The sequence below is a fragment of the Pinus tabuliformis genome, chromosome X, assembly GCF_031772625.1.
Source record: "Pinus tabuliformis cultivar Carrire ecotype Pingquan chromosome X, CPIR1, whole genome shotgun sequence".
NCBI lineage: Eukaryota > Viridiplantae > Streptophyta > Pinopsida > Pinales > Pinaceae > Pinus > Pinus tabuliformis.
Genome location: NC_142308.1, coordinates 1683195742 through 1683339920, shown reverse-complemented (window position 1 = coordinate 1683339920; position 144179 = coordinate 1683195742). Strand labels below are relative to the sequence as shown.

At 39.1% G+C, this 144179-nt stretch overlaps 1 protein-coding gene and 2 pseudogenes across 1 annotated transcript; 1 reads left to right on the top strand and 2 right to left on the bottom strand.

The window, feature by feature from the left end:
* The first annotated feature begins 83592 nt into the window (after window positions 1-83592).
* Window positions 83593-84462, top strand: LOC149146493 (protein ALTERED XYLOGLUCAN 9 pseudogene; annotated as a pseudogene).
* Window positions 84463-105307: 20845 nt separating this feature from the next.
* Window positions 105308-109803, bottom strand: LOC149146491 (scopoletin glucosyltransferase-like; annotated as a pseudogene).
* LOC149146492 (uncharacterized) lies at window positions 105858-108775 on the bottom strand. Its single transcript, XM_089449527.1, has 2 exons — window positions 107050-108775; window positions 105858-106395 (listed from the first exon to the last, which is right to left on the bottom strand). The coding sequence occupies exons 1-2, from the start codon at window positions 107144-107146 to the stop codon at window positions 106142-106144; spliced, it is 351 nt and encodes a 116-aa protein (XP_089305653.1). The 5' UTR covers window positions 107147-108775; the 3' UTR covers window positions 105858-106141.
* Window positions 109804-144179: the final 34376 nt, after the last annotated feature.

The following is a 144179-nucleotide window of genomic DNA, read 5'->3' as shown; positions in this document are numbered from 1 at the left end:
ACTATGGCATACAAATTGGAGCTTCCTGCAGCTTCTCGATTGCACCCAGTTTTCCATGTTTCATGTTTAAAGAAGGTTATAGGCAACAAGCTCCCAGTTCAAACAATATTGCCAGAACTTGACGAGGAAGGAAAAATTATATTGGAACCGGAAGCAGTCACAGAAACAAGAACTCGACAGCTACGAAATCGATCAATTTCAGAGTATCTTATCAAGTGGAAGAACTTATCCGCTGAAGATTCCACATGGGAGGATGAGAATTTTATGCAGAAGTATCCATAACTACTCAAGCGTTGAGGAAAACACTTTTTTGAAGGAGAGGGGCATGTTGGGTCCCTATAATACTAGTGATTACCCCATTACTATTGTAGTTATACCCCTTATTTATATTGTTGTCCCCCTATTACCCCCATGTTGTTATTTCTGTGCCCCATAGAATCCCTCTATTGTTATTTTTGTGGCTTTATATTATTATTGTTAGGTCGGCTGGATTATATTGTGACTCCTTAGACTCCTATATATAGAAAGGAGGTTTTTTCATTTATATCATCCAAGAATTGTTCATTTATGTAATGTAAAGGAGGTTTCCCCCTCAAAGAGGCTGAATTCTAAGGCGTTGATCTATCTTTTCTATATTTTCTTGAGTTGGTTTCATAACAAGGAAACTCACGTTTCTGACCATATTCAGGAATAGAGACAAAGAAAGAGGCTCATTAAAGCCGAAATCCCTCCGGAGTACCATCTCAAATGGTTTTTGAAATCTTTACAACCTAATATCTCTAAGGATTTCTCCATGTGAGGAGTCTATTCTGAGGAGCAAGCCATTTTTAGGGCCCAGCAATTAGAATTGATCTACTCTCAGTCTGGTATCCTACAAAAATACTTGCCAGATGCTCCTGAGTCTAAGGTTGATATAGCCAAGTCGAAGCCAAGTCCCCATGCGAATGGTATCGTTGGATCGGTAGACACAAATGCGGTGAACTTGTTGAGCCAATTGCAGCAGTTGTCTTTGCAAACTGCTCCTAACAACCAAGTCACATCGTCTAACCCTCCGTCTTCCAAACCCTCTTTGATTAATGCTGTCCAATCCAACCCTAAAGGAAAACAAAATTCCAATGGGAAGAAGAAAGGATGAGGTAAGAAAAAGAGTCAAGATGGGAAGACTGATGCAAATAATTCCGGCAATAATGCTGGTGGTGGTAGAAATGAGACTAGAAAGAAAGTCAAGTTTCCATGCAAGTTATGCAGTGGAGACCATTTAACTCATCTCTGCCCAAAGATTCAAGATGCTCAGTGCTTGTTAGGGCAGCAAGGGACTTCTAGTTCTCAAGCTGTGTTAACCAACCCTTCTCCCCAAGGGCAGCAACTTCTTGCTGGCACGAGTTCAAACCCTGGTACCTCCGTAGGGGCAACCAGGAAGGGGACAAATCATCAAATGTTTTCATGATGGGTCCTCACGCTAATGTGGCCACACGGTCATGTGATTATGGTGAAGGTGAAACTTCCATCGATAAAACAGTTCCCGAAACTAACAACCACTTCATATTGAGTGACCCTCTGTCGAGACTATACCACGGGTACCAAAAGGTTCCGCTAAATGCGCGACTATCAACCCTAATATTAGGGCAGCCCAAAATTACTCCATTGTTGAGGATCTAGCTCAAAGTCCATGTGCTATGTCCACTTTAGAGGTTCTCCAGTCATGTCCTGCTGAAAGAAGTGCCTTGCTATCGGCAATGGGGGCAGTGGATCCAAGTAATTCCTTAAATCTCACTTTTGATATGAGTAATGTCAAAAAGAGACTTCCTCATCACATGGCTTTCCAGATAAAGTCTACCTACCAGAAAACGAATATTTTTCGGACGGTTATAGATGAGGGAGCTTCCACATGTGTCATGTCTATGTCATGCTGGAAGGCCATTAGATCACCACGGTTGTTCCTTCACCTACCCTCTTGACAGCGTTTGATGGTCATTCTCATAGGCCATACGGGATCATCCCGGCCTTTCCTATATGTGTTGGAGGGAAGGTCATTAATATTAAAGTATAAGTCATTGATGCCAACCTAGACTATAATCTCCTCTTAGGAAGGAACTGGGTATACGAAATGGAAGCCATTGTTTCGACTCTGTTTCGTGTCATTTGCTTTCCTCATGAAGGGAAAATCATTAAGGTTGATCAATTGGATTATTCTCCAGTCGATCCTCGAGCAACTTTGGACTCTACTGTTCCCTTAGTGGATAACCCTCGTCCGCCTACTGAGAATCTAGGAGTCGGGATGTACTCTTCATTGATGGGTACATTTGATCTTCCCCCTCCTACAGCTAGAATAGATACAATTTCATCCTCCCGGGACCCTTTATGAAAAGAGTTTGTTCAAGCTCGTTATTTTTTGGATCCTGGACCCTTATCTTCATCTGAAACCACATCGGATGACAGAAAGGTGGGTGAAATAGAATCTCTTACGTCTGCAGCAGAGCCTAGATGTGAGTTTATCACCAACTCTGCAGACAACCATTCTACTCCTTCCTTTTTGAATGAGATAGATGGTGATGTGGCTCATTCTCGGAGCCTTGATTCCACTTCTGTGTTGGATTGCTCAGATATTGTTTTTCCATCTGAAGAAGCGATATTCAAAGCAATGACAGCTGTAGATTGACCTTTGGAAGATTTACATCGTCGGTCATGTTTTCATTCCCCTTTGCATGAAGTTGAATCCAGGTCCTCTAGTCTGACTAGCGATGTTTGTACGGTCCCTTTGGCTCCAACACAGTCACTTGCCAAAGGAAGTATATTGATTGGTTCGATAATTGTACCAATAAACATCCATAGGAGCAAGTGGGTGGAGCCCCATGACGGGCTCAACCTTAAGAAGTACTTTGCTTAGCAGCTAGGCTTCTTTGTACATTATGTATATTTTTACATATCTCATCGAGATTTTTTTGATATCAACACTTTTTGGTCTGTTGTGGCAGGTGTTGATGGATGACTTGGTCTACTTTGGGTTCGCCGATGGTGCTAGTCGGTACACTTGAAATCTCGCTTCTGCAGCTTGGGTACTCTACTATCCAACTCGTCAATTGATGGTATCAAGGGGCGTATCCATTGGTCCTGCTTCAAACAACATGGCTGAGTATACTGCCGTCATTAATTTACTATCGGAGGCAATTTCTTATGGAATCGACTCGTTGGTAGTATATCTTGATTCACAATTGATAGTGTCACAATTGAATAACATTTATCGGGTAAGGGATCCATGTTTATTTTGCTAGTATTTAAGGGTGAGGTTGTTGCAAAGATCATTGACTTATATTAATTATTTGCACATTCCAAGATCTCATAATTGGTTAGCTGATTATATCGCTAATCAAGCATTAGACTAGCATATCAATCATTCATCACAATAAAATCAAGCATCGAAAAGTCAAACTATATATATATATATATATATATATATATCATAAAACATCTTGAGTGTACATAAGTCTGTCCAAAAATATACAAAATTGGGACTCAAATGCCCATAATCATGTCCATTATATCTAATGCCCCGGCTGAGGATGAGCGGCTAAGTAGGCAACTACTGCATTGGCCACATGCCTAAAAGTGTGAACCCAGTCACGTGGCATGCCAACCACATGACGTTGCATATCCTTAGGAGGGTCTTCTACGGAAGCCATCGGTACTCGGTGAGTTAGTCTCACCAAGTGACATTGAACGGTGTGTAGAAGTTGTTCTATATCCGCAGCCACCTCTTCGGCTCCTCGGCCATGTCATCCATGCCGTGGGAACCCATCTGGTCGTACCGGCCCAATATCTGGAACATGGTCATCATATTAGTCATTTGAATCCCATCAAAAATATTTTTCAAAATTCATTATTATATTTGCAAAATCCAAAAAAAATCATAAAACCAAAAATACTTACCAATGTCGCCCCATGTTGTGGTCGGTGGTAACGCTAGATCGGGATCTCCTCTTAAATCCAACCCAACATAGGGGTAGTCAGCTATGGCGATGATCTGTTGATCCCACCAGGTAAAGAAGTCATCGTCAAATGCAGTTTGTGGGACGTCCCCACCCCCTAGACGTTTCATCAGGTCGGCCCACCTGCCCATGCGTGGATCTCGTGGGGTGCTGATGGAAACTGCTACCCTAGGGCGGAGTTCTGGGACCCTCTCAAAAAAGAAAGAACACAAAATAGCCCCATATCCAAAGTTTTTGGTCTGACCCCTCTTGAGAGAAGTGAGCTGGCTCTTCATGCTAGCCAGAAGATGGGTACACCAGTCAAATACAGTGGTGATACAGTCAACTGCCACGCTCATGGTTAGCCGTGATGCCTGGTGCAGAGAAGCTGATCTGTTCACTCGAGCTATGGTGAACAGGATTATCCTCAACGGTAAACTTGCCACATGTGTGATGGAAATTTGACTTCCAACCTTTTCTGGATGTCTCAGGCAATATATTTGTACGTAGTCCTCGATCGAGAGACTGCTCCGTGTCCTGCCTAGGGAATGTACTACCTCTCCCCTTCGGGAAAGGCCCGCGATGAAACAGATATCTTCCACTTCTATCCTGAGTGGCATTTGGTCAATCATAAAGGCATCCTCCTCGATATTCCAGTAATCAATGAGCATCTCAAGCAGACGTGTGTTTTCTTTTATATTTGATAGTTTGAAGAATTTAAGCAAACCACATCCCCGTAGGGCATCCAAAGCATTAGGATCATTCATGACCTCATCGTCCACTGCGGTATGCTCTATTTCTAACCAAGTGACCGGCATCCTAAAGAGAAAATGATTTTCAACCATTAATTCTTTTGTTTAAAATGTTCGCGGCTTATATGCAGGCCCTTTTGCACACAGTCGCGTATAGGGCCTGCGTGTACGCAGGTTTCATATTACCAACCTGCGTATACGCTGCGGTGAAATTTTTGGCAAAAATTCAACGGTAAAACATTAATTAAAAATTCTAAAACTAGTCACAATGGATTGCAAGACAAGTATAAGAGTTACCTAGAGTTTTTGGAAGAATCTGGATGGTTGAATTTGGCATATGGGAAGTTTGCTCCTTTTGCTCCACTTCTTTGCTCTCAAACTCAAATGGTGAAAATGGTGAGTCCAAAAGCTCTTTTGTAGGTTTTGAAAATGCAAAATTTTCCAAAATTTTATTTTGTTTGGCCTCATGTGACTTTTAACTTGGGAGATTGGAATGTCAAGAATGGCTTGATTTTCAAGACATTTTGGACGTTTTTTCGACAGTTTCGAGACGGTTCCATGACTGATGACCCGTCATGGCAGGTATCGTTTTCTCACTGGAATATAGGTTAGGGAACCCATTTTTCTGTTGCATTATGCATACTAGCCTCCATTTGTTGATACATCTACCATAGGGTCGATCCCATCATGTTATGGTTCGTAAGCCATCTTCACTCGCCGATTTTTCAAATCATGACACGATGATAGAAGCCATCCTTTACATGGGCATCGTAGTTAGCACCTCACTGACATTTGTTGCCCATGATGCTCTGATTTGAGTAGGCTCGGGAGTCCTCTGTAATCCCGCCATGACTTATGCGATGAAGACTCATTCCTCTTTGCTTCTTTGCTTCGTTCTAGCCTTATACCCTAGAGGCTCCTTTGTCTTGAGTTGTACTACTGCATTGCATGTTGACTACTTGCAACTTTTGGCCTAGAGCCAGCTTCACTCGGACTCGTGTTTAAGCCAACTTTTGACCATGCCAACTGCAAAATCAAACTTGCATACCTTTAACTTCTGCAACTTGATGCACCTTGACCCGTGGAAGGAACACACCTTTGAGTGTCACTGACCAGTTTTCACCTCCCTGCATTGAGCATAGGAACGTTCCAATCCCAGGAACTAGATCATCTGTTTCACCGACACGCGTTCCTTCCACTATACTATAGCATTCTTTTATTCTTTTTCTAGCTTAAAATAAAGAGACAAAAAAAATATATATTCCAAAAAAGAGCGGGAACGAGACAGTATTTCCATTTATTGTTGGCAGCTAGAGTCAGTCGTGTCGCCCTTGAACAAAGCACTCAAAGCAAAGTCTCCTCCATTTGGGTGGGATTTAGTTTGACTTAGGTACGCCATAACCTTGTTATTGATTCAATCCTCCCTCGATTGGCTATCTCATCCAATTATATGGAGGGTTCGTTCGTGCCTCCTACATGACAAACTTATACAGAGTCATCATATGTTGCCACATAGTCACATTGAGTCGTGCTTTTTGTTCAAGGGAAGTTAGCCTGAGTCGGCCTCTCTGCGGTGCCTCTTGACTCATTTTTCAGTCGGCCATCCCTGGTTGTCAATATCATGTCTATCATCACATCAGTTATATTGGTCCTTTACTGTTGGAAATAATACTGAGAGGGGGGGGGTGAATCAGTATTATCTAATTTTTTTTATTTTTTTTTTTTTTTTTTTTTTAAGGTGGAAACCCAATGTGGGTGAAAACCACCTGCTGCAATATGTCTCTATCTTCTTTCAAATTAGAAACTTCTTTTACAATGGTTTTGTACTGGTGCAGTCCTTTACCAGTACGCAGGCTGCAACCTGCAGAGAGCTACAACTCTCTCTCGTTTTCCAGTCTCTCCTGGAAGGGAGCTACAACCCCCTACTTCTTTTCTTACAAGGACCACTTTTCATAAATTTTCAAACTGGATCCATAAGCATCAATTGATCATCAAGTATGAGAGAATCACCCAATCAACTGTAGTAACTAGATCAACAGTAATAGGACCAAACCCAGAACACAACAATGATAAACAAAGATTTTAAGAGAAGGAAGCACCCTGCTCCACTGCTAGCCTGCTTCCGGACTCACCCTGCTCAACTGCTAGCCTGCTTCCCGGACTCACCCTGCTCAACTGCTAGCCTGCTTCCCAGACTCACCCTGCTCAACTGCTAGCCTGCGTCCCGGACGCACCTTGCTCAACTGATAGCCTGCGTCCCTCGCTCTGAGTCTATTGAACTGCCTGCGTCCCGACGCACCTGAACCCTTCTGCGCCTGCGTCCCGACGCACCTGAACCTTTCTGCGCCTACGTCCCGACGCACCTGAACCCTTCTGCGCCTGCGTCCTGACGCACCTGAACCCTTCTGCGCCTGCGTCCTGGCGCACCTAAACCCTTACTGCACCTGCGTCCCTCCGGGCATAGATGATTTCAAGACTTCAGAAGTAACCCAGACAGTCAGATCTATAGATCTGAACATGCGCCGAAGAGATCTCGGTCCATCAGTAGATTCGCCTTGTTTAGATCTAGACCAGATCTAGCCCTCCTAAGATATTCAACCAAAACCATGCTTAAACCAAATGATCTCCTTTGCTTTATATAGGCAAGCTCCTCCTCAAATCATGGAACAATACCACGAGCCGACACCATAATAACACAATACCGTCGGCTAGATACCAAGAGTAAAAAACAAGAAACCCCCACGTGAGCTTTTCTCTGCCTTGAAATGTGTGCACTGGGTGGACGCACCTCCTAAATGGCTGGCCTGCGTCTCTGGACGCGGTCCCTGCAAGGTGTACCTGCGGGTACACACCTTATGAACTGATATCCTGTGTCCTTCTTATTTTTCAATAAAATGTGAGCCTTGTCATGGGATTTGCCATCAAGTACAACATCTGTAACATATAGCCATACCAGAGAACATAATGCCAACATTTACTTGTGCTGGTTTACGAAGGTCTCCATTAACTTCTTGCTGGCAGGTCTTGTCCTTATCCATGATGACATCTTGCTCCGAGGACAGGCCTAGAGCCGCACCCTAGCCCTATTTTCATTATTGATAAGTCACCTTGTGCTCAGCATGGATCAGTATCATGGGTATTTGACTGAGTGGTTTCCCTTGTGTTCAACATCAGCTTACATTATCACACATTGGGATTCGTGCAGTACCTTGGTTTCCATTTGACCCTATTGGTGGATACCTCGCCTCTACGTCAGCTTCCATTATTGGTTGGTTCAAAGGGTTTTTATCGTGCGCTAGCCAATCTTGTGTACGCCGGAAACGTACTTCGATTGGGTTACTACATCTCTTTCGTCCGATTCATTCCACATTATTGGCCTACGGGTTACACTCGCGCTAGATTGATGAAGGATGCCTTAATGCCTTCCTTCTAGCGGATATTTCCCTATCAACTCCGACTCATTGCTCTGGGGCAAAGATCTAGAGTCCATTTGGTAGTACCTTGGGGTTTGCAGTCATTAGTGGCAGATCCTTTGCTATCGATAGTGGGAAACCATCAGTGTCTCCTGATCGGTAGATTCTTACAGGTGTTTGACTCCAGCTCATCTATTCACACTTGTTAGATTGTACTGGGTACCTTGATGCTCATTATCATTATCGGTGAGTAGTCTCACGTTTGTTAACGGTATACATCAATGACCGGTAATCAAACGATTTCTCACATGGTCGACTTCAGATCATTTATTCCCATGGTGTAGAAATGTACAGCGGTGGTCGGTGAAGACCTCAGGTTGTATCAGCATTCATTGGTTCACTTGACAGTTGCTCCTGTTGCTACTAGTTGATACCATTCCACCTTATATGTTGCAGTCAGTCATGGCGACATTCTATATGTTGGCACCTGATTTTGCAGTGTAGTACCATCCTATTCCATCATGTTCAGTTGGTACCTTTTGTGATCAATTGTCGATATCAGTGATCCGGTTCATCCTTCAGCATCATTGATATTCTTATATGTGATATTTATACATGTACTTGTTCAATCATGATCAGATGATCCATTATGTTTTTCCAGTTCTTTATACTTGTATATTTAGTGGATCCGCTTGTACTTGATATGCAGACATGCTTTACTTTTTCTGAGCATGGGTATGCCCTCCTTAGACAATGTTTCTTTCTGATCTCCTTTTGTGGCTTGGCAGGCTGAACTCTGGTGAAGTCCTTCTCAATTTTTGATAGATTTCCTTTCCATGTACTTGCTTAATACATTTCGGCCATCATGTACCCATTCTGACCTTATATATTAGGGGGCATCTGTTATAGCTCCAAATCTCACTTTTATGGTTTGTGATGCTGCACGCATGGCCTAGGGAAACCCCTCCTTCCAGACCTGGTACAAAATCTAAAAAACTTTGTTTTATTCCCTATACGCAACATTGCCCTGAGCTAAACACGTGTATATGCAGGTCTGTGTATACCCAACCCGCGTATATGTCTTAAAACACTTAAAAAAATTTAAATCTCCTTAATTTCGGGCAGAGATCGCGGGTTTTACCCGCTGATCACCTGTTAGTGCCCGTGGCCCAACTATTCCCAACGAATTCCAAACTAAAAAACTACTTTGGGAGAAGTATAAAAAGGCTTCAATGGGAAGGCCTAAGGGAGGAGAGAAGAGAGAGAAAGGTTATTATGCTAAGATTTCCCTGACCAGGTCTGAAGATCCTTGTACCTCCTGCACTTCCCCCATTTTTACAAGAAACCTTTGTTTCCTTGTGTGTGATGTCCATCTACTACTTGTGATATCATGGAGTAAGTCATGGGAGGAGTTTGTTAAAGGCTTGAGACTGGACGAATCTGGAGGACGATTCCGCTTGGAGCCTGCGAAAGGATGACTCAAGTGAAATTATTCCTTTCTGTACTTTATTTGTCTATAATAAAAGAAACACATGTCTTTGTTCCTGATATAAATCTTCTTCATGTTTATGATATTCATGTTAGAATTCATATGTGAATGGTTGTTTAATTGCATAACTAACTACCTTTATTTATAATATGAATATGGTTTCTTTATAATGTTTAGTCCATATACTGTTGTACTTTCTTGAATTGGTTGTTTTGCAGGTCAAAGGAGCAAAAGGAACTCCAAGAAGGGTTTGGACCCTGGAAGGACCTTCTCAAATGTAGGACCTCAAGTACGCCCCTTATCGTAGAGTTTTCTTATATTAGCATTATGGAAATATGGAATGTGTGTTTCTCTCTATAGAAAACTTTCAGTCTTCTAGGGTATCAGTCCAAGACCCTAGGGGAACTTTTCTTTTAAGAACATCCTCTACCTCAAGAGTGTGAAGATTGTATTCAGGATGAATGCAATAGCTTGAAACATCATTTACAGGATGCAAGTGTTCAGAAGCACACACATGAACCAGAGATTTGTGGAAACTCTAACAGCCTTGAAGAGATTGATGGTGTTCCAAAGGGAGCCACTGTGGAGTACCGAAGAAGGTATGTTTCTATTGATTATTTTGTCATCTTTTCTTTAGAACTTGTAACCTATTTGCATCATGAACTAGGTAGATAATAAGAAATCATGACAAAATCTATAGGATTTATACGCTGTTATCACTCAGGTTGTCCCTCAGGTTGGAGTAAAGGGATACGACCGAGGTAACCACAGACCAACTTTGGGCTGCAGATTCTAGCCCACCTGCAGTCAGAGAGGGCTCTATCTTTATGGTTTAGCTTTTTTGAGGGGGATTTTAGGTTAGTTATTGAGTTCAGGGTATTTGTTTGTGTTTTGGTGGGAAGATTGATGTTTTCAGGTAAAGAGGCATGTATAGTGTGAAAGTTTCAAACCATTGGGCATGGAGTCAAGGAGTAGGATTGCTGGTGCATTTTCTTGGTCACAAGAGGAATAAGGAGCAAGGTAGTTGCACATGGATCAATTTTTCAGGTTTAAATGATAGAAAGAATGCCAAGGAAAGAGAGGCATTTAAGAATCTCTCATTCAGCTTAGCAGAGAAAAGGGGAATGAGTTCTATCTAGGGGTAGTAAAGAATCCCTAGATAACTATCAAACACATGTGAATTAGAGTAAATATGAGCCACAGGGAATTCATATTCATGTATAGTTCAGTTCAGATTAAGAAACAACAGAAATTGAGCCTAGAGTGCAGTTAAAAAAGTTCTAAGCTAATCTTTCTTTCTGCTATTTAGATGGTGAAACGATGAAAACAGAGGTAAGAAGCACTTATTGAGTCATGTTGCAGCACAAGAATTCCACATTCACTTCCTCAGATCATTAGACACAGAGCAGACAGTCATTCCTCCAATCTCTTCAGCAATCTTTGATCAAGTGAAACATATCAGGTATACAGTGTGAGTCTCTAGTGAAAATTATCAATCGACCAACCCTTAAAAAAATACAGAGGGTGGTATATATAGAAAAAATTCTCCAAAATTATTTATTACAGCTTTGACCTAAACAGGTCTGAAAGTAAAAGATTACTTTAACCTAAACCTATCAGGAATAAATGCAAGAAAATATCTATGGGCTGTACTGAGGGCAGCCGTATCAAAACTGAATTAATGCGTTGTCCTCGGTGGCTTGGTGCAGTGCTTCTGCAATAACTGCGCATGGACTTCTGCTCCATTGTAGTTCGGTGGCTTTAAGTGCTTTAACTGTGATTTGAGAGCTGGGATGGGCTTACACCATCTGATTTGACTTTGCTGGAGGCCATTCAATGTTGACCTGCTTTGGGAACTGAAGATTTCCATTAAAAATTTAACTGATACTCTTTGCCGCTTCATCTTTCCTCTGATACTCTTTGACAAATGAATCGGGCCGGTTCTCTCCTTCACTGTGGGTCAAATCAAAATTTAATGGCCACTGTTCGGCCCTCTTTTTCCTTTAGAACTGTCTTTTGATCCTTTCTGCATGCCTCGCGAAGAAAAATGGGTCATTCGACGCCTTTTGGGCTTGTTGGGGGCTGCACAATGAGGGGCTTTCCACTTCGGCCCATTTCTCGTAGCCATGCGCGATTAGTGCCTAGCGCTAATTGCGCATGAAAAACTGCCTCAGAATTTGAATCCGGGCTTCCCAAGCACGATTTTCGCCTCTTGCACCAAAAACTGATGATGACGTCAGCATGACATCAGCGGGTGGGACCATGGTACGACGGATGACGTGGCAGGATGACATCATCAGGGTGATGTCAGCATGTATGGTGGATGACGTGGCAGGGACACGGTGGCAGCGACATGGCAAGGGTGACTCGGCAGGAGGCCGACGTGTGCGGATGATGTGGTAGTGTCCTGGTGTCGTCGTCAGGGGGAGGGACAGAAGGCGGTTTGCTGTTTTCATTGGACCGCCTTCTATACGAGGGCGGTAACTGTCAGAGCAGCTCCAATGCAATCACAGGCAGACGCGCATCCTTCTGTAAAACGGAAAAACCGCCAAGCCATCAGGCGCTAAAGGTCGGGCGACGGGATGGCTCCGAAATCGCCGAGAGCTGTTGGATTTGGGAGTGGCGAATCAGAGGGTTGACGGGAGACGGAGTTGGTGGCAGGTTTATACGGGGGATCTGCACGAATATTCGGATCTTCATAAACGCTGTGGGGAGGGTTAAACTTTGGTTTTGTGGGTTTTGTGGGTTTGTACAAGCGGGGAGAACCAAACTTAATGTTTTATTAAAACCTTTAAACACTATCTTTGTGAAAATGATTGCGGAGGGGTAAAGTTATTGGGTTTTGAGGACAGCGAGGTGGGTAAAGGTTCTTGGTCTAACCAGAGGTTTAGACCAATCCCAGTTTCATGACACGGATGGGTTCATAATAGTCCCAGGTGGACTACTATGTCCCAGGACTGAAAAAATACATAGCTATAGTGCTACAAGGTGGGATATGTACATAGGGGAGTTATTAACATAGATCTAGTAGGGGAAGGGGAAAACAGATGGGGATTTACATAATAGAGTCAGTAGTTAATATGAAGATGATGAGAAAGTGCTAAGGTAAGGAACCTTAGGTTATTTTGGGGGAATAGAACTTTGTAACAGAAGAATGGAAATCCTTGAGTGAGGGAGATCTTCACCAAGGCCAATGTTATGGAACATGATGAGACTAAGAGGCTCAAGCAGATCTTGACCTCTTTGGGAAAATTAGTGAGTGATTTGGGGAATAAGGAGAAAGGGAAGTTAGTTATGTCCAGTTTGAGTTCCTCCAGATGAAAAACTGCATCATGAATGTGATCTAAAAAGATATAACACTTAGAAACACAATATTGATCATGAATCATCATTCTGCAACCTCAAAAACTACCTACCCAGCCTACTTTCCTAACATTTTTTCTTCTCTTTGGTTTGGTGCACTTAGACTTGTAGACTCAGCTTTACAATTTTTTCTTTTGATTGCCTTCCTATCTAAATCTACACTTATTTCTACCAAGGGTCCAGATTAAGCAGTTGGGCTCCTTTGATTCTCTACCTATCTACAAATCTGCCAAGATTAAGCTGTTTGGACAGATATCATTCTTTATATTCTAAAACAGGAAATTGAAACCTAGGGAGACCAAAGTTAAGCTGTTTGGCCCTCCCTTTTATAGAACATTCTTTTTAAAATGGTTAAGTCATCAAAATTGGAATGCAGCAGTGGCATTTGGACTAGCACACTTCATGGCTTCTTCTTTGGTCTCTTCTGGAAATATGGAACATTGCAGCATGCAAAGTATGACATATTTGGCATGTAAAATGTCAATCATGAAAAATGAACACCTGTCGCAACAGGAGGCTAACAGTCACTCCACTTGGGGATGGCTTTTCCTTGTGAAAAGCCAAGAACAACAGGTCATACTGCCTTGATCTTTTTGTGGTTGTTGTGGATTGAAGGAACTTCTTTATGCTGGTTGTTAGATAATGGAAACTTTGTAATATGAACAACCTTCTCCTTAACTGAAATATTGTGAAATGCATATCACTGCCTGCTTTCTTCTGCGTGCTTGCTATTATGAAGAATGCTGCTTGAGCATTGCCTTTGAAACAATCTCAAATCATGGATCAAAACTGATGTGTTTGCTTTACTTTTGCTTTGACCAAGGGTGCTGATATGAAACTAAAAAAACTCCTCTGTTTTGATATTTTTGACTGAAGACTGCAAACAGCTCCCCTTTACCATGAATTGTTGTGATGTGACTGTGCCACTCTTGCTGTTTTTTTGAAATTAGTACAGAGATAGGGATTTTAAAACTGGAACACTTGTATTGGTTGTAGCTCAACAAGATTTATTGCTGCTCCTCTAATATTCAGAAAAATAAAACAAAACGTTGATATATACAAATATTACTGTACAAAAGATATATACAAAGCTGGACTGTATCCCTTAAAAGGGATCATGGTAATGTTTCAGCATACGGCCATTGACAGGGCCTTCTTCAGCAGAACTATCCTTTACAAATTTTAGAAAATAAGTGTTATTTCCCTGAACAGCAGAAATAACAAATGGCCCTTTCCATAAAAAATCAAACTTTGCATGTTTGCCCTTGTCTTATCTTTGTGAGTCCCACCTTAGAACTTTGTCACCAATGTAGAAATCCTCAGCTTTAACTCTCTTATCAAACATCTTTTTGAGTTTTTCTTGCAAAATTTGAGCTCTGTTATAAACTTGCTCTCTAGTTTGCTGAAGATGAATGGTCTGATTAATTCTTCTTTGAATATCATTTGGTTCAGCCTGAATCTCATGTAACAGCTTAATAGTAGGTGGTGGGCCCCAGTATTGTAGCAATAATGCTACAACTCCTGGAACTCCCTTCTTTAATTTTATCAACCCGGTAGTTCGTAACAAACTTGGAAGCGACGGTGTTGTATGCACAAGTACTAGCTCTTGCCGCAACTGTCACTTGGTCAGCTGGCACAAGTCCGCTAGGGGCTTAAGCCAACCTCTATGAGCTCTTAGAAGAAGCTTTTTAACTGATGAATGAAAGCTAACTCAAAGGAAGCTAATATACTTGCGGAAAGAAACTGAAAGCCAAAAAGAAACGCAAACCCTAGCAAACCCTAATTCTACCAGCGAGTCCTGCTGACACAAAGGAGAGCATGCAAACTACTGAAAGAGATGCCATTACTTCTATGAAGGTAAAATACATGTGTCTAGACTACCTCTATCTGAAGAAAACATATTTTTGTATTTTTTTTCAAGTCGTTGGAATTATCATGCATGTGCTTCTAACTGGATTTTTACTGTGCAGGGGTAGATCAAAGGGAGAAATGCTTGGGAAAGGTTGGGAAGGTTCAGAGAGGGTCTAAGGAGACCTAACACCCTTCCAGAGAGTTTCACAAAGTTTTGCTGCCAAGAAACCGTGTTTATGAGCTTCTACAGGAAGTCTGCAGGGGTTCTACAGGATGTTCTGGGTTTCTACAGGATGTTCTGTAATTTTTCTACAGGATGTTTAGTAATGGGGTTTTGAAGCATGGATGGAGGAAGAAAGGTGGAGGAATGAGTATGGAGGTGAAATAAGGGTGTAGGGGAGTTCAAGACTTGGAGGATGGAGTTGAGGAGTGGCGTAGATGCTGAGATCTGTTCAAGGAGGGATGAAACGATGTTGCACAAGAATATGAGAATCATGGCAAAGTAAGCGAATGAGGCAAATGTAAGGTAAGGGCTCTAAGTGAAGGGTGAAGCACGTAGTTTGGATGGAGTATGGGCAGGTAAGATAGGATAACAGGTACTCTGCAAGTGTTTTTTCAAACTAAGCAAACAAACACTTATAAAACCTATGACCTAGTTACTTCACTCTAATCTGACCTAACAACAAAAGGAAATGAACAGAAGTTTATTTGCAAGGAAACCATGTGAAACAAATATACAAGTAAGCAATCATAAACCTAAACATGCATCCAAAACTGATATCAAGTTCTGCAAATGAGATTCGAACACTAATAATTGCATGGTGAAGCAAAGAATGTGTTTTTGTGGGTAGCAAGGTTACATTGGTCCCAGCTCATGATTCCACTGAAGGGGAGGTGAGATCCAAAGTACTTGGTAGCCTTTTTCTGAATATATTCCCTGTGATTAACCTATCAAGTAAATCTGAACATGAAAATCTACTTTAATCATCAAAAGCAACCTAAATAACACAACAAGTTTTAAATCTAAATAGAAGATTTTACTCTAAGAATGCAGCAAAGACACATGAAAGTAAACAAAGGAGGTACTGAGCGCTTGAGATGGGCCCAACCCCAAGAGCTACATCCTCCTAAGAGAGATTTAGAGCTGGTGCAAAGCTGGATTCATCTTTATTGAGCAAGAAAAGAAGAGTTACATCAAAACTGTCCACAATGGAAACTTGAAAATGTGTTGAAAGCAAAGCTAATCTACTGCATAAAAATCGAACTACAAACTAGCTAACTTCTGCCTATCCATTGGCTACAAAATGACTAACCACTAACTAACCAAAAAATGACTAACTTAAATGAGGCCCTAAGCCTTCTTATTTATACAAATTGAGGACCCCAACAGTCCTCTTAAACATTAGGGACTCGGCTGCCCAAAACTTGTAGTTAATAGCAGTCCTACTTGACTTGCTTGGCTGCCCTTGTGCTAATTGATTTGGTGGCCCTTGAACTCCAAGCTAATGGTGGATAATTCGAGGTAAGGGTCCATAAATGAAGGGGACACCTTCCTACAAATCCTCTCCCTTGTTCTCCCACGAATTTGGCTGCCAAGTGCTCATTAAAACCTTCAATTTTGTCTCGAAATTGACCAAAAAGGCTACACAAAGCACCCATTAGACTTGTTGGCATAATGACTAACCCAATTCACTCTATTAGCATAAATATAATCAAAAACATGCAATAAACTAATGAGAATGGTGGATTAAGTCGAATTAGGAGGTTGAATGAGCCCAAATAATTATCCATTTTTGGGGCTCATCATCACCCCCCTACTGAAAGTGTTGCTCATCCTCTGAGCAACCAATCTATCTCCTCATCTTTGATGGCCCTGGTGGCCTCCTTGTCATGCCAAGCTTCTGAAGTGATGTCCTCTTCTCTGTCATGAAACCATGCTTTTCTCTTTGCTTCTTTTCACTGCCTGTGCTTCTTTTCCTAGAGAATTCTCAACTTTGGTATGATTGTGCAAGTATATTCAATCTGATGGTGGAAATGGTGGTGAAAGGAGATGAAACCAGTGGAGGATGGAAGAAAAGAGTGGTTGCATGCCTCCTCAATAGACTTCAAGCTTCAAATCCCTCTCCATAATTGATTCTGGCCTGCCCAAAGGCTTCTACAGGATGTTTCTGGTAAAAATACAGAACTTCCTGTAGAAAGTCCTGTAGCTTCCTGTAGAAGGTTGAACCATGACTAAATTGTGTCCGAACCCTGAAAAAATGAGTGTTCATGGAGGGGATGGATGTGCTTAGGGTGGCCAGCATAGGTGCTGCCTCCCTAGCTAAAATCTCGGCCAATTTTCTCCTTCTATTGCCCTTTCCCCAAACTTCCTGTAGAAAGTCCTGTAGTGGCCGTTTTTTGGCTTCCTGTAGAAACTGTTTTGGTCTACTCTCACTGATATCTCATGGTGTATCTCTTCCTCCTTTTTTCCTCTTCTTTGGTCTTTTCTGCCTCTGTTAGCTTGCTTCCTCATGCTCTGTTTTGGCTTTCTTCTCAGCTTGTTTAGCTTCTGCCTTCTCTACTGTAGCCTTTTTTTCTCTATTCTGCCTTTGTTTTGCCCTCTGCTTGAATGATTTGTGCTCCCTCATCATTGGTTTTTTCACATTCTCCAGGCCTGATTCTTCCCTAGAATTGCATCGTTGCTTTTGCATAAACATGCAACAAATAAAACTATTTGTTTTCTTCTTCTCTTGAAGCCAAGAATTTTGCAAAAACCTGTGTTTTCTTCTAAAAAGATAGCTCATTGCCCCTCTTGTAAACTTGTTATTTCTCCTGGAATTTTTGTGTTTTTCACAACAACAACTTCCAATTTTTTTCTCTCTTCAAACTTTTCCAACCTGAATTTGCTACTTAGCTTTTGAAAAGAAATCATTTTTTTTTTTTTGACAAAACAGAGACCAAATAACATAGTTTTTTTCCTTCTAGAAAGTGGTCAGTCTTGCAAATTCATTCTTTCACACAAGCCTAGTTCCTATGGTTGCATCTCTCTTGTCAGAAGAAGGTGAGAAGGAAGAAGCCAGGCTTCGAATGCAGAGGAAAAAAGTACTATGTAGAACTCAGAAAATATGCAAGCAGACTTTTCACATTTTTTCAATGCGCAGGCAGACTTTTCCTCTCATTTTTAAAATTTATTTCCATGTTGAAATCACCATTTTGCACCAAAAAATCATGCACAACGAAGCTTCCCCACTCCTACCTTGTTTGGAGCTTGAAATTCGCCGAAAATCCCAGGTTTTCTTTTTGCATGGTTGTTTTCTGCGTTTCCTGTAGAAGACTTCCTGTAGAAACGCCTGTCTCTGCGCCTTTGAATGATCTTGGTATGCGGGAGAATTTTTAACAAGCTGAAAAACTTGGCGAAGGACATCAGTTTAACAAAATTCAGAGGCAGAGGATTTAGCTGAAGAGGTTTACAAGTGTAAATGAATCAGCAGTTAACGTGAGTCTTCAGCCAAGCCATCTTTAATTGCTGCGTGATTTGTGTGAGAGAGTGAAGTGGCCAAGTGTACGTGGCCACATGCAACTGGAAGTGTTGTTTATGAACTATGTGTTTTCCCCTTGTAATCACTGTCGTGAATTGAACTGAAGTTTAACCGGCCAACACTCCTGGTTGCTTTAATTCACGTAAGTCAGTTGTCCACGTGTACTGCGTGACTTCCAACTGAGTGCTAGAGAAGGCAATCGGCTTAACCTTGCTATATTCGTGGCTCAATTTCACCATTCCATTCGTTCATGCATTTCTTTAATTAGATTCATGCAATAGAGGAACAGGTGTTAGTCACGTACCTGAAGTCAAATGGCTGTTGTGAAGTGCTTTTTGCTGCTGCATGCTCATATTCTGCTGCAGCATGCCTGGATCCTTTGGTTGCATGAGGGCTTGGATGATGATTTATGGTTGTTTTTTCCTTGTGCAGGTGTCCTCTGGCCAGATCCCAGCTGCAAGAGTTCATTTCCACGTTCAGATCTGCACCTTCAAGCTACTACTGCTGAATTTTCACAGGACCAAAACTTGTTTTCGCCATTGCTCCCAAACGGTAAACCGGATCGATCTGAAAATTTCCGAGCATGTTCCTATCATCATGATGCACCTTCCATAGAAAAATCATGATCAATGGATGCACAGATTTCGAGAAAAATGGAAAATGGCTGAAGATTTCAGAGATCAATTTCTCGGCAACCATGCATCGGAATCAGCTGAAACTGCTTGGGTAGGTTACTATCACCCATATGCATATCCCCATGAAACAGGTTTTGAAACAGATGCACGGATATGGAGAAAATGCAAAAATGGCTGATGGTAATGGAGGCTAATTTCTTGGAAACCATGCATCAGAATGGGCTGAAACTACTCGGGCATGTTGCCATCATCCCTATACAATTCCCTGTAAAACGGTTTTTCAAATGGATGCATGGTTTTCAAGTTATGGAAGAAACAAATTCTATTCTAGGTATTTTTGCTTCAAGGCATTTTGCAGTTTTGTTGCATGGTATGAAAAATGAGCTTGGGCTGTGATGCAGGCATGGAGATGATGGAGGAGGAGTTTGAAAAGTGCAGGAGGACTTCTGAACCCTTGAAGAAGCTGCCATGTTCACCAAACCACCTTTTTGAAATCCATTTCTGGCTTCCTACAATTTCTACAGGAACTTCCTGTAGAAGCACAATGAAGAAGCACAACGAGGTGGAAAAGATGATGGAAAAGGGTGAGGAATGGGAACATGGATTCTTGCAGGCATAACCAATGGATTCCAAGCTTTAGATCCCCTTCCAAAATCGAATCTGGCTCGCTTGAAGGTTCTACAGGATGTTTCCTGTAGAAATATAGAACTTCCTCTAGAAGGCACAAAAACTCCTTTGTCTTTGTTTTGCGTGATCCTCCTGACCTGCAATCTCATTGCTGCAATTTGAAATTATTCAATGGAAATTAGATTTATTTTTCTTTTTCTTTTTCTCTTTTTTTTTTGAAAAACAACTAGGGCACCTCATGGAGGTTTTCACCCTAATTGCCTGCCCTGGGCGCCTCCAAGGGAGGTTTTCACCCAGAGATCTTATTCTCTTTTCTCTTTTTTCCCAACCCATTGACTGCCTCATGGAGGTTTTCAATCAATGAGCCAATCTAAGGCGCCTCTGAGGAGGTTTTCACCTTAGATTTTTCCTCTTATTTCCATTTTTTCATTTCTTTTCTTTTTTCCTTTTTTTTTTCTACCCTACCCTACTTGAAAAACAAAATCATTCTCAAGTATAAGAATACTTCCAATGGAGCCATGTGCACATCGAGATTAGAGACAAAATGATGTGGAGGCTCGAAATGCATGCTTGGACAGCTATCCGGATTTTAGAGACCAAATGATCTGACTTTGAAGGGATCAAACAGAGCTGAGGAAGAGAGTACTGCTGCAACTTAGTGACTGTCTGGAACCATATCTCAATATAGCTTTGATATCCTTGGTTCTTTTGCTGATCTGGATCATTCTTCATGTCACCTTCTATCATGACCTTCTCATCTTCCTCTTTTTACTGATTTTTCTCTTGAGTACATGGAGGATTTGATGGTAACCATGAGGGAGCTTTCTTGATCTCTGCTTCTGATGTCTTCTCTTCATCAAGTAAAGCCCATGGTTCTTTGATTTCCTCTTCTGAATCTTCTTTTGCCTGATGTGGTCCTTCAATGCTTTCAATATAGTCTCTTTTTTGCAATACTCTTCCTGAGCTATGGTGAAGATCATTGAGCTCAAGAGCCGTTTTTTGGACATGTTGTGCCTCAGCGTTGCAATTAGGTTGAGCTGATCCATGGTATGGTTTTGGAAATGGTGGTACGGGTAGTTGAGTGGAGGCGTAGATTTGAGATGGATGTGGATGGGGTTGTGGTTGGGTAGGCATTTGGGGTTGCCTTGGTGGAGCAGGAGGCGATGGTTGTGGACAAGCAGGTGGTGGAGGAAAAGAAGCGGGAGGAGTGTTGTATTGGGACCTCCACCCCTGATGAGGTGCATTCCACTGAGGTTGTGGCTGAGCATAAGAGTGAAACGAATGAGCAGCTGGTTGGGCATAATATGGATCTATGAAGGAACAAGGAGGAGGTGTGAACCAGGAAGGATGAGCAGGGGGACCCCAAGAAGGCATGAAAGTGGCTTGATAGGGGTTATAATAGGTTTCAGATGTCCCTTGCAGTTCTTGCTGGTAAGATCTAGGTCCATGTGGCCTCCTTTGGTTCATATAATAGAGTGATTCAGTGGCTCCCTTGGCTCTTTGATATGCAGCTTTGATTATGGGCAAGGAAGGGCACTGATTCGTAGGATGGTCTCTTTCACAGACAAAACACACTTCTATGGAGTGCAATGGACATTCATTCCTAGGATGCTTTCTAGTGCACCTGGGACAAAAGATGACCAAAGCCCTCTTGGCTTCCTCTTGCTTCTTTTGGATCCGCAAGGTATCCAGTTGCATGGCAAGAAACTGCCTCATATCACTCTTGAAATCTTCCACCTGATCTTCAAATTCGTCTTTGGACAAGGTGTTGCTCCCAACATTTCTGCTTGTAGCCATTTGCTCCAGAGGAATGGTTTCTTCTTCTTCTTCCCTTGAGGTTCTTCAAATATGTCTTGCTGTCCACCTAAGGGTTCTTTAACCACAGCCATCGAAGAAGAGAGAATGTTGGCTGTGTGAAGCAGTGGGGGTGTTGTGCAATCATTTTTCTAACTTATCTCTACTCCTACAAGGCATGAAATGAAATCTTTTTGGTTGATTTTTGTATTTTTCTTCTTGTACCTGCAAAACTAAAATAGATTGAACTGCAACTAACTATCTTGCTAAAATGAAAATGCGGAATTGAAATGAAAGCAGGAAATGACTAATCTATTTTGCTCGAATGAAATTGCGGGAATGAAATGCTAGTCTACGCTTGCGGAATTGAAATGCTAATCTACACTTGCAAAAATGAAATTGTGGAATTGAAATGCTAATCTATGAAAGCGGGAAATTCTAATATACTTTTGCAAAAAGGAAATTGCATAATGGAAATGAAATAAACTACTTAGCAGAAGGTTGTAGTGGAAAATAGAAGAAAAGCAACAATCACCAATACTCTGACGCTTCCCCGGCAACGGCACCAAAAAGATGGTGGGCCCCAGTATTGTAGCAATAATGCTACAACTCCTGGAACTCCCTTCTTTAATTTTATCAACCCGGTAGTTCGTAACAAACTTGGAAGCGACGGTGTTGTATGCACAAGTACTAGCTCTTGCCGCAACTGTCACTTGGTCAGCTGGCACAAGTCCGCTAGGGGCTTAAGCCAACCTCTATGAGCTCTTAGAAGAAGCTTTTTAATTGATGAATGAAAGCTAACTCAAAGGAAGCTAATATACTTGCGGAAAGAAACTGAAAGCCAAAAATAAACGCAAACCCTAGCAAACCCTAATTCTACCAGCGTGTCCTACTGACACAAAGGAGAGCATGCAAACTACTGAAAAAAATGCCATTACTTCTATGAAGGTAAAATACATGTGTCTAGACTACCTCTATCTGAAGAAAACATATTTTTGTATTTTTGTTCAAGTTGTTGGAATTATCATGCATGTGCTTCTAACTGGATTTTTACTGTGCAGGGGTAGATCAAGGGGAGAAATGCTTGGGAAAGGTTGGGAAGGTTCAGAGAGGGTCTAAGGGGTCCCTAACACCCTTCCAGAGAGTTTCACAAAGTTTTGCTACCAAGAAACCGCGTTTATGAGCTTCTACAGGAAGTCTACAGGGGTTCTACAGGATGTTCTGGGTTTCTACAGGATGTTCTATAATTTTTCTACAGGATGTTTAGTAATGGGGTTTTGAAGCATGGATGGAGGAAGAAAGGTGGAGGAATGAGTATGGAGGTGAAATAAGGGTGTAGGGGAGTTCAAGACTTGGAGGATGGAGTTGAGGAGTGGCGTAGATGCTGAGATCTGTTCAAGGAGGGATGAAACGATGTTGCACAAGAATATGAGAATCATGGAAAAGTAAGCGAATGAGGCAAATGTAAGGTAAGGGCTCTAAGTAAAGGGTGAAGCAGGTAGTTTGGATGGAGTATGGGCAGGTAAGATAGGATAACAGGTACTCTGCAAGTGGTTTTTCAAACTAAGCAAACAAACACTTATAAAACCTATGACCTAGTTACTTCACTCTAATCTGACCTAACAACAAAAGAAAATGAACAGAAGTTTATTTGCAAGGAAACCATGTGAAACAAATATACAAGTAAGCAATCATAAACCTAAACATGCATCCAAAACTGATATCAAGTTCTGCAAATGAGATTCGAACACTAATAATTGCATGGTGAAGCAAAGAATGTGTTTTTGTGGGCAGCAAGGTTACATTGGTCCCAGCTCATGATTCCACTGAAGGGGAGGTGAGATCCAAAATACTTGGTAGCCTTTTTCTGAATATATTCCCTGTGATTAACCTATCAAGTAAATCTGAACATGAAAATCTACTTTAATCATCAAAATCAACCTAAATAACACAACAAGTTTTAAATCTAAATAGCATATTTTACTCTAAGAATGCAGCAAAGACACATGAAAGTAAACAAAGGAGGTACTGAGCGCTTGAGATGGGCCCAACCCCAAGAGCTACAACCTCCTAAGAGAGATTTAGAGCTGGTGCAAAGCTGGATTCATCTTTATTGAGCAAGAAAAGAAGAGTTACATCAAAACTGTCCACAATGGAAACTTGAAAATGTGCTGAAAGCAAAGCTAATCTACTGCATAAAAATCGAACTACAAACTAGCTAACTTCTGCCTAACCATTGGCTACAAAATGACTAACCACTAACTAACCAAAAAATGACTAACTTAAATGAGGCCCTAAGCCTTCTTATTTATACAAATTGAGGACCCCAACAGTCCTCCTAAACATTAGGGACTCGACTGCCCAAAACTTGTAGTTAATAGCAGTCCTACTTGACTTGCTTGGCTGCCCTTGTGCTAATTGATTTGGTGGCCCTTGAACTCTAAGCTGATGGTGGAGAATTCGTGGTAAGGGCCCATAAATGAAGGGGACACCTTCCTACAAATCCTCTCCCTTGTTCTCCCACAAATTTGGCTGCCAAGTGCTCATTAAAACCTTTAATTTTGTCTCCAAATTGACCAAAAAGGCTACACAAAGCACCCATTAGACTTGTTGGCATAATGACTAACCCAATTCACTCTATTAGCATAAATATAATTAAAAACATTTAATAAACTAATGAGAATGGTGGATTAAGTCGAATTAGGAGGTTGAATGAGCCCAAATAATTATCCATTTTTGGGGCTCATCAGTAGGAATGCCCAAGGATGAAGGAAATCTAGCCTCCACGCCATATACTAGCTCATAAGGGCTCATCCCAATGGACCTCTTTGATGAAAGTCTGTCTGCCCATAGGGAATTTACCAGCTTTTTGTGCCAGTTCTTCTTGTTCTTTTCTAGCACATTCTTTATGATGTTGAAGAGGCTTTTGTTGGAGGATTCGGCCAAGCCATTGCCTTGAGGGTAATAGGTTGTAGAGTGGCCCAATGTAATATGAAATTGGTGGAAAAAATTGATCATTTATTTGGATTTGAAGGTAGCAGCATTGTCAGTGATGATTTTCTCAGGGCAGCCAAATCTAGAAAGGATATTGCACTCAAGGAATTGGATAATGATGGTGTCATTGGCTTGTCTGCATGGGATGGCTTCAACCCACTTAGTGAAATAGTCGGTGGCTGTTAGGATCCATTTGTGCTGGCCTGAGGAAGAGGGATGGATTTCTCCAATGAAGTTAAGACCCCATTGTTGAAAAGGCTTCTCGGTTGATATGGTTTTCAGGGGCAGGGGCAACAACTTTCTTTTGCCCTCAAAGATTTGGCATTTGTGACATGACATGGCAAACTTCTTTACATCTGCAAAAAGAGAGGGCCAATAGAAACCAGCCCTTAAGATTTTATCAATAGTGGACTTCCAATATAGATGTCCTCCACAGTCACCTGCATGAAATTCTTTCATGACATTGTTAGTTTCACTCATGGTTAAACAATTAAGCAATATACCTTCATGATTTCTCTAAAATAATGCACCGTTTATGACACAAAACCTTAAGGCCTTCATTTTCAAAAATATTTTCTTGGTTCTGGACAATCCTGGTGGAGCAAACAGGTTTAACAGTACAAAACATATATCAGCATACCATGGAGATTGCAAAAAGGTCTCACCGATCTGTGGAGTTGCTAGCTCCTGTTCATTGTCCAGTTGGTTAATGTCTAAGGCTTGAAAGTTTGTTTCGGACATCAATTTGGCTAAACCTTGTCCCTTTATCAGCTTGGTTGGTTTTGTTTCTATGTCATACTCAAGGATGTTTGCTATCCACTTGCCTCTTTTGCCTTCTAATCCCTCTTGGGTTAGTATGTCTTTTACAACAGCATTTGGGACATAGGCAATCACATGTGAATATAAAATGTACACTCTGAAATCCTTGATGGCCTTAACGAGTTCATAGACCTACTTTTCTGTGATCGGGTACTTCAAAGGGGCGTCTCTTAAGGCTCGGCTAAAAAATGCAATCGGCTTTTCAGCTCCCTGTTCATCCTTTTGCAAAAGGACAACAGCTATAGTATGATCAGATGCAAAAGAAAAAATGATAAAATCTTTGTCAAATTGTGGGCTGGTGAGGACAAGGGTTTGGGTTAAGGCCGTTTTATACTCTCAAATGCTTGCTTGGTTTCAAGAGACCATTTTACCTTGGCATCCTTTTTCAACATATTGCTTAACAGTCGTATCAGTTCAGATAGATTTGGGATAAATCTTCTTAAGAAGTTGATTTTTCCAAGGAATGCTTGCAGCTCTTTTATGTTTCTGGGATATGGGATTTGGAGGATGGCTTGGATTCTTTCAGGATCTATTCTAATCCCATCTTTTGATATGATGTGGCCAAGTAGTTTGCCTTCTTCAAGGCCAAACAGGGACTTCTTGGGATTTAAGGAAATGCCATACTTCCTACATGTTATGAATATTTGCCTCAAGTGCTTGAGGTGCTCTTCATCAGATTTGGAAAATGGGGTAAGATCATCAAGATAGACAACTAGGAAGTCATGTATTTCTTTGGAAAAAGCAATATCCATTGCTCTTTGAAAGGTAGCACCAGCGTTTTTAAGTCCGAATGGCATCTTAACATACTTAAATGTTCCCCACGGTGTGGTAAAGGCTGTCTTGTCTTGGTCATCCGGGTGAACAAGTATTTGATTGAAACCTGAAAAGCCATCTAGCAAAGAGATTCTAGATGACCCCACTACTCTTTGTAGGATGTGATCCATCTTGGGCAAAGGATAGTGGTCTTTTAGGGAGACTTGGTTTAAATTTCTCAGATCTACACAAAGTCTAATCTCACCTGTCTTCTTTCTTGTGGGAACAAGATTGGATACCCATTCAGAAAATCTGATGGGTGCTATTATGCCTGCTTCAAACATCCTCTTTACTTCCTTCTTAATCATGGGAAGAAGCATAGGGTTAATCCTTCTAAGTTTCTGTTTGAAAGGTTTCTGGTTTGGTTTTAAGGGAATGGTGTGTTGAATTATTGAAGTGTCATAGGACTTCAAGTCCTCATAACTCCAAGCAAATACATCTTGGAAATCTTTAAACAAATCAATGTACTTGGGCGTTTGATCAAGTGGTAAATTTTTGGACAATTTGATCATTTTGGGATTCTCTGTTGTCCCAATGTTGTGTTCTTCTATAGCAGCATTCAATGGTTGTAATTTTGGCTTTCTGGGAACATCATTAGCGTCAAACATGTCTTCTAATGGGGTTAGGCCAGCAGGAAGAAAATTGTCCTTTAAGTCAATGATCTCTGCCTCTGTTTTGGAAATTTCTTCCAAATGCATTTGTTTCAGCTGTTCTATGTTTGTTTTGTCAAAAACAGTCAGGTTTAGGATTTGTTTGGTTGTTGCAGCTGTTATAGCCTACTGGTTTTCATTTGTTTGTTGTTGGGCATCCTTCATAGCATTCATGTCAATGTTAATATTCGTAAATTCATGCTCAAGAGTGAGGAAATTATTAATTTGGGTATCATTTTCGAACACTTGCCAATCTTTAACGTTATTTGGGACAGCAGGCCTATGTTTTATTTCAGCGGTAAAGTGATGGTTTGGCTCAAATGGAAGCTTACATGTACTAGGAAAGGTGGCTAGGTTGTGTGCATGAATGTTATGCTCTCTTGAAATATTGGCCAGCTTGAATTCTGTGAATGCATTGAGTATATTAGTGGCAGTAGTCCTATAGGCCCTCATTCTATTGTCATTGGTTACAAAGTTACCTTTCATCTGTTGTATGATTAAGTCAGAGTCCCCTAAAATAGACACTTTTGCAGCTCCTAGAGCTTTGAGCAGTTTCAGGCCTAAAAGCAGAGCCTCATACTTTGCCATGCTATTTGTGCATTTGAAATTCAGTCTGTAGGCATGGCCTTCTGCATAATTGTTATGTGTATTGTGAATCCATACACCTGCCCCTACTCCTAACTTGTTGACCGAGCCATCAAACTCTAAGTACCATGTGATTTCTTGCTTGTGTTCAGTACTGAGAGTTTCAGTCATTCTTGTAGTGGGCAGATTTGAAATTTCTGTTTGGGGAGGTTCTTCTAGCATGCTAGTTGCATTAATTGTTGTGACAGTCTCATGGGTATGTGCAACCGATTCTTCATTGATGTGTGCTTGTTGTTTTAGAGCCAAAGGCTCATCATCAGTTGGAGAATTTGTATCATCATTAAACAAAATAAAGGAATCCATATCAGAATGGATTGAATAAATAGGAAAATTTTCAGGCCTGCTCTCACTACTTACCACATACTTCATAATCGTTTCTCTGTACAGTCTATTTGGTTGCCCAAAGATAGAAATAGTAGCATAGGAGAGATCTAGCTGAAGGGATCCTTGGAGCTTTTCTCCCCATGATCTTGACAAGAGCATACCATACTTTGGTGGGATGTCAGCCACCACCACATCCATGAGGATGGTCTTGTTGGGATATTGAACTAATGAGACACACAAGTCTTTAATGAGGCCTAAACACTTGACTTGACTTGAGTCAAATGAGTACAAATCTTTGTAGGGTCTTGTAATATCAAGGTTCAACTTTTCCATAACTGCTTTGGGCATCAGATTGTGTGATGCTCCTGAATCAAACATAGCATTGTGCAAAACTTTGTCATGTATATGCAAACTGACATAAAAGGGTGGAATAGGTCCATATGTTGATTTTCCATTAACTTCTGGGCCAAACAATAGTTCAGGGGTATCATCCAGAACATTTACATCATCCTTATTCTCTGGTATTTGAAGTGATCTTTGAATTTGTTGCCTATATGCATCGTGCTTGGCAAGTTTTGAGAGGGGGATGGATATCTTCAACTTAGCTATTTCTACCTCTAAATTAAATGGCTTTTCCAATGGAGTCTTGGTGTTGATAATGGCAGTTTTTTCTGTTTCATTTGAATTATCTGTTGTTTGCTCTTGTTTATCAGCATTATGGGAATTGATTGCTTGCGGTTTTTCAACTTCAGGAGGGCTTTTTGGAACGCTGTTCGAGTTTTTCTCAAAGGAAGAAGGTGGCAAAAGCTGATCTACAGAAGGCTGCACTTCTGTTATGTCTTCTACAGTCACTTGATGCGGGTTTGGGACATTTGTATCAGCTGGTTCTATTATGACAGCCTTGCTCTTAATCTTGTTGGGTTGTTTGCCATCCTTTGTTTTGCTAGGTTCAGAAATGTCAATGGTCCAAGTTCTTAGCTTATTATGTTTGTGTACTTCATACACAACAGTATCATAACCTTGTTTAAAATCAAAAGACTCACCCGACTTAGTCTAAAATTGACTGAAGTTATGCTTATCCTGGTCTTCTTGGCTCAGAAAAGTTTGATGCTCACCCTTTGGATCCATCAGATTCATGTGAGTGTCTTCTATGGGTTCACTAGAGGTGGATGCCTCAGCATAGTTTTCTTGGAAAGGGAATCTTATGTCATGATCTGGGCTTGACCTACCAGCATTTGTGTTTTGCGTTTTCCTAAAATTTGGGTTCCTTATGGTATTGGACTTGTCCTTCCCATGACGATCTCCTCTCAAAACTTTCTACTCTGTCTCCCATCCTTTGCATGCCACTGATAATAGCATCAAGCTTTTGTTCTAAGGCTGAGGGTTCTTCCTTAAAGGTGGTTCTTCTTTCCATTCTAGCTCTGTTTCTTTTGGCAATTAGGTTGGCCTCTACGCTGATAGCAACATTTTGCATGTCTACAAGGGTCTGAGGAGCTCTTTCTTTTAACTGGTATGCCATATCCGGGTCGAATCCATCAGGGAATTTATACAAGGCAAGGTCAGGTGGGGGTCTTAAGTTTTGTGGTATTGCATTATAGACATTATTGAATCTTGCACAGTACTCCAAAACAGTCTCTTGAGGACCTCTTTTAATTGTATCATATTCAGCTAGTATGTGCAAGGGGTCTTTCTTTTTCTCCCATCTGTTGGTAAAGGATTGGTAAAGCTCATCCGGGGTAGTTATGGAATTTGCAACAAGTGATCTAAACCAAGTTCTTACATCACCGGTTAAACTTTGAACAAAAATTCTCATTCTCACGCTATCATCGTCTATCTCGTAGTTTTCAAAATAGTCTTGCATCTTTTTGGTATGCTGAAGGGCTGTGAAAGGACCGGTACTGTCAAAATAGGTAATTTTAGATTGGTACTCCTGAGGTAAAGCCCCAGGATTAGCAGGCAATTGCAGGGGTGCATATCTATTAGCCATATTGGCAGGGATAAGTGGGACAACGGGGATAAATGGAACAACAGGGATAACAGGGATAACAGAAGTAACTGGAACAATAGTAGTGGTAGTTGTAGTATGTGCAGTGAATGGAGGTGTGGATGGAGTGCTTTGAGATGTGGATGATGAACAAGGGGAAGTAGGGGTCGAACGAAATAAAACCTTCACAGGAGTTGGAACACAGCTTGGGAGAGCTGCTTCAGGACTCAACTCAGCAAACTCTTCTCTTTGCTCTAGCTTCCTAAGGATCTTTGGGATTAAGTTCGGATTTTCAAAAGCAGCTGGGGGATTTGGGTCGGGATTTGACCTTGTATATCGTGGATTCTTCTTGGGAGCCAGCTTCCAAACTGTTTTGGTATTTTTCTGGGAATGTTTTTAGAATTAGCAAGGAACTGATCAAATTTTGGAACCGCTATCTATAGCTTAAAACTAGCATGAAGATTGACTGAAGCAGCTTTTGTTTACTTCTGTCAATGCAAAGCAAAGACAGTTTCAAAGGCTACCTGGCTGACATTCAGGCTTCATCTGTAGTTTTAAGGAATATACAGCAATTAGAAAATTGGTTTCTCAGTGGATTCTTCCAACCTGTTTCATGAATTTAACTGAGGAGGTCCCTAGTGGAGTCGCCATTAATGTTATCACTCAGGTTGTCCCTCAAGTTGGAGTAAAGGGATACGGCCGAGGTAACCATAGACCAACATTGGGCTGCATATTCTAGGCCACCTGCAGTCAAAGAGGGCTCTCTCTTTATGGTTTAGCTTTGTTGAGGGGGATTTTAGGCTAGTTATTGAGTTCAGGGTGTTTGTTTGTGTTTTGGTGGGAAGATTGATGTTTTCAGGTAAAGAGGCATGTATAGTGTGAAAGTTTCAAACCATTGGGCATGGAGTCAAGGAGTAGGATTGCTGGTGCATTTTCTTGGTCACAAGAGGAATAAGGAGCAAGGTAGTTGCACATGGAGAAATTTTTTAGGTTTAAAGGATGGAAAGAATGCTAAGGAAAGAGAGGCATTTAAGAATCTCTCATTCAGCTTAACAGAGAAAAGGGGAATGAGTTCTATCTAGGGGCAGTAAAGAATCCCTAGATAACTGTCAAACACATGTGAATTAGAGTAAATATGAGCCACAGGGAATTCATATTCATGTCTAGTTCAGTTCAGATGAAGAAACATAAAGAAACAACAGAAATTGAGCCTAGAGTGCAGTTAAACAAGTTCTAAGCTAATCTTTCTTTCTGCTATTTAGATGGTGAAACGATGAAAACAGAGGTAAGAAGCACTTATTGAGTCATGTTGCAGCACAAGAATTCCACATTCACTTCCTCAGATCATTAGACACAGAGAAAACAGTCATTCCTCCAATCTCTTCAGCAATCTTTGATCAAGTGAAACATATCAAGTATACAGTGCGAGTCTCTATTGAAAATTATCAATCGACCAACCCTTAAAACAATACAAAGGGTGGTATATATAGAAAAAATTCTCAAAAATTGTTTATTACAGCTTTGACCTAAACAGGTCTGAAAGTAAAAGATTACTTTAACCTAAACCTATCAGGAATAAATGCACGAAAATATCTATGGGCTGTACTGAGGGCAGCCGTATCAAAACTGAATTAATGTGTTGTCCTCGGTGGCTTGGTGCAGTGCTTCTGCAATAACTACGCATGGACTTTTGCTCCATTGTAGTTCGGTGGCTTTAAGTGCTTTAACTGTGATTTGAGAGCTGGGATGGGCTTACACCATCTGATTTGACTTTGTTGGAGGCCATTCAATGTTGACCTGCTTTGGGAACTGAAGATTTCCATTAAAAATTTAACTGATACTCTTTGCCGCTTCATCTTTCCTCTGATACTCTTTGACAAATGAATCGGGCCGGTTCTCTCCTTCGTTGTGGGTCAAATCAAAATTTAATGGTCGTTGTTCGGCCCTCTTTTTCCTTTAGAACTGTCTTTTGATCCTTTCTGCATGCCTCGCAAAGAAAAACGGGTCATTCGACGCCTTTTGGGCTTGGTGGGGGCTGCACAATGAGGGGCTTTCCACTTCAGCCCATTTCCCGTAGCCATGCGCGATTAGCGCTAGGCGCTAATAGCGCATGAAAAACTGCCTCAGAATTTGAATCCGGGCTTCCCAAGCACGATTTTTGCCTCTTGCACCAAAAACTGATGATGACGTCAGCGGGTGGGACCATGGTACGGCGGATGACGTGGCAGGATGACGTCAGTAGGGTGATGTCAGCATGTACGGTGGATGACGTGGCAGGGACACAGTGGCAGCGACGTGGCAAGGGTGACTCAGAAGGAGGCCGACGTGTGCAGATGATGTGGTAGTGTCCTGGTGCCGTCGTCAGGGGGTGGGACAGAAGGCAGTTTGCGGTTTTCATCAGACCGCCTTCTGTACGAGGGCAGTAACTGTTAGAGCAGCTCTGATGCAATCACAGGCGGATGCGTGTCCTTTTGTACGACGGAAAAACCGCCAAGCCATCGGGCGCTAAAGGTCAGGCGACGGGATGGCTCTGAAATCGCCGAGAGCCGTCGGATCTAGGAGTGGCGGATTGGAGGGTTGACGGGAGACGGAGCAGGCGACAGGTTTATACGGGGGATCTGCACGAATATTCAGATCTTCATAAATGCCACGAGGAGGGTTAAACTTTGGTTTTGTGGGTTTTATGGGTTTGTACAAGCGGAGAGAACCAAACTTAATGTTTTATTAAAACCTTTAAACACTATCTTTGTGGAAATGATTGCAAAGGGGTAAAGTTAATGGGTTTTGAGGATAGCGAGGTGGGTAAAGGTTCTTGGTCTAACCAGAGGTTTAGACCAATCCCAATTTCATGACAGGGATGGGTTCATAATAGTCCCAGGTGGACTACTATGTCCCAGGACTGAAAAAATACATAGCTATAGCGCTACAAGGTGGGATATGTACATAGGGGAGTTATTAACATAGATCTAGTAGGGGAAGGGGAAAACATATGGGGATTTACATAATAGAGTCAGTAGTTAATATGAAGATGATGAGAAAGCGCTAAGGTAAGGAACCTTAGGTTATTTTGGGGGAATAGAACATTGTAACAGAAGAATGGAAATCCTTGAGTGAGGGAGATCTTCACCAAGGCCAATGTTATGGAACATGATGAGACTAAGAGGCTCAAGCAGATCTTGACCTCTTTGGGAAAATTAATGAGTGATTTGGGGAATAAGGAGAAAGGGAAGTTAGTTATGTCCAGTTTGAGTTCCTCCAGATGAAAAACTGCATCATGACTGTGATCCGAAAATATATAACACTTAGAAACACACAATTGATCATGAATCATCATTCTGCAACCTCAAAAACTACCTATCTAGCCTACTTTCCTAACATTTTTTCTTCTCTTTGGTTTGGGTGAACTTAGACTTGCAGACCCAGCTTAACAATCTTTTCTTTTGATTGTCTTCCTATCTAAATCTACACTTATTTCTGCCAAGGGCCCAGATTAAGCAGTTGGGCTCCTTTGATTCTCTACCTATCTACAAATCTGCCAAGATTAAGCAGTTTGGACAGATATCATTCTCTATATTCTAAAACAAGAAATTGAAACCTAGGGAGACCAAGGTTAAGTTGTTTGGCCCTCCCTTTTATAGAACATTCTTTTTAAAATGGTTAAGTCATCAAAATTGGAATGCAGCAGTGGCATTTGGACTAGCACACTTCATGGCTTCTTCTTTGGTCTCTTCTGGAAATATGGAACATTGCAACATGCAAAGTATGACATATTTGGCATGTAAAATGTCAATCATGAAAAATGAACACCTGTCGCAACAGGAGGCTAACATACGCAACAATAAAACACTAATAATTTCTATTTCTTATGCAGGAAAAGGGAAAAATGAAAGATTGTCATTCCAAAGAAAAAGACAGGGCCAAGTTAACTGTTGTCCCTTTGGCAGGGAACCATATGCAAACAAGGCGATCTAAATTAAAACATATCATCCAGGGAAATAAAAAGGAGATATCGACTCAGTGCAAGAAAACAAACGGATAACTGGGAATTAACAGTTTGGCCAATCCCTCAAGATCCTTTGATCTTGAAGGATCGTTGTCTTAACTATTTTTTGCATCCTTGATATCTCTGCTTTAGTTGTTATAAAAAGGGGCAGCACTGCTAGCCTGGGGGGGATCGACTGTTATTTTCTATATGTAATTTTTTTTTGTATTTAAAACTTTGATCATCGAATCTCGTTGAGAAGTGATTCGCTGTAACTATATTTTAATGCTTTAATATAAATCTGGTTGTTATTCCATCTTTGATCCTGGAGTAATTTCAAGCGGTGTGTCCCTGGAGGCTAAGGGCCTAACCCTGGTGGAGCACTTGCTCCTGTATCATTATCTTTAGTTCGTGTGTGGTTTTTATTATCAGCTTTGATCGGTAATCTGGTGTGCTTTGTTATTTTATATCACAACTTTGTTATATTTACAATATTGTTCTCTGTAACAAAAATGTCATATTGTTCATTCTGACTTCATAACACATTGTTGTTCCTTTAAATCATTGATGTAATAGTACTGTTCTTTACAGAATGCTATTGTTGTTCAATTACAGAGTAACCGGGCTATAATATTCTTAAGTTGGTATTACTGTATTCATCTATGGTTTATGTTTAATTAAGATTGTTGTTCAATTGACATTGCTATTCCATTATGAATTGCAATCGTTACCCTTTATAACTGAGATTAATATTTGTGGTATCGGAGTCAAATTACTATTTCTCTCAATATCAATTGTGCTATGTGTGATATTTATTTCAGTTTGTTGTACATTCACAATTGGCTCTAAGTGTTGTTCTATATTTCATTTTTAATTGGTTGCCATTCTATTTCCATTTGTTGTCCGATTTATTCTTAGAGTAAAGATTGCTCTCTGATTTTTGTAGGATACAATCACTGCCTTTATTTCCTTAGAGTAAGGTTTCGTTGTTTATCAATACTAGTTGTTGTTCCATTTCCTAGTTTCTGTTTCAACTATAGTTGTTGTTCCATTTCCTGTTATTTGCATTGTCATTGCATTGAACGATCTGAAACTGTAGTGAGCATTGACATTTTTTGTCTGGTTCCCAGGTTGATGATCTGTTCCTTGCTTGTCTTCAGTTACATCAGTTTACAGAGGGACGAGTTATTATTACTGTACCCTTGACTAATAATTTACTTAGTCTTCTGAATGCATGATTTAAGTGCTTTGATGTAAGTAGATCTTATTTTAAGCATCCATTTATTCTTGTATTTTCTTGAGCACTATACTACTAGCATTACTCTAACAAATGACTGTCTCAAATTGAGTACACTCTTTGAGATAACAAATCATTCCTGGATTGACAAGTTAATCTGAGGTAAATAGAGGTGAAAAAGACCCTTTTTACGGTTTGACATTTTGGCGTCGTTGCTGGGGAAGAGTGTAGCCATTTGTTTCTTTTCCAGAGTAGTGTAAGAACCTGTTAGGAAAGAACTATGTTTTAAAAATGAAAGGTAAGAACCTGCGTGTGCATTATGTAATAGCCTTGCTCCCTTGTCCGCTTTCCTACAGATTTGTTTCTATTTCATTAGGTAGAACTTAGCGGTTGATTTGAGTGCATGACTAAGTAGAAAAAGCCTGAAAAGAATCCTAAACCTCTACCCAAGCCCGATAAAGCTAAGGGGCCAGTGACCCTTGGCCGATCGACCTTTATAGATGAAATCCTTAAAAAAACAGAATCTCAGCCTTTAGTAGGACCTAGGAAAGTTGCTTCTAGATAGCCTACTAGTTCCCTTCAAGCCACAGGATCACCATCTGTAGCCTTTGCTGAGGTGCAAAGTCAAATCGAAGAGCAAGATTTTCAAGAAATTGAAAATTCTAGCCCAAAATCATTACAAGAAGGGAACCTTAGCAACCTCTGTGAAGGAAGAGGAGAAACTGGAGAGACTGAAGGACCAAGATCTCCCCTTGGGGTAATATAGCCATTAAGCAGCCCAGATAAGGGAAGTGCTACAAAAATCATTTATAACGAAGTTGAAGAAATTCAAGAACCTGAACCCTCCCAGACATTAGACACTCTCATCATCCCAGATAAAGGAAGTGTTGTTAAGGCCATTCCCATTAGAGCCATTCCCCCTCGACAACCTAGGAATACCCTCCTAGACATCCCAGAAGGTTATTGGCATATATTTGACCAAATGGCCCAGAACCAGCCAAACACCCAAACCTCTACACTGCAATACCCCATTGTGGATACTGCAGCTAATGCACCTATGAAAGCAATTCCTCTCCAGCATATCCCTACATTCCATGGCCTTACATCAGAAGATCTGGATGCATTTTTATTCGAATTTGACGTGCTGTGTAGAGGATATGACTATACCACCGATCCCCAGAAACTAAAATTATTTCCCTCTACATTAAAAGGGGCTGCTCTAAGATGGTTTATGGGATTAGGTGGTGGTGTTATAAATAACTGGGACCAAATGAAAGAGTCTTTTCTAAAAAAATATCAGGACTATTGTAGGTCTAGAGAGTTAAAAGATGAAATATTTCAGATGGTAGCTAGACCAAATGAAACATTAGAAGAATATGTAGAGCGTTTCCAGTACAATCTTCAAAGATCTCCTTATGCATCATTACCCTTACCTAATAATGTGTTAAAAATAGCATTAATTAGGGGAATGAAAGAACAATGGATTGAAACACTAAACATTATGGGGAAAGGAGATATTTATCAGGAAAATTTTGCTGACATTATTGATTCATGTATCAGGAGATCGAGAGGCAGCACAAGACTAAAACCAGCAGAACATGATCGGTTTGCAAGAGATAACAGAACTTCAGCAGAAGGAGTAACTCATGTAGAAATTGGAAATTTATTAGATAATTTTAAAACTGACATATTGGGGACACTGACAACACAACTTGATATTATGCAGGCCAAACAAAAGTAAGCAGAAGTAGAACAAAATTTGGAAATATTATGTCCTAGATGTAGAAAGAAACATAGCCATAAGGAGTGACCATTAGATGCAGTCCAAGTTTGCGCCATTTGTACAAAAGACCACTCCATAGAGAGTTGCCCCTCACTTCGTGGATTGAAAGCAGTATACAAGGAAGCAGAAGAAGAACCAGAACCAGTGTATCTACTCAATCAGCGCTGTCAATGGCAGCCACGACAATTAGGTATGTTTTCAGACCCATCTTCTTCTTTTTAGGCTCCATAATATCATGCTCAACAATATAATACAATGTGGCAAATTCAATCTCCATTCTTGAATTGGTCACAACAATCATTTCCTTCATCATCTCCATGGAAAAATCAAGTAAGCTAACCCAGTTGGCCAAATTTTCCCTATACCCCACCATATTGGCAAAATAATGCATATCCAACACAATGGGCTCCTCCTACTTCACAAAGTCAAGCTTGATAGACAAACTGGCAAAAACTGATGAATCAGCTAGTAGGAACCATTCCACTCCTCAACCTACACTACCAGCATTACAACAAAACCCACAGCCTAACTTAAGACCGCAACTCCCAACCCAACCCAACCCTAATCCAAATAATAGACTGGTCCAATCCATTCAAATAATTGAGACACCAAACATAAGAACTGATCTAAGGGATTGTAATGATCTTCAATTAAGATCTGGGCGAATCATTGAAACAGAGGGAGATAAAACAGCTCAAGTTGAAAATCAATTACCTATTGAAAAACCTCCACAAGAAGAGGAAGTGACCAGACAACAAATTCCTAGAACGCCTAATTATACTAGCAACCACATCCTCTCCTCCATTCCCAGAACGCCTAATTATGCCTCAACCTATACAATACTCTGATTTTGACATTCTGGGAGAACTACAAAACTTGTACACAAAATCCAACTCCTCCAAGCCATTCAAGATATTCTGATAGATGCAAAGACTATCAAAGAGCTATGTATAAAGAAAGCAAGGAGGAAAATATCTAGTAACCCAAAAGTCCAAGTAGTTGGCACTCTATCCGATTTATTATCAGGGAAAGAAACACCCGTTAAATATGAAGACCCAGGAAATCCAATAGTAACCATACAAATCAATGGAAAAAACTTCTCAAATCCTTTAGTTGATCTAGGAGCTACAATTAATATCTTAACAACCACCACTTGCCAAAAACTGGGCATTACATCAGTAGAACCAACCTCCACTTTATTAGAACTGGCTGGCTGATCTGTGGTTCGACCAGAAGGCACACTACATGATGTCATGGTATCCGTTGACTCCTAGGAGTATCCAACTGATTTTCTCATAATAAACCCCAAAAGCCGACTTGATGGACATCTGTTGATTTTAGGCAGACCTTGGCTTGCAACTGTCGATGCTTATGTTGGCTGCCAACAAGGCAATATGACCATAACTAGAGGGGAAAATATCAAGAACCTAGCTTTATATCCTCCAGCGCAGCCAAGTGTCACAATAATAAAAACTAACAAGCATCTTGTATCATACCTCACCGAAAATATTAAATCTCCATTAACCATAGAAGAGGCCCTTGATTTCAAAGGCCAAACAGAAAATGATGCCATTAATAATTTTATTAGCCAAGCTGAACCCAGATCCCACATACAATGTCACATGATAGAAGCAGCATTTGATAATGAATTAGAAGAATATCCTCTTAAAGATACACATGATCAAACAATACCTACTACCTACGTTTCAAATAGTAAAATTGTAGAAATTGAGCCAGGCAAGACTTTAAACATTAATTCCAACCTGACTTCCAAGCAAGAAAAGAAGTTCATCCAACTATTAAGGAAATATAAAGGAGCATTTGCATGGGACTACCCTGATATGAAAGGAATTGATCCCCAGTTATGTACACACCACATTTACATAGCAAGGGATGCGAGACCTGTTTGCCAACCACAAAGGAGACTTAATCCTCATCTAAAAGATGTTGTGAAAGCTGAACTTCAAAAACTTTTATATGTCAACTTCATCTACCTTATCTCCGATAGTAAATGGGTCTCTCCACTTGTTGTGGTACCAAAGAAGAATGGAAAGTGGAGGATTTGTGTAGATTATAGAGAGCTAAATAAAGCAACACAAAAAGACCACTTTCCCCTTCCATTCATTGACCAAGTATTAGACACTTTGGCAAGGAAGAAATTCTTTTCTTTCTTAGACGACTTCAATGGATACAATCAGATTCAGATTTCCCCTGAAGACCAAGACAAAACCACTTTTACTTGTCCTTGGGGAACATTTTCCTATAGAGTTCTACCTTTTGGCTTATGCAATGCTCCTGCCACATTTCAAAGGGATATCCTCAACATCTTTTCAGACTTAATAAATGAAGGGCTCGAAGTATACATGGATGACTTTACACCATATGGAGATGATTTTGACCCAACATTGGACACACTGGAAAAAGTCCTACAGTGCTGCATTGGCACCAGGATTTTTTTGAGCCATGAAAAATTCTATATGATGATGACTGAAGGACTTATTCTAGGCCATTATATCTCAGCAGCTGGCATACAGGTAGACCCAGCCAAAATTCAAATAATTTTGCTAATTCCCACTCCTACCACTCAAACAGAGGTATGCAGTTTTCTTGGATTTTTTGGTTATTATAGAAGCTTTATAGAACATTTTTCGCATATTGTTGCACCTCTATATGCATTGACAGGTAATGTTGACTTTCTTTGGACAGAAAATTGTGACCGTTCTTTTCAGGATCTGAAGAAGCTTGTGTCCATAGCCCCAGTCCTTCGAGGACCAAATTGGGACCTGCCATTCCAAATTTCATCAGATGCCTCAGATACAACTATTGGAGCAGTCCTTGGACAGGAAGATAAAAAACCATATGCAATTTATTATATTAGCAAGAATTTATCCCCTGCTGAATTGAATTATATTGTTACTGAAAAGGAATTTCTAGCTATAATACATACTGTCAATAAGTTCAGGCATTACATTACTGGATATCCTGTTATCTTGTATACAAATCACTCTGCCATAAAATATTTAGCAAATAAACCAATCACAAATGGTAGAATAACTAGATGGTTGATTTTATTGTAGGAATTTGATATTACAATCAAGGACAAACCTGGAAAAGAAAATCATGTAGCTAACTTTCTCTCGTGAATGCCAAAACCAGTGGATGCAGCATTAGTTGAAGATCAATTTCTAGATGAGCATTTGTTTGTTGTCACTGTTAAAACACCCTGGTATGCTGATGTTGCTAATTACTTAGCAGCAGGTAAATTACCAAAACATCTGACCCCCAATGAACGAAAATAGATTGTCCAGCGAAGTGCTCAATTTTCTTGGATTGGGGGCTACTTGTTCCATACAGAGGCAAATATGCACATTAGGAGATGTGTCCGCGAGGATGAAATTTTTGACATTTTGAAAGCTTGTCATGATGGACCATGTGGCAAACATTTCACCAATTGCAGAATTGGACATAAGGTCCTATAAATAGGGTATTATTGGCCCACGATCTTCAAAGATGAAAAAAATTTCGTTCAAGACTGTGACAGTTGCCAGAGAGCAGTATGCCCTGGTCAGTCTGATGAAATGCCCCTGAACCCACAATTGGTAATTGAACCATTCGAGCGATGGGCACTCGATTTTTTTGGTCCAATTAGCCCATCCTCGAACTAGAAAACATATATTCTCGTGGCAACAGAATATGTCACCAAATGGGTTGAAGCAGAGGCATTACCGAGAGCTACAAAGGATTCTGTCATACAGTTCCTGTTCCATATATTCGTGCGATATGGGAAACCAAGAGATATAATTACAGATGGTGGACCACAGTTTGCTGGTAACAATATTGCTACAACACTCAAAAAATATCATATCCAACACAAAATCACCACTCCATACCACCTACAGGCAAATGGTCAAGTAGAAAGCAACAATAAAATAATAGAAGCAATATTAACAAAAACCATTGCATCACATAGACGCGATTGGGTTGCAAGACTACCAGAAGCCTTGTGGGCTTACAGAATAATATGGAGAAGCTCTACCGGCTATTCACCTTACCAATTGGTGTTTGGAAAGCAGCCCATCTTTCTCATAGAATTCAAAATCCAAACACTGTGAACAACACAAGAATTCAGCTTAGATCTAAATGAGGCACAGATTAATAGATTACAACAGATCAATGAGCTGGATGAAATCAGGCTCTCTGCCCTTCAACACACTAAATTAATCCAACAGCAGCGAGCTAAATGGCACGATGCTTTCATTAAAAATAAAGTCTTCCGAGAGGGAGATTGGGTGCTCTTATACAATTCTAGGTTTCAAGATTTTCCCGAGAAGCTTTAGACTCGCTGGCTGGGGCCATATGAAATCCATAAGGTACATGATAATGGCACCCTTACTCTAGTCACTATTGACGGATTTGGACATACCTTCAAGGAAAATGGCCACCGAGTTCAACTATGCCGCAAACCACTTACTCGGGAATCCTTCTACCAACAACTCTGCGAAGATTCCGACATGCAAATTTTGGTGGAGGAAGAGAAATATTCCTCACCTGTGATTCATTAAGTGATTCATCTTCTTTTACACTTTGTACATAATTTCTTTATTTTGTTAAATCATTCTCTATACATATTTTTGTATTTGCACTTTTCTATTCCTTTTCCAAGAATCAACAATTCTATTGTTTTTGTTGTTCCTTTAAGAAGGAACAACACCTTCACTATCTTGTTGATTCCTTTCCTTCAGCTTGTATTTCTCTGTTGTTCCTTTTTCAAAAGGGACAACAGTATTGTTTTTACTGTTCCTTTTCCAAAAGAACAACATTTTTCTGTTATTCCTTTTCCAAAGGAACAACAATGTCGTTTTACTGTTCCTCTTCCGAAAGAACAACACTTTTTGTATTAGTTGTTCCTTTTTCACATTTTTGTTCCTTTTCCAAAGGAACGACACTTTCATTTTTTGTTGTTCCTTTTCCAAAGGAACAACACATTTGGTTTTTGCTGTTCCTTTTCCAAAAGAACAGCACTTGTGTTTTTGCTGCTCCTTTTCCAAAGGAACAACACTTTTGGTTTTTGTTGTTCCTTTTTCGAAGGAACAACACTTGCGTTTTTTTGTTGTTCCTTCTCCAAAGGAACGGCGATGGCATTTTCTGTTGTTCCTTTTTCAAAGGAAAAATTCTTGTATTTTTTTTGCCCTTCCTTTTTCAAATGACAACATTCTCATATTCCTTTTACGGATGCTTGTTATCCTTGTTGTTCCAATTAAAGGACAATTGTCATTCTTCTCAATATATAATAATTTCGAGTCTTTTTGAAGCACAGTTATACACTTATGCAATGGATACAAAAGTAGAGCATATTGAAATCAGCAAATTATATAAAATCGCTACTTCTACAAGAAATCGTTGTGAATTGATAGGAGGAAAGAGGAAAGGACACAATATCCATCATTTTTGCTTTCGTTATCCTACTAATACTGATATGATTGGTTATCTTTATCATTCTGGTTATTTTTAAATTCCCATAATCTTCTTTGATCATTATTAAGGAATAAGAACAAAGGGTCTATATTTTCTATTGAGATGTTAAGACTTCTTCCACCATGCCTACTTTTAAGGAGTGTTGAACCACCCTTTGTGTATAAATAGGAAAGTACTTTATAAAAGAGAAAAAAAGAAGAAAACTATTTATATGACTTGTTATATGAATTTTCAAATGCAGGATAGGGGTTCTCATCAGGAGCCAACCTACCATGATCATAAGGAAGAAAGTGAAGTGGCATTCCCACTATGGCCACCACACCAGGGATATGATCCAAGAGGCACATCAAAAAAAAAAAATAATAAAGAGTCCTTGGGACAGGAGGTCTCATCACGAGCCGGCCGGCCCACCTTTCACTCCTTCCTAGTGAATGGCATTATGGTTTAACTGGTTACCAAGCCAGCATAATGGCCTCCATTTTGACATTGTACAACACTTCCTAAGCATACATAAAGGATCATGGTTCCATGGGTGAAACAAACAACTCTGTCAAGGTTATGGACACCTGTCGGCAGTAGAGCTCTGTTTGTTAGAAAATTATATATTACGGAGCAATGGAACACATAAAATATTGCAGAAATATAAACACAGAAAACGCACAAAACAAGAGAGACACAGATATACGTGGTTCGCCCAGTTTGGGCTACGTCCACCCCGAACAGCCAGTCCTTCCTTTCTAGTATCCAGCAAAATGAAGAGACACAACCTACAACAAATCCACTATAATATCCTCTGTTTTCTCTCACAGTCTCACCTCTCTGTTTCTCGCTCACACAATACACATCTATCACACAGCCTCAAATACAATACCCTCATACAAAGAGAGGAGTTGCCTTCTAGGTCAAAAAACCCTAAACTAAACATAAGTTCTACTGTCAGATCATCCGCCTAATGAATGGCCCAGATTGACTAGAAATTACTATACATTTACAAGGCAATTTTACAGCTGTTTTTAGCTTCGGGGGCGCTGCCCCCGAAACCCCCCGCCAGGGGGGGCTCCCAAAGTCGCAGCCACCCCCCCTGGACCCCCCCTGCAGCGAATATTTTACGGGCGGCGTTGTCGCCCCCATTTCGAACTGGGTTCCTATGTGGCGATACCTTTGAATATAGAAGATAATCAGGCTCCACACCCAACACTGTTAATGGTATTGAAATCACATTCTTTATACACCAATAGAAATCATTAACACCCTTATCTGTCTTATACCTTTGTAGTTCGTCAAATAAGATTATGTATATCACTTCCCCAAACCATTAAACCCATGAAAAATCTATCATAAACAATCATGACGGAAAAGTCAATAATTACTGCATTAGACTGGTTGTGCATGTCAGTTGTCCTATCTTCCCAGCCTTGCATCATATCATAACATTCTCTTATTTGTGAAGCGATCCTATTATACGCCTCGATTTCAGCAACCTGCTCCTTTTGTAAACATGGCATGTTCGCATACGTTATTCCTTTATGACTCTGTACCATTGCAGATCGGCACGCTGCTCCCTCATTTGACGGCCGAGGACAACCTATCACATTGTAGGGGGGAGGCTGACCTCATAATTTGCTAGTATACGTGTCAGACTATTATTCGGCAAATTTTTACTTGGTAATAGCAAGGCTCAACTGTATATTGTTTTTCAATCTGCATGGCTTGTTGTTCCTAAGCCATTTCTGTATTATGCTCTGCAGCAATTAGTAAGTAACCCAGGATTTGAATGAGCCTTGCTATCTTGTTATTTTCTTTGTATTTCTAACAGTTTGAACAGCCTGCTGTTCCATTACCATCTCTACATTTTTACAGTGAGCTAAAGCAGGGGAGGAAGATCAATTTAGAGAGAACCACAGGTATTGATAGTTTCTGATGTTGCACGGGAAATCCTGGAAAGGGCAGGATGGCTAGTTTATCTTCATCATTTATAGGAATCCAACGAGACCGTAGCAATGGAATTCTTGTAGAACTTGTAAGAATATCACTCCACAGTAGGTGGGAGACACATAACAGTCACCGATGACGTAATTGTAGAGGTCTCAGGACTGCCAACCACTGGACCTGTGTGCACTCTAAAGAAGGAGAGACTATGAAAGATCATGAAGATCTTCCAAGATGAAGGCCAGAACCTGACAGTTAGAGGAAAGGGAGTCCTACCATTAGCATTGGGCGAGCCATGGCAGAATTGGTGAAGATCATCGAGAGCTACATCACCTGTGAAGGCAGGAAAGATGTGGTAAGACCACGACACCTTAAACTCTTAGCTGTATTAAAGTAGAAATGCTTTGCGAACTTACCTGCATTTTTAAATGCATTACTTCATGATGTCGCCCGAAGTATGAGGAAGTCACAACATGTAGAATCAGTAGTAAGTCACCATGGGCTGATACAGCTAATAGTTAGCCACAGTCTTACTTAGCAACAGAGCAGCTGGGAAGAGCTAATTGCCATGATAGAAGGGGGACTGACTATGCTGGCCCCAAAACGTAAGTATGCAACCAATACACCAGATAGACCATTGAAACGTAGGAAATCAGTCAGATTGGCACGAATTAGAGGGAGGCTGGAAAATACCCAAGGGGATACTAGCCAACCAATGGAGATAGACGATTTAGGGGATGAGCAACCCTCGTAGTTGGAAGGAGAAGAGAATGAGAAAGAATTGGAAGGAAATGAGGAAGAAGAAACAGAGGAAGAGACCGAGCAGCCTGGGCAGGTAGAGGCAGAGACAGAACAACATGAAGAAAGCCCATTGCAAAATCCATTGCAAGAGGATGAATTGGCCCAAATTCTGGCCAATATGGACGAATATGCCAAACCTCTCAGCCCGCTAGGCCTCCATATTGAAGAAGAATCAAAGGAGCATTCTGCTCAGGCCAAAAATGCACCTGAAGAATTGCGTGACGAGGAAGAAAATGAAGAGAATCATTCTATTCATGATGTAAGTATGACAGGAGAGAAAAGTGATGAAGATATAGAAGAGGAACAATCTATGCTCAGCCAGAGTGCACCAGAAGAATTTCATGGAGAAGAAGGAGTGGAAAAGGAAGTTACCCAGGAAATAACAGAGCTAGCTAGGGTTTCTACTCCTGAGAAACCTGAACACAACAACAAAGGAGCACCCCAAGAAGAAAACCAGGGAATTGGCGAAGATAACAGTCTAGGCCCAAGTAAGCAGATAACTATTCCTTCTAAGGAACCAGAAGAAATTAAACGATTAAACGATTAGGAGGAAGACATGCACCACTCCGGTTAGACCCCCCAAGAAAAAGGTTCGGAGGACCCATGTCCAGCCTGTTGTTCAAAACCCTGTTGAAGAACAATCTTCTATTCAAAATACTGTTGAAGTGCAGACTTCCATTCAAAAGCAAAAGGAATAGCATTCAACTGTTGCCCATGTTGAAGTACAAACAGACGATATATCGGCCTGTGACAAAGAATTTCAGACAAAGGCACAATCCTATGAAGGAATGCAGACTATAAACACGAGGCAACATAATAAAAATATTCAAGTAAATCTTCCACTTGCCACTACTACGTGGGAAAGTGATCCAAGGACAATAACCCTACGAGGGGGTTTGATGCAAGCTCCGTATAAAAACTCACAGAACAAATAGTTTCTCGAAAAAAGTATGAAGAATTACAACAACAGCTAAGGAACGTCAATCTATCCGAAAGCCAAGCTTTTGAAGGATGGCGAAAGGAGGAAGAGAAAGTCGCAAAGGTAATTCATAGGTTAGATGTAGTTATCAAGCAGATGGATACCTTATTCTCTTTGTACACTGACATCCTAGCATGTAGAGACCCTGCTAAGAATTATGCCCTGTTTTTAACGGAATGATATTTGCAATTGAAAATTAAGGTTGTCAAAGCAGGAGCCCCTATACAAATTAATACTATTGATGGTTTTATAAATTGTTGTAAGCACTATGGAGTAAAGGTTCAAAGACTACTGTGTGAATTCTATCTCCATAATCTTGTGTTAGATCAAGAGACAGAGTAGAACCCTGGCCCTTTCGTTGGGGATATCCAACTATAAGCATTTGTTTCATTTGGAGTTAATCAAATTAAATGGCTTAAAGCCTATAATGCCTTCCAAAGACAAGAAAATGGATTAGACTTATGGGTAAGAGCTGATCCTAGAGATCCATTACAGTTATGGAATAAGGGCAGGAGTCTCATGAGGACTCCAGGCATGATTGAAGCATTAGGACCGATTCATACAGCAATCAATTGGCAAGGGATAGAATACTTCATTACCATTAAGGACCTTGCCATTGCAGCTGCTAAATTTCGATATCAGACCTCTAATGCGAATATCCAACTCAGGGAACCATTTAATTATGAAAACTTTAAATTAGCTACCAATCGCCTGAACCTCTATGGCGAAATTATCTTGAGGGTAGGGCCATCTTGGTTAGGATATAGGTTTCAGAGTCCAATTATTTGGCACCCTGCACCTGGATACCAAGCCCTGTACGAGATTCCTAAGAGTCAGACAGGCCATCTTTTTGAACACCTAGTTAGGCATCATCGCTCTAGACCACCAAATGAGATCCCATTTCCAGCCTACTCTCTCATTGCCTTACATGTCAACTACAATTTTTCGTGAGGGCATGAAAAAGGGTAAGCAGAGGGGTGTGTGGAGTACTGAAGAAGGTATTTTTTTATTGATTATTTTGTCATCTTTTCTTTAGAACTCGTAACCTCTTTGCATCATGAACTAGGTAGATAATAAGAAATCTTGACAAAATCTATAGGACTTATACACAACACGAAAACACTAATAATTGTTATTTCTTATGTAGGAAAAGGGAAAAACGAAAGATTGTCGTTCCAAATAAAAAGATAGGGCCAAGTTAACTGCTGTCCCTTTGGCGGGGAACCATATGCAAACAAGGCAATCTAAATTAAAACATATCAGCCAAGGAAAGGAAAAGGAGATATCGACTCGGTGAAAGAAAACAAATGGATAACTGGGAATTAACAGTTTGGCGAATCCCTTGGGATCCTTTGATCCTGAGGGATCACTGCCTTAACTATTTTTTGCATCCTTGAGATCTTCGCTTTAGCTGTCATAAAAAGGGGCAACACTGCTAGCCTGGGGGGGATCGAATGTTATTTTCTCTATGTAACTTTTCTCTATATTTGAAACTTTGATCATCGACTCTCGTTGAGAATTGATTCGCTGTAACTCTGTTTTAATGCTTTAATATAAATCTGGTTTCTTTTCTGTCTTTGATCCTGGAGTAATTTCAAGCGGTGTGTCCCTGGAGGCTAAGGGCCCGGCCCTGGTGGAATAGTTGCTCCTATATCATTATCTTTAGTTCGTGCATGGCTTTTATTATCAGCTTTGATCAGTAATCTGGTGTGTTTTGTTATTTTATATCACAGCTTTGTTATATTTACAATATCATTCTCTATAACAGGAATGTCGTATTGTTCATTCTAACTTCATAATGCATTTTTGTTCCTTTAAATCATTGATGTAATAGTATTGTTCTTTACAGAATGCTATTGTTGTCCAATTACAGAGTAACCAGGCTATAATATTCTTAAGTTGGTATTATTGTATTCATCTATGGTTTATGTTTAATTACGATTATTGTTCAATTGACATTGATGTTCCATTATGAATTGCAATCGTTACCCTTTATAACTGAGATTAATATTTGTGGTATCGGAGTCAAATTATTGTTTCTCTCAATATCAATGTGTGCTATGTGTGATATTTATTTCGGTTTTCTGTACATTCACAATTGGCTCTAAGTGTTGTTCTTTATTTCATTGTTAATTGGTTGTCGTTCTATTTCCATTTGCTGTCTGATATACTCTTAGAGTAAGGATTTCTCTCTGATATTTGTAGGATACGATTGCTGCCTTTATTTCCTTAGAGTAAGGTTTCATTGTTTATCAAGACTAGTTGTTGTTCCATTTCCTAGTTGCTATTTCAGTTATATTTATTGTTCCATTTCCTATTATTTGCATTATCATTGCATTGAACGATCTGAAACTGTAGTAAGCATTGACATTTGTTGTCTGGTTCCCAGGTTGATGATCTGTTCCTTGCTTGTCTTCAATTACATCAGTTTACAGAGGGACGAGTTATTGTTACTTTACCCTTGACTGATAATTTACTTAGTCTTCTAAATGCATGATTTAAGTGCTTTGATGTAAGTAGATCTTATTTTAAGCATCCATTTACTCTTGTATTTTCTTGAGCACTATACTACTAGCATTACTCTGACAAATGACTGCCTCAAACTAAGTACACTCTTTGACATAACAAATCGTTCCTGGATTGACAAGTTAATGTGAGGTAAATAGAGGTGAAAAAGACCCTTTTTACGGTTCGAGAGCCACTTCTTCATTCAGTTCACCTCCTCATGAAGGAAATAAAGGTGAAAGAGAAAGGTATAAATCTAGTTCTAGCCATATTCCTTTTGATTTTGCAAAGCATGATAATTTTCCACATAGATATGGGAAAAGAATTGCATGTTCCTTTTGTGGTTTGGATAACCATAATGTTTCTACATGTTGGAAGAGAATGGCCACATACAGGAAACTTTTGAAGGAAAGGAAGCAAGAAGCCAAAGGTCCATTGGACAAGGAAAATCATGTTGTCAAGAGGATGCACATGCAGTGCACTTACTGCCATAAGCAAGGGCATCTTGCTACAAAATGTTGGACTCTGAATCCAACAATGCTTCCACAAAAGCTGAAGAAAGTGGAAAGAGAAGATGGAAGAAACGGAAAGGAAGTTTCCATGGATGATGTGTTTTAGGATGATTCACATATTGATGTTGATATGCAGACAAAGGTAGCACCTTTGAAAAGGATTGGTAGGAAATGGTTAGAGTTCTTATCCAATTAAGATTGCATGTCTATTGATGCATCTGTTTGAATTTCTTTGTTAATGGAATGCAAGTTGCAGGATTTTTCCAAGAAGGTGAATGGAAAGGTTGAGTAGGAGACTTACTTTGTTGCTGCAACATTATATTTCATTTCAGCTTTGAAAGTACAGTGTGCTTAAGCGAAATTTGAAGGATGAAATGCATGCATGAGCTTGATATGCATGAACATAGGGATGTTGATGATTTCCTTGTATTTGAACATGTATGTGTAATTAACTTGAAGGGTTGATTGCTTTGTTGTAACATGCATGTAATTTTGACTTGGGAAAAGTTAACTTGGTCTCCAAGATGGAGATAATGATGGAGTGTTTCATGTTTTGAAAAAGTGTCCTAATGGTCTTTTTCTACATGCTTGACTTGAAGGGTCATTTGTTTTAAAGGCATGTTTTGTGGGCTTGTTATCTAGTCCATCATTTGTATGCATATGTAAGACATGGAGGTGTTCGAAACATGTGAAAATATGTTTCTTTGTTGAAGAAAGAGTTTATGCCATCCAGTTGTTGCCTGTATTTCTGTTGTTGTTAACAGTTTTTGTTGACAACTTGTCAAACATGTACAAATGAAAATTTTGTGAAGCAGGTGTAACTTCACATTCGTTTGAGCCACCTTGGATCAATGATCAAGGTAGAAAAGTTCAAAGTACCTTTTGTGACCATCTCAGTAGGGGTTCTACAGGAAGGCAAGGAGGAAGGCAGTTCCTCCTAGGAGGACCAACACATCCAGTAAGGAGAGTGGTCAAAGGCTTTGGTTCAGAGGCACTATTCAGAGACAAGTGTAGGGAGGCTGAAGAAAGAGGGTGTTGTTACTCTCATTTAATATTCAGATCAGTATGTCAGTCTTTTGGAGACCAAAAGTTCTTTTAGTGGGAAGGTGTGATCCAAAATGGATCTAAGATAGACTTCTAAGTCTAATGTTAGGGTCCCACCCTAACCCCCTTATTTATGTCATGGGATCACGTCATAGTTAAGAGTCAATAAAGCCCATATTAATATTTGTAAGCGGTTAACCCGCAATTAATGACGGGACCACAGTTAGTTGCAAATGGGCGGTAGTATTAGATAGATGGTAAATGGGCGGTAGTATTAGATAGATGGTATTAATAAAACCCACGGTATTGGCCCGTGGTATTGCATGTATGAGTCATATATAAAGGATAGAGACTCCCTGCGAGGAGTATCATGTCTTGTTTTGTAATCGAGCTCTGCTCTATTGGAGCTTGCCCCCTCGAAGAGGCCTGTGAACATTTCTCTCTGAATAATAAAATCATTGCTATTCTGTGCTCTGGGTATATTTTCTTCACATATTCTGTGTTCTCGGTATCTTTTCTTCGCAAATTCTATGTTTGGGTATTACTTTGCAGGTTAAGAGCATAACAAGTGGTATCAGAGCACTTTCAAGGGCTCGGTGGGATCTCCAAATTTTAGCAAAAAAAAATTTTGGCTAGAGACGTGTTCCGGCGTCTTTAAACCACGGGATCTGTCGTTAAGCGCATAAATCTGCGGATTTGGGGAGGCATGCACGTAGGAAATACAAGAGGTGGTCACGTCTGTTGGACTCCCTTGTAACCCCTGTGGGTACCCCTTCGAGTAGTAGCGCATTAGACAGAACCGCGCACGGACTGTCTTCCACGTACCCTCTGGGTATATAGGAAGCCCCCTAGCTCCCTTGAAACCTCGCCATAGATAAAACTTCGGCCATCTTGTGGCTACAGTACACCGAGAACAACAATCGGAGAGATTACTCGCCCGTACAATAGGGTAGTCGGGTTGTACGGCTAAGGGTAGGGTCGATCCTCCTTAGTTAGAGCCCTGAAACATTGGGCCGAGTACTACTGTCAGACCCTTATGTATATTGCGATCTGTAGCACCTGACACTCCTCAAGACCATAGTTCCCTTTCTATCAGGGGATCACACATCACCTATTCCAAATCAGCAAGTGTAGCAACAGCCGACATCAGTCCCGCAGCTCCATCAGATCAGCAGCAGTAGTTGTTCCACCATTCAGATCTCTCAGATCCACCAGATCGGAGTAGTTGTGAAGGGTTCCTGTCCCTGGATATAATTTTTGCAGGACTTTTGGCGGCATTGACATTCTAAGGATTTGGCGACTGCAGTATTGATCAGGAAGGAGTAAAACTCCGTTAGGAGTTTTCCAAAAAAAAAAAAAAAGTCTGAGATCTTCCGGGGCGCTTATTAGTGACCTAGCCCATCAGAATAAGGACGACGAGCTGAGCAAGGTGGTACCATTCAATTTCTTAGTAAAAATTTTTTAGGCGGTCCCAATTTTTCATCAGGTTGGTGTATGGTAGAAACTCGCGCTCAAGCGATGGCCAATGAAAGGATCGACAAAATTGAAGACCATGTGAACTCCCTCCAAACTGTGGTGAAGAATATCGAACTTGAGCTTAAAGGAATAAGTCACCAGATACATGATGCACTCCCAAAGGGCAAGGAGCCAGCCCACGAGGAGGCGTATAATGGCCATGAATACCATGAGGGTGAGTCTAGCCACTCTCATCACGTCTGGCACACCCATCCACCACCCAGTCAGCGACCTCCCAAGTTGGATATGCATAAATTTGACGGTTCTCACACGTCCGCATGGCTAGCACAAATGGAGCAGTATTTCCAATTGAATCACATTATAGATGAGGGGACTAAGCTTATGGTGGGCACCATGTACTTGGACAATGAACGATGGCAATGGAAGGAATGGCATCAGCGTTGCAATGGACATTTTCAGAATTGGGCCCAATTTGCCAAAACTATTCGCAGTCTCTTTGAACAGGAAGACTCTTTTTTGGGGCGTCTCACTAAGCTCCGACAGATGGGTACAGTGGAGGAATATATTACTACTTTTGAAACCTTAGCCTTCCGCACTAGGGGTCTCATAGATGAGTTCTACATGGAATGCTTTATCAGCGGTCTTAAAGAAGCCATCAAAGCTCAGGTTCTACTCCACCACCCTCCCACATGGACAGAGGCTTGCCAGGTAGCCCGTAAGGTGGAACGTGCATTAACAGCCCAATCCAGCCGCCCCAACTTCCCTGCTAAAGGTCGTCCCTCATAGGCTCCCAATACGACTCAGACACTTAAGATTCAAAAGGTGTCACCTGCGGAAATGGCCGAAAGAAGGAAGAAAGGACTATGTTACTACTGTGATGAAAAATATTCCCCGGGTCATAAATGCAAAGAGCACAAGTTTTTTCAAATAGATGCCACTGACTACAGCTCCACCGAGGAAGATCCACCACTTGAGGAACCGGAGGCGATCGAAGAAGATAACCAAAAGGAGATTGTATCTGATGAACCAATTATTTTGCTAAATGCATTGGCAGGAATTTCTTCCCCTCAAACTCTCAAAATCAGGGGTTTTCTTAAACATCGCCCAGTAGTAGTCTTGATTGATAGTGGAAGTACCCATAATTTCATCCATCAAAAGATCGTTGAAGCAGCACATTGTTTCGTCTGGGCAGTTTCTAACTTCCAAGTCCAGATTGCAGATGGGGGCACAATGAAATGTGAAGGTCGCTGTGAAAATGTCAAAATTCAAATGGGGGATTATCAATTGAAAACCCACATGTTTGCAATACACATGGGGGGTTGCGACATTGTCCTAGGCACGGAATGGCTCCGCACTCTTGGGCCAATCACAATGGATTTCCAGGAGTTATATATGAGTTTTAAGCAGAACAACTCCACACATACCCTCCGTGGACTACAGGCGGGAGCCCCCTCTATCATCAGCTCGCATAGGATGGAAAAATTGTTAAAAAAGGGCCATCATGGAGTGGTAGCTCAATTTAATGCCATCCAGGTAGTAGACACCATGTCTCTGCCAATTCATCCTGAGATGCAACAGATTTTAAATAAACATCGGACGGTCTTTGACAAGCCTCATGAGCTTCCACCCTCGCGAGGGGAACATGATCATAGCATCACATTGGTTCCAGGGGCCAAACCCCCAAATGTGCGGCCATACAGATATCCGTTCACCCAAAAGAATGAAATAGAAAAAATCAACAAGGAATTGTTGGAAGCAGGTGTCATTCGTCCCAGCATTAGTCCTTATTCATCCCAAGTAGTCATGGTCCTCAAGAAAGATGGGGAGTGGCGGATGTGTCCCGACTTCAGGGCCCTCAATAAGTTAACAGTCAAAGATAAATTTCCCATCCCGGTGGTTGACGATTTGCTGGACGAACTCAATGGGGCTCAATTCTTCACTAAGTTGGATCTTCGCTCAGGCTACCACCAAATTCGCATGAAGGATGTCGACATTCCCAAGACAGCTTTCAGAACTCATGAAGGCCATTATGAGTTCCTGGTCATGCCATTTGGTCTCTGTAATGCCCCCTCTACTTTTCAGAGCCTTATGAATCACCTCCTCAAACCATATCTCAGAAAATTTGTCCTTGTCTTCGTCGATGACATCCTCATCTATAGTGGCACTTGGGCGGCACATCTTCAGCATGTAGATCTACTCTTGCAACTGCTCCGCACGAATAAATTATTTGTCAATATGTCTAAGTGTTCATTTGGCATGGAAGAAGTTGAGTATTTGGGCCACATTGTGGGGCGTGAAGGTGTCAAGGTGGACCCCAAAAAGATCCAGGCAATGCAAGAATGGCCTCAACCTAAGACCTTGAAAAGCTTGAGAGGATTTTTGGGTCTCACAGGCTATTATCGTAAATTTGTCCGCAACTATGGCCGCATAGCGAAGCCCCTAATGCAACTCCTAAGGAAACAGGCATTTACCGCTCTCAAAACCGCCATGTGTTCCACTCCTGTCTTAGCACTACCGAACTTCACCAAATCATTTGTCATTGAATGTGATGCTTCAGGAACAGGTATTGAAGCGGTCTTAATGCAGGAAGGGCGACCATTGGCCTTCACCAGCCAACAACTAAGTGGGAGGAATCTGGGCCAATCTACCTACGAGAAGGAAATGATGGCCATCTTACATGCAGTCGAGACTTGGTGACCTTACTTGTTGGGGCGACATTTCCAAATCCGCACAGATCATCACAGTCTTAAATATTTTTTGGAGCAACGCCTATCTTCCCCACAACAAAATAAATGGTTAGCCAAAATGTTGGGATATGATTATGAGATCATTTACAATAAAGGGAAAGACAACGAGGTAGCAGATGCATTGTCACGCCAATTTGAGGAGGAAAGTACTCTGCTCGCAATTTCCCTCCCCATTCCAGACTGGATTGAAGAGGCTCGCAGGGAATGGTTTTCACATCCCGGGCTCTCCCAACTCATTTCTCAATTGCAGGTAGATCCTAATTCTAGCAAGGGCTACTCGTGGCAGAATGATATTCTTCGCTACAAGGACAGAGTCGTAATATCACCAAAACCCACCCTCAAAAGTCACATTTTGGCAGAATTGCACTCATCTCCCATTGCAGGACATTCAGGCTTTCAGAAGACGTATGCTCGCACCAGAAGATCATTTTTTTGGGCCGGCATGAAACAGGACATCCTTACTTTCGTAGTAGAATGTGACGTCTGTCAACGCCACAAAGGGGAAACCGTCAACACACCAGGCACATTACAACCATTGCCCATTCCGGCGTCAATTTGGACGGAGGTCTCCATGGATTTCATTACAGGTCTTCCAAAGTCTGGGAACAAGTCAGTCATCATGGTGGTTGTGGACCGACTGTCGAAGTATGCTCATTTCTGCGCCCTACCCCAACCATTTACACCAACTTTGGTTGCTCAAACTTTCATGGATCAGATCTTCAAATTGCATGGCATGCCCACTTCTATTGTGTCCGACCGCAACCCAATCTTCACCAGTAATTTTTGGCAGGAGCTCTTCAGAATACAAGGCACTCAACTCAAACTCAGTACTTCATATCATCCACAAACAGATGGTCAAACCGAAGCCGTCAACAAATGTCTAGAAACCTACCTTAGGTGTTTCACTTCAGAAAAGCAACACCTTTGGGTATAGTGGTTACTTCTGGCGAAATGGTGGTATAACACCAACTATCATGCCACCACCAAAATGACTCCCTATGAAGCCGTCTATGGACAACTTCTGCCTTCCCCTACTTCTTATCTCACGGGGTGCTCCAAAGTACAAGCTGTGGATCAACTCCTACAACACCGCGCAACCATGCTTGCCCATCTGCGCGAGAATCTTCATCAAGCTCAGAACCGTATGAAGCAACAGGTGACCAACATCGCTCAGAGCGCCAATTTCAAGAAGCGCATCAGGTCTTTTTGAGGCTGCAACCATATAAGCAAACATCACTCAAAGACAAGGGTTGTCAAAAGCTCTCTCCAAAATTCTACGGACCATACCAAGTACTTCAGCGCATTGGAGAAGTGGCTTACAAGTTGGCTTTGCCACCTACAGCAAAAATCCACCCAGTTTTCCATGTATCGTGCCTCAAGAAAGTGATTGGGAACAATTGCGGAGTTCAAACTAGTCTACCTGAATTGGACGAAGAAGGGTCAATCTGGCTTCAACCTGAACAAGTTCTAGACACATGAGACAAGCACCTGCGCGGCCGCATGATTAAGGAGGTCCTCGTCAAATGGAAAGACACCTCTCCGGAAGATGCAACTTGGGAACCAGCCACTATTCTTCAGCAGTTTCCGCAGCTTCAGCCTTGAGGACAAGGCTAGTCTTAAGGGGGAGGGCATGTTAGGGTCCCACCCTAACCCCCTTATTTATGTCATGGGATCACGTCATAGTCAAGAGTCAATAAAGCCCATATTAATATTTGTAAGCGGTTAACCCGCAATTAATGACAGGACCACAGTTAGTTGCAAATGGGCGGTAGTATTAGATAGATGGTAAATGGGCGGTAGTATTAGATAGATGGTATTAATAAAACCCACGGTATTGGCCCGTGGTATTGCATGTATGAGTCATATATAAAGGATAGAGACTCCCTGCGAGGAGTATCGTGTCTTGTTTTGTAATCGAGCTCTGCTCTATTGGAGGTTGCCCCCTCGAAGAGGCCTGTGAACATTTCTCTCTGAATAATAAAATCATTGTTGTTCTGTGCTCTTGGTATATTTTCTTCGCATATTCTGTGTTCTCGGTATCTTTTCTTCGCAAATTCTATGTTTGGGTATTACTTTGCAGGTTAAGAGCATAACATCTAAGGTGTTCCTCACAGGGGAAAATGAAAGTCCAAGGATGCTCTTGGAAATAGTCCCATTTGTTATAGACATTTTTGTGCCTTACAGCTCTAAGCATGAAATGTCCATAAACCAAGGGCTCCTAAGTCCCTAAAATTGTTGTTCCAACCCCTAAAGGAACAAGGTCAACAAATTACAGCTTCTCCCAGAAGTTCTCCACCGGAAACTACTCAGAATAAGTCAAATCAGGATCATTTCAGCTGCTCCACTAGCCAAGTGCGTTGCATAGCACTAAATCCACTAGCTAGGTGCATTGCAACGCACCTAAATGCACTACCAGGGTGCGTTGAGCGGGAAATGACAAATGGAAGTGTCATTCCGCGAGGTGGAGAGACAATGGAAGCTTCCAGAATCTTCTCCAATGACACTTGCCTCACTGAATTCGACCAAGGATGAGTAAGAGGCTCTCAGTCTCCAAGTGGAAGCAAGAACTGATAGAGAGAAGCCACTAATCAAATCATGAGCTGTCTCATCCTCCTTGCATACATCTATATATGGATCCCTCATCCCAGAGATCCAGAGGCTGGAATTTTGCACATTGTAAGGAATTGCTGTTGGTTTTGAGATACATATCAGAGAATTGGGTGATCTATGCTTTGTTGGGGGTGAAGAAGGGACTTCTTTGCTGGGAGGTTGATGCTGGGTCAGGAATCATCGATTGTAACTCCTCCTGGATCTTCTTGTATATCAGTAAAACTATTTGAGTTTCTTCTCCATGCTTGTGTTTCATTGATGCATGTTACATTTGTATGGTTAACTTAAATCTGATCCTAAGTTATTTATGCATATAAATCCATGTCTTTGTATAGTTTCCTTTTTCTGTGATCTTACAGGTACTTGGTGAAGCTGGGCAAGTAAGGGAGCAGGTAGCTGGAAGTTGTCAAAGAGGAGAGAGATTGGATCAAAGGACTAGCGCAAGACACAGGTTGGTTCATCCTATTCCTCTTTGTTTATAGTTCATAAAGAAGAATACAAAAGTAGTTTTCTCTGTTTGTTTCTAAGGTAGCTGTCACACCTTAGTGGGATAGAGCAGTTCTAAATAGACACTTTTCCCAATAACAAAATGGCGACTCCACTGGGGATCGTGTCTAATTAGTTTGTTTGTGTTTCTGTTGTTGTTTGTTTCATAAACTTATAAGTAGCAATCGAACTGCATTTGCCATTAACAAATGCAAAGTAGACATCTGCTGCTTCAGTCCATTCACTAGATCTGTTTATGATTTGAACATCTAATTCATAGACTAACTGATTGCCCTTGTGATAGCTCTTAGACCCCCCCTTAGATCTATCTCTGATTGTGCATTACTGATTGCTTTTACTCGGCCAAAAACCAAAGATTAAACTGCAAACCGTGACCCAGAACCCAGATAGAATTCTCGTTTCTGCCCCAGCGCAAGCACTATGAAGAGGTTCTGCATTTCAACGCACTTCCCGAGAGGGCTACCTGCTTTGTAATGCAGTTTCTCTGTGTAACAGGTGCGCTGATCAGCCTAGCCCTGTGCAGCTGAGGTTCTTTGCTTCATTCTTCCAGTTTTGTCTCTAATTTTTGCAGCCTGTGATCAGTATATGACTGTTTCAGACCCTTTTTCCTTACTGATATTACACCTCAGTTGTACAAAAGAACTGTAGATGTTTTTATGTTTTTTTTGAGTCGTTTACAGTTTTCCATTGAAAAAGTAGAATAGTCGTATTGTCGTCCTTTGATTTAGATCTGTCGCAAGTGTCGATTTTGATCATAGGATAAAGTTTATTTGCTGTTGATGGTCGATTATGCTTTTACTTTTGCCTTTGGTTTGAATTTGTGACTTTCTAGTGTCGAAACGAGTATTTATTTCAAAATCATAAAGTGTCGTAATCTCTACCTTTTGATTTCGAAAAGAAGCTTGTTTGTGTTTGTCGCTTGAAAGCAAATTCAGATTTGTACATCAACTTTATTTTTAGGCATCAATATTAAGAAAGTGAAAAACAAATACATGCATGTGCATTTGCATATTGACAGTGTGTTTGGCTTGATTTAGGAAAGTGCATTTACAGTGTGCTCTTTTCTCTTTGCGAAAAGATTGTGTCCTTCTTTTCCCCTAGTAGCTAGGATTTTCATTGTTGAAAAGAGATAAAAGTTTGTTTATCATCTTTAGATTGCATTTTAGGAATTACATCTACATCTCGTGGTGATCCCAAAAGGCAAACTTCATAAGAAAGATCAACTTAAAATAAATTCAATGAACCTAACAACGCTTTGGAACTTAATGCACAACATTTAGAGGTCTAGGCTAGAGACGTATTCCGGCGTCGTAAAGCCTGGTAACTGTTGTCCTCACTGATGGTTGGGTGATTCCTCCACTTTGAGACGATAAGTGCCAGTACGGACTCGTTCTCCCACGTACCATCGAGTATATATTGGGAGACCCCTATAGGCTTAAAACCTTTTATCCATAGGAAGCCGTGTCGGCCGCCCTACTGATCGCAATGCACCAAACACATCATTCGGGAAGATTGATTGCCGTACCGTAAAAAGTATTCTGCAGTTTTGCGATTGGTTTGGTACTCCCTCTACCTAGACCTCCATAGCAGTCCCTTTCGTTCCTTTTCAGACTCCTTAATGGAAAAGGTCCATCTGAGCACTTGTCACTTCAGGCTCATTAAAAATCGAAGGAGACAAGAGTCATCTTTTGTTTTTTCTCGACTCTTAAAAACTGAAAAAACAAGTTGTGTCAAAGCGTGTTAAAATTTATTTTAAACGGAATATTCATACCCCTTTCCTACATTAATCTTGGGTTGAGAAAATGGAGCCTACCAACCAAGGAATTCCCCTTGGTGGAAATCCTAGTCCCTTCTCCTCTTGGGGAGATGTTGGTGCGCCCCATATGGCCACATTGTCACTTCCAGGACTGACAATTGGTTTGCATGTATGGCTCTTCTCAACCTCTGTCGTTCAGAACACCACCATTCCTGAACAATCGAATCAGCAATTAGACGAGTCCAGAGTTGCCCACCAGCCTTCTACTTCCTCTAATTCTTCCTCTCCTCCTTCCTCTTCGCTTGATGGAGCTGGTAAAGCTAAAAGCCAAGTTCCTAAGGGGAAGAAGGAAAAGAAGAAGAAAGAGAAGAAGAAAAAGGAGCCAAAGGCGAATGGGGGAAAACGAGTGTCGTCTAACAAAAATCCACACACTGCACCAACCAGGCCTAAATCGCCATGTGTCATTTGCAAAGGAGACCACCTTCACAGAGATTGTCCTTGCATCCCCCGGATACTAAGAGACTGGTCCCCTCGTTTGCACAACCCGGTTTCGTCAACCTCTGATGATCATGTTGAAAGCACACCGTCAACTAGTGAAAGTGAAGCCCCAGGACAAAAAGGGAAAGCTAGATTTCCTTGTAAACTGTGCGAAGGCAATCATACCCTCCACCATTGTCCCTTCTTAGACGAAGCTAAAAGAGTTTTGGATGATCGTCCGGTTTCACATTATGACTTCCTCCTGGATATAAAAAACTCTTGCCGAGTCCGTCACTAGTTGAGAATCCATCTGGCCCGCTCAAGTCGTCGGCTAAAGCGCCTATCATTGAAGATAAACCATCTGGATCCATACCAGACGAAATTCAAAAGGTCGAGGCGGCAGTTGACCCGGTCTTGCCTTCAGAGGTTTCATCTTCAGATGATACAGTCACTGAAGAGAACAAGGATGACACCATCCAAATTCTCTTCATAAACACAGACTCCGACGAACATGGGGGCAATCTACCCATTCCTTTACCGCAGGAAGGAAGTTCTTCAGAGTCGTACCCGGCCGTCTATTCGATCCCACCTCCAAGCAACCTAGTTGTCTCCTTCGACTGGAATCAACTAGGCAGACCCCGTTTACCAGCTAGCATACCATTCTGAATTATCGTTCAAATATATAGAATGGTTACAAGGCCTGATATTGCACATGCAATGGGAGATGTAAGCATGTACATGAACAATCCAGGAAAAGAACATTGGATGGAAGTGAAGTGGATTCTCAGGTATTTGAGAGGTACCACATATCGAGAATTATGCTTTGGTGATTCAAACATTACTCTTCAGGGATATGTTGATGCAGATATGGTAGGTGATAGAGATAAAAGGAGCACCACAACGTCTGTGTTTACTGTAGGTGGAACAATTGTCAGTTGGGTTTCAAAATTTCTAAGTGTTGTTGCACTCCCAATGACGGAAGCAGAATATGTTGCTACTACAAAGGCTAGTAAAGAAATGATTTGGTTTCAAAGGTTTCCGGATGATTTGTGTAAGAAGAAGGAGTTGGGCAGGTTATATAGTGACATCCAGAGTGCCATTCATCTTGAATAGAACTCAACATTTCATTCCAAGACTAAACATATATAGCTCAAGTACCATTTCATACGATCACTATTGGAAGATGGGCAGTTGAAGCTGGAAAAGATACACACTAGCCAGAATCCTGCAGATATGTTAACAAAAGTTGTAACCAGGGAGAAACTAGGATTCTTCTCAGTTTCAATTGGTCTTCAAGTATGATGATGAAGATGAGAAACAACCAGGTCCAAAGTGGAGCCATCGTCCAACAAATGAGGCAGAGATGGAGTTACTATAATCAGTCTCCAAGTGGGAGATTGTTGGGTGTGGAGCCCAATTATCTTCTTTATTCAGAGGTATCGCTACATTGGACCCCAGTTTGTAATCGGGTGGCAACAGTGCCTGTTCTTTTCAACAGGGAGATGATGACGATTTTTATGAACCCTCCCTTGGCAGGGGTTCGGGGGCAATGCCCCCGAAGCAAAAAATAGGAGTAAAATTTCCTTGTAAAATATTGTAATTTCGCAGTCAATCTGAGTTGTTCATTAGGCGAATGATTTGACGGTACAAGTTATATTAATTTAGTGTTTTTTCCCTAGAAGGCAACCCCTCGCTATATATGAGAGAATTGTATTGCGACTATGTAGATGGGTATTATGAGCGACAAAGAGAGAGGAGACTATGTGGGAGAAAAGAGAAAATTACAGCAGATCGGTTGTAGGTTGTATCTCTTTATTTTGTTGGATAATATAAAAGGAATGACTGGTCGTTTCTCCGTGGACGTAGACCAAATTGGATGAAGCACGTATATTTGTGCCACTCTCTTGTTTTATGCATTTTCTATGTTTGTGCTTCTGCAATGTTTTATGTGTTCCATTGCTTTGTAATATATAATTTTCTAACATTTCCTTTGTTTTATATTTGAATCAAGATATTATCTAATTCATTAATATAAAGCACCTAATATTTTATCACTTGTGAAATTAACTGTCATCAGTAGTTTTAGAATCAACTTCTTTATTAGGAACAGAGGAAGGGGTTGAGGAAGGGGAACAAGAAATAAGGATCAACATTTGGGAGTGAGAAGAGACAAAAATACCAAGGCTCTCAATCCATTTTGACTTTGATTCCCAAGAATTAAGGAAAATTATGTACACTAGTGTGGTCAATCTACTAGGTCAGCCATAGCGTCAACCTATGGTGCACCTTCAACCACAACAACCTCTTGTACCACATCAACCTAGTATGTGCATCCATGTGCTTCTGCTCCTTTAGTTATTCTAAATAATGATGGTTTGGAAGCTTCCATCCCCACCCAACCTCTTTGTTCAATCCAAGGTTTTCCTACAATCTCTTTGCCTCCTCCTAAGGAACATGGTTCATGTTTGTAATTTGTTTCTTCTCATATACTCCACTCCCCTCCTGTAGCACCACAACCTTCTACTCTTGTTAGCCAACATCCTCATTCTGCCCATCAGGCCTACAAGCAGCATACCATACTTGTTGGTCCTGTTGGTCAATCATCAAAAAAGGAAATAATTCCCCAACTTGTTATTAACGACTAGAGATAGAAAGCACAAGACATTATGTCTGACTCATCACATGGCTCATCACACTCTATTACAACACATCCCCACCAGGAAGAACAACATGCAGAATATGCTCCATCTCATAGGAAGAGACATTTAGTTTAGGTTGTTTACAACATGTTTCGGTATGGTTTTCAGTATTGCTTAGATTTCACTAATTGTTGGAAATAATACTGAGAGGGGGGTGAATCAGTATTATCTAGCAATTTAATAAATCTTCCTTATTTGATCTTTGAATTATTTTTGCATGTCAGTACCATAAAATAATGAGCATGAACAAAGAGAAACAGATAGTCACACCAAAGAACACAAGATGTAAGGTGGAAACCCAATGTGGGTGAAAACCACCTGCTGCAATATGTCTCTATCTTCTTTCAAATTAGAAACTTCTTTTACAATGATTTTGTACTGGTGCAGTCCTTTACCAGTACGCAGGCTGCAACCTGCAGAGAACTACAACTCTCTCTCTCTCTCGTTTTCTAGTCTACTCCTGGAAGGGAGCTACAACCCCCTACTTCTTTTCATAAAGCATCAGATGATCAACAAGTACATAACAGTTACAGTCCACTACAGATATCAGATCAGCAATAACAGAAGTAACCCAGAACACCTTATCAACAGAGAAATTCAATCAACAGAATATCTTAAGACAGAGACGCAGTTTTTCCTTCTGTGGCCTGCGACCAGACGCAGTTAACCTTCTGCTCCCCTGCGTCCACACGCAGATATCCTTCTGCTGCGCTGCGTGCCCACGCACTGTTCCTTTAACTGCTCTGCGTTCTGTTGCTTCAGGGACGCATCCAGAAACACTATCGCGCCGCGTCTTTCTGCTACAGGGACGCACCCAAAAACACTATCGCGCCGCGTCCGTCTGCTACAGGGACGCACCCAAAAACACTATCGCGCCGCGTCCTTTTGCTTCAGAGACGCACCTGAACCTTGATCGCTCTGCGTCCCCACGCAGATCTCCAGTCACTGAACTGCGTCCCAGACGCACCTGAACTTCGTCTGCCCTGCGTCCCCACGCAGATCTCCAGATTCTGCACTGCGTCCCGGCGCGCTTTCCTTTCACTGTACCTGCGTCCCTTCGGGTATGAATGATTTCAAGACTTTAAGTGTAACCCAAACAGTCAGATCTACAGATATGATCTTGCGCCAAAGGGATCTCAGTCCTTCAGTAGATTCGCCTTTTAGATCTAGACCAAATCTCACCCAATAAGATATTCAACCAAAGACATACATAAACCAAATGATCTCCTTTACTTTATATAGGCAAGCTCCTCCTCAAATCGTGGAACAATACCACGAGCTCGGCTAGATACCAAGAGTAAAACACAAGAAACCCCCACGTGTGCTTTTCTCTGCCTTAAAATGTGTGCACTGGGTGGACGCACCTCCTGAACGGCTGGCCTGCGACTCTGGACGCGGCTTCTGCATGGTGTACCTGCGGGTACGCACTTTCTGTAAGGTATACCTGCGTCCTCCTTATTTCCTTCAATATTTGATAGCTGATCATCAACTTCTGCTGCTGACTTGAAGAACAGTGACCTGTCACCTGAATGGGTTGCCATCAAGGACAACACTTTAGTCATAATGCCAACAATCTCCCCCTTTGGACTTGATGGCAACCTCACAAACTTCAGCTTCATTCTCCCCCTTTGACATCAAGGGCAAAAGGGGTATGCTCCCCCTAGGAACATGCTCCCCCTGAATATGAACCAGATCTGCAACAAAGAACCATAATCCACCATGAAAGAGATAGAGACATATTGCAGCTATTTCCAAGACCTCCTTCTGACCATCCTCCATAATGCCAACAATGCATTATATGCTCCCCCTGAACCTGTACCATCAATCAGAAAAGATTCAACAACAAGATGATGCATCAACAACCCCCAGCTTTTGCCTGAGGTACTCAAAGGTGTCCCTGGGCAATGGTTTGGTGAGAATATCAGCAACTTGTTCCTTAGAAGGGACATACTCCAACTTGACCTTCTGTTCAAGCACTTGTTCCCGGAGAAAATTATACTTGATTGGTATGTGCTTGGTTTTTGAATGCATAACCGGATTCTTTGAGATGCTGATTGCACTTGTGTTATCACATAAGATGGGGATAGGTGGTGTACAAGTGATTTGAAAATCCTGCAAAGTCTGCATCATCCAAAGAAGTTGGGTGCAACAAGATGCAGCAGCAACATATTCCGCTTCAGCTGTAGACAAGGCAATCGAACTCTGTTTCTTGCTGAACCAAGATACCAGTCTGGAACCCATAAAGAACGCACCACCACTTGTGCTTTTCCTGTCATCCACGCTTCCGGCCCAATCTGCATCTGTATAAGCATGAAGAGTAAGATCTGTATCTCTAGGATACCATAAGCCATAATTTTGAGTCCCTTGAAGATATTTGAAAATTCTCTTCACTGCCTGAAGATGAGTCTCCTTCGGATTTGCCTGAAATCTTCCAACTATTCCAACTGCATGCATGATGTCCGGTTGGGTACCTGTCAAATATAGTAAACTTCCAATCATAGATCTGTAGGTTGGTTGATGTACTGCTGCAGATCCATCATTTGCACTAAGACTACATCCTGTGATCATGGGTGTACATACTGGTTTTTCATCTTCCATGCCGTATTTCTTCAAAATCTGTTTGAGATACTTGATTTGAGATAAAAAGATTCCTTCTTCCTTTTGTTGGATTTTCAAACCAAGGAAATATGTCAGTTCTCCTAGCAAGGACATTTCAAATTCTTTCTGCATGACCGAGGCAAAGCTTTGACTCATAGCTTCTTCATTGCTACCAAAAATAATGTCATCTACATACACAACAAGTATTAGCAATTTGTCATTTTCAACTTTTATATACAGATTGCTATCTGCTGAACCTTTTGAAAAACCTTGTTGATGAAGATATTTGTCCAACCGGTAGTACCAAGCCCTTGGAGCTTGTTTGAGACCATAGAGAGCCTTTTTCAATCTGCATACAAGATTTGGATCATTTCCAAGAATGAACCCATCTGGCTGTTCAATGTACACTTCTTCTTCCAAGTCTCCATTCAGAAAGGCTGATTTCACGTCCATTTGAAATACTTTGAAGTTTTGAAAACTTGAGAGAGCAAGGAACATTCGGATGGCCTCAAGTCTTGCAACAGGAGCAAAAGTTTCTTCAAAGTCTATTCCTTCTTGCTACGCATACCCTTTACAAACAAGTCTGGCTTTGTTTCTAATTACTTCTCCATTTTCATTCAATTTATTTTTGAAGACCCATTTTGTTCCGATAACATTCTTATCCTTTGGTCTAGGAACCAGCTCCCAAGTGTTGTTCTTTTCGATTTGCTCAAGTTCTTCATCCATTGCTTTCACCCAACATTCATCTTTGCATGCTTCTTTCACATTTTGTGGTTCAGTAGAGGAGAGTAATGCCAAATAGCTTGAGGCTTCTGCAACTGTTCTTCTTGTTTGTACACTTGCTTCTTTCTGCCCCACAATCTGAGATTCTGGATGATTCTTCTGAACATATCTGGATGGAGTCTTTTCTTCTATTCTTGTTTGCTCCTCTGGCTCTTCTTGAGGTTCTTCTTGAGGTTCTTCTTCTTCATCATTCTGTCTTTGAGGGTAGCCTTCATCTTCTTCGATGTCTTCATGATGGACTTGCCTAGGAATGTATCCCTTCTCATCAACCACTACATCAATGCTGTCAACAATTCTGCCAAGTCTTTAATTGTAGCACTTGTATGCTTTGCTATATGGAGAGTAACCAAGAAGAATGCCTTCATCTGCCCTAGGTTCAAGTTTGCCAAGCTGCTCATCAGTATTCTTGATATAGCATTTTCTCCCAAAGATTTTGAAGTGCTTTACCGAAGGAGTCCTGCCACTCCAAAGCTCATGAGGAGTTTGAGTGCTGTTCACCCGAACATTTGTTTTGTTGAGAATAACAACCGCAGCATGTGCAGCTTCACCCCAGAAAGTTGCGGGAGTTCCTGATTCATCAAGCATAGCACGAGCCATTTGTTGGATTGTTTTGTTCATTCTTTCAACAACTCCATTTTGCTGAGGAGTTCTAGCTGTAGAGAATTCTCTCCTTATCCCATGTTCATCACAGAAATCGAAAAATTCATTTGAAGTAAATTCCCCACCTCTGTCGGATCTGAGGCACTTAATTTTGTGACCTGATTCATTTTCAATCAAGGCTTTGAAGGATTTGAATTTTTCGAATGCTTCATCTTTGTGCTTCATAAGTCCCAACCAGACAAACCTGGAGAAATCGTCAATAAATAATATCAAGTATTCCTCTCCTCTAGGTGTTCTTTTCCTGAATGGACCAAATGTATCTGTATGTACTAGCTCAAGAGGCATGCTAGCTGATCCTTCTTTCTCTGGAAAGTTAGTTCTGGTTTGTTTTCCAAACTGACATGATCTGCATATGGTGTTGTCAGGAATTTTGATATCTGGAAGATCGCGAACTGCCTGATATTTGCATGCTTTCCTTATTTGTGAGAAGCTTAGATGTCCCAACCTTCGATGCCATAACCAGTGCTCTTCATCCTTGCTCAGATAGCATTGTTGTTGTCCTTCTTCAAATATGTACAGATTATTTGGAGTTCTTTTGCCTTTGAGTACTGTTTTACCTGTATCAAGATCACGAACAAGACATCCATTCGATCTGAAAATAACCTCGGTTCTTTGATCACACATCTGACTGACACTTAGAAGATTATGCTTCAATCCATCAACATACAAAACATTTCCAGCTTTGACCTTTTCTTTTAACTGAGCAATGCCTTTTCCTTTTATAGTTGCAGGAGTATCATTTCCAAAAGAGACTTTCTTTCCCTTTTCTAGAGCAAAATAAGATTCAAGTTTTTCTTTATCACCTGTCATATGCTTCGAACATCCACTGTCAATGTACCATAGATTTTCCTGTCCCTCTGCATAAAATGCTATTCCACATCTTTCTGTTTGAGGTTCCTTTATTCTCCATGTTTTGGTGCTTGAGGCTTGCTCCTTTTTCTGCTGAAACCTGCTCCTGCATTCAGATTCTTCATGACCAAAGTTATTGCAAATAGAACATTCGACTTCATTTTCAAGAACCGAAAAGTTGTTATAGGTTCTTTTTGTAATCCCTATCATACTTCTTTGTTTTTGAGCTTCCCTAGTCATGATTGTTTTATATGCAACACATTGAGCTGCTTTGTGACCAAAGTTATGACAAGAAAAGCATTGTCCATTGAAGAAACTTCTGCGGTTATCGAATCTACCAGCCAACTGATTGTAATTTCTATTTTCATCTATTCTTGGACCAAATTGAGAAGATTTTACCTGTGGCTGGTTCACCCTTAAGATGGATTTCCCTTGATAGTTTCTGTTTGTAATTCGTCCCTGCTTTACCTGATGATCTTCATTGTTCTTTTGCTCATTTCTTCTTGCTACATCAAGATAACTCTTTGAGGTGGATGCTTGAGAGGTTTCTCCACTGTAGCCCAGACCTGTCTTGTTTAGAGGAGACCGCTGCACATTGATAATCTTATCCAAAGTTTCAGATCCTTTGACAAACTTAAGATTAATAGCTTTTGTTTTCTCAATCTCTTTTCTAAGACCAACAATTTCTCCTTCTAGTTTTTCAAGATGTTTTTCCTTTTCATCAATTTGAAATTGTAGAGTATCAATGATCACATTCTTTTCTTCTATACATCTCTTGAGTCTAGTGATTTCATCATAAAGGTTATCCACATCTATAGCATCCATATAATCATCATCTTCAAATTCCATTAATAACTTATATTCATTACCTCGTTCATCTTCATCACCGTTTGATAGACCATCACTATCTTCATGGGTGTAGTAGCTTTTCTTATTTGCACTTTGTTTCTTGTTCCATCTAGCAGGTTCCTTTCCTTTATCCTTATAAGGACATTTTGCAGCATAATGACCTACTCTTCCACAAGCAAAGCATTTGAAAGGTAGCTTACCTCTGAACCTTCCAGAACCCCTTTGAAGATTTCTGACAAAATTTGATTCTTCTTCCTCTTCTTCTGGAACATGGCTTGCTTCATAGTAATCTTCTTTGCCTGATGCCTTGAAAGCAGCTTCCCTTCTGTCTGATGGACCTCCCTTTCTCATTTCATAAGCAGTTAGAATTCCATGTAGTTGAGACATAGTGAGAATCCAGAGATTTTCCTTTTCTTCTATTGCAGATACATTAGATTCAAACTTGGGGGATAATGATCTTAGAATCTTTTCAACTACTATAGCCTCTTTTATTTCTTCACCCAAATTTTTCATACAATTAACAATCTCATCTACCCGAAGAAAATAATTAGCCACACTTTCATCATTATACATCTTGAGAGTCTCATACTGAATCCTGAGAGTTTGAAGTTTAGCTCGCTTTACCTGTTCATCTCCTTCATAGCTCGTGACCATTTTGTCCCATATCTCTTTTGCTGATTTGAAGTGCATTACCTTCATGAATTCCGTTTGGGATATACTTCCTAATAGAGTACTGACTGCTTTTGCATTTGTTTCATACTTCTTTTTCTCAGCTGGATCTGTAGGAGTAGCTGAAGGAAAAGCATAGCCTGTTTCTACAATGTCCCAAACTTTTGTACCAAGAGATTGAAGATATGCAGTAACTCTTACCTTCCAATAATTGAAGTTTGTCCCATCAAAAACCAGTGGCCTGATTGATGCTTCTCTCTCGTAGTTGCTCATGATGAACGATCTACCTTCAAGCGATCAAGCTTCTCTGAAGGACCTGCTCTGATACCAATTGTTGGAAATAATACTGAGAGGGGGGTGAATCAGTATTATCTAGCAATTTAATAAATCTTCCTTATTTGATCTTTGAATTATTTTTGCATGTCAGTACCATAAAATAATGAGCATGAACAAAGAGAAACAGATAGTCACACCAAAGAACACAAGATGTAAGGTGGAAACCCAATGTGGGTGAAAACCACCTGCTGCAATATGTCTCTATCTTCTTTCAAATTAGAAACTTCTTTTACAATGATTTTGTACTGGTGCAGTCCTTTACCAGTACGCAGGCTGCAACCTGCAGAGAACTACAACTCTCTCTCTCTCTCTCGTTTTCCAGTCTACTCCTGGAAGGGAGCTACAACCCCCTACTTCTTTTCATAAAGCATCAGATGATCAACAAGTACATAACAGTTACAGTCCACTACAGATATCAGATCAGCAATAACAGAAGTAACCCAGAACACCTTATCAACAGAGAAATTCAATCAACAGAATATCTTAAGACAGAGACGCAGTTTTTCCTTCTGTGGCCTGCGACCAGACGCAGTTAACCTTCTGCTCCCCTACGTCCACACGCAGATATCCTTCTGCTGCGCTGCGTGCCCACGCACTGTTCCTTTAACTGCTCTGCGTTCTGTTGCTTCAGGGACGCATTCAAAAACACTATCGCGCCGCGTCTTTCTGCTACAGGGACGCACCTAAAAACATTATCGCGCCGCGTCCGTCTGCTACAGGGACACACCCAAAAACACTATCGCGCCGCGTCCTTTTGCTTCAGAGACGCACCTGAACCTTGATCGCTCTGCGTCCCCACGCAGATCTCCAGTCACTGAACTGCGTCCCAGACGCACCTGAACTTTGTCTGCCCTGCGTCCCCATGCAGATCTCCAGATTCTGCACTGCGTCCCGGCGCGCTTTCCTTTCACTGTACCTGCGTCCCTTTGGGTATGAATGATTTCAAGACTTTAAGTGTAACCCAAACAGTCAGATCTACAGATCTGATCTTGCGCCAAAGGGATCTCAGTCCTTCAGTAGATTCGCCTTTTAGATCTAGACCAGATCTCACCCAATAAGATATTCAACCAAAGACATACATAAACCAAATGATCTCCTTTACTTTATATAGGCAAGCTCCTCCTCAAATTGTGGAACAATACCACGAGCCGACACCACAATAACACAATACCGTCGGCTAGATACCAAGAGTAAAACACAAGAAACCCCCACGTGTGCTTTTCTCTACCTTAAAATGTGTGCACTGGGTGGACGCACCTCCTGAACGGCTGGCCTGCGACTCTGGACGCGGCTTCTGCATGGTGTACCTGCGGGTACGCACTTTCTGTAAGGTATACCTGCGTCCTCCTTATTTCCTTCAATATTTGATAGCTGATCATCAACTTCTGCTGCTGACTTGAAGAACAGTGACCTGTCACCTGAATGGGTTGCCATCAAGGACAACACTTTAGTCATAATGCCAACACTAATGACATACTTTTTATGATGACGTTGCTTCATTTTTGGTCTGTTTGGAAAAGGAAATTCATGATTATGAAGCTCTCTTTATATATAACATTTTAGTTTATTAATCTGGCACATCTGATATGCATGAATTACAAAAATGGAGAGACAGGGAAATAATGGGGTTCACAAGGGTTTTGTTTGCTTGGAATCTGATGTGGAAAAGTTTTTGCTTATGTGGCGCATGTTTTGACTATATATGTGATATGATTAGGCTCTTTTATATAATTTTTTTTTTATGATTATTAATTTCGATTTAGAGTTATATAGGGCAGATCAATGTGACTATACAATATCTTATTTGTATATGTATGGAGACAAAGATTATAAAACCAATTAGAATAAGGAAAGGGGTCCCACCTACTAGAGTTAAAACCTTGAATAAAAAAATATCATGAATTAGTTTTATTAACCGTTGCCTTTAGAGCATCCCTCCTCCTATTTTCTAATCAATTAGATTAGAAATCAAACTAAAACACAATCTTTAAAACATGGGAACTTCCCAAACTAATTTGAATCCCTTTAGAAGGAGGAAGGACCTATGAAGGCAAAGAGAGACAACTATGAAGAGAGGACAAGGGGGATTCACTTAGTGAGCCTCTAGCATATCCTGTGTGTTTGTGGCATATTAAAAAAAACCATTAATTTGACTACATATTGGAAAATCCCTCTAAAAATCACATTATATAATCCCATACCAATATGAACCCATTACATCTTCCAAATTAAAAAAACCCCTACTTTCACTAGATATTGTAGGTATCCATTTTTTACACCCCTTTATATTTTTTCATTAACTTTGAGCTCCTTTTTTTTATATTTTCCAATATAAAAACCCTTTACCCCTTATATACCCCCCAATATAGTATGTCATTTTTTCTTCAATATATGTACCCGAATATGAACCCATGTGGTCTGGTATTTCTCCCCCGGTGAAGCCCTTGTGAGAGAAGTATGCTATAAAGTTTATGGTTGTCATTTCTCCTTTGATTTTATTTTCTTACAAGTTAGAGGCTAATATTGATGGTGACAATAGTCTTATTCCACCAAGGAGCGATAAACTAGTTGACTTCATCAATATATCCAAGGAAATATTCAGGCATCTTGATTCTTGCTAATTTATTTACTAATGTTTGAAGGTCTGGTTATTTTTGCCAACGCTAACAACTATCCATTTTTCATAAATTAAGTTGCCCATATTCCCACCTGCAAGAAGGATTTTAATTTTATGTCATTATGGCTTGTTCTCAAGCTATTGTATATAATTAATTCTTCATTGCAATAGTTTGTAATAAGATTGGTCATAAGCTTTTGCAGAAGCTTGCCTATCAGGATTTGATTATACTATTTATCATCAATAAAATCATCCATTGTTTATTACAACTTTATTTCTTTGCATATCTCTATTTTATTATTCATTTTTTTAGCATTTTTCTCTTTATGTTTTGTCATATATCACAACTTATGCTCTACACAATATAGCGCCTCCTATCCCAACTTCTGACTAGCTCGTTGCTTCATTTAGATCTGATTTATTTTTTCAGTTTTTTTTTTTTTTTTTAATGTATGCTTGGTTAAAATGTTTTGGTTGCAAATGATGTATTCTTCATGTATATATTTTTATTTTACTTGATGATGTAAATTTTCTTTGTCAATTTTTGTATCATAAAATACAAAAAAGGCACAAGAAACCAAAAACATGAAATTTTAGTTGTAAATTCCAAGCACATTGTCTCATTATCTCGTTGTGGTAACGAGATTCGAGGAGTTGGTTTGTTGAAGTCTGAAAAACTTAAACAATCATCAATGCACAGGGGAAATATGTTGATCTCACACACCAAGGTGGTCGCTAAAACGAATTTCCTTCCACAAGCCTTTACCACTAGATATTTCTCAGTCAAATCAATCGCATCTACTATCTCCACATCATCTCGTAAGCACAGGCTATAGCCTGCAAGGAAGACTTAACATTTCAGAACCCTAATTTTCTTCTTGCTATTATAAGAAAGACTCCCACCTCATTCCTCTTGTAACCCCAAATTTGACACATCCTTCTTTGATGACCCCAAACCAAAACCAAATTATGGACCTAGCACTAGAGCCACCTGATTGACTGAAAATCTAGGACCAAAACTAGCTACACGAGGATATTCTGATGCATTTTTGGGCACCACAGGTGCAAGCTCTACAAATTGTGGAAAATTATTCATAGGTTGGGAAACCAGTAAAGTAGAAACCCCACCGCTTAAAGATGGAAGAGGAAAGCACCTGGAGAACAACTAAGAAATATAAAATAAACCCTCAATAGTAATGGGAAGGACCAGAGGAGAGATACCGCCCACTGAAATCTTCTACAAAAAGTCCACTGAAGATGGGAAAATATTTTCCTATGGAACCACCAATGAGAAACCGGGACAAATGGCTAAGGAAGAAATATTTCTTGAAACACAATGGGAATGGTTCGAAGAAAACCCACCAATTGGGTTTGAATCTCGAGCATAAAAACTTGAAGTCTGAGAGAAGTATTCTCCGAAGGTAACAATTTCACAAGATGGGACAAGAATGGAACCCTTTTTGGTGCTCACCAAGTCATAATCTACAACATCCATGTCACTCATCCTTGAACCATTCCACTCCTTCCAACTCAAAAAACCACCAAGATAACCAATCCTAGAACCTTATACTATGCACAGACCATAAGAAATTACCAAAGAAGAGATCCTATAAAAAATCAACTCAGACCAATCACTTGATTAGAAAAAGGCCCCACAAAGAGTGTTAACGACCCCATAAAGAAAATATGAAGGAAGACCCATAACTGCCCTAACAGCTGGCAGCTTGAGTAGTCCCACTGACAGACTAAACTACACTGAAACCTCCACGAGAACCTTACTACAACATCCCTCTACCACTCTCTGAAATCCTACATTAATTTTTTTTTGCTTACTATTTCTTAATTGTGTTCATGTTTACTTATTTTAGACATTTAAAATAAATTTCTTTTTTAATGTTATTTTAAATTTATTACTTATTTATATAACTATTTATTGAGAAAAACATTTATTTTTAGGGTCACAAAACTGAGAAAAGTGGTGGTGTCTTTATGTTGGGATCTTACTAGTCACCAGGATAAATTAACACTAAGTTGTTCTACCTTTAAAGATACTACATTAGAGATGAATACCTTGGGAAAAACCATGGGTTCTCATAGACCTAGAACTCGAAAATCGTCGGTAACTTGACCAAGTCAAATTTACCCAAATTTCACTGAGATGTCACATTCCCCCCTCAAGCTTGGATACCAGACTACTAGTACACCTGCCACCTTGGTGCCTATCCAAGTGCTCAATTCCACAACTTGATGACCCCCTGCACCATTGCACTACATGTATACATGATTAAATTCTTAATTCCTTACGAGAATGGATGCCCTTGTGTCATATGTACGCCTAAACAACAAGTTCTACAATTTCTTGGGAAATACATCTTCCTTGGCCTAAAACCCTTAGGGTGTCACACCACTATGACTCTCATCACACACTAGCTCCTTTACTAAACTTCAAATCATTGACTCCATCTCCATTTTCACATCCATACGACCACTCTCTTGCTACATATATATATCCATGTCGATCCATATCTTGACCTGACATTTCTTGCTACTTGAGCTTTCTCTCCTTATATCTCCAATCCATGTTATTTATGTGCATCCTGATTATCATTATGCATCCTCTTCTTGGATTTTCTTCTATTCAAAATCTAGTGCGAGGATTTCTTGATTGGACTTTTCACTTTTCATAGTGTTCCCCAACTCTTAGCTTGCACTTAAAACCAACCTTTTGCACACATACTCTACGAGATCATAAGTCTCAACTCTAGATTTGATATTGTTGAAGATAATGGAGAATATCCTAGAATAGGCAGAGTTGGTTCACATAGCCTCAAGATAGGAATTAGTTTCTATTTCTTAGGATGTTGTTCTAACTTCCCTAAAACCATGTATTCTATTTAGTGTGTAATGTTAATGAACAATGTAGAGTGTTCTGCAGAGCCAGACTCTCCTAGTTCAGACTCTCTTTCATAGCGCTGACCAGTGGATTTTATTTTCATTAATACAAACATTGCCATTTTTATCATGGTATCAGAGCGTCAAGGCTGACGAACCTGTACAATGGCTGGTGGGTGGTTCTTTGAACCAAAATCGTCACAGGTTTTGAGTGGATAGCCGCGACGATACACTACTACACTTCTCAAAATTTTCATTTTTTCGATCATCGCATTTTTCTAGTGTACAATTGCGACGGTTGCGACTAGTCTCCTAAAATTGGTGTATTTTTGTGACGGTCTTGGAAATTGGGCGTATATCTACGAATAGTCTTGGAAAATTGGTGTATTTCTGCGACGGTTGTGACTAGTCTCGGATATTGGACAAATATCTGCAACAATCATGTAAATCAAAGAAATTGCAAAGGCAACCAAGAACAACGCTATAGATGTCAGAGAAGCTGAGTGGGGAAGCCAAGAACAACGTTGTAACTGACAACAGGAGGTTTTCTGGATTCTAAGAAGGAAGCCAGGAAGATTTGCGCATGTGCTGTGAGATCGAACAATAGTGATCTGTCTCTATCACATATTTGGGGTAAATTTAACATTTTTTACCTGTCGGTTTTTTTTTTCTAAATCGCCAAGATGAATAACAATATTTTTGAAGCATTCATGAATGAGCATAACAATCTCGATGGTTCCAATTATGCAAATTGGAAGTTTAAGATGCAGACTCTACTAGAAGTGCAGAGTGATTGGACGATTGTGAATGGGGATGAGCCGAGGCCCGCGGTTGGATCAGCATCGGTCCCAGATTGGGAGAAACAAGAAATCATAGCAGGGACAATGTTAAAGATGTCAGTGAAAGATTGTATTATACTGCACATCAGAGAAGGTAAGTTAGCTAACGAGATCTGGGGATATCCAAAGGAATTGTACGAGATTAGAAATTCAAATCGTCTTTTGTTCCTCAAAAGTAAGATCATGTCCATGAAGATGGAGGAGAATGAAACAATTGCTTCATTTGTAGTAAGGATCAAGGATCTGAAAAACAAATTATCAGATATTGGTCATACAATGGACGATACAAATATTGTGACCATTACAATGAATGGTGTCACTGATGATTATCAAATGTTCATCACTGGGATTAATGCCAGAGAAAAGACCCTGTGTTTTGAAGAGCTGACAGGTATACTGATGTAGGAAGAAGAGAGGAGATCGACTCTAAAGCCTGAGAGTGTCGATCTTGCATTGGTGGTGAGGAAGAACTTCTACAAAGGGAAATAGGTCCACAACAGAAAAACGGAGCAAGTTCACATAAACGGCCAAATCTGACCCAAGGTATGCACCCGAATAAAAACTACTCTGAAACTAAATGTTTTTATTGCGGAAAATTAGGACATATTGCCAGGGAATGTAGGAAAAAGAAGTATCATGAAGAACAGTAGAAGCCAAAGAGACATGCAGGTCATCTTGCGAATGGTGATTAGGTGCATAATTTGAGGTTGTTCAGGGCAGATCATGATGAAAATGCTGATGCAGACATTTGGTATGTAGATTCGGGAGCATCAACATACATGACAGGGAACAAGCACTGGCTGGAGGATTTTAAAGAGATCAACAAAGGTGCACAGATTTACCTAGGAGATGACAGAATCCATCAAATCAAAGGATGTGGGAAAGTTTCTGTTATTCTACCTTATGGTAATATCAAACAAATTTATAATTTAATGTATGTGGCTGGCATAACAAAGAACTTGATTTATGTATCAATGATTACAAATCAAGATTTGAAAGTTGAATTTTTTAAATGTAACTGTTACATTAAAGATCTGCTAGATGAAATGAAGACAATTTCTACAGGAATCCGAATAGGAGGACTATACAAGTTGGATGTGAGACCTAAACCTGTTCGAGCATTGATAGCAGTGAGCCTGACTACAGAAGAGCTTTGGCACGAGAGATTTGGCCACATCAATTACAATGATTTGTTGTTACTACAGAGGAAAGAAATGGTAAGAGATCTTTCTATGCTAAAACAAGTACATAATGATTGCGATGCTTGTACTTTAGGAAAAATGCATAGAAAAGAATTCCCTATTAGAGTAGAAAAGAAACAGAGGGATATACTGGAATTAGTGCACACAGAACTTTGTGATCCCATGCAGACAAAATCATTAGGAGGTGCAGTGTATTTCCTATTGTTTATTGATGATAGTACGAAGTTTTCTTGGGTGTATTTCTTAAGTAAGAAGAGTCATACATTTGAATACTTTAAGAAGTTTAAAAATATGATTGAAAGACAAACACGGAAACAGATAAAAATTCTTCGTTCTGATCAAGGAGGAGAATATAGGAAAGATGAGTTGATCAGATATTGTAAAGATCATGAAATTTTGCAACAGTTTACAGTACCCCATACTCCACAGTAGAATGGAGTAATAGAAAGGAAAAACAGAACTCTGGTGGAATGTGCTAGAAGTATGCTTAAAGGTAAGAATCTTTCAAATGGTTTTTGGGTTGAAGCAGTGAGTACTGCAGTTTATTTAAAAAATAGAGTCTTGCAAGAAGTCTTGAGTTTAAAACTCCTTTTGAAGCTTTGTATGGATATAATCCTGCAATAAAACACTTAAGAATATTTGGATGTAAAGCATTTGCCCACATACCCAAGGAATATAGAAAGAAATTAGACTCAAAAGCCATCGGATGCACTTTTATAGGGTATTGTTCATCATATAAATCATACAGATTATTTAATTCCTCTACTCACAAGATCTTTGTTAGTAAAGATGTTAAATTCCATGAGCAGGATAGTGAAGAAACTGATAAGCACTATGATGGATGGGACATTTCGTACTTTGAAGAAGAATATGCAGAGAACAATCAAGGTCAGTAGCAAAAAAAGGCAAAGGATGAACAACAACAACAACAACATCAACAACAACAGCAGCAACAGCAACAACAACAACAACGACAACAGCAACAGCAACAACAACAACAACAACAACAACAGGAAGAAATAAGGTTTGAATCCACCACCCCACCACTCAGGAGATCAGGTAGAAAAGCTCAAATTCCTGCAAGATATATGGAAAATGCATTTATAACTAGTATGATGAATGTTGTTGAACCATCTAGTTATAAAGAATCAAATGAAAGTAATGAATGGAAAATAGCCATGGAACAGGAATATGATTCAATAATCAGAAACAACACTTGAGAATTGGTAGAACTTCCTAGAGGGAAACAGTCATAGGTTGCAAATGGTTATATAAACCGAAAATTAATGTAGATGGAACTATAGAAAAACTGAAAGCTAGGTTGGTTGCAAAGGGGTACACATAAAAAGAAGGATAGATTATGAAGAAACCTTCGCCCATGTAGCTAAATTGAATACCATCAGAATGTTAATTGCTTTAGCTACTAAGAAACATTAGATGATGCACCAACTAGATGTAAAGTCTGCATTTCTGAATGGGGAACTGAAAGAAGAGGTTTATTTAGAGAAACCAGAATGGTTTATCCCAAAGGGAAAAGAACATTTAGTCTGTAGGTTGAAGAAAGCACTCTACGAGCTAAAACAAGCTCCCAGGTCATGGTATGAGAAAATTGATTCATTTTTTCTGCAAGCTGGCTATAATAGAAGTAAGAATGACCCTAATCTTTACACCATGAAAGATGAACAAGGGTGTGTAGTGTTGATTTCATTATATGTAGCTGATTTGATAATTACAGGTGATGTTATATATCTAATTGATGAAATCAAGCATCAGATGTCACAAATGTTTGAGATGAAGCATCTCGGTGAACTCAGATACTATTTAGGTCTCGAGATCTGGAGAGATTCAGGTCAAAAATTTCTGTCTCAAGGAAAGTATGTCAAAGGCCTATTAGAAAAGTTTAGAATGGATCAGTGTAAGCCGACATCAGTACCAATGCAGCAGAACATCAAATTGCAGTGTGAGGATGGCTCAAAAGCGGCGAATGCAACACTTTACAGACAGCTAGTTGGGAGTCTGATCTACCTAACCACCACTAGACCTGATTTGGCTTATGAAGTTAGCGTGTTAAGCCAATTTATGTCTAAGCTACTTGAAAGCCACTGGAATGCAGCGAAGAATGTTTTGAGGTATCTGCAAGGTACTGTAGATTATGGAATTATTTACATTGCCTCTTTTGATGTTAGACTGGCAGGATTTGCAGATTCAGATTAGGCAGGAAATATAGATGATTGCAGATCTATAACAGGTTATGCATTCAGTCTTGGATCCGGGGTGATCACTTGGAGCAGCAAGAAGCAGAACACAATCTCCTTGTCCCTAGTAGAAGCAGAGTATCAAGCCATGTTTGTAGCAACGTGCAAGGTAGTTTGATTGCGGAGACTTCTCCAGATGTTGGGGAAGAAAATACTGTCGCAACAACTATCATATGCGACAATCAAAGTTCAATCAAGCTGGCCAACAATCCGATGTTTCACAAAAACACGAAACATATTGATACTCAATTCCTTTTTGTAAGGGAGAAAGTGCAATCTAAAGAAATTCATCTGCAATATTGTAATACATGTGATAATGTTGCAGACATTTTCACTAAGCCCCTTGGAAAAGTAAAATTTCAAATGTTTAGGGAGATGTTAGGCATATATGTGAACCCATTCTCCATTAAGGGGGAGTGTTGAAGATAATGGAGAATATCCTAGAATAGGTAGAGTTGGTTCACGTAGCCTCAGGATAGGAATTAGTTTCTATTTCTTAGGATGTTGTTCTTACTTCCCTAAAGCCATGTATTCTATTTAATGTGTAATGTTGATGAACAATGTAGAGTGTTCTGCAGAGCCAGACTCTCCTAGTTCAGACTCTCTTTCATAGAGCTAACCAGTGGATTTTATTTTCATTAATACAAACATTGTCATTTTTATCAAATATTCACCAGGCTTTGATACAAGTGGTTAGGATTACAAATGCAAGAGAAATGGTCGTGTCTAAAAATACAATTGTTGGGATCCCACTAGTCACTAGGACAAATTAATACAAAGTCTTCTTGCCTTTAAATAGACTACATTAAAGATAAATACCATGAGCAAAACGATAGATTCTCATAAACCTAGAGAAGCTTGAGAATCACTAGTAATTTGATAAATCAAATTTACCCACACCACCTTTAAAAATTTCATCTCATTTATTTTACAAAATCAAAATTTACAATAAAATTATAATTATTAATTTAATTATAATTGTTAATTTAATTATTAATCATTCATAATTTCATTTAAAAGAAGATAAAAATCTAATTTTTAATTATAATTTATAAAGTACATATGGCAAAAACCCTCAACGTAAAGTAACAAATAAAAGCTAGGATGGGGCTGAAAACATGCGTAAGCGTCTTTTTTAAGTCAGTTGGGTGAGAATGTTAGTAGCAAATTTACCGACTTTGTTTTGGAAAGCACTTTGACAAGGGAGGAAAGAAGCAGATCTATCTTTGACCCTTGAGCATTGATGGCTCCTTCCAATTGCAACATAAAGAAATTCGAAAAGGTATTATATAAATATTTTCGGGAAAATCACATCAGATTTTTTTTTCATTACGCTTTTCGAACCAATGAGTGTGGTTCATCATCAAGACCAATGAGTGTGGTTCATCGTCCAAATAAAACCTTGATGAGAGTAGCTTATAAGACAATATTAAAACTTACATAAATATATGATTAGATCCATTATTTTTGTCCTTAGGCATTGATTACACATGTAAAAACTTACCTCTATTCATGAAAATATGAAAACTCAAAAAGTCTAAAATTTTGATTTATTTTATAAATATATTTGCAAAAAATAAAAATAAAAAGAGCAAACATTTAAAACATGGTTTCACTTGTCACAACATGAAAGCCTAAAATTTTTAAAATTTTGATTTACTTTAGGGGCGTATAGATAAAGTTTAAAAGAAGTCAAACTTCTAAAACATGGTTTCATCAATCATAGAATTTAAATTTGAGTAGAGTTTTAACGAAATTTAATAATGTCATCCAATTCAACTCAAATTTGTTATCACAACCAAAATATGTTTATTATTTAATTAGTTATTATTTTAAAATATTTTTAAAATTAAAATTATTATATTATTAAAAATAATAATTAATATTATTAAAATAATTTATTATAGTATAGACAATATAAAAGACCTCTATCATAATTTTACTACAACCCTCTCATATTCTATTAACAAGTTCTCAATTGAAGTTTCAAATAATAAAAGAAATAGCAAAACCAATCCATGGTATGAAAAAGATTGTAAAAGTGTGAGGAGAGCAATTAAGGAAGCTGTTGATGAATCTCTTAAAATGGACAAGATAAAAATATACAAATTCCTAACTAAAAGGAAAAAGAGGCAGTACATTCGTCAAAGACAGGAGAATCTCTTACACCTCTCTAAGGTAGCTCCTAAGAAATTTTGGAGGCAGATTCTGACTAGGAAGACTAAAGATAATAATAAAATTGCTCTTCACGATTGGAATTCCTATATTAAAAAGCTTTATGAATCTCCAAATGTCATGGATAATTTGTAAACCCTGCTCACAACGAAAGAAGTTTTCTCTTTAGAAGACATTAAGTTTGGGGTTAATCGCCTCGCTAATGGGAAAGCTAAGGACATTGAAGGTTACCATGTGGAAATCTTAAAAATTGAAGGTTCTGTCCTCATCCCCCACATCCACAAGCTTTTATATCAAGCAATCAAGCAAGGGTTCCCTAAACCTTGGACTGAGAGCCTCATTATCCCTATTTTTAAAAGTGGGGATACAAATAACCCCTCTAATTATCATACAATTATGATCAACCCTCTCCTAGCCAAGTTATATGGTAGTATTTTGGAAAAGAAGTTAAGCATATGGCTTGAAAGTGAAGGTAAGTGGGCTAAAGTCCAAGCAGGTTTCAGAAGGCATCACTCAATAATAGACCACCTCGTTACGCTTAGGATCATTGCGGAGGAATGTCGTAATGATAAATCCAATTTATTTTGTTGCTTTGTGGACTTTAGAAAGGTTTTTGATACGGTTCCTAGATACAACCTTTTGAATAGATTAGAAGAGCTAAAGGTTCCTCTCGAGTTGAGAGCTGTCGCTACAAGGTTATACGAGAATGTAATTGCCAAGCTAAAGAGTAATGAGGGGTGGTCGAAAGATATTAAGTGTAACATCGGAGTTAAACAAGGTTGCCCCCTCTCCCCTACCCTATTTGGCATTTACATCGATAAGCTCGAAGGCTATTTAGAGGAAGCAGGGTGTGATGGCACGATCTTAGCTAGGATAGTCGTCATCCTTCTTCTCTATGCTAACGATATTGTTCTTTTCGCAAGGTGCCCATCTGATCTTGATAAGCAACTTAGGTTTCTTAAGGATTTCTACACTACCATGGGTATGATTGTTAACATTGACAAAACAAAAGTTATGATTATCAAATCTGTAATGCCCCACTTAAATCTTATCCTACAAATTTTGTTAATGTTTACATTATCTAAAAATATTGAGAAATATTGGTCTAATATAAAATTCATGATTTCCATTATTCAAATTCCCCACTTACCTTCTCAAATTGAATATTAGGTAGGATATGGTCTCCTTCCATTATTTCAAAATATATGTATTAATTTCACATTACCCAATGTACCCTCACCTTTACTAAGGAGAAGACATGGTCCTTTCCATGTAATTACATCTCACATTCTCCAATGTACCCTCACATTTACTTGGGAGAAGACACAATCCTCTCCATTTAGTTATCAATATATATATATATTCACCTCACATTCCCAAATGTACTTTTCAGATTTACTTGGGAGAAGACATGATCCTTTCCCATTAAATTCTCAATTTTATATTCATGTCACATTTCCAAATGTACCCCTAGCTTACTTGGGAGAAGAGAAGTCAATTGTAAGGATGGAAGAGAATTTAATGACATTAATGAGAGGTGGTTGAGATGGATAAGGGAAGGAGGGTATAAAAAGGGAAGGGGGAAGGAAGAAAAGGGGGGGGGGGGGGGTTGGAGTCTTGCTTAGGATTGTGGGGGTTGGTTGTGATTGTTTGGACTTGTCATGATTTTGGGAGACCTTGGAAACCTGTGGAGGTTTCTTGGGTTTGAGAGGAGGAAAGTATCATTATTTAGTTTTGCACATTCTTCTTGAGGACACACTATATCTGGTTGGACTTGGGCACGGAGGGCTAGGGAACCTGTGGAGGTTTCCTGGGCTAGGAATTTATTTCCTAGTTGGCTGGGAGGTAAATCCGGTTGGGTCGGTGAGAAGGAGCGTTCAGCATGAGCTATAAGACAAAGGTATCATCATCAACCGCCGGAACAGGTATTTTTCCATGGACTACTTTTATTAAGTTGATGGAATACTCACCTTAATTTATGTTGCTTATGATAAAATGATAAGATGTTAAATGTTTAAAGCTATGTGAAAAGGTCAACAAACTCCTTTTATTACTTTAATCAGCAAAAAAAAATAGATCTATTAATGTGTAATAGATTGAAGCTCTAATAATTGGAATTAGGCCTTTACACATGGTATCAGAGCCAGGTTCAAAATCTGGACCCAAAACCCACTAAACCCGCAATTCATACCCAAAGTGTCCTTGTCATTTGATGTGAATCCCCACCCAGAGCTACTGGCCTTCACTTATGATAGGATTCTGTATTCCATTTGCATTTGGTTTGACTCTGCCATTTCTTCCACTAGCAAAAGCTTGATTGGTTTGACCATATTTTCAATGGCGTAGTGCGAGTACATCTCAGGATCGAGTCATTCATCGATGCAAGTCGTAGTACTGACCAACATCTCCGAGCACACGAACGATTTTGGTTTGGAGCCCTTGAAGATGTGCCCGGATCCATAAATTCAATAAAATTGAAGAGCAACCATGGTTGGTGGCATCCAGCAGGGCATATTGGCAGCCTGCATTGTTCTGTTCCTTCCAATGGGGATGGTGGGGTGGCACCTCAGCCGGAACAAAGTGTTCTTCTTCAGCGGAGGCTCTCTTCATAACCTTAGCGGTAGGGGTTCATCTCATGCCCTATTTTCCAAGTATTTCCGATATTTTTTCTTCGTTTACGTCATCTCCTAGCTTAGATAAGTCAAATTCCCCAATGCCCTGCGAGTTAGTCCTCCATGAAGTAGACTGGGAGGAGAACAAGGGTTTTGATGATAATAATAGTTCATCATTCAATGGATCCAGAACATGGCATTGGAATGCTCAGGTTATTGAATCTGGATGTGGGTTTCAAAGATTGAACAGGACCGATACTCTGGATCTCCTCAATGGTTCATTGATTGCCATTGCTGGGGATTCAGAGGCTCGGTGCCTGGCTCTCTCACTGTTAGAACTGATACTGGAATCCATTGAATCCATATCAAATAATCTTTTCAAACAACATAGTGATTATGAATTTGTGTTGGAGGAAAGAGGGCTAAAGGTAGATCTTATTTGGGCACCTTTTGCAGTGAATTTAACCAGATTTTTGGGGAATGTTCACCATGGCAACAGGTATCCTAATGTTCTGGTCATGGGAACAGGACTTTGGCATATGCTTCACGTCACCAATGCTAGTCATTATGGTAAAGCACTGTGTAGACTGCAAAATTCTGTTGTCTCTATCCTGCCTCTGTCTCCACATTTTGGCACCGAAGGGTTTGATGCTGATCGTGTTGTGGTTCAAGCATCCCATATGTTCTAGCTTGGCATTTCGATTCTAATTAATGGTATGTTGAACACAGAGGTAAATAGGCAGAATATGACCAAAGAGATGTGTGCTGCTTATGCCGAAGAACTCCATAATAGCAAGCTTTTGCGGTCCACGGGAGGGCCTCTCATGCTGCTTAACATCGAGAGCTTAAGCAGAGGTTGTGGACCCGATTGCACAGATGATGGGATGCATTACAAGGGTGCTGTGTATGAAGTTGTTGTGCAGATAATGTTGAATGCTCTTCTGGTCAAGTCCCAACAAGTGAAATTTTGACCTTGTGTGGACGGGGAGTGTGCTTGCCAAATCAGTTTGTGCAAATTCAATGACATTGGATGGCCAAAGTAAATTACTAATTGTCTAACATTCCTTCCGGTCCAGAGATAACCGATTCCTTCTAATTCTTGAAAGAAGGATTACCCTCTTCATTAGAACAATGTTACCCGCCCTTCACTTTGTTGAACCATTCAATTTTGTTTTATTGATCTCCTCTTAATCAAATCATCGATCATTGTTATCTTTAACGTTCAACTCGATACGTTTTGATTCCATTTTTATCAGATTTGAATCGATTCTTTGACCCCTCCATCGACTACACCTGTGATGTATCATGTGACAACACCCTCCTTCACAATGGAAAATTACCACATCATTGAAGATGAATTTAGAAGGATTTTCATCCATGTTATACCTGCTCTTGTACCCACACCTGCACACAGCAACACATGCAGAATTGATTTTTATTATTTTCTGCTATGTTGATAGTTTATTTCTATGGCCATTCAATTCGATGTATTTCACCTCCATTTTATTAAGTGCTAATCTACCCGGGACAAGTTTTGGAAAGCTACACTAGCAACCTTTTCATAATTGTTGGGCCTCCACTATTACCTAGGTTGATAGTTACATCAACCTATATAGCCATAAGATGAGAAGCCCCATACACATATTGTGTCAGTTCTACCCTTGAGACAACTCCCCTAGTCACAGAGATATAGTCACCACGGCTTGGAGGTTGCCCCTTATCAATTTTGATTTTGGCCAGAAACAAGTTTGAATGCCAAGTGCATGGGCTTAAATTTATATATTCACACAGTTAGTTGTTTTTTTTTAGATTTAGAACCAATGTCTGTACAACAAATAAGTGTCAATGTAATCAACCGCTAGTCTAGTTATGCTAGAACATGAAAAAGAACTATAGCCTGTGGTTTATGCTACACTCTAAAAAACTGAAGATATTGCAACACCAGATAATATTTTGGGGTTTTATCATCCCAAATTCCATTAGTAATCCAAAATGAAAAAAGTAAAGCAGTAATCATAAAGATTGAACATGGCTTTCAGTGTTTTTATATACCCGGCGAGCCTCAAGATTTGACACAGCCTTTGCTCCAACATAAGGAAGCCCCTCAATTACAACATCTTCCAAATCTAAAACGAAGGTAGGTTCACATCCCAATGCTGGCACACACTCCCAGTTCACAATACTAGATTGAAGGGCCAATTCTTTGTATTCCATGTCAATTTCCTCTAGTGTTTCAATGTGCTCACTGACAAAGCTGCATTTGATCAAGACCATAAAATCCAATATAGAAGTATATAATTACACTGATTTTAGTAGAGCTTCAAATCTGAAGTATCCTTAATGGAACACATGAATTTACTTCTTTATACAACTAAGAATAAAATTATTTTCAATAGTTTTGGGATTTCATGTTAATTGAAATTGCAGATCTCATATTCATCTTACGACCAAGGTATGCTAACTTGATCCTTTCATGTCAAAATGTGATTTTAATTACATTAACCAAAATGGCTACAAGACATCCGAAGTTGTAGAGCCTGTCTTCTGAGAGTAGTACATTTTTCACCCACGTACCCACCATCAACAATTCTACCATCAGTTCAAATTATATAGACTTTTCCACAACACAAGTTCTCAAGTGCACTCTTGGATACAACACTTCATTTTTTTTTTTCAGAGAAAGCCTTAGTTCACACAAGATGGTTATGCATACTATGATTTGAAAGACACCACTTAGAAATTTACAATCACCACTGAAATGTCATGGGTGTGGGCTCAAAAGCTTATGCTTACACATTTTTTCGTGGAATCTGCATAGAAACCCAGTGTTGAAACTTAAAATTTGACTGTAGTCATCCATGTCCATTTAAAAATGCAGGAACAGCTCTCTTCTATACCAAGAACTATCATTTCATTTCTTTTTTATATCTTCTTATAGCCCAGGATTGCAGGGTTGGAACATTACTTCATGCTTATATGCACTTGCCTTCTTACCATGCCTTGGAAAATGCCACTTCTTATTTTTGAATCATCACCATGGCATGTGAGGAGTGGCTTATAAATTTTCATTCATCACCATGGTTTGGGAGAAGCTTGAGAAATAAAAACAATGATATTTCTCATTAATATGGAAGTCAAAATTTTACATATAATGCAAATTTTCAATTATAATGCATTTCAAACTACAAAACAATATGGATTTTGGACATAATAAGTCAATTTGAGTTAGATTTGTCAAGTCAATCTAACTAATGTTTGACTTGTGATTTTGAGTCCTCATTACGAATCAAATTGATGAGCTTGACTTAGGATCGAATCATATTTAGAATCAATTCGACTCTGCTTAATTTCCTCATAGAATGGAATTAGGCATAGTCTTTCACTTGTAGTCAAGGAGGATGGTGACACTTCACAAAAAAAAACAGGATACTTTTTCCATATTGATGACCTAAGCTACAGGTAAATTTGGGTTTCTAGCTAGACTATAAGAGATATTATTTCAAACTTCCAAACCATTTTCCAGGTAACATTTTAATAGTTCTTTGTGTAATCAGCGATGGAAGGAACAATGTACATTGATTAAATGAGTAGAGCCATGACTCCATGGACCACCAATTGGCCTGGCCACCCATTATCTCTTGATCTGAACATGTTATTGGCTCAATGTCAAACAACTTCCCTGAGACTATAAAATTAATCGAAATTGGCATGATCTATTCACTTCATGGCATCCAAATCGTCATAACTTATGGAAGATGAGCAAGAACATAAGTTATTATTGATAGACACCCAAGAATTTTAGTGCCAAATTGGAAATTTTGGAAAGCTCCTCCTTTCCTGCTATATACATGCAATTCTTGCTATGACATTAGATACATTGTTCCATTATTATGCTTCACTAATTGAGTGTTTTTGATGAAATTAATTATGTAGTTAATGGATATTTGCATTTTTAATATTTATGCTGGTTTCGCTATATTAGTTATGTCTTTAGTTGCCACTAAAAGCAATAATAAATTGGCATAATTTTATGGATATATAGTTATAAAGTTATGGTGGTTTGTGATGAGCCTTGACATGGAGTAATGTATACTTGCAAGTATGAAATTCCAGGAGAGTGTAAACATATATTGAATATTCATTTTCTCAAGGGGGTTGCATGTGGAGTGGGTCCAACCCTTAATTACCCTGAATTAGCTAGTTGTTTTCGTGTTTACGGTAATTGTCCCACTGTGAAGCAATCAATGCACGCACAATCAATTTACAGCACTAATCGTTTTTCACTGCTACCACAACCAATGACGGATGATAGCCATTTGTTTGAGATTCTTTGTGGCTGAGACGCAAACACTATGTTTCCATAGTTTAACTGCATATTATGGCACATATGCATTATAATAAAGGTTAGAATTTGTATGATTATCTCAGTGGTTGTTCAACACAGATATGTTTCATATATTTAATATATGAGCTTTCATGGGCCAAGTGTTATAGACATTTTTGTGCCTTACAGCATTGAGCATGAAATGTCCATAATCCAAGGGATCCAAAGTCCCTAAATGAGTTGTTCCTACCCCTAGAGGAACAAGGTCAACCAATGACAGCTTCTCCCAGAAGTTCTCCACCAAAAACCACTCAGAAATAGTCAATTCAGGATCAATTCAGAGGCTCCACTAGCTGTCTGCGCTGAAATGCAGAGATTACACTGGCTAGGTGCACTGCAACGCAGGTAGAAGCACTACCAGGGTGCGCTGAACGGGAAATGACAAATGGCAAGTTCATTCAACAAGGTGGAAAGACCCTGGAAGCTTCCAGAATCTTCTCCAATGACACTTGCCTCAATGAATTCGACTAGTGATGAGTAAGAGGTTCTCAACCTCCAAGTGGAAGCAAGAACTGATAGAGAGAAGCCACAAGTCAAAACATAAGCTGACTCATCCTCTCTGCTTACATCTATATATGGATCTCTCACCCAGAGGTTCAGGAGGCTGGAATTTTGTACTTTGCAGAGAATTCCTGTTGGTTTGGGATTGATATTAGCACATTGGGTGATTTATGCTTTGTTGGAGGAGAGGAAGGGATTCCTTTGCTGGGAGGTAGATTCTGGATCGGAACTCACTTGGTTGTATCTCCTCTTGGACTTTATTATCATATCAATAAACTATCTGAGTTTCTCCTACATGTTGTATACCAATGATGTTTTGTTATGCTTACATGTTTAGCTTAATCTGATCTTGAGCTTTTTATGAATGTATATCTGTATCTTTGTGTAGTTTCTCTCTCTTGTGATCTTGCAGGAATTCGGTGAAGCTGGGCTGGTGAAGGAGCAAGAAGCTGGGAGCTACTGAAGAGAGGAGTGATTTGGATCGACAAACTAGCAGAAGATATAGGTTAGTTGGATCCTTCTTCCTCACTTACATTTCATAAAGAAGAATACTCGAATAAGTTTACCTGTTTGTTGCTAAGGCACTATCACCTCTTAGAGTGGGATAGGGGCATTCCGAATTGGATACTTTTCCCAACAACAAATTGGCGACTCCGCTGGGGAGAGTATCTTGTTAGTTTATTTGTGTTTCTGGTGTTGTTCTTCTCATAAACTCAGGAGTGCCGAATCGAAATGCATTTGCCATTGTCAAATGCAAAGGAGAGATCTGCCACTCTAGCCCACTCACTGGGCCTGTTTTTATGATCTGAACAAACTGATCCACAAGTGCTCTAACAGCCCTTTGTGATAGATCTTAGTCCTCCTTTAAATCATCCTCCTAATTGTACCTAATTGATAGCTTTGATCCGGCCAAAAACTGTTGATTTAACTGCAAACCGTAACCCAGAACCCAGAAACAACTCTCGTTTCTGCTTCAGCGCAGACTCTGTGAAGAGGTTCTGCATTTCAATGCAGGTCCCGTGAAGGCTACCTGCGCTGAATGTCAAAACCTCTGTGTTGGGAGTGCGCTGATCAGTCTTTGCCTTGTGCAGCTGTGGTTCCCTGCTTCCTTTTGCTCAGTTTTATCTCTGTTTTTTGCAGCCTGTTATCAGTCAGTGTACCTATCTGAAACCCCTTTTCTTTGCCTAAATTCCGCCTCAGTTGTATAAAGAAACTGTATTTTTTCTTTGTGTATTTGTTACATCATTTGCAGTTTCCCATTACAAAAGTAAACTAGTCATACTATCGCCCTTAGATCTAGACCTATCATAAGTGTCGTTTTGATCTTAGGAGTGAGTTTGTTTGCTGTTCACAGTTGATTGAGCTTTTACTTTTGTCGTTTGGTTTGAATTTATGCATTTCTAGTGTCGAAACAAGTAAATCATAAGGTGTCGTAATCGTCTTTTTGATTTCGAAAAAGGAACTTGTTTATGTTTTCACTTGAAATCGAATTCAAATTTGTACAACAGCTTTCTTTTTAGCCATCAATATTAAGAAAGCGAAAACAAATACATGCATTTGTGCATTTGCATTTTGATAGTTTGCATGTGTTGATTTAGGGAAAAGTGCATTACAGTGTGCTCTATGCTCTTTGAGAAAAGTTTGTATCTTCCTTTTCCCCTTGTAGCTAGGATTTTCATTGTTGAAAAGATATAAAAGCTTGCTTATCATCTTTAGACTGCATTTAGGAATTGTATCATACATCTCGTGGTGATCCAAAAAGGAAAACTTCTAAGAAATATCAACCTAAAATAAATTGAATGAACTTAACAACGCTTTGTAACTTAACGCACAACATAGAGGTCTAGGCTAGAGACGTGTTCCGGCGTCGTAAAACCTGGTGATTGTCGATCTCGCTAATGGTTGGGTGATTCCTCCTGAGGAACGATAGCGCCAGTACGGATTGTGCTCCCACGTACCATCGAGTATATATTGGGAGACCCCTATAGGCATAAAACCTTTATCCTTAGGAAGCCGTGTCGGCTGCCCTACTGATCGCAATTCACTGAACACAGCATTCGGGAAGATTGACCGCCCGTACCTTAAAAAGTATTCAGCGGTTTTGCGAAAAGTTTGGCACACCCTCTACCTAGAACTCCAGAGCAGTTCCTTTTGGCCTTTTTCAGACTCTATAACAGAAAAAGTCCATCCGAGCATTTGTCACTTCAGGCTCGTTAAAACATCGAAGGAGACTAGAGTCATCTTTAGCTTTTTCTCGACTCTTTAAAATTGAAAAAGCAAGTTGTGTCTAAAGCGTCGTTAAAATTTATTTTAAACGGAACAATCACCCCTTTTTCCTGCATTGATCTTTAAGTTGAGAAAATGGAACCCACCAACCAAGGAATTCCCCTTGGTGGAAATCCTAGTCCCTTCTCCTCTTGGGGAGATGTTGGTGCGCCCCATATGGCCACATTGTCGGTTCCAGGACTGATAATTGGCTTGCCGGTCAGGCTCTTCTCAACCAATGTCGTTCAGAACACCACTATTCCTGAACAGTCGAATCAACAGTTAGACCAGTCCAGAGTTTCCCACCAGCCTTCTACACAGGGAAAATTTTAAGAACCCCCGCTAAATTTATAAATATAATAAATGGGCGAATCTCCATCGTATATAGAAAAAATGGAAGGCGATTTTATCAATAATATAATATGTATATATAATTTTTTGGCGAATCTCTCGCCAGGCATGGCGAATATTTTACTCAATTATAAAATCTTATAAGATCTTGGCGAGTCTTTCACTAAATAATAAAACTTTGTAAAGTCCTAGTGAATTTTAGCATAGGCTACATGTTGGTTTAATTCCCCCATTTAAATAGGCTACATTCCAGGTGAATACCATGGGTCAATACCATGTGCCATTTTGGTGAATACCATGGGTCAATACCATGTGCCATTTTTATTTTTATTAATTCTAATATTAGGGTTAATAATGGTTTTTTGCATGGTATTAATAACAATCTAGTCCATGGTATTTGTCCCATAGTATTTTGGCCATAGGTTTCACCTAAATATAACCCATTTTTTGAGTGTTCGTAAATATAAGGTGACTTATGGAGTAAATATAAAAAAATGTTTTATTTGTTTACCATACCTCTCGTTTATTTATATTTTTATTAATTTACCATACCTCTTTTACAAATATGGTATTTGGCCCATAGGATTCACTTAAATAAAACCTCCTTCTTGAGCCTTCATAAATAGAACGAGGGTTATGGACTAAATATAAAAAGAGGTTTATTTATTTACGATACGTCTAGTTTATTTATATTTTTATTGATTTACCATACCTTCTGAGTAAGTATAAAAAGACGTTTTATTTATTTACCATACCTCCACTTTACTTATATTTTTATTTGTTTACACCCTTACATGTATATAAGGTGACTTATGGAGTAAATATAAAAAATGTTTTATTTATTTACCATACCTCTCATTTATTTATGTTTTTATTAATTTACCATACCTCTTTTATAAATATGGTATTTGGCCCATAGGATTCACTTAAATAAAACCTATTCTTGAAAATGGGCGAATGGATTCACTTAAATAAAACCTATTCTTGAAAATGGGCGAATGGAAGGTTGTAAGTCCTAATTTCAAGGGCTAAATTTACCATTTTTACCCTCTCCCTTAAAATAAGGTGGGCTATTTGAGGTGATTTGTAAAAATGTACTATGATACAAAATATTCGCCCACTAAAAATTTAAAACCCCTTAATTTCGCCAAAGGGCGAACATTCGCCCCTAAAATTATCCTTGCTTCTACATCCTCTAATTCTTCCTCTCATCCTTCCTCTTCGCTTGACGGAACTGGTAAAACAAAAAACCAGGTTCCTAAGGAGAAGAAGGAAAAGAAGAAGAAAGAGAAGAAGAAGAAGAAGGAGCCAAAAGCGACTGGGGGCAAACAAGTGTCGTCTGACAGAAATCCACACACAGAACTGACTAGGCCTAAATCGCCATGTGTCATATGCAAGGGAGACCACTTCCACAGAGATTGTCCCTGCATCCCTCGGATACTAAGGGACTGGTCTCCCCGTTTGCACAATCCGGTAGCATCAACCTCTGATGGCCATGTTGAATGCATACCGTCAACTAGCGAGAGTGAAGTCCTTGGACAAAAAGGGAGAGCTAGATCTCCCTGTAGACTGTGCAAAGGCAATCACGCCATCCACCGTTTTCCCTTCTTAGATGAAGCGAAAAGAGTTTTGGATGATCGTCCGGTTTCACCGTTACGACTTCCTCCTGGATATAAAAAACTCTTGTCGAGTCCTTCGTTAGTTGAAAATCCAGCTGGCCTGCTCAAGTGGTCAGCTGAAGCGTCGGTCATTGAAGATGAACCAGCTGAATCCATACCCGATGAAAGTCAAAAGGTCAAGGCGGCAGTTGACCCGGTCTTGCCTTCAGAGGATTTATCTTCGAATGATACAGTCACTGAAGAGGATAAAGATGACACCATCCAAATTCTCTTCATCAACACAGATTCCGACGAGCATGGGGGCACTCCCCCCATTCCTTTATCGTAGGAAGGAAGTCCGTCAGAGCGATACCCGGCTGTTTACTCGGTCCCACCACCAAGCAACCTAGTTGTCTCCTTCGACTGGAACCAACTAGGCAGACCCCGTTTGCCAGCAAGCATACCATCCAGAATTATCGTCCAAATATACAGAATGGTGATGGATGGCACCATCATTGATGAAGGGGCATCTACGAGTATCCTTTCCTCCACTGCTTGGAAAGCGCTTGGTTCGCCAGCGCTTTTGCCTGAAATGAGAAATCTGACAGGCTTTGATAAAGGAACCAGTCGACCTTTAGGGATCCTCCCCAATGTGCCTATCACATTGAAAGGGAAGACCGTTCAAATGAACGTGATGGTCGTTCAAGGACCCTTGGATTATAACCTACTCCTTGGACGAGACTATATATATTGCATGGGAGCCATCGTCTCCTCACTCTTTAGAGTAATGTGTTTTCCGCACGAAGGAAGAGTGGTCAAGCTCGTGGACCAGCTTTCATTTCCTGGATCACGCATCGCAAATAGTCATATACTGTCTCTAAATGGTCTCTTCACGCAAGAAATGTCTCAACCTACGGTCCGTCCTCCCGATGAGCGCGAGTGATTCGGAAGGATATGACTGGAACCCAGGGGGCATGCGTCCTGGTCTGCTTCGGCAAGAAAACTTTGGGTATAGGGTAGGTTTCCGCGGGAGAATATGACTAGTCCGTACCCCGTCCGTGATTGGAAGAGGGGTTGTTCTAGAATAAGATTCTTTTGTCAAAGTTATGTGTTTGACAGAACAGAGTCACTCACCTTTGTTCATCTCGGTGGACATCGCCGAAGAAGTGTTTTGTTTGAAAGATTAACAGGACAATCTTTGGGTAACCTGAAAGAGGTAGGCCTCTCTCGGTAAAACAATTGTTTTGGCGGAAGTGAAGTAGAGGTAACCTTGAAATCGTATTTTATACCTGGGGGCATGCAAACCTTTTGGAGTGCAAGCAAGGGGCGGCTATTTATTTTTAAAATTTTTAGGTCCTCCCTTTAAACCCGTAGGTCTAACCCTTTAAACTCGTAGGATTAGTCGTTTCCAAACTTGCATAATGAAAGGATGCGGGGCATAGCTTTGTAAGGCGCAAGCTCCATAAAAAATGGAATCTTACACGAGACATTCTTATCATATGACTGGATTATCGAGCAGTTTTAGCACATAGTTCATGCTCGTTAAAAAATAAACATAAGATCGAGCAAGTGTTTCAACCCGCATTTAAGCTCGTTAAAAAATGAACTATCCTCTGGTAAATAACCACCGTGAACGTAACATTATCAACCATTAAATCCTTGGTCGTGTTTGCACCGTCACCTCCACTTTTCCATTGGCCGATCGTTCACCTCCATATGATTGTTTACCCATTTTGAGGAACAGCTGCGAAGAGTGATTTCACTAGCCATCCTTGTGACACTGTCGTGCTTGGAAAATTCCAACCCTTACCTAGAATCAGCTGCTAACCCGTTTCATCACTCGTTCCTCAAAAGACGAGTCTTCTTTAAGCTCTTTTCATCTGACTCGTAAAATATGAAAAGATTGCCGAGTTTTGGCCTTCCATCTCGTTAAAGCGACCGGAAGTGCTATCCCTCCTCTAGATTTTAATCTTTTTGGACCTGAGGGATTATTGCACAAAAAGATCGAGCGCTTGTTTTGTTCGGCTCGTAAAAACTATCGAAAATTCATCCCTTCTGTATGGTTTTATACTTTTTCGGACTTAAGGGATTAGATGACGAAAAAGGACTTTCGGAGTTAACTTTATGTACCTTTTCATACTCTCTAAAAATGAAAAGGACCGAGTTATCTTTGTCGTTAGACTCGTTAAAAGCATTAAATAGCGACAAACTTATCTTTAGACGAGAACGAGTTTCACTATCGCTAGGCTCGTTAAAACATAGCGATGGGTTTGCCCGAAGGGCAAATTATAGAACAAGCATATGTTATCCTCCTCAAGCTTGACAAAAATAAAGAGGTACTGGTCAGCAATGACTGGGGAAAAATTGGGAAGAAACTCAAAGAACTTTATTGGTAGCAAGTCTCTCTTGAACATGACACTTCCACTCCGTGCCTGAGTCGGGTTGGGTTGTTTCATTCACCGGTCACATCACCATGGTCTCGCCATACCATCCACCTTTGGGGTAAATGTTACCAATCCATCACACAAGTGTCTCCGATATGTTCAAGAGAAGTCATCCAGAGAAGTCAACTGTGTCCCATCCACTACCATACATTATCCTTCATTATTTTCATGACCACCACCCTAAACCATATATCATCAGATTGTTTTCACCTCCATCAAAATCATTTGCTCCGTTCCATGTCACTGATGTGGGATACATTAAGGCCCTCCTTTGACGGATCACTTCTTGTCGACATCATCTCATTATCCAAGAAGTTGATCTAGGAACAACCCCTTCAGTACTTTGAAGCTTGCATGCCTCAATGGCAAGTTTCTCACTTCCGGCGACAGGTATACATCAATGAACTTCGACCGAAAGATTTTGCGTGGTGTTCGACGCCAAGTCCTTTATTCACACCACGTGAATTGTACTGCAGTACCTTGAGGGTCATTATCATTATTGGTGATTCCTCTCGCGCTTGTTAACGGTTTACCTCATTGACCGGTAATCAAGTGATGTCTTTCCATGTTCGACTTCAGAACATTTCTCACATGGATCGACTTGTACTTAGAGTGAAGATCGAACGAGTTTGAAGAACCCAGATCTAGTTTCATCCATCCGGGCTGCGATATATATTCAAGAAAAATAAAGACATTGACATGTACAACATTGCAGCACAGACAATCATCCTACCAAAGGATGATGATTTCAGCAGGATCATCAGTCTATCGTCAGACAATTGTCTGTCCTATGTACATAAAAATGAATTTATAAAGCTGAGCATGGGAATGCCCGCCTCAGCTAGATCATGAAAGCAGTATGAAAAATAATGTATTGTATTGTATCTTATTACAGGTCTCCTCCCAGCATTGGAAGAACTTCGGATCCTCCTAATAAAGCATTTCACCCGATAAACGGCCTCATACTTTAGGGGGCAACTGTTATAGACATTTTTGTGCCTTACAGCATTGAGCATGAAATGTCCATAATCCAAGGGATCCAAAGTCCCTAAATGAGTTGTTCCTACCCCTAGAGGAACAAGGTCAACCAATGACAGCTTCTCCCAGAAGTTCTCCACCAAAAACCACTCAGAAATAGTCAATTCAGGATCAATTCAGAGGCTCCACTAGCTGTCTGCGCTGAAATGCAGAGATTACACTGGCTAGGTGCACTGCAACACAGGTAGAAGCACTACTAGGGTGTGCTGAATGGGAAATGACAAATGGCAAGTTCATTCAACGAGGTGGAAAGACCCTGGAAGCTTCCAGAATCTTCTCCAATGACACTTGCCTCAATGAATTCGACTAGTGATGAGTAAGAGGTTCTCAACCTCCAAGTGGAAGCAAGAACTGACAGAGAGAAGCCACAAGTCAAAACATAAGCTGACTCATCCTCTCTGCTTACTTCTATATATGGATCTCTCACCCAGAGGTTCAGGAGGCTGGAATTTTGTACTTTGCAGAGAATTCCTGTTGGTTTGGGATTGATATTAGCACATTGGGTGATTTATGCTTTGTTGGAGGAGAGGAAGGGATTCCTTTGCTGGGAGGTAGATGCTGGATCGGAACTCACTTGGTTGTATCTCCTCTTGGACTTTATTATCATATCAATAAACTATCTGAGTTTCTCCTACATGTTGTATACCAATGATGTTTTGTTATGCTTACATGTTTAGCTTAATCTGATCTTGAGCTTTTTATGAATGTATATCTGTATCTTTGTGTAGTTTCTCTCTCTTGTGATCTTGCAGGAATTCGGTGAAGCTGGGCCAGTGAAGGAGCAAGAAGCTGGGAGCTACTGAAGAGAGGAGTGATTTGGATCGACAAACTAGCGGAAGATACAGGTTAGTTGGATCCTTCTTCCTCACTTACATTTCATAAAGAAGAATACTCGAATAAGTTTACCTGTTTGTTGCTAAGGCACTATCACCTCTTAGAGTGGGATAGGGGCATTCCGAATTGGATACTTTTCCCAACAACACCAAGGCTCATCTGTTTTCCTTTGTTGGTTGCAACACACATATACAGCAGCAATGAAAGTGCCCTAAGGTATGATTGTAAAACTCTTCTAGTTTGTCAGGATTGTCTTTGTATTATATTTGGCCAGATTGCGGATAAGATAAGATAAGTACATTAATGTTCACAAAAGTAGGTCAATGGGACTAAATGATACATCCAGTGTGAATACAATGTGGGCGCACAAAAGGAATTCCTAGGTAACACTGAAAGCAAGATAAAGAAAGCTAAAGAAAAATACAACATAGATAAGTATTTAAGTATGCTAATCACTTGGTCTAACCAGCACAAATATATATATATATATCGCAGTATCATAGGTGTGGTGATACAAAGTGAAAATTCAAGATTGGAAAACTGGATATTTCAATACAGAGATATATGAGTTCCACACATAATCCAATCAGTCCCAATCCTCCTTCATTCCATCCTAACTTACATTAATACATCCTTGATGTGTACACTGAATTTCGAAAGACAGTGGAGTCAAAATGCAAAGTCTGACCTTGCTATAAGTTGCCCACCTCACTTAGACCTTTTCCAAAGAATGGTGTAGGTGACCTTGATGGGTGGAGCAAGGTCCCAACACTTGATCAACTTGGATTGTCGACCAAAGGTCAAGTAGGAAATTTTATTATCATGTTATTTAGGTATAAAATAAAATTTCACTTACGAGGCTCAATAAATGGAAACATTTATATATCTATCTATCTATATATATATATATATATATATATATATATATATATATATATATATATATATATATATATATATATATATATATATATATATATATATATATATATACATATATATATATATATATATATATATATATATATATATTATTCTCTAATTAGATAAAATAAATTTATGGCCGAAAAAAATGAAGAGTTGCTGAATTTAAAAGTTACCTTAGTTTCAAACAAAATGGCTGCATTTTGCCATCCTTTTCATGACGTCAATAAATTGCCATTTCTTTGTTCCACTGCCAATCCTTTGGATTGAGGCTAGTGAGATCCTCAATTGTTTTTTTTTTTTTTTAAATATAAACTTTATTAGAAATTGGAAGAAAGGAAACAATGAGTAGTACAAACCTTAGAGGAAAGCATGCAAAGGGATATAGGATATTTATTCCATGGCCATTTCTTGAAAATGTTAAATTTTCAAATAGAGTTTGATTCTTTCAAAAGAAAGTCTATGTTGTATATGTTTTCCCCTCATCTTTTCTTTTACTGGAATGATTTCAACTTTCATAAATATTTGCATATGCTTGCATTTATTTCCTTTTGATACTATTAGTGATCAAGATCAAAAGAACCAACCTTGCAAAAGACAATTGTATTGTCATTCAGTGCAAGTGGCCGCATAAATCTATATGTTATCAATCCTATAACAACTACCACGAGGATCCAAGAAAGACAAATGAAAAACATAAAGATAAAGTTCTAGTTTAAGAGAGCTGACACCATTATGTAATGCATAGCTTTGATCAGATAAATCAACCTAAATTTGGGTTAGTAGGCATAGATGACAATGTTATGGAAATGGCAACATTAAATTGGACCAGAGCGTTAGCGTTATTCAACATGGCAGTAGAAATGTTATGCCACCAGCACTGGCCAATACTATATTGGCATGAATCGTTACACAGTCTGGCATCTACATTTGTATTGACAGAGTTGTTACCTGTGTAGAGAAGGCCCAAGCAGTTACTATTCAAAGGAAATCCTACGTTAGTCTTTAGACCTGTGTGGAATGCTACATAGATACCAATGAGTACTTACAAAATGCCATTAATAATCCTGAGGCAGAGGAATACATAGTTATGAGTTACGATGAGCTACATAATCTTCCAAATAAGCGAATCTAGAGTGGTTGCAAGAGTCACACTGCAACATGTGTTACTTAATTGCACACTAAGAATGGGGCAGTGACAAGAATAACGAATTCAAAGTGTACAAACCTGGGCATATTGCTAGGGAATCAACAGCACAAGTCAGAAGATACCAGAGCTATGCATTATTGTTCAAATTAGACCTTCTTTCCAAGAACAGTATGCATTAAGATTATGCCTTGGAATGCCAGAGTAGAGAATTTGAAATATATCAATTCAATTCAAGAATAATAGCATTCATGAACAGATAAATACTATCCATATAATTGATTAAGAGTCTAAGGGTTAAGCGAATATGTCAAAGAAACCATGCAATATCAAGAAAAGTGAAGTTAACAATAACGAGAGTTGTTCCAGGCAGTACAATGATAGAAATGGAATATCATGGATCTAGTAGTGAAGATCCATCAAGGTGACACCTGAGAGCACACAGATATGTATATATCACTTGAGAATAAAAATCCATGATAGTATTGATAATGAGTAGTACAGACGTATCGACTCAAAAGTAGAGTACACCAAATCAAAACCCTAGGTTGGGACAATAAGATACACAATGCTGATTTGAGAGATGTGATCTGAGAGCAAGGAAATCACCTGTATACAAGGCAACTCAATGAGAATCAAGACCTAGGTAGAAAAATCATGTGAGACCTAGAAAATTGGTACATTAAGGTGGTCATGGAGATTTGTAATATCCACTGAGTGATCTTACTTGAATAGAATAACAATGGATGGAAGGAAAATGCCTAGGAACAAGAAAACGAATCAACGATGGTCTTTCAAATATCAGAAATTATGAACATGCCTTGTATTAGACATGTGGAAATTGAAGCTCAGGTGTTAAAGAAAGTGTTTTTCAGGCAAAAATTAATGGGGCAACATGAGAGTTGGTGGAGACAATCCTGGAAGATGTCACTCTGTTGAGCGCAGGACTAAGCTTAAGAAGACCCGTCCTAAATCTCAACCTGGTAGAGATTCATAACCCGATTGATGTATTGTTGAGTTGATAAATGCTAAATATTTTTATCAATAGTTGTTTGATGTTGGTTGTAGACATAGGGAAATAACTGAATCAAACTCTTTCAAGGAATATTTTATGTTAATTCTTATTTCTATCCTACATTGTATTCTTTTCTTGTCAATGTTTGAAAGGATTGCTCATGTGGATAAGACACCATTGTTGGCCATGAAAAGATAAATCACTAAACCAAGAATGCGAAAGACCGCTTCATTATGCTACTATTTGTGAGGGGGAGGACAATGGTCCTTCTTTAAAGGAAAACAATGCTTATGCCTCATAGTTTATGCCCCTCACAGTGATATGACAGAAGAGAAAACGTATTGGTGCATGCAAAGCAAGCTTTCCTCAGCTTGCAAATGATTAAAACTCTTTCAAAGACCCATCCAATTGTGCCATATTGTTGGGAAATCACAGTTTTATGATAGTTGGAAACAAATGCTGATTTGAGGAACCGTCTAAAGATTTGGGATTTTAAAATGAAAGCTTATTTAGTTAATAAAAGACCAGTGAAAATATTAGAATACACTCTTACCCTAAAAAAAAAAAAAGGCCGTGAAAAATAATGTGTCTCTAGTTTTGGATAAAAGGACCCTCAACTTTCTTCGCAACTTTTGTGGTCACTGGCCACTTATGAAAGGAGTAGGCATATTTAGAAATGTGGTGTCATTTAGAGGGGAAATACCAATAGCAGCAAGGCAAAGGCAATTATTCCATTCGTTTAATTATTTCTCATTTGTCTAGTCATATTGTGAGCTGCAGTATATATCGTGAAATTGTTTTGGTACTAGTAAACAATGATTAAATATATAATAAATTTGAACCTTTTGACATTTATAGGACATTCTCTCAATTTACGAAAAAAAATAAAGTATGAAAATCATGTTGGAAACAAATTTTGAAGCTTTTGAGTCTTTTATTTTCAAGATTAACTAAATGGGTTTGGAAGATGAAAAACCATTGAATTGGAAGAGTGGGACTTTCATATTCACTAAGGTTTTAAAGAAATTATATGCATAAAACTTATACTAACACCTTCTAGTGGAATTGATAGTGCACTAATCCGTTGCTTGCCATTATTTTGGTTTGGTACCACCTTATAGGATATCCAGGTTCAAATGCTATTTTCCATGACGGATAGTTGAATCTATTTCAACTCTAATTGTTATTGAAGGGTTCCACAAGGATGTCACATGAGCATTTATGATGCCCCCTTTTAACGTAGATAGCCACCTATGTTAAGGTTCTATTTTGCAGTTCCATGTTGTTATTTATGAACATTATACACATTTGGTTGGACACGTGAAAATCAATTGATGGATTTGGTATTGATGATGGAAATGTTGGATGTATGACCAAATGTGTGACTTACTTGGTTACAATTTATCTAGTGCGTGACTTGTCAGAGTTATTGTTGCATCGTATAGGCTTATATAGATATGATTTATCTAATCAATGACCTAGTGAAATTATGATTTATCTGATGTAAGATTTTTTCCAGTATGAACAACAAAAATTGACACGTGGACACTGGGCTTAATAGACATGATGTTTAAGATCATGTATCTATATCTATTTTGTGGTTGTATATATGCATGGATGAGAACTAAACTACAGGTTGGAAAGAACCGTATGATAACCAAGATCTACTATTCCATTGGGGAAGGTTGAGACGACCAATGAGGAAAGGTATGATGTACATTGTTCTATTACATTTGGTATCTACTTGATATGCACTCTTATGACATGAGCAAAATGCAAATGACAAGTGGCAAGATGACCTGATTGGATTATTCGATGACAAGTCCAACCAGCTCTGTAGTGTGGTTCGTGCTCTGAAGGAGGGGTGGAGGTGTTTCCCACCGTGTGTCCTCTGAAACCTGGAGTCGTGGGGAGGACAGCTGAACGCTCCCCCTAGACGTGTGATGATGATTGCCAGTTGCCTGCTGGGGAAGTTAGGTTGATGTATTCGACGCTTCCACCATGTCGGTTTTATTAGTGGTTAGTATGGCCGTTGCCACTGATAAAGCAGCAGAGGACGGATAGGGTGGGAATGGAAGTAGGCCAGGGTGGATAGGAGGATATAGACCAGTTGGAGACTCTTGATGGGAAGAAATGCCATTGTCGGACTTATCCGATTTTATTGCTATAACTCTCTCTGGTTGCTATGCTTTCAAACTCCTTGCATCATTCATTCTAACTTCGGGACGAAGTTCTCTGAAGGAGGGGTGTATGTAATGCCCCACTTAAATCTTATCCTACAAATTTTGTTAATGTTTACATTATCTAAAAATATTGAGAAATATTGGTCTAATATAAAATTCATGATTTCCATTATTCAAATTCCCCACTTACCTTCTCAAATTGAATATTAGGTAGGATATGGTCTCCTTCCATTATTTCAAAATATATGTATTCATTTCACATTACCCAATGTACCCTCACATTTACTAAGGAGAAGACATGGTCCTCTCCATGTAATTACATCTCACATTCCCCAATGTACACTCACATTTACTTGGGAGAAGACACAGTCCTCTCCATTTATATATATATATATATATATATATATCACCTCACATTCCCAAATGTACTTTTCAGATTTACTTGGGAGAAGACATGATCCTTTCCCATTAAATTCTCAATTTTATATTCATGTCACATTTCCAAATGTACCCCTAGCTTACTTGGGAGAAGAGAATTCAATTGTAAGGATGGAAGAGAATTTAATGACATTAATGAGAGGTGGTTGAGATGGAGAAGGGAAGGAGGGTATAAAAAGGGAAGGGGGAAGGAAGAAAAGGGGGGGGGTTTGGAGTCTTGCTTAGGATTGTGGGGGTTGGTTGTGATTGTTTGGCCTTGTCATGATTTTGGGAGACCTTGGAAACCTGTGGAGGTTTCTTGGGTTTGAGAGGAGGAAAGTATCATTATCTAGTTTTGCACATTCTTCTTGAGGACACACTATATCTAGTTGGACTTGGGCACGAAGGGCTAGGAAACCTGTGGAGGTTTCCTGGGCTAGGAATTTATTTCCTAGTTGGCTGGGAGGTAAATCTGGTTGGATCGGTGAGAAGGAGCGTTCAGCAGGAGCTATAAGACAAAGATATCATCATCAACCGCCGGAACAGGTATTTTGCCATGGACTACTTTTATTAAGTTGATGGAATAATCACCTTAATTTATGTTTCTTATGATAAAATGATAAGATGTTAAATGTTTAAAGCTATGTGAAAAGGTCAGCAAACTCCTTTTATTACTTTAATCAGGAAAAAAAAAATAGATCTATTAATGTGTAATAGATTGAAGCTCTAATAATTGGAATTAGGCCTTTACAAAATTCAAGAAGGACACTTATGCTAATTTTATGTATGACAATAATAACTTGGAAGAAGTGTATTCTTACAAGTACCTAGGAATTGATATTCATCACAAGCTCAACTAGAACCATAGCATTGAGAAAAGGATTAATGGGGGATGGAAAGCTTATTTTGGTCTTGAAAATAATTGTAAAACAACAAACCTCGTAATGTGAGATGAAAATAAGTTCCTCTTTGAAACTTTAGTCACTCCTGTTATCTTATATGGCTGTGAGGTTTGGGGTTGCAGCATCTCCAGAGAATCATGGAGAAATATTGAGCAAATCCAGAAGCGTTTTCTAACTTATAACCTGAAAATTAAAAGTAATACACCCTATCATATTCTCCTTATAGAAGCAGGTCTTTCCCCTATTGAGAGCTTAGCTATGATTAGGTTTTTGTTGTATAAACACAAACTCAATGACATAGACGATGATAGACTTCCTAAGCTAGCTTTAAATTCCAGCCAAAACCACCTAAGGCTCAATCGGGGGTGGCATAAAGACACAAGGGCCTGGTTAAACTATTGGGAGATCAACGAGAATGATGCATTGCAAAACATAAATAACATTAAAGATATTGTTAATTCTAAGTTCAAAGAAAAAATGTGGTGTGAGAAAGATTTAGCGACTAAAAGAAAATTAAGTTATTATAAGAAGGTCATCAACCCCACTCTAGAAGATCAAAAGTATCTCTCTATTTTAACTAGCTCAAAGAAGAAAATTAATATAGCAAAGATTAGAACGAATTCTCATGAGCTCCATAGTGAAACAGGTCGTTGGGCAATTCCTAAAATGCCATGGATGGAAAGGATCTGCCATATATGTGAGAATAGGAACACCGAGGATGAAAACCACTTCCTCTTAGAGTGCCCCGCGTACAACCACATTAGATCTCAGTTTCACAATCTTTGTTACAATACTGACCTTCCTAGCCTTTTACAATGTCAAAATTATAATGAGCTCAGGAGGCCTCTCTCCAAACTTTTTGAGCATAAAAATAAAATCTTAAATCAAAATAAATAATTTGTTTCTTTAGGTCTGATAGACCAATATTTGGTGATGTTAACCATCATCATCATTATCATCAATAATAATAATAATAATAATAAGAATAATAATTTATTTATTTTTATAAAAATTAATTCGATGAATTTAAATTAATTAGCAATATGTGAATTCAAAGGCTCAATAAATTGTTCTCACTCGCCTTATGGAGTGGGAGATTGATGGGCATCTATTCACGAATGTTCCGAGTCTCATTTGGAAAAAAGAACGTTGTACATCCAATGATTTCATTAAACTCTTGTGTGAGTTAAAAAATCCACTAGATATTGAAACTTTCATGATAAACTAGAGATTAATTTTTACATGCATGTTCTTGTTACAATAATTATCGGTGTGGATTTATAATTTTTACATAAATATTATTAGTATAAATTTATTTTAAATAAGTATGTAACAAAAATCCAAAAGATTAAATTTTTTTATTTGTAAATGTTTTTAGAGTGTAAAATATAATGTGTTATTTTTTATTGTTTAAATTGTATTTTTGAATATTAAATAGAATATAATATAATATCAAATAATTTTTTTAACTATATTGTAAAATAAACCAATTTTTTAGAGTTAAAAATACAATGTATTATTTTATTTTTTATTGTTTAAATTGTATTTTTAAATACTAAATAAAATATATAAAAACTAAATAAATACTAATTATTATTATTATATATATATATATATATATATATATAACCATGTAAATATCCGTTTGAAAGATAATTCTATATTAATATTTTTTCAAAAAAGGCTAGTCAATTCCACGTCGATCTGTCGGAAAGATTACGTACGTCATACGTAAAGGTTTCAGAGTAGTCTAACGAAATATTTCAAGTTAGTTGAAATTAAAAACAACAATAAATATTACATTTCATGGGGACCTGTTTCCAGGCTAAATATTACATTTATTGTGGACCTGGCTCAACAATAGGTATTACAGTTCTAGTTGACCAGGTTTAGTTTCATGACGCTGCAACGACATGATTTCGGAGATGAAGAGATCGAGATTGGCGTGGGAGGATCCTCCCTCCGCCACTGTTGCTCTCGCAACTGCCTTTAATTCTCTCACTCACTCTCTCAATTTCTTTCCCTCTTCTTCTGCCATTAACGCTTTGACAATTCTTTGTACATCCTCTCTAGTAACCAGCCAATTTTGGTTGATTCTCTGGGGCGCCTCTATGGCGATCTGGATCTCATCCACCACAAACTTTGAGTTGAAGTGCTACTCTGCATAAAGTGGCCAAGCGATCATAGGAACTTCCATCGTCGTTTTCTCCAGCACAGCATTCCATCCGCAATGAAACAAAAAGCCACCAGTGGCAGGAGGTGCCAAAATGCTTAGCTGTGGCGCCCACGCTTGCTCGCTCTCCCCCACACGATAGTGGAATCCCTCGGGGAGAAAGTCCAAGGTGACAGAGAAAGTAGGGACTGAACTCAGAAAAACACATACAAACAACTCACAACTTAACTTGATTTCATTCACTAATCATACAGGTATTTATACAAGCTGGAGAAGTTTCTGAAGATCAATTCAGGCGGTGGCTTCCTGGAGAAGCTTGCCTATTTTCAATGATTTCTAGAATCGACATTTAAATCGTTGTTGAACATTCGTAGCAGGTAGCTGGAATTACTTAGTTTCTTCCAACACTCCCCCTTAATTCCAACTACATACAATAAATAAGACACTATACTCTTAACTGATATGCCTGCTGGTCTAAGTCTCAGCTAGGCTTACAACAAAACATTTCATTTTTGACTTCTTGCTTTGGGGTCCATGCTTGTTCATTTTCCTTTGCTGATGCAGTTTCATCTTCACCTTTATTGTTATAAGATGGTGATTGAGTTTCTCTTTTCTTGATTGCAGGTTAACATTCTTTGTATTCAACATTGCTTCAGGGTCTTGGGTCTTATGCTTGTCCTTAATGCTTGCAATTTCTTCTTTTATTTCTTCTTCTTGGCTGTCAATATCTGCACACTTAAAAACAATGTTAGATTCACAAACAGAACCATATTGATTTTTGTCATTGTGCTCTTTGGAAAGAGCTTTGCTTCCTTCATTTTTCTTTGCTGACATAGTTGGTTGATTCATGTCTTCAACCTCTTTCGTCAATTCTATTACTGCAAACATGTTGTTCTGCATTTGATTCTTCTCACCAAACAACAACTCATCAATAAGATTCTTTTCATGCATCATGTTTAACCACTCATCATGGGATACATAATTGTCATCAAATTTGACTTCATATGTTTTTGCATCACAGGGAATTTCCTCACTATCACATGTTATTCTATTGTCAACTACAGATATACTTTCAGCCTTAATCTCAGCTACACAATCACTTTTAGCAATAACTCCTTTATCAACTTCAGCTTTCTTACTACCCTCCATATTGTATTTCATTTCAAGAATATCCTAAAATATTTTTGCATCACGTATTTCACCAAATTCATACAAAATATTAGACAAAATGTTTTCATCTAAAGATGATATGATGAGAAATAATGCTATTGCACTTCTACACTTATCATCCATATTCATAGAAGTTTCTTGGACAAATTTCCATAAATCTACTAAACCAAGCAATCCTTCCATTTTAATTGCCCAAAGCTTAAAATTTTTACCTGAGAAAATTGGCAGAACTGGCATTAATCGTTTCAATATTGCATCAATGTCTTCAAATTCTTCTAGCTGATTCAGATCTACTGTTGGTTGAAGCATTTCATATTCTTCTGCAACTATTTCCGTTTGAGAAAATTCAACTGCCAGGCTATGCCAAGCCACAAGATTTTACTCCACAGTCAGTACCAAATTTCTCTCTGTCCAGCGCACTGCAACGAACAGCTTCAAGAAAAATTCACATAGATGAGATCTCACTCCTTGAGACCTTCACTCCACCGAATCTCCACAATCGGCTTTCTCTCCACAGTCGAAACTCTGCAAGCAACAACTCTATTCGACGTCCTCAGGCTTGGGCTTACACCAAGCCTCTTCCCAACAACTCTTCACCACTTCACAGGTTCTTACAGTCCGCTGCCAACTTCTATGCACAAATCAAACACAACTTCTAAATCACGATGACTCATCTCACGTCACCACCAACCTCTGCACCAAATCCACCGTTGGTTCCATAATAGGCACTCTAGACAAAAGAGACTCAACAGAAGGCTCACTACACCTCTTGTAAACCAAACCTTTGATAAGACACAACAACGTTGAACACCACTACACCACTGTGTCAGCGACTCACATCAGTTAAATTCACCGCTCACATACTTCAACAACGCCTCCACGACTACTATAGGCTTGCAACGTTACCACATTTGGCACCTCAACAACGATGGACAACTTGTCAATTACTCCTCTGATCAAACTCTCCAAACTCAAGTTTTTAGTCTCTTAACAGACCTCAACACAGATATAATGCAACGAATCTCCTCCTTTTGACACACTGGTGCGCATGAGGACTCTCTCCTTTGGCCAATCCGGTCTACACCAAATTCTTATGAATGGTAGTAAAACAAAGCATTCAAATGGACAGCAGACACAACATAACAACATGGCAAAGCCTCATAGATCTCGGCTAACAATCAACTCTCACACAGCGTTTTCTTCACGCTGCCTCATGCTCCTTGCGTGACAGTTCGGCAAGAGCACAACACAAGCATAATATAGGAAAATCCCTCAGCCACTAGGGAAGCGACCGGCCACACCAATCTTCCCCTCGGAGAACAGCACTGCGCAACAATTCCATAGGTTTGCAGCGCTTCTGTCAATCACAACTGACTCATTTTTCCACTTTCCTAACCGCCTGACACCACGGTCATTAGCCAACTCTCTGACACTCCGTTCTACGCACAACAGGACAACAGCACTCCCTCGCTCTGTTTTAGGCATAGGGATGGCCTTACGCATCTAATACCACTCGGCCTTTCCTCACAGTGAGTTGTGTCTCCTCAAGCTCACCTTCAATGCTTAGACAAGCAGCAAGTGGAGATTGCTCTACTTCAATGGCTCCAACGGCCTTCAAACAGCAACACACACACTCCTGAGCACTAGGCTCAGTTGCCCTCGCTCACGGCTCACACCCTTGGCTCTACCATGACAAAGAGAGCAGGGGCTGAACTCAGAAAAACACATACAAACAACTCACAACTTAACTTGCTTTCATTCATTGATCATACAAGTATTTATACAAGCTGGAGAAGTTTATGGAGATAAGTTCAGGCCATGGCTTCCTGGAGAAGCTTGCCTATTTTCAACGATTTCTAGAATTAACATTTAAATCGTTGTTGAACATTGGTAGCAGGTAGTTGGAATTACTTAGTTTCTTCCAACACAAGGGTGACGAGTACGCCTTCGATCCGGAGTCTGACGGTCTCCGCAGAACCCACAAGAACTTCACCCCGCTCGCTTCCAAACCCATCGCCAGCTCCTTCGTCTGAGCGATAGATATGGAATTCTCGCTCCCAAAAGAAATGTAAAGCACGGACACCTCCGCCTGCGTGTCAAGCCACTCCAGGCTCTTGTTTTCATCCGTATCGACCCCGATCTGGACCGCCGAGGCGATTTTGCAGGGTCGGTCCTCAAACGCCTTGGCAGGGAGCAGGGGACCAATTGTTCCGTTGACCCTCTGAAAATGCTCCACAATCTCCGCCTCCATCTCGTAGAAGGTGTTAGCGATGATCCTCCAGCTCCGCTTGTTTCCTTCTCTCTGCCGTTTCCAGAACGGATACCTCGCGCTCTCCGTCGTCGCCTCCAGAAGCTCCGGGAGCATCTGAAGCTGCGTGAGACGCACTTCCTTCGGAACCCCCAACACAACATATCAACCCGAACGACTGCGCTTTAGATTGCGAGGCAGAACGTCCCACACAATCTGTTGCATGGACTCTTGGGATGTCGTATTTTTCGGCGACAGCGGATGCCCAACCAAACAGTAAATCGGCAATAAGGCACACCGGCGGAGCGAGGGCACTGCAACTGCTTATTTCTCCTTCCAGATATCGGTGGAGGAAGAGGTCGAAAGGGTCTTCCAAGCTCTGGTTCGAAACGTGGATGTGGGGCAGCTTATGCCACTGAACGCTGTTGCTGTTGACCTTGCCCAGGACCAGTTGGTCTGTGGAGATCTCCATTTCCACCAAGTGGATGTCCAGCCCACTCTGTTTTGCGGCCTCGACTTCACTCTTCAGATGCATGAATGGAATGAGATGGCCGTGACCCATAGACGGTAGCATCATCACATTAGTCCTTCCATCATTCTCCAGTATACCAGGCGCCATTGATTCTGTGTGCAGGCAAGCAATTCACTGAATTTCACACTGACATAGAATGCAATTTGGCAAGCAGAATTCGGTAAAGATGGGATGAAGAATCAATGAGAGAGAGAGAAGGATGAGATGAAATGCATATCATCCACTGCGAATTACTTTATAGAAAGTCTGGCGCCTTCGATGCCGGTAATCGAACCCGTGATGACATCAGTGCTCACGGATAAGAATAGCGACAGGGAGGGAGTCTAAGCAGCTCACGGAGATTGAGATTGGCCCTTGACTTCCGATGGAGACAGCAAGTCCGCATCGTTAGGCCAGTTGCGTTACAGCAAAGCAATGAATAGTATCACATGTTACAGATTTCACGGAATAAGATTTGGTTATGTTGGTGACGATGGATCCATAATCATATGGAAAATGGTGCTTAATGGTGCGAATGCCATATGTCATCTTCGTAAGGGAAGGCGTGATAGCAAATGAGTGGGTGTTTGCATTCGATTTGCATTTGGCCACCGCAGTATTCAAAGGGCATTTTATTTTCGTTGTTTTTGGGATTATGCGGAGAGAGATCACGCTCACACAATTTACACTATTTTATCTAATCGCCACTGAAATATTTTAATAAAATAAATAAATAACTTTACAAAGATGAAATAGACGAAAGGTAGTCTGGCCATATTTTCAAAAATTTCTATTTTCGTGGAGTATATTTTGTGTTAAATTATATTTTAGATTCGATAGGGATGTTAGAAAATTTTACACGGGTAGAGGAGAGAAGTTTGGCTCATCGGTTACTGCAAGTTAAAATTTTAGTTGCGACAAGTACATCTTAATTAGACATATGTTTAACTAAAACAGAGATTAAACATACAACAAAATAGAGTAAAAACTAAATGGTTGCAGTAATTCTATTTATGAAAGTTTAAATTCATATCACAACAAATTAAATTTTGGATTATATTATAAAATATATGTAAATACATTCTCATAATAAATTGGAGGCTGCAACACAAAAACCTTATTACCTTCACTAGGGTTGCGGAGCAACTCTGAAAAACTAGTGAAACTTGTTTTCACTCTCCCACCAATATTTCCTCTACGATTTTCTCCTCACTACCTGTCAAACTTACACACTCACTCCTCTCTATTTGTTCTACCATACAAATAAATTTTACATTCATATTTACCTCAAGATGCAACTTAGAAATTAATACATGACAAAGCCAATCATTAAGACACAGGATGGACGATTTTACATATAAATGTTTTTTTGAACTTGCAGGTGTTGTGGAGTGTAGGTAACAGTTGAATGTTTGCCCATACGTATTTTCCAACTCTTCATTAAGTGATTTAACTCTCTCATGTGTTCCACAATGGTCAGTGTTGTACTACTGCGTAGAACTTCAGTCCTTCTGCCTGCCAACAAAATCGCAACCCGTAGAAGTTGATTTCACACGTATGGTGGTTGTCAGTGTGTTTAAGGCGATGGTTGAGATTAATATTTCCAAAACTCCCCCTTAATCACAACTGTCGTCATTGATAATTCCCAAACAGTTTCTGAGATAAACAAAACTTTCACGTGCCAATGACTTTGTGAAAATATCAGCAAATTGTCCTTGTGACCTGAGGTGCTGCAACACAATTTCACCATTGTTAATCAACTCTCTAATAAAATGATATTTATCATCAATGTGCTTGGTCCTCTTGTGAAAAACAAAGTTCTTTGACAATGTAATTGCGGAAGTGTTGTCGTAGAAAATAGTTATCATTCCTTCTTAGTCGCGATGGAGATCCCTCAACATCCTTCTCATCCAAACTGCCTGACACGCTGTTGCTGTGGCGGTGACATATTCAGCGTCTGTTGTTGACAATGACATTATTGGTTGCTTCTTGTAGGCCCATGAAATGGTTCAAGAACCCAAATGAAAAACATATCCTGTTGTGCTCTTTCTGTCATCGATACTTCCTACCCAGTCACTGTTAGTGTAACCAACTAGCCTGAAATCATTTATTGTGGCATACATAATAACATATTGTTTTGTCCCATTAGCATACCTTAGAATTCCCTCAACATCCTTCTCATCCAAACTTCATGAAACATTGTTGTTGTTGCAACGAAATATTCAACTTTTGTTGTTGAGAGTGACACTACTGGCTGCTTCTTGGAGGCCCATGAAATGGCTTTAGAACCCAAATGAAAAACATATCCTGATGTCCTCTTTCTGTCATCGACACTTCCTGCCCAATCACTGTTAGTGTAACCAACCAGTGTGAAATCATCTGTTGTGGCGTACAAAATGACATATTGTTTTGTCCCATTGGCATACCTTAGAATCATTTTCGTTGCTTGTCAATGTGTTTCCTTGGGTGTCTCCATGAACCTCGACACCAAATTCACTGCATACATTATATTCGGCCTAGTGGTGGTCAAATACATCAAGATTCCTATCATGCTTTTATATAATGTCGGATTGACATTGCTGCTACAATCTTCTTTGCTCAACTTCAACCCCATGACAGTTGATTTGGTGTGGGCTCGTTGTTCAGCATATTAAACCTCTCTAAAATGTCTACTACATACTTTGCTTGAGAAATAAAAATGCCATTTTTTGTTTGCTTTACTTATATGCCCAAAAATATCTTAACCCCAAGTAAGTCATTTCAAATTCACTCTTCATGACTTCTTTGAATTCAGTGATGAGGAAATCATCACTTCCTGTAAAAATCAAATCATCTACATATAAAACAATAATAAGAATCTTACCATCACTCTCTTTGATATAGAGAGTAGGCTCACCATCACATTTGTTGAAACCATTGTCCAACAAGCATATATTCTGCTAGACCATGCACGCGGTGCTTGCTTCAGCCCACAAAGAGCTTTTCTCAACCTATACACTTTTCTTCTTTGCCTTCTACCTCATAATCAGGTCGTTGCACAACATACACTTCCCCTTTCAGCACTCCATTCAAGAACACTAATTTTACATCCATTTGATACACTTTCTATTTATGTTGCCCGACAATTGCCATAACTGTATGTACTATCTCCATTCTCGTCACTGACGCAAATGTCTCTACATAATCTCTTCCATGCTACTTCTTGTATCCTTTGACAAATAGCCTCGCTTTTTTCCTTTCAATATTCCCCTTAACGTTGCTCTTTCTCTTATAGACCCACTTCACTCCAATGACTTCTTTTCCTCGTGGAAGTTTCACTAACTCCCATGTGTCATTCTTTTCTACTGCTTTTATTTCTTCCTCCATTTCCACAACCCATTTTTATTCTTTGACTACATATTCAAAATGGATTGGGTCGTTTACATGACAAAATAGTGCAAATAAGGAATTCAGACTAGCACTACTATCAACTTCATCTTGTTCATAAATCTCAATTAAATTTCTGAATTTTAGTCTTCTTGTGCTTGTTGAAGATAGGTTTGTCATGCCATTTAGTGTTACACTTTGCTGCATGCTTGGAGAAGCACTTGCTTGACTGCATGACGTTGTCCCATTATTTGTTAACGATGTTACTCGTTGTCTACTTTGTTGCACTTGAATAAGAGTAGAGGGAGTGTTGAGGAATTGCGTATTGTTGTCAATTCCTCTTTTTCCTCATGTGTTATACATGATTTCACATTGATTGTCTTCTCTAAACTTCCATCCCATGCTTCCTCTTCTATGAAATGCACATCTCTACTGATTATGACCTTCTTGGTTGATGGATTGTAGAGCTTGTATGCCTTGGATTCATCACTATATCCAAAAAATATGTATTTCTCCCCCTTGTTGTCCAACTTCTTCCTCAACTCATCTGGGACATGTGCATATGCCACACATCCAAAGACTCTTATGTGAGTGACACGATGCTTTCTTCCACTCCATGTCTCTTCAGGAACCAGATTCTTGACACTTTTGGTTGGACATCTATTCAAGATATATGTTGCACAAGTGATAGCTTCAGCCCGATAATCATTTGGAAAATGCTTTTCCTTCAACATACTCCTTGCAATTTCCATAATGGTCCTATTATTCCTTTTCGTGACACCATTTTGCTGAGGTGTATACCTTGTTGGAAATTTTTTGTGAATTTCGTGCTCCCTACAAAAACGAAGGAAATACTTTGAGATGTATTTTCCACCTCTGTCAATCCTAAAGACTTTGATGTAGTGTCCACTTTGATTCTCAACAAGAGCTTTGTATTGACAGAAGCGCTCAAACACTTCACTTTTCTGTTTTAGGAGATAGACCCATGTCTTCTTTGTGTAGTCATCTACGAAGATCAATAAATAATGGTTGCCACCAATTGATGTTGTTTGCATTGGTACACATAAATCTGAATGGAAAATCTCCAAAGGTGCCTTTTCCGTTATTGACTTTTCGACTGGAAATGTCTCTCTATGTTGCTTGCCCAAAATGAGTCCTTCACATAGGTTGTCCGTTTTTCCTATGAGTGGAAACCCCTTCACCATGTCTTTCCTATGCAGTAAATTCAAACCTTCAAAATTGAGATGACAAAATCTCAAATGCCATAACCAATTTTCATCTTTGACCTCTGCTTGATAGTTCACTTGTGTAACAGCTGTAACTTTTATTTTATCCTCTTGTGAGTTCATTGATAGTTGTTCTTGTGCACCTTCTTCCCTCAAATCTAATCTTATCTTTAAGGGAAACATTCTATTGTTTGTCATCCGAAAAATTGCAATCATATGTCTATTTGGAGACCTATCCAAAATTGTGCACTCATCATTCTTGAAGAAGACATTGTAGCCCTTTTGCATGAGCTGTCCAATGCTTATGAGGTTATGCTTCAAACCAGGGACAAAGTAAACATCTGAGAGGTACTTCTTCTCCCCCTTCTTTGTTAGGATATTAACTCTTCCTTTTCCCATGCCAAAGAATTTTTTATGAGTCCCTAATGTCACTTCAGATTTCACACTTTCATCTAGATTGGAAAGCATTTCTATGTTCCTTGACATGTGGTTGCTACACCCTGAATCTAGATACCATGTATCACTTTGTTTTTCTTGTGCTACATTACAAGCTAAAAACATGTTATCATGGTTCTGATTTTCTTTTGTGAAATTTACACTTGGTTTGTTATTAATATCATATTGCTTCTTCCAACATTCATTTTAATAATGACCATACTACTTACAGTAATGACAATTGACTTAAGATTTATCATACCTTTGACCTTGTGCTTGATTTTTGCTTGGGCCTTGACTCTGATTTTGATTGCTTCCTCTTCCACTTGAGCTTGAAGGGCTGCTTCTTCAACCTCTGTATGGGCTTCTTCCTCTTCCTCTAGCATATGATCTTCCTTTGCCTCTACCTTGACCAAATGAAAATTGTGTCTTGAAGGCATGCTCTAATGAGGAGCTTGTTGCTCTATTCAGTCTATGTTCATGAGAAATATGTGATGCATGAAGCTCATCGACTGATCACTGTGAGAGATCCTTTGTCTCTTATATGGCCACAATAATGACATCAAACCTTGCTGGTAGACTTCTCAAAACTTTCTCAACTATTCTCCTTTACTCAAGTGTCTCACCGTGAACCCTGATTTGAGTGACCAATCCAATTACATGTGCAAAAAAAAAGTCTACATTCTCAGACTCTTTCATAAAAGTGTCTCAAAGTCTCTCCTTAACATTTGTAGTTTTGTTGTCTTCACTTTTGCCATGTCTTGGTAGGTTATATGGAGGGTGTCCCATACTTTTTTGGACTTCGTTGCTGCTGAAACCATTGGGAAAATACTTTGATGGACTGCTTGAAAAATTTATAAGAGGGCTTTTGCATCCTTCTTCATGTTGTCTCTCAACAAATCCCTTTCTTCTTGAGACAAGGCATTGTATGTTGTTGCATCTGCTGGTCCTTGAAAACCATTCTCCACCAAATCCCAAGAAAACATGGCCTTCATTGTAATAACCCAATAATCATAATTTTTCCTATTAAATTGAGGTATCTGAGGATTAGTCAAGCTTATGATTGATGTTTCCATTCCTGAGTGTACCCGCTTTGATACCATTTTACAAGAGCAGAGGAGAGGAGTCTGGCTCGGAAATCTGTTGCGGCAAGTCAAAACTTCAATTGCCACATTGAAAGAGAAATTAAATGCACAACAAAACAGAGTAAAAACCAAATGGTTGTGGTAACTCTACTCATGAAGGTTTAAGGCCATAACACAACAAACCAAACTTTGGATTATATTATAAAACATAATAAAGCATGTTAATGGTATCATTTTTTCCCTTTTTATGGCAAAGAAGTTTTATAAAAATAAATGGAGTTGGAATATTTAATCTTAAATTTACAAAATCATCAAGAATTAGGTGGTGATAAAAGAAGACAAAACATTTCAATTTAATTCAATTTCATGTCATATTTTTTATAAAATTTAATATATATTTTTTTATCTAATTTATTCATTTTCATTAAAAGATATTCATTAATATTTTACATAAAAATTTTAGTGACAATACTGAGACCCACCATTTTTCTATTGATTTATGTTTTTTAATTCCAATTTCTTTAAGAGATGTGTTGTAAACATTCTAAAGATTGCTATACAAATTTAAAAATAAAAAGTAAGCATATTTTTTAATTATTATTAAAATACTAGTAAAAATGATAATCTTTTTGTATATATAAAACCGTGACCCAAGAAACTATCCTTTCGAGTTTATAAAATCAATTTTTTTAATAGAAATTTGAAAATAACATATAACAAAATGTTAAAAAAATTTTTCGAATTTTTTTAAAATATATTTTAAATTTTTTATAATAAATTTTTTAAATATGATTATAATAACATATTTTATATTATTCAAAATATAATATATAAAATTATTTGTTTAGAAATTCTAATTCTATTTTTATATATATTTTTAAAGAGTTTTACCATTTCATTTAACTTTACATATTTAAACTTGCATGTTTAAAAAAGTTATTTATATTTTGTGAGTGATTAACCATAGTTTTTACCAATATTTACTATCAGTTGACTTATTTACAAATTTAGCATTTACTTTTTATAACATTATTTATATTTTTTGAACCCATTAAATAGGTTCACTATAGCTTTTACCAAAATTTATTGTTAGTTAGCTTTGTTACAAATTTAACATTTTTTTTTATAATTAACAAGTATGAAAGTCAACTCATTTAATTGATATTTTTATATTCATTTTTTTTGAGTACTTTTTTGCTTTTGCCATATAATGAGACATATTAACATGCTTTATACTCATAATAAATTGGCTCGAAAAGCAGCAAGTCAAAACTTCAGTTGCCACATTGAAAGAGAAATTAAATGCACAACAAAACAGAGTAAAAAACAAATGGTTGCAGTAGCTCTCATGAAGGTTTAAGGTCATATCACAACTTTGGATTATATTATAAAGCATATGTAAATATATTCGCATGATACATTACAAAGAAAATCATTAAGACATAGGATGGATGATTTTACATAATAAATGGTTTGGTGTTGTGGAGTGTAGGTAACAAACGCGGAGTGAATGTTTGCCCATACTTATTTACCAATTCTAACTCCTCATTAAGTTCTTTAACTCTCTGATATGTTGCAAAAACTCTTCACTAAGTTCTTTAAGTCTTTGATGTGTTGTAAAATGGTCAGCAGTTGTGGATTGTAGGTAACAGTCTCGGAGTGAATGTTTGCGGAACAGTTGTGGAGTGTAGGTAACAGTCCCAGAGTGAATGTTGTGGAATGGCCAGGGTTGTACTACTCAGAAATTCAGTGAATGTTGCGGAACTGTACTACTGAGAAATTCAATGAATGTTGCGAAATGGTACTACTCAGAAATTCAATCCTTAGACCTGCAAACAAAAAAATTAAAACGTGCAGATGTTTTTTGAGGAAAAAAGCGAACTTTTTTATAAGAAATAAAAAAGTTACAAGCATATGAGTTAACATTCCAGAAACATCAGTGATATTGAGACCTACATCAGTCCCAAAGAGAGAGAGACAGACTCCTCTGTGTATCACCAACTGTCATATGAACCAAAAGAAAGCATTTTCTCGCCTGCTAACAGCGCTGGATCGTTGCCTATCATAGACAACTTTTACAAAAAATTTGCCTGTCCGTATCCAAAAAACGTGGGTCTCCTATACAGAGGAAAACAACCCACGGGATACCACCATGTATTTCAATTGTTTGATCCCAAGTAGTAGTCCAAAACAGAAAATAAACAGCAATATTTACATAAGCTCCGATTCCGGATATAGATATACTGTCAAAAAGAAACTGAAACCAACTGATATTTTAAAATTTAAGTGTATGGAGGGAGATCCGACACACGGATCTGATCATGCATCTGTTCAATTATTCTCCACGAGTCCACAGCTTGCTGCAAACCTTCTTTAGAAAGCCTATCTGCTGCTTCATTTCGGTCCCTGTAAATATGATCAATAGAGAACACATTAAAATGGTGCTTTAAATTTTGAATTTCTTCCAGGAGCGGCCTCAGCATATAATTTTGACATCTATATTTTCCATTGACCCAATTTATTACATTCAATGAATCCCCAAAGATCTGAACTGAGAAGATATTTCTGTTTATGAGCCAACATAAAAGAAGTTTTAAGGCAGACAGTTCGGCGAAGTTGTTTGTTCCGGGCCCTAGTCCCACTGAGGCTTTTAGAGAGTGAGAAGAACTTAAATGGATGATAATCCCAGCGCCAGTATTGTTGTTCTGAGCTGCCCCGTCGAAGTAGGCCCATGGGATCCCATCTCTGATTCGTTCTTCCTTTCTGAGAGTAGTTTTCCTAGATTCTTCAGGTTCCGGAATACTAGACAGTATGGCTGAGCTTTGGATAGCAATCACTTCCGCCGGAGTGGATTTTTCTCTGAAGATGCTTCTATTTCTTGCTATCCAGATACCCCAGCAAATAATGGGGGGGAGGTTCCTCAAATTCCTCTCTGAGTAGTGGTTCCACCAGTATTCCCATGCTGAATGAAAGGTTTCCCCCTCCCATCTAACATTTTTACCTAATAATTTTTGCATCTCTTCCCATACTTTCCTTGCAAAAGGACAAGCAATGAACAAATGAGGAATGGATTCTGAGTCTGCAAAGCATAAGGGGCATCTTCCTGGACCCTGTTTGAATCTGGATTGTAGAATATCCCAAGTAGGAATTTTCTTTCTTAACACACACCAAAAGAATAATCTTGCTTTTTTTGGGCATTTCAGCTTGAGCAAGGGCTTTACCCACCATTCTGGAATATCCCACCCCTTTCTCTTCATTAAGAAGGTGTACCCAGCCTTTGGGGAATAGGATCCCGATTCAGCATGTGCCCAAACCAATTGGTCAGGCCTGTCCTGTATTCTAACATTTGATCTCTTGAGCTCCTGAAGAAACATCCGCCACTCATTTCTCCACATGGGGTCAATTCCTAAATCTTCTTCTGATTTCCATGCTTGGCCCCAAATGGTTGTCTGTCCCAAGTTTGCAATCTGATTTAGACAAGATATCCCTTTCGAATCCAAATGGGCAATCAGGTCAGGGGATAGAGCGTAGGATTCATTACATCCCACCCAGGGGTCTCTTCCAATCCTCACATTTTCACCATTTCCTACCTGCCAAGCCAGACCCTGTTCTATAACATTAAAAGCCTCTGTCGTGGCTTTCCATATCACAGAAAAATGCCTGCCTTTTTTGTTTGGATTTCTTATCCAATCTTCTAAAGGCATGGGATCAATATATTTGCGCTTTACTACTCTAGTCCATAGATTCTCGGAATTGATTATTCGCCATCCAGATTTTGCTGCCAGGGAGGTGCTGAAATCATAGAGGTTTTTTATGCCCCATCCACCCCAGTCTTTTGGCCTTGCGATTTTGTCCCATGCCACCCAAGGAAGAACTGAATCCTCCTTTGACCCTGACCAAAGGAATCTGCTGCATAGTTGTTTAATCTTGTGGAGAATACCTTTTGGGATCCATGTCAGGGCTGCCCAGAACACAGGCATGGCCTGTAGAACAGATTTCACAAGAGTCAGTCTGCCTGCCCGAGATAGCCACTTGAAACTCCAATGGGAAATTTTTTGTTCAATTTTGGCCACCAGCCAGTTCCAGTCCTGCTTTTTATACGAGGATGGCTTCAGCCAAAACCCAAGGTATTTGAACGGACTTTCCATATTACAGGACTCAAAAGGCAGATAAGATGAAATCAGGAGCTCCTCCTGTCTGTTGAAACCTTCCAATATTAGCTGGGACTTCCTTGAGTTTATTTGTAGCCCTGTAGCTTTCAAGAACAGGTCAAGAATACTTTTAAGTTCTTTGATTTCATTTAAACTCCCATTTGTAAATAATAAAATATCATCTACAAATAGGAGATGAGTAATGAACAAATTTACAGCAACTTCCAAACCTTTTATCAAACCTGTTCTTTTGGCATTTGATATCAATCTGCTGAGTCCTTCTGCGGCTAGGAGGAAGAGCAAGGGAGAAAGAGGACATCCTTGCCTCAGCCCCCTTTGACCTCTGAAGAATTGAGAAGCAGCCCCATTTATCAAAACTGCAAAGCTTGCACTTGAAATACACCCCATGATCCAGCTTATAAACTCCACCTTGAAGCCCAGGTGAGTCAGTAGCATCCTGAGATAAATCCAGCTAATTCTGTCGTAGGCTTTAGACAGGTCGATTTTTAACACAGCCCCCTTCTTGTTTGATTTTCTGATACTGTGTATGGTTTCCTGTGCCACCCCTATAGCTTCATGAATTTGACGACCGTCTAAAAAACCAAATTGTTCGGATGAGATGCAATTGGAAAGAATCGGTTTCAGGCGGACTGCAATGGTTTTTGCAATAATTTTGTAGATGCAGTTGCACAGTGAGATTGGCCTGAAATCCTCGAAAGATTCCGGGTCCTCTTTTTTGGGAATAAGAGCAATGAAAGTTGCATTGAATGGGGTATATACCTCTCCTTTCCTCCTTGATTCCTCCACCACTTCCGTTAGTTCATCCCCAATCAAATCAAAAAAATGGGTAAAGAGCTCAATTGTCCAGCCATCCGGCCCCAGACTTTTATCTTTTGCCATAGATTTAACTATACTTTCTACTTCCTCCTTTGTCACCTCTCTAAAAAGATTTTCAGCTTCCTCCCCCTCCACAAAACGGGGAAAAGCTTGTGTTGTTCTGATAATTTCAGCTAAAGAAACCCCTCCTGGGTCTGAGAACAAAGATTGAAAATGAGTCTTTCCCATATTTGACAAGGCCTCAAAAGTCGTGGCTTCTCTGCCTTCAGGATCCTTTAGCTTCCAAATTGTATTTGCATTTTTCCGGCCTTTTGCATAGTTGTGAAAAAAATTTGTGTTTTCATCCCCTGCTCTCAGCCAGATTGCCCTGCTCTTAAGCCTCCATTCTTCCTCTTTGTCCAGTAAAATCTTTGCTCTAGATTTCTCAAGGGCCACAATCCTTTCTTTTGACTCCTGGGTAGCATAAGCATCTGCCTCAGGTTCTTCTAGAACTCGAAGTTCTGCATCAATTTTGGCCAATTCCTCATTTTGCTTTTTCCTTCTGTCTGAGGCCCATTCCAAAGTTGCTTTCTTTAGTCTTTTTAAATTTTCCATAAAGAGAGCCCCTTTGTTTTCCAAAGAGCTTCTACCCGGATGTCTCCAAATATTCCTGAAAAGCTGGTTAAAAGAATCCTCTTGCAGCCATGAAGCATTAAATTTGAAAGGAGCAACAGGTTTTGGGGGGGGCTTGGAAAGTTCTAAAAGAATGGGGAAGTGATCAGAATTTCCCCCTTCACCCACCCATTGCCTGAACATTGGAATATTGGAAGCCATCAAATCACTGATTAGAAAACGATCCAGCCTCTTTGCTATTCTCTCCTCCCCTGTTCTCCTATTCCTCCAAGTAGGTTTGGCTTTTATAATATTAACATCTATCAGCTTATGAGATAGGAGTGCATTAGAAAAATAATCTGATAGGGGGTCTTCTCTGGCTGAGGGGCCCCATGCCTCCGCATTCCCTAAGGAAAAATTTAGATCTCCTCCTATTATCAAATTTTTCCCTTTTAGCAGTTCTTTAGACAGGAGTGCGTTCCAGAAGGCAGCCCTTGCCTGACAAGGCCCATAAACATTGACGATCAAAAGAGGGAAATCGAAGTCAGGGGAAATAACCTCCATACCCAGCACATTGGGCATACCCCAATGATTCAAAATTTTCAATCTGCCCTCCCTGAATCCGATAGCAAGACCACCCGAGTGACCCGCTGCATCAAGGGCTACGAAAGCCCACCCCGGAAAGGAAGATCTGAGGGCTGATTCTATGTCAACACTCCTGCCTAAGGTTTCTTGGAGAAAGACAAAGTCCAGATTATAGCGCGAGATTAGTTCCTTCAAAGCCAGTTTTTTGGGTTTACTGGTTAAACCCCTGCAATTCCATGACAAGCAGATCATTTTATAACAGCTTCAGGGGGATTAGCTGCTCTAAGCGCCCCAGGAATCGACATTTGCTTGCCATCGGCCACATCAAATTTGGCTTTGACTTGAGCTTTGGACAGGTTTGATTTCCTACCTCTACCCTTTTTATTAGAACTTCTAGACGATGAAGGGCCCAACCCACCCACCGGATCCACCGAATCGAGGAAGTTATCAGTCTTTTTGCTGAGGGATCTAAGGTTATAGTGGCGAGCAGGGGGGGAATAAACCAGAGACCAGATTTACATGGGAAATAACTTCACAGTTCAGATCGATGGAGGGGATAGCGGCAGTAATATTTTCAATGTTTACAAAATCATCCATGCATTTAGTAATCAAAGGAGACCCCATAGACGAGAAGACAACTTTAGAATCAGAAATACAAACAGAGTTTAATGGGTCTGACTGCATACCGGGCGGTTCACTAACAGTGGCATCAGCATTTCCGACAGGGATCTTTTCAGCGCCGCTCGGATCTTCAGTTGCTTGAACCGGATCCCCTCCAACCTGGGTTAGGGCTTCTTCTTCCTGAATTTGGATCCCTTCCATAGGCTTGACCTCTGAGCTTTGCTTCTCCGCCGATTTCATTTCTTTCCTCGTGTTTTCCTCCCACTGTTCATCTAATTTCTGGGTCCTCCTTCTGCGCCTCCCCAGGGGGCAATCCCTTGCCAAATGCCCATACTCATGGCATCTGTGACACCTAAAGGGTAAAAGTTCATAATCCAGCAGTTGTTCAAAGACATAATCCCTGTACTGCAAGTTTATAGATTTCGCTAGTCCTTCATTTGGGTTTAGTCGCACTAAAATCCTGGCCACTGCTCTTTCGTGGGTATGGAGAAAGGACTTGTCTGCTTCCAAGAACGTACCCAGAAGATTCCCAATAGAAGTAAAAACAGAATCAACCCAAAGGAATGGGGGCAGACCAGGAGCCCTTACCCAGACGGGGAATTCCTCAACCTTCTCCTTGGAAGCGTCGAAAAGAGGAGACCACCTTTTGAAAAAGACTGGGCGGTTCCCAAAAGCCCAATTTCTCCCTTCGACCCATTCCATGGCTTCCTTGCTGTCGAATCTGATCATAAACCACCCTTTAACCAGTGTAGCCGTTTTAAAGGACTTTGCCGGGGTCTCCTTCCATTGACTCTCCGCCCATTGCTGTAAGAACTTGCCAGAGACAAACCGCCCCCTTGCTCGACCCACTAGCGTACACTCCGCCACTTCCAAGGCGTCCTCCACTTGAACGTCCATTCCCAATAACAAATTTCCTGCTATCCTTTTCTTTTTCAAGGGCTTCGCCTTTTTTCGCTTTTCCCCAGCCCTTTCCCAATCCGGTTCCGCTTCTCTGTCCAAACCTGAAATGTCTGGTACCCTTTGAGCTCCATTCACATTTTCCGCAGGGGGGTTAACATCCTTTCCTGAAGGGATAGGGATCGATACTCCTACTGAGGTTCCTTTTTTGCCTACAATCTGACTTCCCTTTTCTTCCGCCCTTCCAGGTACAAGGGTTTGGTCATCCTTCCCCTGATTGGAAGCCTTACCAAGTTCAGAGATTGCCCCCTTTTCACCCGGGCCGGCATGAGACGGGCCTTTTGTAAAAAGGTGCCTGTTTACAGCCAAATGGTTGCTTCTATCCCTAGCTTCTTTATCCGAAATTTGAAAGCCCCCTACAGATCTCCATAATCCTTGGCTGGAATTGAAATTTATGATGTCTTCTAGACCACCAGACGGGCTGAAAGCCTTCGAGGGGGAGAGAACCTTACCATCGAGGGGGCCAAGATTTTTCTCTTTCGGTATACTTTCCTCCGCTCGTGCTCCTGACTCTCCAATGAGCCCGCCGCTTTTGCCGAACGCACCAGACAATTCCAGACTTTCCTCCAGTAAACCCTTAGGTGGTTTGTTGCTCCATGGTCCTCCCACTGAAAAGGTGGCGGATGCAAAATTTCCCACTTGCCCGAAGAACTTGTCGATGTTTTGTTCGGTGACCTCCTTACCCCAGACCGAAAGAATGTCTTCTGGGGCTGGGTCTAGATCCACCGCCTCGTTATGATTCACCATGGTAACGAAACTGTAGTAAAACTGACACCTCACAGAAACCACCGTTACCTGAAAAAACGCTCCTGAAACCGCCTGGGGACAAGTCACGTTTTGGATTTTGGTTTATGCTGTTCCAAAACCGCCTTAGAGCATTCTTCGCAGAGATGAACCCACAGAGGAAACTGCCGTCACAAACCGCCAGCGAATGACCCCAAAACCTAAACGAGAAAAAACAAAAGGTAATCCGCCCAGCTGTCTCTTGCTAGGGTACCTCGAATACGCCTAACCTCGGAGGGTCTGCCATTAGGCCCAGCCCGTACCTGCGTGACGTGAGATGGACTGTCTGCGTCACCTAGGCCATCAGCCTAGGGTTTCAGGATCGAACCCTGCGCCCTCCTTTCTCCATCCGCCAGAACCTCCTCTGGGAAGTTATGTTGTTAAGAAGGTCAGGTTTGAGAAATCGAGTGCTTGTCTAAAACGTGCAAATGTTGATTGGGCAAGTATGGTGGTTTTTAGTGTGTTTAAAGTGGTGGTTGGGATTAATATTTCCAACAAGGGAAATGTGCACATGTCGATTAGGAGTATGATGGTTTTTAGTATGTTTAAGGCGGTGGTTGGGATTAATATTTCCAACAAAGGATGCATAAGAATTATAAAATTTACCTAATATAATTCTTATAAGAGTTTTTTAATTTGAATGTATTTATATATTTTAAAAATCATAAAAATATGTTTTACAAGTTAAGTTATATCAATGTTGGTTTTAAATGATCAGTTTGCAACATTATATTCAATATTATTAGACATTGTGCATTTCTAAATATTATTTTGATTATTATTAATATTTTAAAAATATTAAAAGTTAAGTTTGTATATTTTAATTATTATTATTATTTTAAAAATGCTAAAGGTTAAAATTTGTATAATTTTTTTTTTTACTTTAATAAAAAATATTATAATTTAATCATAAGAAATATTTTTCAAATAAATTTCAATCTTCTCTTTTAATTATTACCACAAACAATTTGTATGTATTTTATGAATATTAAATTTATATAGTGATAATTAAAATTTTAATTATTACCACAAACAATTTGTATGTATTTTATGAATATTAAATTTATATAGTGATAATTAAAATTATAAAAACTTTATTTTAAAAGAAAAGTACCTATCAACTTAATTTAAAGAAAGAAAAATGGAAAGTTTGACTTAAAACATGTTGATATGAATAAGCATTTTTAATATTTAAAGTTGTAAAGAAATGTATATAAATATGGAGTTATGTCAATAATTACTATAAATTTCTTTACTGAATACTTGTAAATTAATTATTCTTTTAAACTAAATTTTTATTTTATCATCCTAAATAAAAGATGTAACCAATATATTCTATTCGTCTGCTCTATAATCTACCAAACCTTTTCATTTATATTTGCGGGACTTCTTTCCAATGACGTATTGATGAACTCAGCGTTATGTACTAACAGCATCACTCGCTTTTTATTACTATTAAATTTATTTTTATTAATATTAAATCTATATTGTGAATATAAAAAAAAACAATAATAAAAAATTTAAAAAAATTAAACCTATTTTTTTTATCATTATTATTTATTTTAATTAGATTTTTGATTAAAATGCATCTATCATAATTCTCTATAATATTATTTATATTATATAAATTTCTCTTTCTCATCCTGTAACAATGATGAAAAATATTAAATAATTTTTTTTTATAATATTCTTTATATTATATAAATCTCACATATATACATATATATCTATCTTGTAATAATAATGAAAAATATTAAAGAAAAAAAGTTGAAGATTCAACTGTACATACTCTGTCGTAATAATAACCAAATAAATTTATATTTCGTAACTGTTTAATTTTAAAATTATTTACTTTTTACTATGCTAATTTTGCAATTATAATACAATTTTAATTCAATATATCTATTCACCAACTACACCAAAAACCTCTTTCTAGTTTTTTTTCCACCAAAAAACCTCCTTATGGCATTTTTTTTTTTTTCCTATCCACCTATTTACTCATCCTTATTCACACATTATCCATTGCTTCATTTAAAAGGCGTGGTTTGCCCTACTTTCTTTGGTCTTTGGCTAGAAAGTGAACGAATTATAAATTAATCCAATCCATTAATGAAGAGAATTTAAGAGCGAAAAATTTATAAACTGCAATTACTCTAAGAGTTAAGTAGTTGAAAATAGATTTAAGAGGTTGAAAATAGGTTCATGTTAAGTATATTTCATAAAAAGTTTATTATATTATATATTATAATAATATATAATATAATAAATAGTGATATTTTTTATTTTAAAATTTAAATTAGTTTTAGTAAATTTCTTCCTATATATTGAAATTTTGTCATTTTATTAAAATTTAAAGTTATGATGTAAGATGGCTTTTCATTTTAAAATTTAAAGTTATGATGTAAGATGGCTTTTTTAATTATTATATGAGATATGTATATTCATATTAGATTTATTTATTTTTTATTTTTTATACTTATATTATATATATAGGTATTTGAATTTTTTTCTATGATAATTATAGAAAGAAATTTTCTCACGGTAATATGTATTTGTTGTTGAGATATTTGTTTTCGTTTTTGGAAATTAATTCCTGCATTGATTTGAATGAATACTATTGGATTGTATTAGTTTAAGTGTGATTGAATCAATTGATTACATTGATTTCAGTGAATACTATTTGTTGACGGTGTTGGACCCGCCAACATTCAAGGGATCTCCCCAGTATGAAGTCCTAACTAGACTTCACATCGTTTGGTGTAGGAGTCTCATCATGTATGATGGCCCGGTTTCCATTGTCTTAAAGGTTTGCCTTAGCTCTTGCTTGTCAGCACATGAGAGTGGTCTGCTTTGTCTTCGAACAATGAGTTCACGTGCCTAGTGAGTGCTTAGTGTTACTTATGTCAAGGTTCTTTCATCGCAGAGGGAGAGGGTGGAAGTGAGTCTCAAGTTGAAAGGGAATAGTCCCAACTCTTTCAGAGACACACAACACAACAGGACATGCACAACTTTCGACAGAGAAGTCCATGCGGATGCGGTAGTCACAAACACATAGTGAACAGATAACACGTACAACACTCAGCGGAGTAGTCCACAAGAGTTTGACGATCGTTATAACAAGTTTTTGAGAATGGTTATGTCGAGTGTTCGCCAGGATAACCCACATGGACGAGACATCGTTAACAACTTATACAACACATTTTCGTAAGCATATGTATTAGAACAACCGAAATAGTTCAACTATTTTAACATAGGTTAAAGCAAAATGCATTACAATTGTCCAAACAATATTATTACAAACAAATACAATACATGTGTGAAAATGTCTTGGATTGTTATCAAGCCCCTAAATTAAGCAAAAGTTCCAAGACACATCGGTACACCATACATCACCAACCCCGATATCAAGGCGTTAGAGCCACTGCTCGCTCCTCAAAGAAAAGACTATAGACTCTCAAGGCTATGTGGGAGGAGCCAAGGTGAAAAGTCATTTGCATGTACAAATGAGGGGTGTTTATCGCCAAGGGTAAAACTGGCCCTTATGACTGTTCGACTTCCCTCATGACTTTTTGACTTACATGACTCTTTAGATTTACAGGTGGGTCTCTTGGACTTCCACATTACATTACATTGATTACAACAGTATGGACCATAGTAGTGATGTGGCTGAGATGGCTCATGACATGACTCAACACGACAGAGTTGGTATGTTCATGCTGGTGGTGGTGTGCATGTCAAGCTGCAAAGTTGTTGAGTGAAGGATGTGCTCTTGGTGTATCATAGCTTGCAAGGTGTGCGGAGTCTTCGATGGTATTGGTGTTCGTTGGATGTTGCACGTGCATGTCTCTCCTTCGCTTGTACTTAACATGCTCCATGTGTTCGTCCGTTCGCAAACAAGTCTCTTTGCATGCGCTCCTTGTTCATCTTGGTCGTCATCGCCTCATGTTTGATCCATGTACCTGTATCTGCAATCACTCATGACGAGACGACATCAAATCCCGAAATATCCTAGTATACCATGATGCATTGTCTTTCACTTTCGGATGCAGGTGACTAGGAGAGAATGCAAGGCTTTGAAACTGCGCGAAGCACATTTTAGGCCTGGATTCCGACTTCAGGCACTATCCATGAAAATTGCACAGAGGTCATTGGGAGGCCGAGATGGGAAATCTAGATTAATAGTGACTATCTGCGGGATCTAGCTCAGCTGGAGGGAAAATCTGTGCAAATTTTCCATGGAGACAGTGTAGGCAACAGAGGGGGACTGGCAGTGAAAACTGTGCAATCTCTCTAGGGAGCTGGCAGCGGGTTGCGGGAGGCTGCTAGAAAAAAATGCACAGAGATGGGAGGCTAGCCTGCTGGACATCCTTGTGCATTTTTTGCGCTAAGCGGGATGTTGGGCAGTTGGGAGACTAGTCCTAAAAATTGCGCAGTTTTCAGGAGGAGTAGCAGGCCGGCTTACAGGGTGACTCGATGGAAAAAATGCGTAATTTTTTAGGGTAGTGCAGTGAAAAGCTTTGGGTGTTTGTGTAGTTTCTTCAGTCAGAGTAAATGGGCATGCTTGGCATCTTCTACGCAATTTTTTGGATTGAGGCTCGGGGTCACTACCCTGTCAAACTCTCTGGTTGACTAGCTAGAGGTTTGGTGGTTTTTCTTGCGAGTAGCACAGATTGAGATGGCTTGCTAAAAAACTTCTACATTGTTCTGGGTGACAGTTAGTCTAGTCAATTCCAGGATTGTGAAGTGGAGATTGCCTGGGAGGCAACCTCAAGCTCTGCGCAATTCTAGGCAGCAATACATGTTCACTGAGGGCTGAAATTGCGTAGTGCAGCTCAGCTGAGGTGCAGCTGTTGTAGTTGGTTCGGTCGACATAGCTTCAAAAAAATGACTATGTGTGAACAAGTGACTTCGTGCATGCATGAACTTGCTAACACACACTCAACATGACTCGACGACAAGACACCTTGAACCATAAAGACAACATACACTTAGTGTGACTGACCGATGGTGCGAGCGACAAGTGCGACACTTGTGATAGATCGTTGAACAACCACGATGACACTTGCGCGACATTGCATATAACTTCATGTGTGAGTGTGACAAATGTTTACATAGTGAATACAACTTGTACACATGAAGATAGACCTTATGCATAGCCTAAGCATGGCTGCAAGCACGACATTGTGACCAACATGCAAAAATATGTCCGATGAACGATCAATTGAGGAGGGTGCAAAGAATCAACATGAGCTCACGGGATGAGCCCGAGTGCTTGCAAATATCAAGGAAAAACCCAAGGAAGGCTCTGAAATTGGATGCAGGCCAAAATTTTGGAGGGTGTTGCAGCCGCTACAACACTTGGCGACACACTAGTTGAATTACAACTTCTTTGTTTTGGTCCATTAACAACACAGGGCCTTGGTCTTTTAGGGAGTATTGAATCATTGTATGAGTTATTTCAGCTTCCCCACTTACCCGATGGACAGACATGGTTCACCTTTCGCCAACTCATTCAAACACAACAACAAGCTTTAGCTTGATCACAGTGTTTCGAAATCAGGAATAGTAGTTTGACTCGCGTGTTAAAAAAATTCAGAGTATAAGTTTTCATCTCTAGTGTTTCTCCACTGCTAGCAGGCCTGGACAGTACCCCAACATAGTCACGCATTGCTCCACTGCCAACGAGCCTGGTCAGTACCTCGGTGGAGTTGCATGCTTCACCTCTCTGCACATGAAGCCTTTCTCTTCTTTCACCTTTGTATTTTTTAAGAGGACTGTGCATAAGCACTTATTTGTTTTTTGGGGCGGAAGAGGGATCCCGACTTATTGAGAGAAGAAGAGGTTTTTCCTTTAGATAAGCATGTAAGACCTCTGACATAGGTTTTCTCATTTAGATTTTCCCCTTCTCCATTTCTACTAGTTGAATGAGCTTGAAAACACAGAGCAAAAGGTTAACTATAGGCCTGGGATTTCCTAGTGTGGACACAGGTTCATGGTTGGACCCAAGCTTCCCTTGCAGATGACTCATATTTTCCGTCAATACTTCATCTGTCGAAGGTTATAACCAAACATAGAGAAGGCGGACATAGGACTAGCCAAGTGCTGCAGTGTCATAAGACTCTTTAGATCTCAACCACATACTCATTTATAGCCAAGGGTAAACTAGCCCTTGTGACTGTTCGACTTCCCTCATGACTGTTTGACTTACATGACTCTTCAGATTTACATGTGGGTCTCTTTGACTTCCATGTTACATTACATTGATTACAACATTATGGTCCACAATAGTGATGTGGCCAAGATGACTCATGACATGACTCGACACGATAGAGATAGTATGTTCATGCTGGTGGTGGTGTGCATGTCAAGCTGCAATGTTATTGAGTGATGGATGTGCTTTTGGTGTATCATAGCTTCACCTCTGCATGGAAAGGTGTGCAAAGTCTTTGATGGTCTTGGTGTTCGCTTGATGTTGTACGTGCATTTCTCTCCTTCGCTTGTACTTGGCATGATCCATGTGTTCCGTCCGTTCTCGAACAAGTCTCCTTGCATGCGCTCCTTGTTCATCATGTTCATCATCGCACCATGTCTCATCCATGTATTTGTATTTTCAATCACTTATAACGAGGCGACATCAAATCCTAAAATCTCCTAGTCTACCATGATGCATTGTCTTTTGCTTTTGGATGCACGTGATCGGGAGAGAAAGACAAAGCTCTGAAACCGCACGGAGCACGTCTTAGGCCAAGCTGCAGGTTCCAAGAATTGTCCATGAAAAGCGCACAGAGGTCACTAGGAGGCTGAGATGGGCAATCCAGATGAGCAGTGACTGTCTGCGGGATCTGGCTCGGCTAGAGGACAGATCTGCACAATGTTTTCAAGGAGACAGTGCAAGCAGCAAAGGGCGAATGGCAGTGAAAATTGTGCAATTTCTTCGAGGAGTTGGAAATAGGCTATGGGAGGCTGCTGGAAAAGATTGTGTAATTTCTCCGGGAAGCTAGCAGCAGGCCGCGGGAGGCTGTTGGCAAAAACTGCGCAGAGCTGAGAGGTTATCCTGCTGGACTACCTAGGTAGTTTCTAAGCTGAGCCGGATGCTGAGTAGTTGGGAGACTACCCATGAACACTGTGCATTTTTGAGAATGAGTAGCAGGTTGATTGACGGGGTGACTGGTTGGAAACGTTGTGCAATTTTTTAGGGAAGAGCAGTGACATGAACCAGGTATCTATCTGACATGTTTGCGCAGTTTCTTGAGTAAGTGGAAACGAGCATGCTTGGCATCTTCTGCGCAATTTTTTTGAGGAGTGAGGCCCGGGGTCACTACCCAGACAAACTCTCTGGTTGACCAGCTGGAGGCTTGCTGGTTTTGCTTACAGGCAACACAGATTGGGATGGCTTGCTGAGAAACTTCTGCATTGTTGTAGGTGATAGTCAGTCTGGTGAATTCTAGGATTGCGTAGTGCAAACTACCTGGGAGGCAACCTCAAGCTCTATGCAATTCTGGGCAGTGGTACATGTTCACCGAGGGCTGAAACTGCGTAGTGCAGCTCAATAGAGGTCCAAACGTTGTGGCTGGTCTAGTCAACATAGCTTCAGAAAAATGACTAAGTGTGTGAATGAGTGACTTCGTACATGCATGACCTTGCGAACACACACTCAACATGAATCGACGGAAAGACACCTTGAATCATCAAGACAACATACACTCACTGTGACTGACTGATGGTGTGAGTGACAAGCATGATACTAGTGATAGATCATTGAACAACCGCAATTGTTGATGACACTTGTGCGACAGTGCATACAACTCCGTGTGTGAGTGCGATGAATGTTTACATAGTGAATACAAATTGTACACACGAAGACGAACCTTATGCATAGCTAGAACATGGCTGAAAGCATGACATTGTGACCAACATGCTTCCCATGAATGGTCAAGCGAGGAGGGTGCAAACACACAACACGAGCTCACGGTATGAGCCCGATTGCTTGCAAAAATAAAGCAAAAACCCAAGAAGGCTCCAAAATTGGATGCAAGCCAAAATTTTGGAGGGTATTGTAGCCATTACAACACTATTATAGGCATTAGTTAAAGCATATTTTAATTAACTATTTACATTGATTTCAATGTATATTATTGGATGCATTAATTTAAGCGTGAATGAAGTAATTATTTGCATTGATTTCAATGAATACTATTGGATTTCTTTGATTTGAATATATATCAATGGATTGCATTTAATTTTGTTATATAGGGGCATAATGGAAAATGGGACAAAGCATAATATTGGAGAACAAAGAGTGCGACAAAAAATACATTTGGTGAAAGTGCCACTTGACCAACAAAAGGAATATGGACAAGCAAATGCTGAGTGACAAAGAGCATATTACAAAGAATGTCATAACGAATGAAAATTGAACAACAACAAATACAGAGACAAAAAAATGCTAAACGACAGAGAGTGTATCGACAAAGAAAGGCACAACATCAAGAACAAAAAAATCAAAATTCTACTCGACAAAGGGCATGTCGACAAAGAAAGGAATAAAAAATGATAACTGAGAAACATCAAGAACAAGGAAAACAAAATTTAAAACTTGAAGAAAAAGAAAATTCTATGAGAAAAAGAAGTCTATCTTCGATGAATAAAAATAATGCAAAGAGAGAAAATCTTATGAAGAAAAGAAGAGTAGCTCTAAGTGAAAAAAATGATGCAATAAATATGGACATAGAGCCACCTGAAGAAATTGAAATTGAGCATGATACATCTGATACATTTGAAGATATGAATATTGTACATCAAATATTTTGTGATAGGATTGATCGATTGGATGATGTTCAAATTTGTCATGTGTGTGAGGAGTCATATGCTGGAATTCAAGTGTTCAATACAAATACAAGTCAAATATGTATGAGATGTCGAAGAGAGGGAAATCATCATAGATTTTCATTTGAGAATCATATGGATCCAAGAGAGAAACCTCAAGTCCTTAAAGTGCTCACACAAGTTGAAGAGATGTTAATAGCACGTGCAAGTCCAATTTTGCAAGTTATGCATTCAATAGGTGGACAATACAAATATAGAGGACACACCATTAGTTTCCCACAAGAAATTAAAGATGTTGCCCACACATTACCTCGACATATTCAAGACTTAGATTTAATGATTGTTGTGCGGAAAAAAGTCCAATAAGGATCAAGTTATGATTTTATAGTTAGAAAACAAAGAGTATTGGATGCATTATTATATAAGATTCAAAATGATTCATATTATCACGATGTTCAAGTTGATTATAATGCACTGGATGAGTTACCTGAAATTGCAACAAATGTATCAAATATGATTAATTATGTTACTTTACCAGAGATAGACAATGAAACTGAATTTGCAGTGTTGGAGGGAACATCTAGGATTGATGATGTATTAGAAGGCTTAAATACATATTCTTTTGTGGCAAAGCTTCTGAATCTACCACAAGAGATTGAACTTATTTGAGCTTGGGAAAATAACCCTAATGTAGAGGAACTTGACATGAATGGTGGATTTCCTGAAGTTTTTAATTGGCTCATCAGCAATCAATGAGTATAACACTGAAGGATTATTTGACATGAAATTTTCAACATTGTTCCCAACTGGTGAGGCAGATTGGTTGTGTTCACATCTAATCATGGGGATTGGGTGAAAAATTGTAAATAAAGTAAATAATAAATAAAGGAAAAGGAAGAGTCATCAAGAGGTGAAACCCAAGAGTCACTCCCTTATGTATATAACTATGAACAATCTAAATGAATAGACACAGTTCATTTGAGGAGTTACCTCCTGGGCTGACATGGTATCAGAGCCAACTCCCAAAATTAACTTTTGTAATTCCTGGTATCAGTTTTCTGCCATATACTTGGTATTTTGTCCCTCTATTCTATGTCGCTCTCTGCGATCTTTGCCATATGTTCATTATACTCCTTCGTTGCAACCGTCACTACTGAGGGAATAACACTGCTCCACAGTGGACTCATCGCTTGAATTCTCGGCGGCAACTATTTGGAAACACATGGATTTTATTTTATAGTCTAGAGTAGCTTTTGTCATCGATGCGCTTGTATCACAACATCATAGTCCTTGTTTGACTATCACATGAGTGTTCGTTCTGCATTGGCATTTGGTAAGTCCTTTTTCACCTAGGCTCCACAAGATTGCATACACAGTGAGGGTTATTTGAATTATCCATGGAGAATTGAAATTCTGAAACTAGTAGCAAGACCCACTGTGTTGTTCTCCACACTAGTCACTGCTGACCCTTGGCCCTCCACACTGCGCTATCAGAACACTACGCTGCTCGCTGCATGGCACCGCCTCCTTCCCGATTCTGTTGTAGGCCTAAAAACACCCTTCATCACTGACAATACATTTGAGGAGTTACCACAACGATGAACAATGATGAATGTTGATGGCAAGGTTGTGGTGACAAAAGCATTAGATCACTCACTTGTCATGACGGGGATAGAAGAAGAAAGGCTTCTCAAGCTGCAAGGTACCTCTGCTCGTGCACAACATTTCTCATACAATTCTCATTATGATGAAGGTACATTTCCATCAAGTCTATTATGGCATGCTAGATTTTGACACTTGAACTATGACAACCTTCACTTGTTGAAGAAAAATGGTGTTACTGGTTTTCCTATAATTCCTAGGAAACTTATGCAATGTGATGCTTGCATTCTAGGAAAGCATAGCAAACAGTATTTTCATGATTCATACTAGAGCACATAGAAAACTTGAACTCATTCATTCAAATTTATGCGGTCCAATGCCTGTTCCTTCTGTAAATGGAAATAAATATATGATTACATTTATTGGTGACTACACCAGAATGTGTTGGGTATATTTATTGAAGAACAAGTATGATGCTGTTCAAACATTCAAGAACTTTCATACATGGATTGAAAATGATGCACAATCTCATATTGGCTCTATTCGCACTGATAATGGAAAATAATACACTTCAAATGAATTTGAAAACTATCTTTGCCAACATGGGATCAAACATCAAATAATTGTGCCTTATAATCCGCAACATAACGAAGTAGCTGAAAGAATGAATAGGACAATCTTAAATATGGTATGCTCCATGATGTTTTTCAAGAGTGTAAAATTGATGTTTTGGGCTGATGTAGTTCTATGTGATGTATATGTAAAGAATAGATGTCCATCTAATGCTATTAGAAACAAGACTCATGAAATGTGGTATGGCCACATTCCTTCGGTAAAGCATCTCAGGCTCTTTGGTTCCACTTGTTATGCCTTGATACCAAAAGTACATAGAAACAAACTTGGTGTAAGGAGTCGTAAGTGTATCTTATTGGGGTATTCAAACACCTCCAAATCATACCATCTCTATGATGAAGTTAATAAAATTTTTGTTGTATCTAGATATGTAATATTTCTTGAATCATCCAAAGCTAACAATTTTGTTGAGCAGAAACTTGATCGTTTGGATAGATTCACAAATTCAAAATCATTTCAAGAATTTGATAATCAGATTCCACATCTTGAAGGGGGGATTCCTATACTGGATCAACCTATGGAATCTTCTTCTGAAGCACTCTCTCCCCCGCATGAAACTCCAACCACTGATGATACTTTGAGTGATGTGATTGAAATAATTGGGAGACTCAATCTTGATTCAGTCCCAACTTAATCAACTGAGCAGTGTGGACCATCTCAGAAAGGTCCCTCAAAGTGGCTGACAAAGACACTTGAAAGTGTTCATCCTGATGAGGTTGGAAAGACAGGAACAAGAAATTCAACCAGGCAAAATGGAGGTGACGTAGATGATTCTGATTCACCTGTTGATATGGATGTTTCTTATGATTGTGAATTGAATTTGTCTATAGATTTTGAACCAATTTACTTCAAAGAAGCCGCTTCTCATGGTGACTGGAAAGAAGTGATGCAAAAGGAGTATGATTCCTTGATAAAGAATGGCACTTGGAAGCTGGTTGATCCTCCATTGGGAACCAAACCAATTGGCTACAAGTGTGTCTACAAGAACAAGTATAAAGTTGATGGCTCACTGGACAAGCACAAAGCTAGGCTTGTGGAATTTTTTTTTGCACAAAAGGAAGGGGTCGATTATGAGGACACTTTTAACCCCACAGAAAAACTCTCTACCATCCAGGCACTCTTTTCACTAGCAGCTCAGAACGGTTGGAAAGTCCATCAAATGGATGTAAAAAGTGCTTTCTTAAATGGAGATATAAAAGAGAATGTTTTTATGTCCCAGCCTGAAGGATTTGCTATGAAAGGACATGAACATAAAGTATTAAAACTTGTGAAATCCTTGTATGGCCTCAAGCAAGCACCACGAGATTGGTATGAAAAGTTAACTGAGCATCTTCTGAAACTAAATTTCAAACATTATGATAGACTTGATGATGCAACTTTGTTTGTTAAGAAAGTTGGCAAAACAATTGTATATCTTGTGGTATATGTAGATGATCTTTTGATGACAGGAACAATGAGAGCTACATTGCATCCATAAAGAAGGAATTAAGGAAAGGTTTTGAAATGAATGATTTGGGCTATGTTCATTACTATCTTGGTATTGAAGTAACTCAACATCTGAAGTCTATATTCTTTTCTAAAAAGAAGTACATTGGAGATTTGTTGAATAGGTTTGGCATGGTTGAGTGCAATCCTCTAACTACTCCAATGGAACAAAACTTAAAGGTCACATCCACTAAAGGAAACGAATTTTAGGATCCAACAAAGTATAGATAACTTGTAGGAAGTCTCAACTACCTCACTAACCAAACTAAACATTTCATTTGTTGTTGGAATCCTCCCCAGGTTTATGCAAAAGACTTGTGAGGGGCATTGGTCTGCTGCAAAATAGTTCTAAAGTACTTGAAGGGAACTCAAGATTTTGGACTCAAGTATACATAGCTGGGCGACTTTAGCTTGATTGGATACTCCGATTCAGAATTTGATGGAGACAAAGAAACTGGTGTATCTACTTCTGGTTATGCTGTGAGCCTTGGATCAGGAGTTGTCTCCTAGAGATCACACAAACAATTAGTTCTAGTAGATTCCACAACTTGGGCAGAATATGTGGCAACAATTGAGGCAACAAAAGAAATTGTGTGGCTCAGGAAAATTTTGGAATATTTGCAGGTAAAACAAGTACGTTCAACTCCAATAAATGAGTAACAACACCTTTGCAATAAAGTTGGCCAAGAATCCAAAGTTCCATGATCGAACAAAGCACATCAATAGAAAATAACATCTGATTCGACATCATGTTGAGGCCAAGACAATCCATATACACCATTGTTCCACTAATGAGAATATTGCAGACATCTTCACCAAAGCGCTTGGAAGAGAAAAGCTTGAAAGATTCAGAACGATGCTTGGACTCACCAACATCCTTTCAGATTAAGGGGGGGATGTTGACACCTAATCATGGGGATTGGGTGAACAGTTGTAAATAATGTAAATAATAAATAAAGGAAAATGAAAATTCATCGGGAGGTGAAACCCAAGAGTCACTCCCTCATGTATATAACTATGAAAAATATAAATGAATAGACACAATTCATTTGAGGAGTGACCTCCTGGCTTGACAGGTTGCAACCACGAAGGAGAAATTTCCATCTTCACGAGTATGCAAAACATCTTCTTAGATATCATGACAACAAGTTTGGAAGGCACCCACGCTTTAGATACTTCTTACTTAATATCATTATGAGACATCGTGCTCAAGCTTCTTCTACAGTTTTTGTAAAGAAGAATATGACAGATCTACCGAAAACAATGGAGGAGTTATGAGAGCATCTACAAAATCTTCTAGAATCATGAATTGCAGAAAGATTAATGTGATTTGGAACTGTACTAAGAGGTACACATGCATATTGGAGAAAATTTCATGCTTAGCTATCTGAATTGATTCAATAGATTGGATGTCCAACAATATTCTTCACATTAAGTGTAGCAGATATGCAATGGCCAGATTTGCATAAATTAATGCCCCGCAAAATTACTATAGATCGAGGGGAAGCAAGGAATGGAGATGTCAAAATTTCATTGATAATACTCATATTATAGCACAATATATCCATTTAGGGCATACAATGTTCCAAGATGATTTTTTTGAGCGTTTTCATCAAGCTGTAGATTTTTGGTGTCGATGTGAAGGGAAACATCGTGGATATCCACATGTTCATAGATTTTTATGGTTAAAAAATGCTCCTAACATGGACACTTTGAATTGGGATGATCCTACATAGATTAGGCTTGCTAAAGAATATTTTGATAGATGCGTACATGCAATGAATCCATGTGATCACCATCAAGGAAATATTCAGGTTATGCTGAAGGCTGATGATCACCCTTTCTTAAAGGACACGCAACAAATATTTCAATATGATCTTATGATTGATTATGAATAAATTTTGAATTTTCTTGAGCGTCACATCACCTGCAATAAGAAATATTGCCTACACAAGAAGGTGAGAAGATTGGTGTGTCAATATAAGGCACCATGGGATTTATGCGATCATTCAAAACTTTATGTTGATGAGAATGGAGAAAAAAAATATGAACCAAGATGAAATGATGATAGATTGAATACACATAATCGTGAAACATTAATGATGTGAAGGGCTAATATAGATTGACAACCTGTTCTTTCAAAGTGTGTGGTCATTAATTACATAACAAAATATGCTGCAAAGTCTGAAAAAGGATAAAAAACATTCCATGATATGTTGATGTGTGTCTATTCAAAATCCAAATGAACTAGCAACATGTGCATATAGGAGTTTTTTATGTGAATCCATTGTTGACAGAGATATAGGTGCACAAGAGACGTGTCATTTTCTTTTAGAAATTCCTCTTTTTGAATGTAGTTGTTGATTTGTGGTTCTAAATGTTGGTTTGAAGGTTTTCAAACAAGTGTGTGTTGATACATATGACACTGACAATGATAATTCTCTTATTGATGCATATACCAAGCGACCTACCCATCTTGAGCACCTTCCATTGATAGATGTGGAAAAATCTTGGTCATACGACAAATGTAGACATGGGGATAAATGGAGAGAATGAAAGAATGCAGCTATTGTACAAGTGTTTCCTCGTTATAATTCAATTCCTAATCATGAAGATGACAAGTTTGTAGAATTTTGTTGGTCGAAGTTGGTATTATACAAGACCTTTCGTGATCTCCATAGAGATATAGGTCACACAAGTGATGAAATAGTGCATAATTGGGAAAAATTTCGATACAATCCATGGCATGTTGATTGCAAATCCATTACCTCTAGTTCAAATAGTTGAATCTGATGAAGAAGAAGTTCCAAATCCACCTACAGATTCTAGGCAAAATGAGTGGGAGATCATTTGTGGATTGTATAAGAATAAATTTATAAATTATAATGAGTTTGAGATGCTTGGACATAAGGATCATGATGTTATGCATAACTGGAGTGAAAATTTTGTGGATGAGGAAACTTCTAATCATGCTATTCATTTCATATCTTAAAAGAAAAAGTCAAATATGATTCATACTAACCAACATTCAAAGTCTTATTCCTTTAAAAGTTTGGGAGTTAAACAAAGAATAGCATTTGATATTATCCTTGACCATTATAGATCAGGGGTTGATCCTTTACTTATGATAATCCAAGGAACTGCAGGGACATGAAAGTCTTATTTGATTGGAGCTATTAAAAAGGCCCTTGAGATTGAGGCTCTTATCGAGAAGAATCCATTTCTTCTTTTAGCTCTTACAGGGGTTGCAACTTTTAACACTTCTGGAACAACAATTCATCCTACACTTCAAATCTAAATCAAAGAGGTAACACGTCTTCGGGGACCACGTTTAATGACCTTGCAAGATGAATTGAAGCATGTGAAATATATCCTAATAGATGAAATGAGTTCCATTGGAATAAATTCGTTAACAAACATTGACTCTAGACTTCGCCAAGATTTCCCAGAAAATGCTAACACTTTTTTTGGTGGGATTATGGATAAACATGTGTATGCATTTGAAGGTCTTGCAAAAGAATTATGGAATTCATTCACAATATTTGTGACCCTTGATATTGTGTTTTGACAAGATGGATAAAGCAATGAGAAAAAATGTTTTCGTAATTTGTTGATGAATGTTAGAGATGAAAATCCAGCTGTGGAAGATTGGAAGTTACTCATGAGTCGTACAAATAGTTCTTTGGATTCTTATGCAAAAGAGTCTATTAATAAGGAAATACATTTGTTTGCAACAAGTGATGATGTAAAAAATCATAATAAGCATTGTTTACAAAACTTGAATTGTCCCATTGCATCCAATGTTGCGAAAAGAGGAAAAGACAACAAATCCATGGAAGAATATGAGGAAGACATGGAACTTGAGTTACTTATTTCATTTGGAGCTCGAGTCATGCTTACATCAAACATATGGACTGATGCAAGACTCTTTAATGGTACTCTTGGTGTTATAGAAAAAATGATGCATAACCATGGAATTTTACCTCCAAAACCACCTACATATGTTTTAGTACGATTTGATAATTATGTGGGAGTTCCATGGGATAATTCATTCCCTCAAATAGTTCCTATTATACCTATTGAAAAAGGTAACATAAAACAACTTCCTTTGAAACTTGCTTTGGTCTTACCAATCCATAAGTCACAAGGATTGGCATTGGAGAAAGATACTATTAATATTGGGAAGCAAGAGAGACAGGGTATGGTGTTTATTGCAATATCTCAAGTTAAAGATTTGAACAATCTACAATTTCAACCTCCCTTCTCATATGACCGATATGGAAAGATGGGAAAAATAACAGGCATGGCTATAAGAAAAGAAGAAGAAGATAGATTGAGATTTATCACAATGTAAACTATTTGTAATTGATTACATTCTTATTATTCATGATTTCTATTAATCAAAATTGTTACATGGCTCCTTTGCATTGAAAATTTTTATTTCATCATTTTTCATCATTTTACTTATCAATACTCTCTATTTTCTTAATATACTAAGGTAACTAATCCATCATAAAATAAAATGAAAAATGATCATATTACTTAGATATTCAACAAATTTTGTGTGACTCCACACAACTGGAACCAGCCTAGATTAATCTTAACTTTGGATCTGTTAAGCACCGAGAGGGATCAAATCTCTCGAGGTGCAAACCTTTCCTCATTTTTTCCATTGAAAAAGGATTTTACCTATTTTTGGATGAATAATTGGGAATAAAGGAGGAACGCTTGAAGCCGATATTAGTTTAAGGGTATTTGTCTTGATTTGAGCTTAATGTTTTAGCATGTCTTTTATAAAAACATGATTAGTTATGTGTAGTTGTTGTTGTTTCTTGCAATTATTTGTATGTACCTTGATAGGTTCTTTGTTTTTCTTGTTATTGATTTCAATAGATTTGTTGATTGGTGAAGTAAGTAAATTGACCGTTTGGAAGTAATTGCATGTGTAAATCATTTTTATTTATTTATTTATTTTTTATTTTTTTTATGGTGTGGTTGTCTAATTGGTTGAATTGTACCTGCTTCTATTTTTTTCTCCTTGTTTTGAATCCTTTTAGATTTATGTTTGATAAATTTTTGTGTATTTAATATGAAAGAACCAAAAACATATATCAACATTTTTGTTTGTGTTTATTTGTTTTGTTTGAATGTACTGATTTCAATCATATCTTTTTGTCAATGAAATGCAGATATGGAGAACAATGATGGTTTGTATTATATTTTAGCGATTAAAGCTATTGTAGAAACTATTAGTTTTGTTGTGTATATTTGCACAAGGTTTGATAGAAGACATGGCTTCCATTCGGATTTTGTCAATGAGCATATTCATGTTTTGAATGGAATGAAATCAATGTTGAAACATTATATCATTTTCACCAAATAGAGTCAGGAAGGAAAACAAGAAGGGACTAACTTGAAAGCGTCACATATCGTGATCATTATACTATTGATTTGAACTGGTGTTGCTTTTGTCACCACTTTGGGTATTCCCCAAGTGACCCAAACTATAGTGAATATTAAAAATAAAATTAATATCTTATTTTATAAAAGTTATAGTATCGATATATTTTTAATGGCATGTAACTAATTTGAAATTTAAATTCACCTTTTTTTAATTTAAATTTCCTTAAATCTTGTGTAAACAAATTAATTTAAATTATAAATATATATACCATTATTTTGAAAAAAGTGCATTTATTTGGCTAATTTAAATTTAACTTAAGTTCTAATTTTAACTTCATTTTTTAAATTTAAATTTTATTTAACCTTGTGTTAATAAATTAATTTAAATACAATATATATTGTTATTTAATTTTAATGACATGTAACTAATTTAAATTTTAAATTTATTTTTTAATTTAAATTTAGGTACTTTAAATTTAATTGAAATTGAAATTTTGTTTTTTTAATTTAAATTTTATTAAATCTTGTGCTAATAAATTAATTTAAAGATAAATTACAGATATATATTTTTTATTTTGATAAACGTCACATTTATTTGGGTAATTTTGATCAAAGTAAAATAATAAAAATGATATATTAAAAAATTATCTACATGGCATTATTTTATTAATTTCTTAATTTTTTCTTAGGTGGCTATTTTGGAGTTGAAATTTCCCCAATGTGTGTTCCGGTCGAGTGTTAAAAGTTGGATTTCGTTGCGGAATTTGTTGTTTTTGTTAGAACTAAAATATATCTCATTAAAAAATATATATTTTCTTTCAATGTTAGTAAATTCCATGTTGTTGGGATTGGTCTTGTAATGTTTTAAATTGGTTATCATTTTTTTTGTCACATTGCAACAAAGATTGTCAGAATGGGCCTTTGTTGAGCATCGTCAATGATTGTTAACTATTGACAATGGTGGTTGATCATACACAAAACTATGTTCTGTTCAATGCCTTTACTTTTTATTCTAAGTATGTTTTTCCTATATTTATACTTAAATTAGAATTTTATATTTTTATTATTTTATTATTAGTTTTTCTAAGTATATTTTTCCTATAATTATAATAAAATTTTAATTTTTATATTTATATTGTTTTCTCTTTAATTTATTTGTGCTTTATAAATATTATTATATTTATTAAGTATTGAAATTATAATGTTAATATTTTTTATAATTATATTAATAATAATAATATTTTTAATATCAACAAATATTGTTATTATTATTATTATTGATAATAATATTATTTATTATTAATTTACATTATTAATTATGACAATGTAAAATTATTATTAATGCTAATAATTTTTGTTATACGATTATACGATTTGAGAGTTGTCACTATAAGGTTATACGGGAATGTAATTGCCAAGTTAAAGAGCAATGACAGGTGGTCGAAATATATTAAGTGTAACATCAGAGTTAAACAAGGTTTCCCCCTCTCCCCTCCCCTATTTGGCATTTACATCGACAAGCTCGAAGGCTATTTAGAGGAAGCATGATGTGATGGCACGATCTTCGCTGGGATAGTCATCATCCTTCTTATCTATGTTGACGATATTGTTCTTTTTGTAAAGTGCCCATTTGATCTTGATAAGAAACTCAGGCTTCTTAAGGATTTCTGCTCTACCATGGGTATGACTATTAACACTGACAAAACAAAAGTTATGATTATCAAATCCAAGAAGGAAGCTTACACTAATTTTATGTATGACAATAATAACTTGGAGGAAGTGTATTCTTACAAGTACCTAGGAATTGATATTCATCACAAGCTCAGAGTTCGAGAATTGGTGAGGGTTTCTGAAGCATTAGAGTTAACAACGGAGAAGCGGAAAGAGAAGCAACAGTCGAGATAAGGGTAGGGGACGAGCATCCTGCATGCAACGAAGTCAACAATAGCACAAAAGAGAGAAGGGTAGGTTCATAAATCAAGGAGGAACTGAAAGGA

Coding starts and splice junctions, on each gene's coding strand:
- LOC149146492 (XM_089449527.1), bottom strand. CDS start 107,146: ATGCTTCAACCAACAGTAGATCTGAATCAGCTAGAAGAATTTGAAGAC. Junction 106,396..107,049: donor AGTTCTGCCAATTTTCTCAG/GTAAAAATTTTA, acceptor TTAAGTGTGCAG/ATATTGACAGCCAAGAAGAA.